Source organism: Oncorhynchus tshawytscha, linkage group LG14, assembly GCF_018296145.1.
Source record: "Oncorhynchus tshawytscha isolate Ot180627B linkage group LG14, Otsh_v2.0, whole genome shotgun sequence".
Classification (NCBI taxonomy): Eukaryota; Metazoa; Chordata; class Actinopteri; order Salmoniformes; family Salmonidae; genus Oncorhynchus; species Oncorhynchus tshawytscha.
The window spans coordinates 54,696,996-54,841,174 of record NC_056442.1 but is presented as its reverse complement, the minus strand read 5'-3'; the positions used below and the strand labels follow the sequence as shown (position 1 = coordinate 54,841,174).

At 42.8% G+C, this 144,179-nt stretch overlaps 2 protein-coding genes across 2 annotated transcripts; one reads left to right on the top strand and one right to left on the bottom strand.

Moving 5' to 3' along the window:
• Positions 1–25,273: 25,273 nt before the first annotated feature.
• On the bottom strand, positions 25,274–86,710 carry LOC112267501 (probable G-protein coupled receptor 149). The gene is made up of 4 exons (XM_024445737.2): positions 85,733–86,710; positions 84,255–84,444; positions 83,427–83,887; positions 25,274–25,891 (listed from the first exon to the last, which is right to left on the bottom strand). The coding sequence occupies exons 1-4, from the start codon at positions 86,708–86,710 to the stop codon at positions 25,274–25,276; spliced, it is 2,247 nt and encodes a 748-aa protein (XP_024301505.2).
• Positions 86,711–109,201: 22,491 nt separating this feature from the next.
• LOC112267638 (urokinase plasminogen activator surface receptor-like) lies at positions 109,202–116,875 on the top strand. Its single transcript, XM_024445835.2, has 6 exons — positions 109,202–109,292; positions 109,797–109,934; positions 110,102–110,197; positions 115,679–115,831; positions 115,931–116,041; positions 116,218–116,875. The coding sequence occupies exons 1-6, from the start codon at positions 109,244–109,246 to the stop codon at positions 116,436–116,438; spliced, it is 768 nt and encodes a 255-aa protein (XP_024301603.1). The 5' UTR covers positions 109,202–109,243; the 3' UTR covers positions 116,439–116,875.
• Positions 116,876–144,179: the final 27,304 nt, after the last annotated feature.

Genomic DNA, 144,179 nt, shown 5'->3' with positions numbered 1-144,179 from the left:
AAAGGGAGAGGGAGGAAGAAAGGGAGAGAGGGAGAGGTAGGGAGAAAGGGAGAGAGACATGGAGAAAGAGAGATAGGGAGAGAGACATGGAGGTAGGGAGAAAGGGAGAGAGACATGGAGGTAGGGAGAAAGGGAGAGAGACATGGAGGTAGAGAGATAGGGAGAGAGACATGGAGAAAGGGAGAGAGACATGGAGGTAGGGAGAAAGGGAGAGAGACATGGAGGTAGGGAGAAAGGGAGAGAGACATGGAGGTAGGGAGAAAGGGAGAGAGACATGGAGGTAGGGAGATGGGGAGAGAGACATGGAGGTAGGGAGAAAGGGAGAGAGACATGGAGGTAGGGAGAAAGGGAGAGAGACATGGAGGTAGGGAGAAAGGGAGAGAGACATGGAGGTAGGGAGAAAGGGAGAGAGACATGGAGAAAGAGAGAGAGCTAGAGAGGTATGGAGAAAGGGAGAGAGGGAAAGGGAGGAAGAAAGGGAGAGGGGGAGAGAGGGAGAGAGGGAGAGGGAGGAAGAAAGGGAGAGAGGGAGAGGTAGGGAGAAAGGGAGAGAGACATGGAGAAAGAGAGATAGGGAGAGAGACATGGAGGTAGGGAGAAAGGGAGAGAGACATGGAGGTAGGGAGATAGGGAGAGAGACATGGAGGTAGCGAGAAAGGGAGAGAGACATGGAGGTAGGGAGAAAGGGAGAGAGACATGGAGGTAGGGAGAAAGGGAGAGAGACATGGAGAAAGAGAGATAGGGAGAGAGACATGGAGGTAGGGAGAAAGGGAGAGAGACATGGAGGTAGGGAGAAAGGGAGAGAGACATGGAGGTAGGGAGAAAGGGAGAGAGACATGGAGTTAGGGAGAAAGGGAGAGAGACATGGAGGTAGGGAGAAAGGGAGAGAGACATGGAGGTAGGGAGATAGGGAGAGAGACATGGAGAAAGAGAGAGAGGGAACACGACACGGAGAAAGGGAGAGACATGGAGGTAGGGAGAAAGGGAGAGAGACATGGAGGTAGGGAGAAAGGGAGAGAGACATGGAGGTAGGGAGAAAGGGAGAGAGACATGGAGGAAGGGAGAGAGGGAGAGAGACATGGAGAAAGGGAGAGAGCTAGAGAGGTATGGAGAAAGGGAGAGAGGGAAAGGGAGGAAGAAAGCGAGAGAGGGAGAGAGGGAGAGAGGGAGAGGGAGGAAGAAAGGGAGAGAGGGAGAGGTAGGGAGAAAGGGAGAGAGACATGGAGAAAGAGAGATAGGGAGAGAGACATGGAGGTAGGGAGAAAGGGAGAGAGACATGGAGGTAGGGAGATAGGGAGAGAGACATGGAGAAAGAGAGAGAGGGAACACGACACGGAGAAAGGGAGAGACATGGAGGTAGGGAGAAAGGGAGAGAGACATGGAGGTAGGGAGAAAGGGAGAGAGACATGGAGGTAGGGAGAAAGGGAGAGAGACATGGAGGTAGGGAGATAGGGAGAGAGACATGGAGGTAGGGAGATAGGGAGAGAGACATGGAGGTAGGGAGAAAGGGAGAGACATGGAGAAAGAGAGAGAGGGAACATGACACGGAGAAAGGGAGAGAAAGAGTGGAGGAGGAATATACTGATTTTATTAAAATGTTAATTCACAATTTCCATTTTTGTTTTTCAAACTCCATTCCACGTTTTGCTATGACCAAACACACACTGAATCCGGTCAGACTCGGAGCAGGTCGTTAACGATGATGAGCAGAACGTCAGAGGGAAGGTTCCTCTCATGAACCAGGTGGCTGACGGTGGACAGTTGACTGACAGAGAGAGAGAGAGAAAGATTTAGAGGAGATAGGAGAGGAGGATGAGGATGATGAAGAGGAAAGAGAAGATAGGAAGACACTCACGTTGAGGAGCGAAGCCACTGTAGAATAATACCGCTGTGCAATACAACACCGAGCCCTGTTTCCGTGGTAACTGACTGAAAGGGGAGGGGGAAAAAATTCAATACTCAATTGAATATAAACACTTATTAATATGTGTTATTACTGCGTAGATACTTGCGTATTAATACAGGTTTTTACAGTTTATAAATGTACTTATTAATATATGTTATTACAGCCTAGATGCTCACTTATTAATACAGGTTATTACTGCGTAGATACTCACTTATTAATACAGGTTATTACAGCCTAGATACTCACTTATTAATACAGGTAATTACAGCGTATATACTCACTTATTAATTCAGGTTATTACTGCGTAGATACTCACATATTAATACAGGTTATTACTGCCTAGATACCCTCGTATTAATACAGGTTATCACTGTGTATATATACTCACTTATTAATACAGGTCATTACAGCCTACATACTCACTTATTAATACAGGTTATTACAGCCTAGATACCTACTTATTAATACAGGTTATTACTGCATAGATACTCACTTATTAATACAGGTTATTACTGTGTATATACTCACTTATTAATACAGGTTATTACTGTGTATACACTCACTTATTAATACAGGTTATTACAGCCTAGATACTCACTTATTAATACAGGTTATTACAGCCTAGATACTCACTTATTAATACAGGTCATTACAGCCTAGATACTCACTTATTAATACAGGTTATTACAGCCTAGATACTCACTTATTAATACAGGTTATTACTGCCTAGATACTCACTTATTAATACAGGTTATTACTGCCTAGATACTCACTTATTAATACAGGTTATTACAGCCTAGATACTCACTTATTAATACAGGTTATTACTACATAGATACTCACTTATTAATACAGGTTATTACTGCGTAGATACTCACTTATTAATACAGGTTATTACAGCCTAGATACTCACTTATTAATACAGGTTATTACAGCCTAGATACTCACTTATTAATACAGGTTATTACTGCGTAGATACTCACTTATTAATACAGGTTATTACTGCGTAGATACTCACTTATTAATACAGGTTATTAATCTTATAAACACACTTTCTCTAATACACTGTAAGCCATTTAATTAGGGCACAGAAAAAGGGGGTGATGTTGGGGAGAGAACTCAGAGAGGCCTAAGCAGGGTCTGACAATTAACCACGGCCCGCTGGCCCACGACCAGTGAAAACAACATGTAACTGAAGATAACTTTTCAGCTCAATTTTGCATTTCTGTTCAAAACATTTACATGCTGTGTCACAGTCTACCATTGAAAAGCACTGAAGACTACAATTGGAGAAAGTCATGCTATTTGTATTTGAGTAATATAATTGGTCATTATTTCAAGCAGTACATGAGTTGATAACTTCACACAGTACCCGAGAGCTGTCCAGAGCAAGAAGAAGCACTCATCAATCTAACTTATTTATTTTAGGGAAAGTGAATTACAAACGTAAACCTTCAATAGTGAACATACTAGCAATATTTTGGCTACTGTTTATAGTCTGCACAAAGAAAGCTACAAAAAGACACCTAGCATTCGTCTTAGACCTGGCTAAAGTAGGAAAGTTATCTATTTTGGAATACTTTGTCTTGGCTAGCCTATTTTAGCCAGGTCCATATCTCTTTTGGAATATTTTGTCTTGGCTAGCCTATTTTAGCCAGGTCCATATCTCTTCTGTAATACTTTGTCTTGGCTAGCCTACTTTAGCCAGGTCCATATCTCCTTTGGAACTTGTCTTAAAAAAAAGAAAAGGGGGCGGCGTCCTATTTTTAGATGTAAACAACAAAAAAATCTTATCGAAATGACATTGGTCTGCTTTAGAAGCAATAATTACTACAATGCAATTCTAAAGAACAGGGAAAATATAATTTGTGACTGTACTGCCCCTTTAATACATATCATATCAACGAATGTAGCCTATAAATATCTGAATATAAATTCTGTTCGGGCCTGTACATTTTTGGCCAAGTAGCTCGACAAAGTTATCTTTGGACGTTGGGCCTACAGGCTACACAAAAAAAAGCAGCAAGTGTATTTCACTATCAAATATTTGATATCTTCCATCACCAACACATTTGAGGATGTGGACTAAGCGTCTGGCTGACACACACGCACACACGACCTGTGTGCATGATGTATTGATCACATTAACCTGTCTCTGAGCCACTGGACACATGATTACCCCAGTCTGTCATCTCTCCTCCGTGATTACCCCAGTCTGTCATCTCTCCTCTGTGATTACCCCAGTCGGTCATCTCTCATCCACGATTACCCCAGTCTGTCATCTATCATCCATTACTAACCCAGTCTGTCATCTCTCCTCCGTGATTACCCCAGTCTGTCATCTCTCCTCCGTGATTACCCCAGTCTGTCATCTCTCCTCCGTGATTACCCGAGTCTGTCATCTCCCCTCCGTGATTACCCCAGTCTGTCATCTCCTCCTCCCCAGTGATTACCCCAGTCTGTCTGTCATCTCTCCTCCGTGATTACCCCAGTCTGTCATCTCTCCTCTGTGATTACCCCAGTCTGTCATCTCTCCTCCGTGATTACCCCAGTCTGTCATCTATCATCCATTACTAACCCAGTCAGTCATCTCTCCTCCGTGATTACCCCAGTCGGTCATCTCTCCTCCGTGATTACCCCAGTCGGTCATCTCTCCTCCGTGATTACCCCAGTCGGTCATCTCTCCTCCGTGATTACCCCAGTCGGTCATCTCTCCTCTGTGATTACCCCAGTCGGTCATCTCTCCTCCATGATTATTCTGTCCTATTTCCTCTGTCTGTCTATTCTGTCCTATTGCCTCTGTCTGTCTATTCTGGAGTCTCTCACTCTACACATGTTTAGTCATTTATCAGATATTTTTATCCAGAGAGCTTTCCAGTAATATATCCATTTTAAGATGGCTAGGTGAGACAAGCACATTACAGCCATAGAAGTATGTTTCACTATCTACTGCCATCCTCTTTTCTCTGTCACAGATCTCCTCTGTTTGTCTCTGATCTTCTCTCACTTCCCAGATTCCCCCTCCATCTGTCCTCTTCATCCCTCTCTCCTCTTGGCCTCTGATCCCTCTCCTTTTGGCCTCTCTCTCCAGCTTAGGAGGACTATACAGGACTCATATCTGTGGAAAAATCAGGACAGCAACTTAACCATCCATACCCCAGTCTGTACTCAATACCCCTGTCTGTCTGTACCCCATACCCCTGTCTGTCTATACTCAATACCCCTGTCTGTCTCTACCCCATACCCCTGTCTGTCTGTACCCCATACCCCTGTCTGTCTCTACCCCCATACCCCTGTCTGTCTGTACCCAAACCCCTATCTGTCTCTACCCCCATACCCCTGTCTGTCTGTACTCTAAACCCCTATCTGTCTCTACCTCATACCCCTGTCTGTCTGTACTCCAAACCCCTATCTGTCTCTACCTCATACCCCTGTCTGTCTGTACTCCAAACCCCTATCTGTCTCTACCTCATACCCCTGTCTGTCTGTACTCCAAACCCCTATCTGTCTCTACCTCATACCCCTGTCTGTCTGTACCCCATACCCCTGTCTGTCTCTACTCAATACCCCTGTCTGTCTGTAACAACACACACACACACACACGCAACCAACACACACACACACCGCACACACACACACCACCTCCAACACACACACACACACACACCGCAACCAACACACACACCGCCTCCAACACACACACCGCAACCAACACACACACACACACACCGCCTCCAACACACACACACACACCGCCTCCAACACACACACACACACACCGCCTCCAACACACACACACCGCCTCCAACACACACACACACATAAACTGCTTCCCACACACTCATGACCTTGATGGGATTAGTTGTATTGCTCCGTCCGCCCCCAGCATCAGAATGATGAACAGAGACAGAACAGAAGCTGCTAAAAGCCATCAGACTGCTGAACAGAAAGACAGAACAGACGCTGCTAAAAGCCATCAGACTGCTGAACAGAAAGACAGAACAGAAGCTGCTAAAAGCCATCAGAATGATGAACAGAGACAGAACAGAAGCTGCTAAAAGCCATCAGACTGCTGAACAGAGACAGAACAGACGCTGCTAAAAGCCATCAGACTGCTGAACAGAGACAGAACAGAAGCTGCTAAAAGCCATCAGACTGCTGAACAGAGACAGAACAGAAGCTGCTAAAAGCCATCAGACTGCTGAACAGAGACAGAACAGAAGCTGCTAAAAGCCATCAGACTGCTGGACAGAAAGACAGAACAGACGCTGCTAAAAGCCATCAGAATGATGAACAGAGACGCTGCTAAAAGCCATCAGAATGATGAACAGAGACAGAACAGAAGCTGCTAAAAGCCATCAGACTGCTGAACAGAGACAGAACAGAAGCTGCTAAAAGCCATCAGACTACTGAACAGAAAGACAGAACAGACGCTGCTAAAAGCCATCAGACTGCTGAACAGAGACAGAACAGACGCTGCTAAAAGCCATCAGACTGCTGAACAGAAAGACAGAACAGAAGCTGCTAAAAGCCATCAGACTACTGGACAGAAAGACAGAACAGACCCTGCTAAAAGCCATCAGACTGCTGAACAGAGACAGAACAGAAGCTGCTAAAAGCCATCAGACTACTGGACAGAAAGACAGAACAGACGCTGCTAAAAGCCATCAGACTGCTGGACAGAAAGACAGAACAGACGCTGCTAAAAGCCATCAGACTGCTGGACAGAGAAAGAACAGACGCTGCTAAAAGCCATCAGACTGCTGGACAGAGACAGAACAGAAGCTGCTAAAAGCCATCAGACTGCTGAACAGAAAGACAGAACAGAAGCTGCTAAAAGCCATCAGACTGCTGAACAGAAAGACAGAACAGAAGCTGCTAAAAGCCATCAGAATGATGAACTGAGACAGAACAGACGCTGCTAAAAGCCATCAGACTGCTGAACAGAAAGACAGAACAGAAGCTGCTAAAAGCCATCAGACTACTGGACATTAATCAAATGTCTACCCAGACTATTCACATTATATCACATTGACACCCCCCCCCCTTTTGATTTTACATTTATTTACTAAATATTTTTTGACTCTATTTTCTTAAAACTGCATTGTTGGTTAAGGGCTTGTAAGTAAGCATTTTATGGTAAGGTACCTGGTTGTATTCGGCGCATTGTGACAAATATAATTTGATTTGATTAGAATTTGATTTGATGTGAGCCGGAGCCGAGAGCGTAAGCTCAGTGTTTGTCTGTGTGGTGCAGAGCACCGAGACTCACTGAGAACATCTAAGCCGCCAGACAAGACGACTGTCTGCAGCCTCAGTGATCCGTCACTCACCCTGCTTGTACGACCTGCACACACCTTTTCTCACTAACATCGGAGGGTAAGATTATCAGAGCCCTGTACTCCATGTGCAGCTGTGCTTTCTCTATGCCCTTAACACTTAACCCTCTATGCCCTGAACACATTGTTCTCTATAGATCCTCTCTATCAGGTGTATCAGGCCCATTGTTCTCTATAGATCCTCTCTGTCAGGTGTATCAGGCCCATTGTTCTCTATAGATCCTCTCTGTCAGGTGTATCAGGCCCATTGTTCTCTATAGATCCTCTCTGTCAGGTGTATCAGGCCCATTGTTCTCTATAGATCCTCTCTGTTAGGTGTAACAGGTCCATTGTCTTTTCTACTTTTTATCTGGTTTAGTTTAACTCGGGTCTTTTTTCTCCTTCATTTTTTGGCCCAACGCTGCTAAGTTAAAGGCCACTTGCTGCACTCACCCATGTAAATGACAGAAGAAGACAATTACCAAGGGGACAAAGTGAACACTCCACAGTGTGCGACCTGGTGACTGAGCCGTTTACGAAGATGAGGATCTACTCGGACAACTGAAATACTACGAGACTGAACTAAAAAAACTATGAACGCAACATTGTGAAGTGTTGGTCCTGTGTTTCATGAGCTGAAATATAAAAAGATCCCAGAAATGTTCCATACGCACAAAAAGCTTATTTCTCTCTAAATGTCGTGTACAGACTTGTTTATTATATCCCAGTTAGTGAGCATTTCTGTGGCATATCAAGAAGCTGATTAAACAGCATGATTATTACACAGGTGCACCTCATCTACATGCGTGTCGTGTTCACCAGGGTCTTGACCTGACTGCAGTTCGGCGTCGTAAATGCTGGAGAAGTGTGCTGTTCACGGATGAATCCCGGTTTCAACTGTACCGGACGGATGGCAGACAGCATGTATGGCGTTGTGTGGGCGAGCGATTTGCTGATGTCAACGATGTCTACAGAGTGGCCCCATAGTGGCAGTGGGGTTATGGTATGGGCAGGCATAAGCTACGGACAACAAACACAATTGCATTTTATCGACGGCAATTTGAATGCAGAGATACCGTGACGAGATCCTGCGGCCCGTTGTCGTGCCATTCATCCACTGCTATCACCTCATGTTTCAGCATGATAACACACAGCACCATGTCACAAGGATCTGTACACAATTCCTGCAAGCTGGAAATGTCCCAGTTCTTCTATGGCCTGCATACTCACCAGACATGTCACCCATCGAGCATGTTTGGGATGCTCTGGATCCAGGAACTTTGTTAAAGCCATTGAAGAGGAGTGGGGACAACATTCCACAGGCCACAATCAACAATCTGATCAACTCAATGCGAAGGAGATGTGTGAGGCAAATGGTGGTCTCACCAGATACTGACTGGTTTTCTGACTGGTTCTCTGAACCACGCCCCTACTTTTTTTTTTTTTTTTTTTTTTTTTTTTTAAAGGTATCTCTGACCAGCAGAAACATATCCATATTCCCAGTCAGGTGAAATCCATAGATTAGGGACTAATGAATTTATTTCAATTCACTGATTTCTTTATATAAACTGTAACTCAGTGAAAATCTTTGAAATGGTTACATGTTGATTTATTTGTATATTCAATAAAAGTACCTCCTCTGTTCAAAACGTTCATGGACTCTTCGTCTCCCTGGACTCCAGGGGCTGTCTGTGATCGTACCTTCAAATCCTATGGAGGATATTTAAAGGACAACTCCACCTAAAAACTAGCTTTTGTTATTTGTTTCATTCATTGTCAACATAATCCCAGAATGCTTTCAAGATATGCACCTTTTAAAATACATAAATCATCTGATGCATTTTGCCAGATCAAAAACAATAAACCGAAAGACTAAAATAAATGTTTATTTAAACAAGTGCCTTGTTATTATGCCTAAGGTGTGCAGAACAACAGTACACGATCGTACAGCTTTTCAAATCATCACTTAGCTGCAGGTGCCTTAATGCCTCAAACTTTTATACATTGATCTGGTGCAGTTCGCAATTACTGGGGCTTCATTTCCGAAGAGACTGTGATGTTCTTCACTACATGTTCAGTCTCCCACTGCTCCCACTAACACAGAGTTTTTAATTGGACTGTGTTCAGATTTCCATTAGCCTTTTGTTGAAAATCTGTTGAATAATAGGAAGGTGAGAGGCTGTTTTATTTACAGAGCAGAGAGTGAGATAATTACTGCCCTAAAGCAGGGCAAAGAGAGAGAGTAAGAAGGAGAGAGTTATATAAATAGAGAGATGGGGGGGGCTCTTGAGAGGTATACAGAAAGAGAGGGTGAGCTTTTAAGAGGGGTCAAAATTAAGGGAGAGAGTCATGCATGTGAGACGTATGAGGTAACAAGGTAGATTGCCCTGTCATGAAATATGGATAAAATGTTAAGCAAGAGCCCTTTTGAAATGTGCATCCTCCTCCTCTCCTCCTCTCCTCCTGCTTCTGTGTCCTCCTGAAGGAGTCTCCTCCTGCTTCTGTGTCCTCCTGAAGGAGTCTCCTCCTGCTTCTGTCTCCTCCTGAAGGAGGCTCCTCCTGCTTCTGTGTCCTCCTGAAGGAGTCTCAGTAATAATACAGGAGTCTGTGACTCTCCTCCTGAAGGAGTCTCGGTAATAATACAGGAGTTTGTGACTCTCCTCCTCCTGAAGGAGTCTCAGTAATAATACAGGAGTTTGTGACTCTCCTCCTGAAGGAGTCTCAGTAATAATACAGGAGTCTGTGACTCTCCTCCTCCTGAAGGAGTCTCAGTAATAATACAGGAGTTTGTGACTCTCCTCCTGAAGGAGTCTCAGTAATAATACAGGAGTTTGTGACTCTCCTCCTGAAGGAGTCTCAGTAATAATACAGGAGTTTGTGACTCTCCTCCTCCTGAAGGAGTCTCGGTAATAATACAGGAGATTGTGACTCTCCTCCTGAAGGAGTCTCAGTAATAATACAGGAGTTTGTGACTCTCCTCCTCCTCAAGGAGTCTCAGTAATAATACAGGAGTTTGTGACTCTCCTCCTGAAGGAGTCTCAGTAATAATACAGGAGTTTGTGACTCTCCTCCTCCTGAAGGAGTCTCAGTAATAATACAGGAGTCTGTGACTCTCCTCCTGAAGAGGTCTCAGTAATAACACAGGAGTTTGTGACTCTCCTCCTGAAGGAGTCTCAGTAATAATACAGGAGTTTGTGACTCTCCTCCTCCTGAAGGAGTCTCAGTAATAATACAGGAGATTGTGACTCTCCTCCTGAAGGAGTCTCAGTAATAATACAGGAGTTTGTGACTCTCCTCCTCCTGAAGGAGTCTCAGTAATAATACAGGAGATTGTGACTCTCCTCCTGAAGGAGTCTCAGTAATAATACAGGAGTTTGTGACTCTCCTCCTGAAGGAGTCTCAGTAATAATACAGGAGTTTGTGACTCTCCTCCTCCTGAAGGAGTCTCAGTAATAATACAGGAGATTGTGACTCTCCTCCTCCTGAAGGAGTCTCAGTAATAATACAGGAGTTTGTGACTCTCCTCCTCCTGAAGGAGTCTCAGTAATAATACAGGAGTTTGTGACTCTCCTCCTGAAGGAGTCTCAGTAATAATACAGGAGTTTGTGACTCTCCTCCTCCTGAAGGAGTCTCAGTAATAATACAGGAGATTGTGACTCTACTCCTGAAGGAGTCTCAGTAATAATACAGGAGTTTGTGACTCTCCTCCTCCTGAAGGAGTCTCAGTAATAATACAGGAGATTGTGACTCTCCTCCTGAAGGAGTCTCAGTAATAATACAGGAGTTTGTGACTCTCCTCCTCCTGAAGGAGTCTCAGTAATAATACAGGAGATTGTGACAAGGAGTCTTAATACTCTCTCCTCCTGAAGGAGTCTCAGTAATAATACAGGAGTTTGTGACTCTCCTCCTCCTGAAGGAGTCTCAGTAATAATACAGGAGTTTGTGACTCTCCTCCTCCTGAAGGAGTCTCAGTAATAATACAGGAGTTTGTGACTCTCCTCCTCCTGAAGGAGTCTCAGTAATAATACAGGAGTTTGTGACTCTCCCTCCTGAAGGAGTCTCAGTAATAATACAGGAGTTTGTGACTCTCCTCCTCCTGAAGGAGTCTCAGTAATAATACAGGAGTTTGTGACTCTCCTCCTCCTGAAGTAATAATACAGGAGTCTCTCCTCCTGAAGTCTCAGTAATAACACAGGAGTTTGTGACTCTCCTCCTGAAGGAGTCTCAGTAATAATACAGGAGTTTGTGACTCTCCTCCTCCTGAAGGAGTCTCAGTAATAATACAGGAGTTTGTGACTCTCCTCCTCCTGAAGGAGTCTCAGTAATAATACAGGAGATTGTGACTCTCCTCCTGAAGGAGTCTCAGTAATAATACAGGAGATTGTGACTCTCCTCCTCCTGAAGGAGTCTCAGTAATAATACAGGAGATTGTGACTCTCCTCCTGAAGGAGTCTCAGTAATAATACAGGAGTTTGTGACTCTCCTCCTGAAGGAGTCTCAGTAATAATACAGGAGTTTGTGACTCTCCTCCTGAAGGAGTCTCAGTAACAATACAGGAGTTTGTGACTCTCCTCCTCCTGAAGGAGTCTCAGTAATAATACAGGAGTTTGTGACTCTCCTCCTCCTGAAGGAGTCTCAGTAATAATACAGGAGTTTGTGACTCTCCTCCTGAAGGAGTCTCAGTAATAATACAGGAGTTTGTGACTCTCCTCCTCCTGAAGGTGTCTCAGTAATAATACAGGAGTTTGTGACTCTCCTCCTGAAGGAGTCTCAGTAATAACACAGGAGTTTGTGACTCTCCTCCTGAAGGAGTCTCAGTAATAATACAGGAGTTTGTGACTCTCCTCCTCCTGAAGGAGTCTCAGTAATAATACAGGAGATTGTGACTCTCCTCCTCCTGAAGGAGTCTCAGTAATAATACAGGAGTTTGTGACTCTCCTCCTGAAGGAGTCTCAGTAATAATACAGGAGTTTGTGACTCTCCTCCTCCTGAAGGAGTCTCAGTAATAATACTGGAGTTTGTGACTCTCCTCCTCCTGAAGGAGTCTCAGTAATAATACAGGAGTTTGTGACTCTCCTCCTGAAGGAGTCTCAGTAATAATACAGGAGTTTGTGACTCTCCTCCTCCTGAAGGAGTCTCAGTAATAATACAGGAGATTGTGACTCTCCTCCTGAAGGAGTCTCAGTAATAATACAGGAGTTTGTGACTCTCCTCCTCCTGAAGGAGTCTCAGTAATAATACAGGAGATTGTGACTCTCCTCCTGAAGGAGTCTCAGTAATAATACAGGAGTTTGTGACTCTCCTCCTGAAGGAGTCTCAGTAATAATACAGGAGTTTGTGACTCTCCTCCTCCTGAAGGAGTCTCAGTAATAATACAGGAGATTTGTGACTCTCCTCCTCCTGAAGGAGTCTCAGTAATAATACAGGAGTTTGTGACTCTCCTCCTCCTGAAGGAGTCTCAGTAATAATACAGGAGTCTGTGACTCTCCTCCTGAAGAGGTCTCAGTAATAACACAGGAGTTTGTGACTCTCCTCCTGAAGGAGTCTCAGTAATAATACAGGAGTTTGTGACTCTCCTCCTCCTGAAGGAGTCTCAGTAATAATACAGGAGATTGTGACTCTCCTCCTGAAGGAGTCTCAGTAATAATACAGGAGTTTGTGACTCTCCTCCTCCTGAAGGAGTCTCAGTAATAATACAGGAGTTTGTGACTCTCCTCCTCCTGAAGGAGTCTCAGTAATAATACAGGAGATTGTGACTCTCCTCCTGAAGGAGTCTCAGTAATAATACAGGAGTTTGTGACTCTCCTCCTGAAGGAGTCTCAGTAATAATACAGGAGTTTGTGCCTCTCCTCCTCCTGAAGGAGTCTCAGTAATAATACAGGAGTTTGTGACTCTCCTCCTGAAGGAGTCTCAGTAATAATACAGGAGTTTGTGACTCTCCTCCTCCTGAAGGAGTCTCAGTAATAATACAGGAGTTTGTGACTCTCCTCCTGAAGGAGTCTCAGTAATAATACAGGAGTTTTTGACTCTCCTCCTCCTGAAGGAGTCTCAGTAATAATACAGGAGTTTGTGACTCTCCTCCTCCTGAAGGAGTCTCAGTAATAATACAGGAGTTTGTGACTCTCCTCCTCCTGAAGGAGTCTCAGTAATAATACAGGAGTTTGTGACTCTCCTCCTCCTGAAGGAGTCTCAGTAATAATACAGGAGTTTGTGACTCTCCTCCTCCTGAAGGAGTCTCAGTAATAATACAGGAGATTGTGACTCTCCTCCTGAAGGAGTCTCAGTAATAATACAGGAGTTTGTGACTCTCCTCCTCCTGAAGGAGTCTCAGTAATAATACAGGAGTTTGTGACTCTCCTCCTCCTGAAGGAGTCTCAGTAATAATACAGGAGTTTGTGACTCTCCTCCTCCTGAAGGAGTCTCAGTAATAATACAGGAGTTTGTGACTCTCCTCCTGAAGGAGTCTCAGTAACTACAGGAGTTTGTGACTCTCCTCCTCCTGAAGGAGTCTCAGTAATAATACAGGAGTTTGTGACTCTCCTCCTGAAGGAGTCTCAGTAATAATACAGGAGTTTGTGACTCTCCTCCTCCTGAAGGAGTCTCAGTAATAATACAGGAGTTTGTGACTCTCCTCCTGAAGGAGTCTCAGTAATAATACAGGAGTTTGTGACTCTCCTCCTCCTGAAGGAGTCTCAGTAATAATACAGGAGTTTGTGACTCTCCTCCTCCTGAAGGAGTCTCAGTAATAATACAGGAGATTGTGACTCTCCTCCTGAAGGAGTCTCAGTAATAATACAGGAGTTTGTGACTCTCCTCCTCCTGAAGGAGTCTCAGTAATAATACAGGAGTTTGTGACTCTCCTCCTCCTGAAGGAGTCTCAGTAATAATACAGGAGTTTGTGACTCTCCTCCTGAAGGAGTCTCAGTAATAATACAGGAGTTTGTGACTCTCCTCCTCCTGAAGGAGTCTCAGTAATAATACAGGAGTTTGTGACTCTCCTCCTGAAGGAGTCTCAGTAATAATACAGGAGTTTGTGACTCTCCTCCTGAAGGAGTCTCAGTAATAATACAGGAGTTTGTGACTCCGGAAGGAGTCTCCAGGAGTTTGTGACTCTCCTCCTGAAGGAGTCTCAGTAATAATACAGGAGTCTGTGACTCTCCTCCTGAAGGAGTCTCAGTAATAATACAGGAGTTTGTGACTCTCCTCCTGAAGGAGTCTCAGTAATAATACAGGAGTTTGTGACTCTCCTCCTGAAGGAGTCTCAGTAATAATACAGGAGTTTGTGACTCTCCTCCTGAAGGAGTCTCAGTAATAATACAGGAGTTTGTGACTCTCCTCCTGAAGGAGTCTCAGTAATAATACAGGAGTTTGTGACTCTCCTCCTGAAGGAGTCTCAGTAATAATACAGGAGTTTGTGACTCTCCTCCTCCTGAAGGAGTCTCAGTAATAATACAGGAGTTTGTGACTCTCCTCCTCCTGAAGGAGTCTCAGTAATAATACAGGAGTTTGTGACTCTCCTCCTCCTGAAGGAGTCTCAGTAATAATACAGGAGTTTGTGACTCTCCTCCTCCTGAAGGAGTCTCAGTAATAATACAGGAGATTGTGACTCTCCTCCTGAAGGAGTCTCAGTAATAATACAGGAGTTTGTGACTCTCCTCCTCCTGAAGGAGTCTCAGTAATAATACAGGAGTTTGTGACTCTCCTCCTCCTGAAGGAGTCTCAGTAATAATACAGGAGTTTGTGACTCTCCTCCTCCTGAAGGAGTCTCAGTAATAATACAGGAGATTGTGACTCTCCTCCTGAAGGAGTCTCAGTAATAATACAGGAGTTTGTGACTCTCCTCCTGAAGGAGTCTCAGTAACAATACAGGAGTTTGTGACTCTCCTCCTCCTGAAGGAGTCTCGGTAATAATACAGGAGATTGTGACTCTCCTCCTGAAGGAGTCTCAGTAATAATACAGGAGTTTGTGACTCTCCTCCTCCTCAAGGAGTCTCAGTAATAATACAGGAGTTTGTGACTCTCCTCCTGAAGGAGTCTCAGTAATAATACAGGAGTTTGTGACTCTCCTCCTCCTGAAGGAGTCTCAGTAATAATACAGGAGATTGTGACTCTCCTCCTCCTGAAGGAGTCTCAGTAATAATACAGGAGATTGTGACTCTCCTCCTGAAGGAGTCTCAGTAATAATACAGGAGTTTGTGACTCTCCTCCTGAAGGAGTCTCAGTAACAATACAGGAGTTTGTGACTCTCCTCCTCCTGAAGGAGTCTCGGTAATAATACAGGAGATTGTGACTCTACTCCTGAAGGAGTCTCAGTAATAATACAGGAGTTTGTGACTCTCCTCCTCCTGAGGAGTCTCAGTAATAATACAGGAGTTTGTGACTCTCCTCCTGAAGGAGTCTCAGTAATAATACAGGAGTTTGTGACTCTCCTCCTCCTGAAGGAGTCTCAGTCTCAGTAATAATACAGGAGTTTGTGACTCTCCTCCTGAAGGAGTCTCAGTAATAATACAGGAGTTTGTGACTCTCCTCCTGAAGGAGTCTCAGTAATAATACAGGAGTTTGTGACTCTCCTCCTGAAGGAGTCTCAGTAATAATACAGGAGTTTGTGACTCTCCTCCTGAAGGAGTCTCAGTAATAATACAGGAGTTTGTGACTCTCCTCCTGAAGGAGTCTCAGTAATAATACAGGAGTTTGTGACTCTCCTCCTGAAGGAGTCTCAGTAATAATACAGGAGTTTGTGACTCTCCTCCTGAAGGAGTCTCAGTAATAATACAGGAGTTTGTGACTCTCCTCCTGAAGGAGTCTCAGTAATAATACAGGAGTTTGTGACTCTCCTCCTGAAGGAGTCTCAGTAATAATACAGGAGTTTGTGACTCTCCTCCTGAAGGAGTCTCAGTAATAATACAGGAGTTTGTGACTCTCCTCCTGAAGGAGTCTCAGTGATAATACAGGAGTTTGTGACTCTCCTCCTGAAGGAGTCTCAGTAATAATACAGGAGTTTGTGACTCTCCTCCTGAAGGAGTCTCAGTAATAATACAGGAGTTTGTGACTCTCCTCCTCCTGAAGGAGTCTCAGTAATAATACAGGAGTTTGTGACTCTCCTCCTGAAGGAGTCTCAGTAATAATACAGGAGTTTGTGACTCTCCTCCTCAAGGAGTCTCAGTAATAATACAGGAGTTTGTGACTCTCCTCCTCCTGAAGGAGTCTCAGTAATAATACAGGAGTTTGTGACTCTCCTCCTGAAGGAGTCTCAGTAATAATACAGGAGTTTGTGACTCTCCTCCTCCTGAAGGAGTCTCAGTAATAATACAGGAGTTTGTGACTCTCCTCCTCCTGAAGGAGTCTCAGTAATAATACAGGACTTTGTGACTCTCCTCCTGAAGGAGTCTCAGTAATAATACAGGAGTTTGTGACTCTCCTCCTCCTGAAGGAGTCTCAGTAATAATACAGGAGATTGTGACTCTCCTCCTCCTGAAGGAGTCTCAGTAATAATACAGGAGATTGTGACTCTCCTCCTGAAGGAGTCTCAGTAATAATACAGGAGTTTGTGACTCTCCTCCTGAAGGAGTCTCGGTAATAATACAGGAGTTTGTGACTCTCCTCCTCCTGAAGGAGTCTCAGTAATAATACAGGAGTTTGTGACTCTCCTCCTGAAGGAGTCTCAGTAATAATACAGGAGTTTGTGACTCTCCTCCTCCTGAAGGAGTCTCAGTAATAATACAGGAGTTTGTGACTCTCCTCCTCCTGAAGGAGTCTCAGTAATAATACAGGAGATTGTGACTCTCCTCCTGAAGGAGTCTCAGTAATAATACAGGAGTTTGTGACTCTCCTCCTGAAGGAGTCTCAGTAACAATACAGGAGTTTGTGACTCTCCTCCTCCTGAAGGAGTCTCAGTAATAATACAGGAGATTGTGACTCTCCTCCTGAAGGAGTCTCAGTAATAATACAGGAGTTTGTGACTCTCCTCCTCCTCAAGGAGTCTCAGTAATAATACAGGAGTTTGTGACTCTCCTCCTGAAGGAGTCTCAGTAATAATACAGGAGTTTGTGACTCTCCTCCTCCTGAAGGAGTCTCAGTAATAATACAGGAGTTTGTGACTCTCCTCCGGAAGGAGTCTCGGTAATAATACAGGAGTTTGTGACTCTCCTCCTGAAGGAGTCTCAGTAATAATACAGGAGTCTGTGACTCTCCTCCTGAAGGAGTCTCAGTAATAATACAGGAGTTTGTGACTCTCCTCCTGAAGGAGTCTCAGTAATAATACAGGAGTTTGTGACTCTCCTCCTGAAGGAGTCTCAGTAATAATACAGGAGTTTGTGACTCTCCTCCTGAAGGAGTCTCAGTAATAATACAGGAGTTTGTGACTCTCCTCCTGAAGGAGTCTCAGTAATAATACAGGAGTTTGTGACTCTCCTCCTGAAGGAGTCTCAGTAATAATACAGGAGTTTGTGACTCTCCTCCTGAAGGAGTCTCAGTAATAATACAGGAGTTTGTGACTCTCCTCCTGAAGGAGTCTCAGTAATAATACAGGAGTTTGTGACTCTCCTCCTGAAGTAGTCTCAGTAATAATACAGGAGTTTGTGACTCTCCTCCTGAAGGAGTCTCAGTGATAATACAGGAGTTTGACTCTCCTCCTGAAGGAGTCTCAGTAATAATACAGGAGTTTGTGACTCTCCTCCTGAAGGAGTCTCAGTAATAATACAGGAGTTTGTGACTCTCCTCCTCCTGAAGGAGTCTCAGTAATAATACAGGAGTTTGTGACTCTCCTCCTGAAGGAGTCTCAGTAATAATACAGGAGTTTGTGACTCTCCTCCTCAAGGAGTCTCAGTAATAATACAGGAGTTTGTGACTCTCCTCCTCCTGAAGGAGTCTCAGTAATAATACAGGAGTTTGTGACTCTCCTCCTGAAGGAGTCTCAGTAATAATACAGGAGTTTGTGACTCTCCTCCTCCTGAAGGAGTCTCAGTAATAATACAGGAGTTTGTGACTCTCCTCCTCCTGAAGGAGTCTCAGTAATAATACAGGACTTTGTGACTCTCCTCCTGAAGGAGTCTCAGTAATAATACAGGAGTTTGTGACTCTCCTCCTCCTGAAGGAGTCTCAGTAATAATACAGGAGATTGTGACTCTCCTCCTCCTGAAGGAGTCTCAGTAATAATACAGGAGATTGTGACTCTCCTCCTGAAGGAGTCTCAGTAATAATACAGGAGTTTGTGACTCTCCTCCTGAAGGAGTCTCAGTAATAATACAGGAGTTTGTGACTCTCCTCCTCCTGAAGGAGTCTCAGTAATAATACAGGAGTTTGTGACTCTCCTCCTGAAGGAGTCTCAGTAATAATACAGGAGTTTGTGACTCTCCTCCTGAAGGAGTCTCAGTAATAATACAGGAGTTTGTGACTCTCCTCCTCCTGAAGGAGTCTCAGTAATAATACAGGAGATTGTGACTCTCCTCCTGAAGGAGTCTCAGTAATAATACAGGAGTTTGTGACTCTCCTCCTGAAGGAGTCTCAGTAACAATACAGGAGTTTGTGACTCTCCTCCTCCTGAAGGAGTCTCAGTAATAATACAGGAGTTTGTGACTCTCCTCCTGAAGGAGTCTCAGTAATAATACAGGAGTTTGTGACTCTCCTCCTCCTGAAGGAGTCTCAGTAATAATACAGGAGTTTGTGACTCTCCTCCTCCTGAAGGAGTCTCAGTACTGCTGTAATGTTTTACCATCCGTCAGTCCGTCTGCACCTCGTCCATCACTATGGAGGTCGTCCTCAACTCCTACTCTGTGTGGTCCAGCGTTTCATCCAGCCAATCAATTAACAGGAATGACCTCAGAATGCATTACGTCAAAGGGCGAAGCTGCTATTCAATCAAATAAATAACTGATATCAGTGTCAATTTAAATGAATGACAGGTGATTATTGTTGGGGTTATTCTGTTTTGACCATGATTCAGCCTTCTGTGTGTATTTAATGTAAGTCCCCAATCTCGTGAGGATGTTTCACTTCCTAGAAATCAAATCAAATCCATTTTTAGTTGTCACATACACATGGTTAGCAGATGTTAATGTGAGTGTAGCGAAATGCTTGTGCTTATAGTTCCGACCATGCAATAATATCTAACAAGGAATCTAACAATTTCACAACAACTCCCTTATACACACACAAGTGTAAAATAATGAATAGGAATATGTACATAAAATTATATGAATGAGTGATGGCCAAACGGTATCGGATAGATATTCTCCCTTTTAAGATCCGCCACTAATCAGTTGTGACTGAAATCTACTCCGTCTGTGAACATTTTTCTGGGAGACGATGTGAAAGATTCACAATGTGTCTGGGTTTTGAATCAGAGGTTCCCTCTGGCGTTGAGGTGACGGGGAAAACACAGACGTCTCTCCATCTGTTAGTGCCTTTAGTCTCAACTTTACCACTATTTGAAACGTGCGAGACAGGGAATGAGTCAGAAAGAGGGGAGAGAATGAGGAGACAGGAGGCCAGAGAAATCGAGTTAGAGAGATTGAGAGGGAGAGTTGCTTTAGGTTGAATTGATTTCCCCACCCTCTATCCTCCCCATCTGTGCTTCCTTACACTTTAACTCTCCTTAGGCCTCCCGGTGTTACCTGGCAACCAACAACCTTTGACCCCCCCCATGCTGAATGACTTAACCCAGAGGTGAGGAAAAGCATGCTGTTTTAACATTCATGCGGTAGTGGTAGTAGGTGTAACTCTTTATATTTGGTTGGCACTATTTCAGATTTTATTCTTCAAGTAACAAGAGTGTAATCACATTTTGTTAATAGGAAGATCTATCCCTCATACCATCATGGCCACCTAATCACCCCCCTTCCTCTCCGTAAATTTGAATGTGTTCTCAGTCAACTAAACCTGGTAAAATAAGGGTTAAATAAACATTTAAATAAATAAATGAAGTGGCTTCAGGACAGATTAGGGATGTGTCACCTACTGGTTAAAGAGGACATTAACACTCAGTTCCTACCCCAGGACTCTTCCTATGCTCCTCAGTTCCTACCCCAGGAAACCTTCTATAGTCTTCAGTTGCTACCCCAGGACACCACCTATAGTCTTCAGTTCCTACCCCAGGAAACCTCCTATAGTCTTCAGTTGCTACCCCAGGTCACTTCCTATGCTCCTCAGTTCCTACCCCAGGTCACTTTCTATGCTCTTCAGTTCCTACCCCAGGACACCACCTATAGTCTTCAGTTCCTACCCCAGGAAACCTCCTATAGTCTTCAGTTCCTACCCCAGGTCACTTCCTATGCTCCTCAGTTCCTACCCCAGGTCACTTCCTATGCTCCTCAGTTCCTACCCCAGGAAACCTTCTATTGTCTTCAGTTGCTACCCCAGGTCACTTCCTATGCTCTTCAGTTCCTACCCCAGGTCACTTCCTATGCTCTTCAGTTCCTACCCGAGGTCACTTCCTATGCTCCTCAGTTCCTACCCCAGGTCACTTCCTATGCTCCTCAGTTCCTACCCCAGGAAACCTTCTATTGTCTTCAGTTCCTACCCCAGGTCACTTCCTATGCTCCTCAGTTCCTACCCCAGGTCACTTCCTATGCTCCTCAGTTCCTACCCCAGGTCACTTCCTATGCTCCTCAGTTCCTACCAAAGGACACTTCCTATGCTCTTCAGTTCCTACCCCAGGACACTTCCTAGGCTCTTCAGTTCCTACCCCAGGACACCACCTATAGTATTCAGTTCCTACCCCAGGACACCACCTATAGTCTTCAGTTCCTTCCCCAGGACACAGAGGTCAAATTCAAAAAGCTAATAGTGGAGAGGTTAAAACTGCATTAAGAACCCAGAGGACGTGTCAGGTGACAGAGAGAGGACGGGGATGGGGGGTACATGGGCGAGAGGACGGGGATGGGGGTACATGGACGAGAGGACGGGGATGGGGGTACATGGGCGAGAGGACAGGGATTGGGGGATGGGGGATTGGGGGACATGGGCGAGAGGACAGGGATGGGGGACATGGGCGATGGGGGGGATGGGGGATGGGGGGTACATGGGCGAGAGGACAGGGATTGGGGGACATGGGCGAGAGGACGGGGATGGGGGATGGGGGTACATGGGCGAGAGGACAGGGGATTGGGGGACATGGGCGAGAGGACAGGGATTGAGGGGACATGGGCGAGAGGACGGGGATGGGGGATGGGGGTACATGGGCGAGAGGACAGGGATGGGGGTACATGGGTGAGAGGACAGGGATTGGGGGACATGGGCGAGAGGATGGGGATGGGGGGACATGGGTGAGAGGACGGGGATGGGGGGAGGACGGAATGGGGGTACATGGGCGAGAGGACGGGGATGGGTGGTACATGGTACATGGGAGAGAGGATGGGGATGGGAGGTACATGGTACATGGGCGAGAGGACGGGATGGGGGATGGGGGGGGTACATGGTACATGGGCGAGAGGACCACCATAATTTGCGAATAAATTCAGTTAAAAGTCCTACAATGTGATTTTCTGGATTTTTTTCCCCCTCATTTTGTCTGTCATAGTTGATGTGTACCTATGATGAAAATTACAGGCCTCTCTCATCTTTTTAAGTGGGAGAACTTGCACAATTGGTGGCTGTAGGTAAACAAACATCAATGCCAGCCTCCTCAGTGGTGAGCCATGCATCCTTCCTCAATGTTCTCCAATTAAAAAGAAGAAAAACATCTACAAATGTGTACTGAATGGAAAAGCAGATGGGCTTTCAAAACCTTGTATTCGCATGAATGAATAAATAAGACAATGTTGAGTTTATTTCCATTCTGCTTGGCTGAAGAGATGTGGTACTGCTGTGTTGAAAGGGTTGGTCAATTCTAAACACTCTGTCAAAACACTGAAATGCTCTCTATTCATTACAAGGTCGGAGGTCAACTCATCTCCTGGGACACACTGGTTATGATTCATATACCATATTATGAATAAGCCATATGATTCATAAGTCATATGATTCATAAGTCATATGATTCATATGTCATATGATTCATAAGCCATATGATTCAAAAGCCATATGATTCATAAGCCATATGATTCATAAGTCATATGATTCATAAGCCATATTATTCAAAAGCCATATGATTCAAACGTCATATGATTCAAACGTCATATGATTCAAAAGCCATATGATTCAAAAGCCATATGATTCTGTAAGCCTCTTTTCTCTAACTTGCTTTTGTTGTTGTTGCCTTGAAGCAGTCTGGATGTTAATGCATTTTACAGTGTTGTTTGAGGGAATTTTCTAGTATAAATATGTAATGAGCACACTCATATGAAGGACAGAACATTATGTCACACGTGACAAAGCTTTTCTCTGCTGAAAGACACACAGCACAGATAACACACAACAAAAACACATCCGTTATGAAACATCAAATAGAATACATCCATTACTGCGTGACCTGGAGGTAGGGTGTAATGTACCTTGTTGATGTGTGTTTGCGTACGAGCGGGTGTGTGCGGGTGTGTGCGTGTGTGTGCGCATGTGTGTGTGCGTGTGTGTGCATACAAAGCAGTGAAACAGAATATAACTATAACATAACTCTATCTTTTAGTTCATAGTCATCCTGGTGAATATTTAGAACCGTAGTGAATCACCAATAGATATTCTATTACCGTCTAGTTTTAAGCATATGTACGAAGCATAGCGGAAGAGCCTGGGTCACTCCGTGTGATTGGAGAGGCAGTGAACTGAGAGGCTAGAGGAGAACAGCTCTAAGTGACTCGGGAAAAAACGCACTTTCACTTGGTGCCTCCATCAGTGGTAAAATATTCACACTGTCGTTCAGGGAAATTATTAGTGGAATGTTCATGAGGCAGAAAAAAACACTGTTGTATATTCATCTCCCCCTCTACCTCTCTCTCTCTCTCTCTCTCTCTCTCTCTCTCTCTCTCTCCTCTCTCTCTCTCTACCTCTCTCTCTCCCTCTCTCTCCTCTCTCTCTCCTCCTCTCTCTCTCTCTCCTCTCTCTCTCTCTACCTCTCTCTCTCTCCTCCCTCTCTCTCTCTCTCTACCTCTCTCTCTCCCTCTCTCTCTCTCTCTCTCTCTCTCTCTCTCTCTACCTCTCTCTCTACCTCTCTACTCTCTCTCCTCTCTCTCTCTCTCCTCTCTCTCTCTCTCTCTCCTCTCTCTCTCTCTACCTCTCTCTCTCTTCTCTCTCTCTCTCCCTCTCTCTCTCTCTCTACCTCTCTCTCTCTCTACCTCTCTCTCTCTCTCTCTCTCTCTCTCTCTCTCTCCTCTCTCTCTCTCTACCTCTCTCTCTCCCTCTCTCTCTCTCTACCTCTCTCTCTCTCTACCTCTCTCTCTCTACCTCTCTCTACTTCTCTCTCCTCTCCTCTCTCTCTCTCTCTGTCTCTCTCTCTCCCTCCCTCTCTCTACCTCTCTCTACCTCTCTCTCTCTCTCTCTCTCTCGCATCTTCTATTTCTCTCTTCAGACTGATTTACATAAAATGATAGTTTTGTCTCACAGCAGCAGAATGAACAGTATGGTAAATGATCTATTCTGAGTCCAGGCTTTCAGCAGATTATATTACGAGTACAGACACACAGTGGGATGACTCAGACACAGGGGCTGGTAGTCTCCATGTTTACTTATTGGTGAGGGCCATACCCATTGGCAGCCATATGTTGGAGACCCTGGCATGAATACTAACATGGGTAATCTTCTCTCCATCCTTTCTCTCTGCACTCCCTTTCAGTCTTCACTCTTTTATTGTGCTGCTAACCTTTAGTCCTGTATCACCTTCTCTCCACCTCATCTCTTAGTCCTGCATCACCTTCTCTCCACCTCATCTCTTAGTCCTGTATCACCTTCTCTCCACCTCATCTCTTAGTCCTGCATCACCTTCTCTCCACCTCACCTCATCCCTTAGTCCTGCATCACCTTCTCTCCACCTCATCTCTTAGTCCTGCATCACCTTCTCTCCACCTCATCTCTTAGTCCTGCATCACCTTCTCTCCACCTCATCTCTTAGTCCTGCATCACCTTCTCTCCACCTCATCTCTTAGTCCTGCATCACCTTCTCTCCACCTCATCCCTTAGTCCTGCATCACCTTCTCTCCACCTCATCCCTTAGTCCTGCATCACCTTCTCTCCACCTCATCCTTTAGTCCTGTATCACCTTCTCTCCACCTCATCCCTTAGTCCTGCATCACCTTCTCTCCACCTCATCCCTTAGTCCTGCATCACCTTCTCTCCACCTCACCTCATCCCTTAGTCCTGCAGCATCACCTTCTCTCCACCTCATCTCATCCCTTATTCCTGCATCCACTTCTCTCCACCTCACCTCATCACATCTATACATAATGGACCTCTAAATCACAGAATGGACACAGGATAAGTGTCCCAGCAGTCTTAGGCAGTGGCAGCTAATGTTTAGTCAAAACACATACTTAAAATATATAGTTATGCATTCCCAGTCTGCATCCTTTGTGTGCTCATCAGTATTCTATGTCCACTCATTGTCTTCCTGTGTGTATCAGACTTCTCTGTCCACTTCCTGCTTCCTGTGTGTTTATCAGTCTTCTCTGTCTCTTCCTGCTTCCTGTGTATGTATCACACTCTCTGTCCACTTCCTGCTTCCTGTGTGTATCAGTCTTCTCTGTCCACTTCCTGCTTCCTGTGTGTTTATCAGTCTTCGCTGTCTCTTCCTGCTTCCTGTGTATGTATCAGACTTCTCTGTCCACTTCCTGCTTCCTGTGTGTATCAGTCTTCTCTGTCCTCTTCCTGCTTCCTGTGTGTATCAGTCTTCTCTGTCCACTTCCTGCTTCCTGTGTGTTTATCAGTCTTCGCTGTCTCTTCCTGCTTCCTGTGTATGTATCAGTCTTCTCTGTCCACTTCCTGCTTCCTGTGTGTATCAGTCTTCTCTGTCCTCTTCCTGCTTCCTGTGTGTTTATCAGTCTTCTCTGTCCACTTCCTGCTTCCTGTGTGTATCAGTCTTCTCTGTCCACTTCCTGCTTCCTGTGTGTATCAGTCTTCTCTGTCCTCTTCCTGCTTCCTGTGTATGTATCAGACTTCTCTGTCCACTTCCTGCTTCCTGTGTGTATCAGTCTTCTCTGTCCTCTTCCTGCTTCCTGTAGGCTTCGTTGAGCAGCTGTATCTCCTCGCGGTAGCCTCCCGTCTCCTGTTTCTGCCTGCGACTGTTCTGCCGGTGGGCCTCCACCGTGTCAGGGATGTTGATGTTGATGTTGTCCACCTCGGGGTTGCCACTGTTGGGGATGAGCAGTGAGTAGGAGGCTGTCTCCCCCAGGTCACAGGAGACAAAGCGGTTCTCCTTCCGAGAATAGCGCAGCGACGGGGAGCGGGCGTGGGTGGACGACTGGCTGATGTTAGAGATGATGGACACGCTGTCCGTGGCCTCCTCGTTGTCACAGATCTCCAACACCTCCAGGTGGATCTTCACATTGGTGTCCCGCATTGCCACCTCCACCTCGGTCCCTACTCCCCCGGCCGGGCCCCCGGTGGTGGGGTCGTCTGCACTGGGCTCGTGGCCTACAGACTTTGAGCGGTAGACCTCCACCTTCTTGGTGGCGTGGGGGGAGATGGTGAGGCCGTCGCTGCTGACCTCGTAGGTGGAGAGGGAGAGGGTCTTCCCTGTGGGGGCATGCAGGGAGACGGTGCCCTGGAAGGCACACAGAGGGAGGGCCAGACCTCCCCCAGATCTCTGTAAGGACACAAGACAAACACAGACTAAAGTCAAAATCTAGTAGAGCAACAACTATACATTTTATCTAGGGCATATACAGAAATATCTCAACGTACATTTCCAATTATATACAGATCAAAGAGACTAAATAAATACAGATAATTTGTGATGCTGAAAAAAAAGAAATTCAATTGACATGCACTCACTGTTATGAGCTGGAAATGGTAGTAGTTCTTAAAAGGCCTTTATCTTTGTTGAGAAACCTCTCAATGACATGAGCTCCAGTTACACAATATGTCTATGATATGTAACAGGGCAGCTTGATGAATGTGTGGGCCCACCAAGCTGTGAGTCCCTTCCCCTGAGTTCCCATTGAGATCGAGGGCCTTGGAAGTGTGTGTGTGTGTATATATATGCAGGTGGGATTAGAGCACAGGGTATAATACCTTTTCTCTAATTTCAAGCTCCCCTGCATCACTCAGCTAGGTGCTAGCATAGCTCGTGGTAATAGAATGGGTGATCTGCATCACTCAGCTAGGTGGTAGCATAGCTCGTGGTAATAGAATGGGTGATCTGCATCACTCAGCTAGGTGCTAGCATAGCTCGTGGTAATAGAATGGGTGATCTGCATCACTCAGCTAGGTGCTAGCATAGCTCGTGGTAATAGAATGGGTGATCTGCATCACTCAGCTAGGTGCTGCAGGTGCTAGCATAGCTCGTGGTAATAGAATGGGTGATCTGCATCACTCAGCTAGGTGCTAGCATAGCTCGTGGTAATAGAATGGGTGATCTGCATCACTCAGCTAGGTGCTAGCATAGCTCGTGGTAATAGAATGGGTGATCTGCATCACTCAGCTAGGTGCTAGCATAGCTCGTGGTAATAGAATGGGTGATCTGCATCACTCAGCTAGGTGCTAGCATAGCTCGTGGTAATAGAATGGGTGATCTGCATCACTCAGCTAGGTGCTAGCATAGCTCGTGGTAATAGAATGGGTGATCTGCATCACTCAGCTAGGTGCTAGCATAGCTCGTGGTGAGCTTCCACCATTAAGTGTAAATGGATGTTCTCAATCCATTATTACTTTCATTAACGAAGGGCCCCTCTTTTAAATTACAAGACTATTTTCAATAATTTAATATTTTGCATTTTGTCATGTCGTTTTAATGTTGATGTACTTGTATGTAAACACAGATTTCATTCGAAGAGAAAGAAAAGAGAAACTGACCCAAAATTAAGGAAAGCGTTGAAAATGTAGAGACTCAGTGAGCATAGCCTTGCTATTGAGAAAGGCCGACTTGGCACTCAAGAGAAGACAGGCTATGTGCACACTGCCCACAAAATGAGGTGGAAACTGAGCGGTACTTCCTAACCTCCTGCCAAATGTATGACCATATTAGAGACACATATTTCCCTCAGATTACACAGATCCACAAAGATTTCGAAAACAAACCCAATTTTGATAAACTCCCATAGCTAGTAAGTGAAATACCACAGTGTGCCATCACAGCAGCAAGATTTGTGACCTGTTGCCACAAGAAAGGGGCAACCAGTGAAGAACAAACAACATTGTAAATACAACCCATATTTATGTTTATTTATTTTCCCTTTTGTACTTTAACTATTTGCACATCATTACAACACTGTATATAGACATAACATGACATTTGTAATGTCTCTATTTCAGGAACTGTTGTGAGTGTAATGTTTACTGTTTAGTGTTTATTGTTTATTGCACTTTTGTTTATTATCTATTTCATTTGCTCTGGCAATGTAAAAATATGTTCTCCATGCCAATAAAGCCCTTTAATTGAGAGTGTGAGAGTGTGAGAAAGAGAGTGAGAGAGGCATAGCACGAGAGAGAGTGAGAGGGAGAGAGAGAAAGATGTATGTGTAATGTTTACTGTTCATTTTTATTGTTTATTTCACTTTATATATTCACTTTATATATTATCTACCTCACTCACTTGAATTGAATTGAATTTAATTGAAAGAGAGAGTGAGAGAGTAACGGTTAAGGGAGTGGCAGGTTGTCTAACTGGTTGTATTGAGCTTGAGTGAATTAGTTAAGACATGGTGATCTGGTGATCTGACTTCCTCTGACTGAGGCATAAGGATCTTACCCACCCTGTCATTCTCTCTATCTTCAACACCCTCTCTTTCCTTTCTCTCTCTTATCTGTCTTGCCCTCTGTCTCCCATTGTCTCTCTTTCTCTCTATCCCACATTCGAGAAAACGAAAGCAGTCAATATGCCTGCCGTGCCTCACAGTCACGCTGGGAGGAAAACACACTGTGCCAGTCGAATCAAATAATACACCAAGCCCATCAGCGGAGCAACGGGGAGGGAGAGCAGGGAGACATAGGGGTAGGGAGGGAGGGAGGGGAGGGAGAGAGGGGGGGGAGAGAGGAGAGAGAGGGAGAGAGAGAGATATATATATATATATATGAAGACAACAGCCCCAAGAAGACATCATGTTTCCAACTTCTGGTCTAAACTGGTCTGTGGTGTTTCTAGAATGTCCTTAACATTGCCCAGAGATAGAGAGTGATAGTGAAAGCTAGTGTCACCCTGTCTTTATTAACACAGTGGGTAGAGTCACTGAAAGGCCAAACAATGTCTTCCTCCTTAAAGTCTGGAAAACTAGAGGCTTGTAGCAGTGGCGTAGTGGATGAAAACAGGACACAACAACAACAACAACAACCCTGACCTCTGTTTTCCTCTGTGAAGCACGAGACCTTCTGTTCCTAATGTGTTTCCAGAAAGGTTACATGGGTATACTCGCGGATGGTCATTCAGTACGCATTACAGTATGTCAGAACATCTTAACACACACACACACACACACACACACACAAAAGACTATAAACAGGATGTAAACTAAGTGCCAAAACACACTCCTTGGTGTTTACACCCAAGGCACTTCCTAATCCACAGCACAGCAGGCTACATCTAGCCAACAGAAAGGGATGCTATGTTAGCCAGCTGGCTACGGCTAGCCAACAGAAAGGGATGCTATGTTAGCCAGCAGGCTACGGCTAGCCAACAGAAAGGGATGCTATGTTAGCCAGCAGGCTATGGCTAGCCAACAGAAAGGGATGCTATGTTAGCCAGCAGGCTACGGCTAGCCAACAGAAAGGGATGCTATGTTAGCCAGCAGGCTACGGCTAGCCAACAGAAAGGGATGCTATGTTAGCCAGCAGGCTACGGCTAGCCAACAGAAAGGGATGCTATGTTAGCCAGCTGGCTACGGCTAGCCGACACAGGAACTCTTCCAAGTCGAGGTAGATTTTGGTTTTAATAATTATGAATTATCAGTTGGGGCCCAGGGGTGTAACTGCTAAACTGCTTGGACACTGTACTGCATGATTGTAGTGGGTTTACCAACGAATTAGCTCTAGTAGCGATGTTGACTAGCTATGACATTAGCTAATATGGTGACAACGATGTAGGCTGTGTGTAGCAGTTAGAGGTTATGATATGAAGGCTTGAAAAGGTTTTTTATCCTGGTCACAGGCAGCTGATGTAGTGTTCACTGAAGTCCACAAACAAAGGGAAAAGGTGAAGAAGAGCACGCAGACATGAGAAGGAATTCTACAAGGAGCAAAATGATCATGCTGTTTGTAGGTGGCTGCTATGAAAGTGAACTGTGTCTGCGTGTGATTCATTCCGCCGATTGTCTTGAAAAAACATTTCTTAAAAGGAAGCAAAGGGAATGAAACAGAGATAAACATACCTGAATTTGTCCAATAGAAACTCTCGTTTGCAACTGTTGGACTAATGATTACACCCTAGATCAGATAGATGCAGGCAAGACTGTGCAAGGCGGTATTGAATGGGTCACTGTCTGTCAGTTTGACTGATCAAATTTATCGCGACTTGTGCACCTACGTTGTAAACTTTTATAGGCTAGATTGTAGCAACTTCATGATGGGTTTAGGGAAAATTAGAGTATCATGCAGTAGCCTAAACCTATCGATGTTACATTGAACTGGGTGAATGGAATATGAATGACAGTCATCCAATATCCTGTAATAGAAATAAGGCCATGTTCACGAAACAAAAATCTTCCTCTCTCATCTTAAACGTCTCCGAACGTCACTGAATTTAGGTAATATGTTCTTGTAGGTAGGGGTAAAAGTGATCAGGCAATCAGGATAGATAATCAAGAGAGTAGCAGCAGCAGCAGCAGCATATGTGAAGAGAATGAAAGAGTGTGGAAGATCCACAGATGATGCAATCTCTGTTGCACTCCACACTGCCCTTTCCCACCTGGACAAAAGGAACACTTATGTGAGAATGCAATTCATTGACTACAGCTCAGCGTTCAACACCATAGTACCCTCAAATCACTAAGCTAAGGATCCTGGGACTCAACACCTCCCTCTGCAACTTGATCCTGGATTTCCTGATGGGCCGCCCCCAGGTGGTGAGGGTAGGTAGCAACACATCTGCCATCCTGAACACTGGAGCTTCCCAGGGGTGCGTGCTCAGTCCACTCCTGTACTCCCTGTTCACCCACGACTGTATGGCCAGGCACGACTCCAACACCATCATTAAGTTTGCAAACGACACAACAGTGGTAGGCCTGATCACCGACAATGACGAGACAGCCAATAGGGAGGAGGTCAGAGACCTGGCCAGGTGGTGCCAGAATAACAACCTATCCCTCAATGTAACCAAGACTAAGGAGATGATTGTAGACTACAGGAAAAGGAGGACTGAGCACGCCCCCATTATCATCGACGGGGCTGTAGTGGAGCAGGTTCAGAGCTTCAAGTTCCTTGGTGTCCATATCAACAACAAACTAGAATGGTCAAAACACACCAAGACAGTCGTGAAGAGGGCACGACAAAGCCTATTCAACCCTCAGGAAACGAAAAAGATTTGGCATGGGTCCTGAGATCCTCAAAATGTTCTACAGCTGCAATATTGAGAGCATCTCGACTGGTTGCATCACTGCCTGGTACGGCAATTGCTCGGCCTCCGACCGCAAGGTACTACAGAGAGTAGTGCGTACAGCCCAGTACATCACTGGGGCTAAGCTGCCTGCCATCCAGGACCTCTACACCAGGCAGTGTCAGAGGAAGGCCCTAAAAATTGTCAAAGACCCCAGCCACCCCAGTCATAGACTGTTCTCTCTATTACCACATGGCAAGCAGTACCGAAGTGCCAAGTCTAGGACAAAAAGGCTTCTCAACAGTTTTTACCCCCAAGCCATAAGACTCCTAAACAGGTAATCAAATGGCTACCGGGACTTTTGGCATTGTGTGCCCCTCCCAACCCCTCTTTTACACTGCTGCTACTCTCTGTGTATCTTTATATGCATAGTCACTTTAACTACACATCCATGTACATACTACCTCAATTGGCCTGACCAACTAGTGGTCCCGCACATTGGCTAACCGGGCTATCTGCATTGTGTCCCACAACCCGCCAACCACTCTTTTACACTACTGCTACTCTCTGTTCATCATTTATGCATAGACACTTTAACCATATCTACATGTACATACTATCTCGATCAGCCTGACTAACCAGTGTCTGTATAGAGCCTCGCTACTGTTATTTTTCACTGTCTTTTTACTGTTGTTTTATTTCTTTACTTACCTATTGTAATACCTTTTTTGCACTGTTGGTTAGAGCCTGTAAGTAAGCATTTCACTTTCAAGCACCTTATGGTTCGATGCCAAGAAGTTGATGCCAGTCAAGATGCTCTCAATGGTGCAGCTGTAGAACTTTTTGAGGATCTGAGGGCCTGTCCCAAACATTTTCAGCCTCCTGAGTGGGAAGAGGAGTTGGCATGCACTATTCACGACTGTGTTGGTGTGTTTGGACCACAATAGTTCCTTAGTGATGGAGACACAGAGGAACTCAAATATATCAATCCATTTCACTACAGCCCCTTTTGGAGTCGTGCGGTCATGGGTGAACAGGGAGTACAGGAAGGGACTAAGCATGCCCCCCTGACAGTCCCCCATGTTGAGGGTCAGTGTGGCGCATGTGTTGTTGCCTACCTTCACCACCTGGAGGCTGCCAGTCAGGAAGTCCTTGATCTAGTTGCAGAGGGAGGTGTTCAGTCCCAGGGTCCTGAGCTTAGTGATGAGCTTGGAGGGCACTATGGTGTTGAAAACTGAGCTGTATTCAATTAACAGCATTCTCACGTAGGTGTTCCTTTTATCCAAGTGGGAAAGGGCAGTGTGGAGTACACTAGAGATTGCGTCATCTGTTGGGATTGTGGATCTGTTGGGGTGGTATGCGAATTGGAGTGGGTCCAGGATGTCTGGGATGATGGTGTTGATGTGAGCCATGGCCAGCCTTTAGAAGACATTTTGTCTCGTCTAGCAGGCTCGTGTCACTATGCAGCTCGCGGCTGGGTTCCCCTTTGTACTTCTTGATAGTTTACAAGCCCTGCCACATCCGATGAGTGTCAAAGCCGGGCATAGTAGGATTCAATCTTAGTCCTGTATTGATACTTTGCCTGTTTGATGGTTCGTCAGAGGGTGTGTGCATGTGTGTGGAAAACCTGGTCCCAACCTCCTGAGAGTTCCCTACTACCCGAAAGCGGAATCGCTCAGAACAGCTGACACCTGTGGCTGGATGGCTGCAATCTGGAGCAGTGTAAAGTGTAGAATAGAGTATGTTGTAAAGTAGAAAGTGAAGGGTACAGTATGTTATAAAATAGAAAGTAGAAAGTGTAGGGTACAGTATGTTGTAAAGTAGAAAGTAGAAATTGTAGGGTACAGTATGTTGTAAAGTAGAAAGTGTAGGGTACAGTATGTTGTAAAGTAGAAAGTAGAAATTGTAGGGTACAGTATGTTGTAAAGTAGAAAGTAGAAAGTGTAGGGTAAACTATGTTGTAAAGTAGAAAGTAGAAAGTCTAGGGTACAGTATGTTGTAATGTAGAAAGTCTAGGGTACAGTATGTTGTAATGTAGAAAGTCTAGGGTACATTGGCTACTGTTGGGCCCGATAGAAGTTGGACTGTGATCTTTGTTCCCTCGTCACTGAAGCTGCATATATGTATTGCCGAGGATAACAGGTCACCTGACCTTGCTGTCCATGACAACGTTACTTTACTGCAGCTGAACCTCAGTAGGGTTGTACATGGGGAGAATCTCAATGAATTTATTTGATTCCTCATATCTACTTTCCTCACCTCCTTCTCAAAACCCATTGGATGAGAAGATCAGAGGTCCTGGTCCCTAGTCATGTAACCTCTTCTCTGACTTCTCCTGGCTGTCAACTCAATATCAATCAGTCTGACTTCTGGCTGTCATCTCAATATCATTCACTCTGACTTCTCCTGGCTGTCATCTCAATATCATTCACTCTGACTTCTCCTGGCTGTCATCTCAATATCATTCACTCTGACTTCTCCTGGCTGTCATCTCAATATCATTCAGTCTGACTTCTCCTGGCTGTCAGCGCAACATCATTCAGTCTGACTTCTCCTGGCTGTCAACTCAATATCATTCAGTCTGACTTCTGGCTGTCAGCTCAATATCATTCAGTCTGACTTCTCCTGGCTGTCATCTCATTATCATTCAGTCTGACTTCTGGCTGTCAGCTCAATATCATTCAGTCAGGAACCCATTACCAGAACAATACTCAGAGTACAATACACTTTGAGATAGGGGACTGAGTGTGAATGTGTGTATTTGAGATAGGGGACTGAGTGTGAATGTGTGTATTTGAGATAGGGGACTGAGTGTGAATGTGTGTATTTGAGATAGGGGACTGAGTGTGAATGTGTGTATTTGAGATAGGGGACTGAGTGTGAATGTGTGTATTTGAGATAGGGGACTGAGTGTGAATGTGTGTATTTGAGATAGGGGACTGAGTGTGAATGTGTGTATTTGAGATAGGGGACTGAGTGTGAATGTGTGTATTTGACTGTATCATGTGTATGTGTGTATCATTTAACTGTAGGTCTATCTCCTGTTATCATTTAACTGTAGGTCTATCTCCTGTCATTATTTAACTGTAGGTCTATCTCCTGTTATCATTTAACTGTAGGTCTATCTCCTGTCATTTAACTGTAGGTCTATCTCCTGTTATCATTTAACTGTAGGTCTATCTCCTGTCATTTAACTGTAGGTCTATCTCCTGTTATCATTTAACTGTAGGTCTATCTCCTGTTATTTAACTGTAGGTCTATCTCCTGTTGTCATTTAGCTGTAGGTCTATCTCCTGTTGTCATTTAACTGTAGGTCTATCTCCTGTTATCATTTAACTGTAGGTCTATCTCCTGTTATCATTTAACTGTAGGTCTATCTCCTGTTATCATTTAACTGTAGGTCTATCTCCTGTCATTATTTAACTGTAGGTCTATCTCCTGTTATCATTTAACTGTAGGTCTATCTCCTGTCATTTAACTGTAGGTCTATCTCCTGTTATCATTTAACTGTAGGTCTATCTCCTGTTATTTAACTGTAGGTCTATCTCCTGTTATCATTTAGCTGTAGGTCTATCTCCTGTTATCATTTAACTGTAGGTCTATCTCCTGTTATCATTTAACTGTAGGTCTATCTCCTGTTGTCATTTAACTGTAGGTCTATCTCCTGTTATCATTTAGCTGTAGGTCTATCTCCTGTCATCATTTAACTGTAGGTCTATCTCCTGTTATCATTTAACTGTAGGTCTATCTCCTGTTGTCATTTAACTGTAGGTCTATCTCCTGTTATCATTTAACTGTAGGTCTATCTCCTGTTATCATTTAACTGTAGGTCTATCTCCTGTCATTTAACTGTAGGTCTATCTCCTGTTATCATTTAACTGTAGGTCTATCTCCTGTCATTTAACTGTAGGTCTATCTCCTGTTATCATTTAACTGTAGGTCTATCTCCTGTTATCTTTTAACTGTAGGTCTATCTCCTGTCATTTAACTGTAGGTCTATCTCCTGTTATCATTTAACTGTAGGTCTATCTCCTGTTGTCATTTAACTGTAGGTCTATCTCCTGTCATTTAACTGTAGGTCTATCTCCTGTTATCATTTAACTGTAGGTCTATCTCCTGTTGTCATTTAGCTGTAGGTCTATCTCTTGTTGTCATTTAGCTGTAGGTCTATCTCCTGTTGTCATTTAGCTGTAGGTCTATCTCCTGTTATCATTTAGCTGTAGGTCTATCTCCTGTTGTCATTTAACTGTAGGTCTATCTCCTGTTGTCATTTAGCTGTAGGTCTATCTCCTGTTGTCATTTAACTGTAGGTCTATCTCCTGTTATCATTTAACTGTAGGTCTATCTCCTGTTATCATTTATCTGTAGGTCTATCTCCTGTTGTCATTTAGCTGTAGGTCTATCTCCTGTTGTCATTTAACTGTAGGTCTATCTCCTGTTATCATTTAACTGTAGGTCTATCTCCTGTCATTTAACTGTAGGTCTATCTCCTGTTATCATTTAACTGTAGGTCTATCTCCTGTTATCATTTAACTGTAGGTCTATCTCCTGTTATCTTTTAACTGTAGGTCTATCTCCTGTCATTTAACTGTAGGTCTATCTCCTGTTATCATTTAACTGTAGGTCTATCTCCTGTTGTCATTTAACTGTAGGTCTATCTCCTGTCATTTAACTGTAGGTCTATCTCCTGTTATCATTTAACTGTAGGTCTATCTCCTGTTATCATTTAACTGTAGGTCTATCTCCTGTTATCATTTAACTGTAGGTCTATCTCCTGTTGTCATTTAACTGTAGGTCTATCTCCTGTTGTCATTTAACTGTAGGTCTATCTCCTGTTATCATTTAACTGTAGGTCTATCTCCTGTTGTCATTTTACTGTAGGTCTATCTCCTGTTATCATTTAACTGTAGGTCTATCTCCTGTTATCATTTAACTGTAGGTCTATCTCCTGTTATCATTTAGCTGTAGGTCTATCTCCTGTTATCATTTAACTGTAGGTCTATCTCCTGTTGTCATTTAACTGCAGGTCTATCTCCTGTTATTTAACTGTAGGTCTATCTCCTGTTGTCATTTAGCTGTAGGTCTATCTCCTGTTGTCATTTAACTGTAGGTCTATCTCCTGTTATCATTTAACTGTAGGTCTATCTCCTGTTATCATTTAACTGTAGGTCTATCTCCTGTTATCATTTAACTGTAGGTCTATCTCCTGTTATCATTTAACTGTAGGTCTACTGTAGGTCTATCTCCTGTTATCATTTAACTGTAGGTCTATCTCCTGTTGTCATTTAACTGTAGGTCTATCTCCTGTTATCATTTAACTGTAGGTCTATCTCCTGTCATTTAACTGTAGGTCTATCTCCTGTTATCATTTAACTGTAGGTCTATCTCCTGTTATCATTTAACTGTAGGTCTATCTCCTGTCATTTAACTGTAGGTCTATCTCCTGTTATCATTTAACTGTAGGTCTATCTCCTGTTATCATTTAACTGTAGGTCTATCTCCTGTTATCATTTAACTGTAGGTCTATCTCCTGTTATCATTTAACTGTAGGTCTATCTCCTGTTATCATTTAACTGTAGGTCTATCTCCTGTTGTCATTTAACTGTAGGTCTATCTCCTGTTATCATTTAACTGTAGGTCTATCTCCTGTCATTTAACTGTAGGTCTATCTCCTGTTATCATTTAACTGTAGGTCTATCTCCTGTTATCTTTTAACTGTAGGTCTATCTCCTGTCATTTAACTGTAGGTCTATCTCCTGTTATCATTTAACTGTAGGTCTATCTCCTGTTGTCATTTAACTGTAGGTCTATCTCCTGTCATTTAACTGTAGGTCTATCTCCTGTTATCATTTAACTGTAGGTCTATCTCCTGTTGTCATTTAACTGTAGGTCTATCTCCTGTTATCATTTAACTGTAGGTCTATCTCCTGTTATCATTTAACTGTAGGTCTATCTCCTGTTATCATTTAACTGTAGGTCTATCTCCTGTTGTCATTTAGCTGTAGGTCTATCTCCTGTTGTCATTTAACTGTAGGTCTATCTCCTGTTATCATTTAACTGTAGGTCTATCTCCTGTTATCATTTAACTGTAGGTCTATCTCCTGTTATCATTTAACTGTAGGTCTATCTCCTGTTATCATTTAACTGTAGGTGTATCTCCTGTTATCATTTAACTGTAGGTCTATCTCCTGTTGTCATTTAACTGTAGGTCTATCTCCTGTTATCATTTAACTGTTGGTCTATCTCCTGTCATTTAACTGTTCTATCTCCTGTTATCATTTAACTGTAGGTCTATCTCCTGTTATCTTTTAACTGTAGGTCTATCTCCTGTCATTTAACTGTAGGTCTATCTCCTGTTATCATTTAACTGTAGGTCTATCTCCTGTTGTCATTTAACTGTAGGTCTATCTCCTGTCATTTAACTGTAGGTCTATCTCCTGTTATCATTTAACTGTAGGTCTATCTCCTGTTGTCATTTAGCTGTAGGTCTATCTCCTGTTATCATTTAGCTGTAGGTCTATCTCCTGTTGTCATTTAACTGTAGGTCTATCTCCTGTTGTCATTTAGCTGTAGGTCTATCTCCTGTTGTCATTTAACTGTAGGTCTATCTCCTGTTATCATTTAACTGTAGGTCTATCTCCTGTTATCATTTATCTGTAGGTCTATCTCCTGTTGTCATTTAGCTGTAGGTCTATCTCCTGTTGTCATTTAACTGTAGGTCTATCTCCTGTTATCATTTAACTGTAGGTCTATCTCCTGTTATCATTTAACTGTAGGTCTATCTCCTGTTATCATTTAACTGTAGGTCTATCTCCTGTTATCATTTAACTGTAGGTCTATCTCCTGTTATCTTTTAACTGTAGGTCTATCTCCTGTCATTTAACTGTAGGTCTATCTCCTGTCATTTAACTGTAGGTCTATCTCCTGTTGTCATTTAGCTGTAGGTCTATCTCCTGTTATCATTTAGCTGTAGGTCTATCTCCTGTTGTCATTTAGCTGTAGGTCTATCTCCTGTTATCATTTAACTGTAGGTCTATCTCCTGTTATCATTTAGCTGTAGGTCTATCTCCTGTTGTCATTTAACTGTAGGTCTATCTCCTGTCATTTAACTGTAGGTCTATCTCCTGTTATCATTTAACTGTAGGTCTATCTCCTGTCATTTAGCTGTAGGTCTATCTCCTGTTGTCATTTAACTGTAGGTCTATCTCCTGTTATCATTTAACTGTAGGTCTATCTCCTGTTATCATTTAACTGTAGGTCTATCTCCTGTTATCATTTAACTGTAGGTCTATCTCCTGTTATCATTTAACTGTAGGTCTATCTCCTGTTATCATTTAACTGTAGGTCTATCTCCTGTTGTCATTTAACTGTAGGTCTATCTCCTGTTATCATTTAACTGTAGGTCTATCTCCTGTCATTTAACTGTAGGTCTATCTCCTGTTATTTTTAGCTGTAGGTCTATCTCCTGTCATCATTTAACTGTAGGTCTATCTCCTGTTATCATTTAACTGTAGGTCTATCTCCTGTTATCATTTAGCTGTAGGTCTATCTCCTGTTATCATTTAGCTGTAGGTCTATCTCTTGTCATCATTTAACTGTAGGTCTATCTCCTGTTATCATTTAGCTGTAGGTCTATCTCCTGTTATCATTTAGCTGTAGGTCTATCTCCTGTTATCATTTAACTGTAGGTCTATCTCCTGTTATCATTTAACTGTAGGTCTATCTCCTGTCATTTAACTGTAGGTCTATCTCCTGTCATTTAACTGTAGGTCTATCTCCTGTCATTTAACTGTAGGTCTATCTCCTGTTGTCATTTAACTGTAGGTCTATCTCCTGTTATCATTTAACTGTAGGTCTATCTCCTGTTATCATTTAACTGTAGGTCTATCTCCTGTTATCATTTAACTGTAGGTCTATATCCTGTCATTTAACTGTAGGTCTATCTCCTGTCATTTAACTGTAGGTCTATCTCCTGTTATCATTTAACTGTAGGTCTATCTCCTGTTGTCATTTAGCTGTAGGTCTATCTCTTGTTGTCATTTAGCTGTAGGTCTATCTCCTGTTGTCATTTAGCTGTAGGTCTATCTCCTGTTGTCATTTAGCTGTAGGTCTATCTCCTGTTATCATTTAGCTGTAGGTCTATCTCCTGTCATTTAACTGTAGGTATATCTCCTGTTGTCATTTAACTGTAGGTCTATCTCCTGTTGTCATTTAACTGTAGGTCTATCTCCTGTTATCATTTAGCTGTAGGTCTATCTCCTGTTGTCATTTAGCTGTAGGTCTATCTCCTGTTATCATTTAACTGTAGGTCTATCTCCTGTCATTTAACTGTAGGTCTATCTCCTGTTATCATTTAACTGTAGGTCTATCTCCTGTTATCATTTAACTGTAGGTCTATCTCCTGTTATCATTTAACTGTAGGTGTATCTCCTGTTATCATTTAACTGTAGGTCTATCTCCTGTTGTCATTTAACTGTAGGTCTATCTCCTGTTATCATTTAACTGTAGGTCTATCTCCTGTCATTTAACTGTAGGTCTATCTCCTGTTATTTTTAGCTGTAGGTCTATCTCCTGTTATCATTTAACTGTAGGTCTATCTCCTGTTATCATTTAACTGTAGGTCTATCTCCTGTTGTCATTTAACTGTAGGTCTATCTCCTGTCATTTAACTGTAGGTCTATCTCCTGTTATCATTTAGCTGTAGGTCTATCTCCTGTTATCATTTAGCTGTGGGTCTATCTCCTGTTATCATTTAACTGTAGGTCTATCTCCTGTTATCATTTAGCTGTAGGTCTATCTCCTGTTATCATTTAACTGTAGGTCTATCTCCTGTTATCATTTAACTGTAGGTCTATCTCCTGTTATCATTTAACTGTAGGTCTATCTCCTGTTGTCATTTAGCTGTAGGTCTATCTCCTGTTGTCATTTAACTGTAGGTCTATCTCCTGTTATCATTTAACTGTAGGTCTATCTCCTGTTATCATTTAACTGTAGGTCTATCTCCTGTTATCATTTAACTGTAGGTCTATCTCCTGTTATCATTTAACTGTAGGTCTATCTCCTGTTATCTTTTAACTGTAGGTCTATCTCTTTATATCTCCTGTTATCATTTAACTGTAGGTCTATCTCCTGTTATCATTTAGCTGTAGGTCTATCTCCTGTTATCATTTAGCTGTAGGTCTATCTCCTGTTATCATTTAGCTGTAGGTCTATCTCCTGTTATCATTTAACTGTAGGTCTATATCCTGTCATTTAACTGTCGGTCTATCTCCTGTCATTTAACTGTAGGTCTATCTCCTGTTATCATTTAACTGTAGGTCTATCTCCTGTTGTCATTTAGCTGTAGGTCTATCTCTTGTTGTCATTTAGCTGTAGGTCTATCTCCTGTTGTCATTTAGCTGTAGGTCTATCTCCTGTTATCATTTAGCTGTAGGTCTATCTCCTGTTGTCATTTAACTGTAGGTCTATCTCCTGTTGTCATTTAGCTGTAGGTCTATCTCCTGTTGTCATTTAACTGTAGGTCTATCTCCTGTTATCATTTAACTGTAGGTCTATCTCCTGTTATCATTTAACTGTAGGTCTATCTCCTGTTGTCATTTAGCTGTAGGTCTATCTCCTGTTGTCATTTAACTGTAGGTCTATCTCCTGTTATCATTTAACTGTAGGTCTATCTCCTGTTATCATTTAACTGTAGGTCTATCTCCTGTTATCATTTAACTGTAGGTCTATCTCCTGTTATCATTTAACTGTAGGTGTATCTCCTGTTATCATTTAACTGTAGGTCTATCTCCTGTTGTCATTTAACTGTAGGTCTATCTCCTGTTATCATTTAACTGTAGGTCTATCTCCTGTCATTTAACTGTAGGTCTATCTCCTGTTATTTTTTAGCTGTAGGTCTATCTCCTGTTATCATTTAACTGTAGGTCTATCTCCTGTTATCATTTAACTGTAGGTCTATCTCCTGTTGTCATTTAACTGTAGGTCTATCTCCTGTCATTTAACTGTAGGTCTATCTCCTGTTATCATTTAGCTGTAGGTCTATCTCCTGTTATCATTTAGCTGTGGGTCTATCTCCTGTTATCATTTAGCTGTAGGTCTATCTCCTGTTATCATTTAACTGTAGGTCTATCTCCTGTTATCATTTAACTGTAGGTCTATCTCCTGTTATCATTTAACTGTAGGTCTATCTCCTGTTATCATTTAACTGTAGGTCTATCTCCTGTTGTCATTTAGCTGTAGGTCTATCTCCTGTTGTCATTTAACTGTAGGTCTATCTCCTGTTATCATTTAACTGTAGGTCTATCTCCTGTTATCATTTAACTGTAGGTCTATCTCCTGTTATCATTTAACTGTAGGTCTATCTCCTGTTATCATTTAACTGTAGGTCTATCTCCTGTTATCTTTTAACTGTAGGTCTATCTCCTGTCATTTAACTGTAGGTCTATCTCCTGTTATCATTTAACTGTACGTCTATCTCCTGTTATCATTTAGCTGTAGGTCTATCTCCTGTTATCATTTAGCTGTAGGTCTATCTCCTGTTATCATTTAGCTGTAGGTCTATCTCCTGTTATCATTTAACTGTAGGTCTATCTCCTGTTATCATTTAACTGTAGGTCTATCTCCTGTCATTTAACTGTAGGTCTATCTCCTGTCATTTAACTGTAGGTCTATCTCCTGTCATTTAACTGTAGGTCTATCTCCTGTTGTCATTTAGCTGTAGGTCTATCTCCTGTTGTCATTTAACTGTAGGTCTATCTCCTGTTATCATTTAATTGTAGGTCTATCTCCTGTTATCATTTAACTGTAGGTCTATCTCCTGTTATCATTTAACTGTAGGTCTACTGTAGGTCTATCTCCTGTTATCATTTAACTGTAGGTCTATCTCCTGTTGTCATTTAACTGTAGGTCTATCTCCTGTTATCATTTAACTGTAGGTCTATCTCCTGTCATTTAACTGTAGGTCTATCTCCTGTTATCATTTAGCTGTAGGTCTATCTCCTGTCATCATTTAACTGTAGGTCTATCTCCTGTTATCATTTAACTGTAGGTCTATCTCCTGTTATCATTTAGCTGTAGGTCTATCTCCTGTTATCATTTAGCTGTAGGTCTATCTCCTGTCATCATTTAACTGTAGGTCTATCTCCTGTTATCATTTAACTGTAGGTCTATCTCCTGTTATCATTTAACTGTAGGTCTATCTCCTGTCATTTAACTGTAGGTCTATCTCCTGTTATCATTTAACTGTAGGTCTATCTCCTGTTATCTTTTAACTGTAGGTCTATCTCCTGTCATTTAACTGTAGGTCTATCTCCTGTTATCATTTAACTGTAGGTCTATCTCCTGTTGTCATTTAACTGTAGGTCTATCTCCTGTCATTTAACTGTAGGTCTATCTCCTGTTATCATTTAGCTGTAGGTCTATCTCCTGTTATCATTTAGCTGTAGGTCTATCTCCTGTTATCATTTAGCTGTAGGTCTATCTCCTGTTATCATTTAACTGTAGGTCTATCTCCTGTTATCATTTAACTGTAGGTCTATCTCCTGTTATCATTTAACTGTAGGTCTATCTCCTGTTATCATTTAACTGTAGGTCTATCTCCTGTTATCATTTAACTGTAGGTCTATCTCCTGTTATCATTTAACTGTATGTCTATCTCCTGTCATTTAGCTGTAGGTCTATCTCCTGTTATCATTTAGCTGTAGGTCTATCTCCTGTCATTTAACTGTAGGTCTATCTCCTGTCATTTAACTGTAGGTCTATCTCCTGTTGTCATTTAACTGTAGGTCTATCTCCTGTTATCATTTAACTGTAGGTCTATCTCCTGTCATTTAACTGTAGGTCTATCTCCTGTTATTTTTAGCTGTAGGTCTATCTCCTGTTGTCATTTAACTGTAGGTCTATCTCCTGTTGTCATTTAACTGTAGGTCTATCTCTTGTCATCATTTAGCTGTAGGTCTATCTCTTGTCATCATTTAACTGTAGGTCTATCTCCTGTTGTCATTTAACTGTAGGTCTATCTCCTGTTGTCATTTAACTGTAGGTCTATCTCCTGTTATCATTTAGCTGTAGGTCTATCTCTTGTCATCATTTAACTGTAGGTCTATCTCCTGTTATCATTTAGCTGTAGGTCTATCTCCTGTTATCATTTAACTGTAGGTCTATCTCCTGTTGTCATTTAACTGTAGGTCTATCTCCTGTTATCATTTAACTGTAGGTCTATCTCCTGTTATCATTTAACTGTAGGTCTATCTCCTGTCATTTAACTGTAGGTCTATCTCCTGTTATCATTTAACTGTAGGTCTATCTCCTGTCATTTAACTGTAGGTCTATCTCCTGTTATCATTTAACTGTAGGTCTATCTCCTGTTATCATTTAACTGTAGGTCTATCTCCTGTCATTTAACTGTAGGTCTATCTCCTGTTATCATTTAACTGTAGGTCTATCTCCTGTCATTTAACTGTAGGTCTATCTCCTGTTATCATTTAGCTGTAGGTCTATCTCCTGTTATCATTTAGCTGTAGGTCTATCTCCTGTTATCATTTAGCTGTAGGTCTATCTCCTGTTATCATTTAACTGTAGGTCTATCTCCTGTTATCATTTAACTGTAGGTCTATCTCCTGTTATCATTTAACTGTAGGTCTATCTCCTGTTATCATTTAACTGTTTGTCTATCTCCTGTTATCATTTAACTGTAGGTCTATCTCCTGTCATTTAACTGTAGGTCTATCTCCTGTTATTTTTAGCTGTAGGTCTATCTCCTGTCATCATTTAACTGTAGGTCTATCTCCTGTTATCATTTAACTGTAGGTCTATCTCCTGTTATCATTTAGCTGTAGGTCTATCTCCTGTTATCATTTAGCTGTAGGTCTATCTCTTGTCATCATTTAACTGTAGGTCTATCTCCTGTTATCATTTAGCTGTAGGTCTATCTCCTGTTATCATTTAACTGTAGGTCTATCTCCTGTTGTCATTTAACTGTAGGTCTATCTCCTGTTATCATTTAACTGTAGGTCTATCTCCTGTTATCATTTAACTGTAGGTCTATCTCCTGTCATTTAACTGTAGGTCTATCTCCTGTTATCATTTAACTGTAGGTCTATCTCCTGTCATTTAACTGTAGGTCTATCTCCTGTTATCATTTAACTGTAGGTCTATCTCCTGTTATCTTTTAACTGTAGGTCTATCTCCTGTCATTTAACTGTAGGTCTATCTCCTGTTATCATTTAACTGTAGGTCTATCTCCTGTTGTCATTTAACTGTAGGTCTATCTCCTGTCATTTAACTGTAGGTCTATCTCCTGTTATCATTTAGTGTAGGTCATCTCCTGTTATCATTTAGCTGTAGGTCTATCTCCTGTTATCATTTAGCTGTAGGTCTATCTCCTGTTATCATTTAACTGTAGGTCTATCTCATTTAACTGTAGGTCTATCTCCTGTTATCATTTAACTGTAGGTCTATCTCCTGTTATCATTTAACTGTAGGTCTATCTCCTGTTATCATTTAACTGTAGGTCTATCTCCTGTTATCATTTAACTGTAGGTCTATCTCCTGTTATCATTTAACTGTAGGTCTATCTCCTGTTATCATTTAACTGTATGTCTATCTCCTGTCATTTAGCTGTAGGTCTATCTCCTGTTATCATTTAGCTGTAGGTCTATCTCCTGTCATTTAACTGTAGGTCTATCTCCTGTCATTTAACTGTAGGTCTATCTCCTGTTATCATTTAACTGTAGGTCTATCTCCTGTCATTTAACTGTAGGTCTATCTCCTGTTATCATTTAACTGTAGGTCTATCTCCTGTCATTTAACTGTAGGTCTATCTCCTGTCATTTAACTGTTGGTCTATCTCCTGTTATCATTTAACTGTAGGTCTATCTCCTGTTGTCATTTAGCTGTAGGTCTATCTCCTGTTGTCATTTAGCTGTAGGTCTATCTCCTGTCATTTAACTGTAGGTCTATCTCCTGTTGTCATTTAACTGTAGGTCTATCTCCTGTTATCATTTAACTGTAGGTCTATCTCCTGTCATTTAGCTGTAGGTCTATCTCCTGTTATCATTTAGCTGTGGGTCTATCTCCTGTCATTTAACTGTAGGTCTATCTCCTGTCATTTAACTGTAGGTCTATCTCCTGTTGTCATTTAACTGTAGGTCTATCTCCTGTTATCATTTAACTGTAGGTCTATCTCCTGTCATTTAACTGTAGGTCTATCTCCTGTTATCATTTAACTGTAGGTCTATCTCCTGTTATCATTTAACTGTAGGTCTATCTCCTGTCATTTAACTGTAGGTCTATCTCCTGTTATCATTTAGCTGTAGGTCTATCTCCTGTTATCATTTAGCTGTAGGTCTATCTCCTGTTATCATTTAGCTGTAGGTCTATCTCCTGTCATTTAACTGTAGGTCTATCTCCTGTCATTTAACTGTAGGTCTATCTCCTGTTGTCATTTAACTGTAGGTCTATATCCTGTTATCATTTAACTGTAGGTCTATCTCCTGTCATTTAACTGTAGGTCTATCTCCTGTTATCATTTAACTGTAGGTCTATCTCCTGTCATTTAACTGTAGGTCTATCTCCTGTCATTTAACTGTTGGTCTATCTCCTGTTATCATTTAACTGTAGGTCTATCTCCTGTTGTCATTTAGCTGTAGGTCTATCTCCTGTTGTCATTTAGCTGTAGGTCTATCTCCTGTTGTCATTTAGCTGTAGGTCTATCTCCTGTTGTCATTTAGCTGTAGGTCTATCTCCTGTTGTCATTTAACTGTAGGTCTATCTCCTGTTGTCATTTAGCTGTAGGTCTATCTCCTGTCATTTAGCTCTATTTATTTAGCTGTAGGTCTATCTCCTGTCATTTAACTGTAGGTCTATCTCCTGTTATCATTTAGCTGTAGGTCTATCTCCTGTTATCATTTAGCTGTAGGTCTATCTCCTGTCATTTAACTGTAGGTCTATCTCCTGTCATTTAGCTGTAGGTCTATCTCCTGTTGTCATTTAACTGTAGGTCTATCTCCTGTTATCATTTAACTGTAGGTCTATCTCCTGTTGTCATTTAGCTGTAGGTTATCTCCTGTTGTCTTTAGTGTAGGTCTATCTCCTGTTATCATTTAGCTGTAGGTCTATCTCCTGTCATTTAACTGTAGGTCTATCTCCTGTTGTCATTTAACTGTAGGTCTATCTCCTGTTGTCATTTAACTGTAGGTCTATCTCCTGTTATCATTTAGCTGTAGGTCTATCTCCTGTTGTCATTTAGCTGTTATCATTTAACTGTCTATCTCCTGTCATTTAACTGTAGGTCTATCTCCTGTCATTTAACTGTAGGTCTATCTCCTGTTGTCATTTAACTAATCTCCTGTCATTTAACTGGGTCTATCTCCTGTTGTCATTTAACTGTAGGTCTATCTCCTGTTATCATTTAGCTGTAGGTCTATCTCCTGTTATCATTTAACTGTAGGTCTATCTCCTGTTGTCATTTAACTGTAGGTCTATCTCCTGTCATTTAACTGTAGGTCTATCTCCTGTCATTTAACTGTAGGTCTATCTCCTGTTGTCATTTAACTGTAGGTCTATCTCCTGTCATTTAACTGTAGGTCTATCTCCTGTTGTCATTTAACTGTAGGTCTATCTCCTGTCATTTAACTGTAGGTATATCTCCTGTTGTCATTTAACTGTAGGTCTATCTCCAGTTGTCATTTAACTGTAGGTCTATCTCCTGTTATCATTTAACTGTAGGTCTATCTCCTGTTGTCATTTAGCTGTAGGTCTATCTCCTGTTATCATTTAACTGTAGGTCTGTCTCCTGTTATCATTTAGCTGTAGGTCTATCTCCTGTTGTCATTTAACTGTAGGTCTATTTCCTGTTGTCATTTAACTGTAGGTCTATCTCCTGTCATTTAACTGTAGGTCTATCTCCTGTTATCATTTAGCTGTAGGTCTATCTCCTGTCATTTAGCTGTAGGTCTATCTCCTGTTGTCATTTAGCTGTTGGTCTATCTCCTGTTGTCATTTAACTGGGTCTATCTCCTGTTGTCATTTAGCTGTAGGTCTATCTCCTGTCATTTAACTGTAGGTCTATCTCCTGTTGTCATTTAGCTGTAGGTCTATCTCCTGTTGTCATTTAACTGTAGGTCTATCTCCTGTTGTCATTTAGCTGTAGGTCTATCTCCTGTTGTCATTTAACTGTAGGTCTATCTCCTGTTGTCATTTAGCTGTAGGTCTATCTCCTGTTGTCATTTAACTGTAGGTCTATCTCCTGTTGTCATTTAAGGTCTATCTCCTGTAGGTCTATCTCCTGTTGTCATTTAACTGTAGGTCTATCTCCTGTTGTCATTTAACTGTAGGTCTATCTCCTGTCATTTAACTGTAGGTCTATCTCCTGTTATCATTTAACTGTAGGTCTATCTCCTGTCATTTAGCTGTAGGTCTATCTCCTGTTGTCATTTAACTGTAGGTCTATCTCCTGTTGTCATTTAAATGTAGGTCTATCTCCTGTTGTCATTTAACTGTAGGTCTATCTCCTGTTGTCATTTAGCTGTAGGTCTATCTCCTGTTGTCATTTAGCTGTAGGTCTATCTCCTGTCATTTAACTGTAGGTCTATCTCCTGTTGTCATTTAGCTGTAGGTCTATCTCCTGTTGTCATTTAACTGTAGGTCTATCTCCTGTTGTCATTAAACTGTAGGTCTATCTCCTGTTATCATTTAACTGTAGGTCTATCTCCTGTCATTTAACTGTAGGTCTATCTCCTGTCATTTAGCTGTAGGTCTATCTCCTGTTGTCATTTAACTGTAGGTCTATCTCCTGTTATCATTTAACTGTTCTCCTGTTGTCATTTAGCTGTAGGTCTATCTCCTGTTGTCATTTAACTGTAGGTCTATCTCCTGTTGTCATTTAGCTGTAGGTCTGTCTCCTGTTGTCATTTAGCTGTAGGTCTATCTCCTGTTGTCATTTAACTGTAGGTCTATCTCCTGTTGTCATTTAACTGTAGGTCTATCTCCTGTCATTTAACTGTAGGTCTATCTCCTGTTGTCATTTAACTGTAGGTCTATCTCCTGTTATCATTTAGCTGTAGGTCTATCTCCTGTCATTTAGCTGTAGGTCTATCTCCTGTTGTCATTTAGCTGTAGGTCTATCTCCTGTTGTCATTTAACTGTAGGTCTATCTCCTGTTGTCATTTAGCTGTAGGTCTATCTCCTGTTGTCATTTAACTGTAGGTCTATCTCCTGTTGTCATTTAGCTGTAGGTCTATCTCCTGTCATTTAGCTCATTTATTTAGCTGTAGGTCTATCTCCTGTCATTTAACTGTCTATTCCTGTTATCATTTAGCTGTAGGTCTATCTCCTGTTATCATTTAGCTGTAGGTCTATCTCCTGTCATTTAACTGTAGGTCTATCTCCTGTCATTTAGCTGTAGGTCTATCTCCTGTTGTCATTTAACTGTAGGTCTATCTCCTGTTATCATTTAACTGTAGGTCTATCTCCTGTTGTCATTTAGCTGTCGGTCTATCTCCTGTTGTCATTTAGCTGTAGGTCTATCTCCTGTTATCATTTAGCTGTAGGTCTATCTCCTGTTGTCATTTAACTGTAGGTCTATCTCCTGTTGTCATTTAACTGTAGGTCTATCTCCTGTTATCATTTAGCTGTAGGTCTATCTCCTGTTGTCATTTAGCTGTAGGTCTATCTCCTGTTATCATTTAACTGTAGGTCTATCTCCTGTCATTTAACTGTAGGTCTATCTCCTGTCATTTAACTGTAGGTCTATCTCCTGTTGTCATTTAACTGTAGGTCCATCTCCTGTCATTTAACTGTAGGTCTATCTCCTGTTGTCATTTAACTGTAGGTCTATCTCCTGTTATCATTTAGCTGTAGGTCTATCTCCTGTTATCATTTAACTGTAGGTCTATTTCCTGTTGTCATTTAACTGTAGGTCTATCTCCTGTCATTTAACTGTAGGTCTATCTCCTGTCATTTAACTGTAGGTCTATCTCCTGTTGTCATTTAACTGTAGGTCTATCTCCTGTCATTTAACTGTAGGTCTATCTCCTGTTGTCATTTAACTGTAGGTCTATCTCCTGTCATTTAACTGTAGGTATATCTCCTGTTGTCATTTAGCTGTAGGTCTATCTCCTGTTGTCATTTAACTGTAGGTCTATCTCCTGTTATCATTTAACTGTAGGTCTATCTCCTGTTGTCATTTAGCTGTAGGTCTATCTCCTGTCATCATTTAGCTGTAGGTCTATCTCCTGTTATCATTTAGCTGTAGGTCTATCTCCTGTTGTCATTTAACTGTAGGTCTATTTCCTGTTGTCATTTAGCTGTAGGTCTATCTCCTGTTGTCATTTAACTGTAGGTCTATCTCCTGTTATCATTTAGCTGTAGGTCTATCTCCTGTCATTTAGCTGTAGGTCTATCTCCTGTTGTCATTTAGCTGTAGGTCTATCTCCTGTTGTCATTTAACTGTAGGTCTATCTCCTGTTGTCATTTAGCTGTAGGTCTATCTCCTGTCATTTAACTGTAGGTCTATCTCCTGTTGTCATTTAGCTGTAGGTCTATCTCCTGTTGTCATTTAACTGTAGGTCTATCTCCTGTTGTCATTTAGCTGTAGGTCTATCTCCTGTTGTCATTAACTGTAGGTCTATCTCCTGTTGTCATTTAACTGTAGGTCTATCTCCTGTTGTCATTTAACTGTAGGTCTATCTCCTGTTGTCATTTAGCTGTAGGTCTATCTCCTGTCATTTAACTGTAGGTCTATCTCCTGTTGTCATTTAACTGTAGGTCTATCTCCTGTTGTCATTTAACTGTAGGTCTATCTCCTGTCATTTAACTGTAGGTCTATCTCCTGTTATCATTTAACTGTAGGTCTATCTCCTGTCATTTAGCTGTAGGTCTATCTCCTGTTGTCATTTAACTGTAGGTCTATCTCCTGTTGTCATTTAACTGTAGGTCTATCTCCTGTTGTCATTTAACTGTAGGTCTATCTCCTGTTGTCATTTAGCTGTAGGTCTATCTCCTGTCATTTAGCTGTAGGTCTATCTCCTGTCATTTAGCTGTAGGTCTATCTCCTGTCATTTAACTGTAGGTCTATCTCCTGTTGTCATTTAACTGTAGGTCTATCTCCTGTTGTCATTTAACTGTAGGTCTATCTCCTGTTATCATTTAACTGTAGGTCTATCTCCTGTCATTTAACTGTAGGTCTATCTCCTGTCATTTAGCTGTAGGTCTATCTCCTGTTGTCATTTAACTGTAGGTCTATCTCCTGTTATCATTTAACTGTAGGTCTATCTCCTGTTGTCATTTAGCTGTAGGTCTATCTCCTGTTGTCATTTAACTGTAGGTCTATCTCCTGTTGTCATTTAGCTGTAGGTCTATCTCCTGTTGTCATTTAGCTGTAGGTCTATCTCCTGTTGTCATTTAACTGTAGGTCTATCTCCTGTTGTCATTTAACTGTTAGGCTATCTCCTGTTTGTCATTTTAACTGTAGGTCTATCTCCTGTTGTCATTTAACTGTAGGTCTATCTCCTGTCATTTAGCTGTAGGTCTATCTCCTGTCATTTAGCTGTAGGTCTATCTCCTGTTGTCATTTAGCTGTAGGTCTATCTCCTGTTGTCATTTAACTGTAGGTCTATCTCCTGTTGTCATTTAGCTGTAGGTCTATCTCCTGTCATTTAACTGTAGGTCTATCTCCTGTTGTCATTTAGCTGTAGGTCTATCTCCTGTTGTCATTTAGCTGTAGGTCTATCTCCTGTTGTCATTTAACTGTAGGTCTATCTCCTGTTGTCATTTAGCTGTAGGTCTATCTCCTGTCATTTAGCTGTAGGTCTATCTCCTGTCATTTAGCTGTAGGTCTATCTCCTGTCATTTAACTGTAGGTCTATCTCCTGTTGTCATTTAACTGTAGGTCTATCTCCTGTTGTCATTTAACTGTAGGTCTATCTCCTGTTATCATTTAACTGTAGGTCTATCTCCTGTCATTTAACTGTAGGTCATTTATTTACTGTAGGTCTATCTCCTGTTGTCATTTAACTGTAGGTCTATCTCCTGTTATCATTTAGCTGTAGGTCTATCTCCTGTTGTCATTTAACTGTAGGTCTATCTCCTGTTGTCATTTAACTGTAGGTCTATCTCCTGTTATCATTTAGCTGTAGGTCTATCTCCTGTCATTTAGCTGTAGGTCTATCTCCTGTTGTCATTTAGCTGTAGGTCTATCTCCTGTTGTCATTTAACTGTAGGTCTATCTCCTGTTGTCATTTAGCTGTAGGTCTATCTCCTGTCATTTAACTGTAGGTCTATCTCGTTGTCATTTAGCTGTAGGTCTATCTCCTGTTGTCATTTAGCTGTAGGTCTATCTCCTGTTGTCATTTAACTGTAGGTCTATCTCCTGTTGTCATTTAACTGTAGGTCTATCTCCTGTTATCATTTAACTGTAGGTCTATCTCCATTTAACTGTTCTGTCATTTAGCTGTAGGTCTATCTCCTGTTGTCATTTAACTGTAGGTCTATCTCCTGTTATCATTTAACTGTAGGTCTATCTCCTGTTGTCATTTAGCTGTAGGTCTATCTCCTGTTGTCATTTAACTGTAGGTCTATCTCCTGTTGTCATTTAGCTGTAGGTCTATCTCCTGTTGTCATTTAGCTGTAGGTCTATCTCCTGTTGTCATTTAACTGTAGGTATATCTCCTGTTGTCATTTAACTTTAGGCCTATCTGCTGTTGTCATTTTACTGTAGGTCTATCTCCTGTTGTCATTTAACTGTAGGTCTATCTCCTGTTATCATTTAGCTGTAGGTCTATCTCCTGTCATTTAGCTGTAGGTCTATCTCCTGTTGTCATTTAACTGTAGGTCTATCTCCTGTTGTCATTTAGCTGTAGGTCTATCTCCTGTCATTTAACTGTAGGTCTATCTCCTGTTGTCATTTAGCTGTAGGTCTATCTCCTGTTGTCATTTAGCTGTAGGTCTATCTCCTGTTGTCATTTAACTGTAGGTCTATCTCCTGTTGTCATTTAACTGTAGGTCTATCTCCTGTTATCATTTAACTGTAGGTCTATCTCTGGTCATTTAACTGTAGGTCTGTCTCCTGTTGTCATTTAACTGTAGGTCTATCTCCTGTTGTCTTTAACTGTAGGTCTATCTCCTGTTGTCATTTAACTGTAGGTCTATCTCCTGTCATTTAGCTGTAGGTCTATCTCCTTTTGTCATTTAACTGTAGGTCTATCTCCTGTTGTCATTTAACTGTAGGTCTATCTCCTGTTGTCATTTAGCTGTAGGTCTATCTCGTCATTTAACTGTAGGTCTATCTCCTGTTGTCATTTAGCTGTAGGTCTATCTCCTGTTGTCATTTAACTGTAGGTCTATCTCCTGTTGTCATTTAGCTGTAGGTCTATCTCCTGTTGTCATTTAACTGTAGGTCTATCTCCTGTTATCATTTAGCTGTAGGTCTATCTCCTGTTGTCATTTAACTGTAGGTCTATTTCCTGTTGTCATTTAACTGTAGGTCTATCTCCTGTCATTTAACTGTAGGTCTATCTCCTGTTGTCATTTAACTGTAGGTCTATCTCCTGTTGTCATTTAACTGTAGGTCTATCTCCTGTCATTTAGTGTAGGTCATTTATTTAGCTGTAGGTCTATCTCCTGTTGTCATTTAACTGTAGGTCTATCTCCTGTTGTCATTTAGCTGTAGGTCTATCTCCTGTCATTTAACTGTATTGTATTTAGCTGTAGGTCTATCTCCTGTTGTCATTTAGCTGTAGGTCTATCTCCTGTTGTCATTTAACTGTAGGTCTATCTCCTGTTGTCATTTAACTGTAGGTCTATCTCCTGTTATCATTTAACTGTAGGTCTATCTCTGGTCATTTAACTGTAGGTCTGTCTCCTGTCATTTAGCTGTAGGTCTATCTCCTGTTGTCATTTAACTGTAGGTCTATCTCCTGTTATCATTTAACTGTAGGTCTATCTCCTGTTGTCATTTAGCTGTAGGTCTATCTCCTGTTGTCATTTAACTGTAGGTCTATCTCCTGTTGTCATTTAGCTGTAGGTCTATCTCCTGTTGTCATTTAGCTGTAGGTCTATCTCCTGTTGTCATTTAACTGTAGGTCTATCTCCTGTTGTCATTTAACTGTAGGCCTATCTGCTGTCATTTTACTGTATCTATCTCCTGTTGTCATTTAACTGTAGGTCTATCTCCTGGTCTATCTCCTGTCATTTAGCTGTAGGTCTATCTCCTGTTGTCATTTAACTGTAGGTCTATCTCCTGTTGTCATTTAACTGTAGGTCTATCTCCTGTCATTTAACTGTAGGTCTATCTCCTGTTGTCATTTAGCTGTAGGTCTATCTCCTGTTGTCATTTAGCTGTAGGTCTATCTCCTGTTGTCATTTAGCTGTAGGTCTATCTCCTGTTGTCATTTAACTGTAGGTCTATCTCCTGTTGTCATTTAACTTTAGGCCTATCTCCTGTTGTCATTTAACTGTAGGTCTATCTCCTGTTGTCATTTAGCTGTAGGTCTATCTCCTGTTGTTATTTAACTGTAGGTCTATCTCCTGTTATCATTTAGCTGTAGGTCTATCTCCTGTCATTTAGCTGTAGGTCTATCTCCTTTTGTCATTTAGCTGGAGGTCTATCTCCTGTTGTCATTTAACTGTAGGTCTATCTCCTGTTGTCATTTAGCTGTAGGTCTATCTCCTGTCATTTAACTCTAGGTCTATCTCCTGTTGTCATTTAGCTGTAGGTCTATCTCCTGTTGTCATTTAACTGTAGGTCTATCTCCTGTTGTCATTTAGCTGTAGGTCTATCTCCTGTTGTCATTTAACTGTAGGTCTATCTCCTGTTATCATTTAGCTGTAGGTCTATCTCCTGTTGTCATTTAACTGTAGGTCTATTTCCTGTTGTCATTTAACTGTAGGTCTATATCCTGTCATTTAACTGTAGGTCTATCTCCTGTTGTCATTTAACTGTAGGTCTATCTCCTGTTGTCATTTAACTGTAGGTCTATCTCCTGTCATTTAACTGTAGGTCTATCTCCTGTTGTCATTTAACTGTAGGTCTATCTCCTGTTGTCATTTAACTGTAGGTCTATCTCCTGTTGTCATTTAGCTGTAGGTCTATCTCCTGTTGTCATTTAACTGTAGGTCTATCTCCTGTTATCATTTAGCTGTAGGTCTATCTCCTGTCATTTAGCTGTAGGTCTATCTCCTGTTGTCATTTAGCTGTAGGTCTATCTCCTGTTGTCATTTAACTGTAGGTCTATCTCCTGTTGTCATTTAGCTGTAGGTCTATCTCCTGTCATTTAACTGTAGGTCTATCTCCTGTTGTCATTTAGCTGTAGGTCTATCTCCTGTCATTTAACTGTAGGTCTATCTCCTGTTGTCATTTAGCTGTAGGTCTATCTCCTGTTGTCATTTAACTGTAGGTCTATCTCCTGTTGTCATTTAGCTGTAGGTTTCTCCTGTTGTCATTTAACTGTATTTAACTGGTCTATCTCCTGTTGTCATTTAACTGTAGGTCTATCTCCTGTTGTCATTTAACTGTAGGTCTATCTCCTGTTATCATTTAGCTGTAGGTCTATCTCCTGTCATTTAGCTGTAGGTCTATCTCCTGTTGTCATTTAGCTGTTGGTCTATCTCCTGTTGTCATTTAACTGTAGGTCTATCTCCTGTTGTCATTTAGCTGTAGGTCTATCTCCTGTCATTTAACTGTAGGTCTATCTCCTGTTGTCATTTAGCCGTAGGTCTATCTCCTGTTGTCATTTAACTGTAGGTCTATCTCCTGTTGTCATTTAACTGTAGGTCTATCTCCTGTTGTCATTTAGCTGTAGGTCTATCTCCTGTCATTTAACTGTAGGTCTATCTCCTGTCATTTAGCTGTAGGTCTATCTCCTGTCATTTAACTGTAGGTCTATCTCCTGTTGTCATTTAACTGTAGGTCTATCTCCTGTTGTCATTTAACTGTAGGTCTATCTCCTGTTATCATTTAACTGTAGGTCTATCTCCTGTTTTAACTCATTTATTTAGCTGTAGGTCTATCTCCTGTTGTCATTTAACTGTAGGTCTATCTCCTGTTGTCATTTAGCTGTAGGTCTATCTCCTGTTGTCATTTAGCTGTAGGTCTATCTCCTGTTGTCATTTAGCTGTAGGTCTATCTCCTGTTGTCATTTAACTGTAGGTCTATCTCCTGTTGTCATTTAGCTGTAGGTCTATCTCCTGTCATTTAACTGTAGGTCTATCTCCTGTTGTCATTTAGCTGTAGGTCTATCTCCTGTTGTCATTTAGCTGTAGGTCTATCTCCTGTTGTCATTTAACTGTAGGTCTATCTCCTGTTGTCATTTAACTGTAGGTCTATCTCCTGTTATCATTTAACTGTAGGTCTATCTCTTGTCATTTAACTGTAGGTCATTTATTTACTGTAGGTCTATCTCCTGTTGTCATTTAACTGTAGGTCTATCTCCTGTTATCATTTAACTGTAGGTCTATCTCCTGTTGTCATTTAGCTGTAGGTCTATCTCCTGTTGTCATTTAACTGTAGGTCTATCTCCTGTTGTCATTTAACTGTAGGTCTATCTCCTGTTGTCATTTAGCTGTAGGTCTATCTCCTGTTGTCATTTAACTGTAGGTCTATCTCCTGTTGTCATTTAACTGTAGGTAGTTGTCATTTAACTGTAGGTCTATCTCCTGTTTACTGTAGGTCTATCTCCTGTTGTCATTTAACTGTAGGTCTATCTCCTGTTGTCATTTAACTGTATTTAGGTCTATCTCCTGTTGTCATTTAACTGTAGGTCTATCTCCTGTTGTCATTTAACTGTAGGTCTATCTCCTGTTGTCATTTAGCTGTAGGTCTATCTCCTGTTGTCATTTAACTGTAGGTCTATCTCCTGTTGTCATTTAGCTGTAGGTCTATCTCCTGTTGTCATTTAGCTGTAGGTCTATCTCCTGTTGTCATTTAACTGTAGGTCTATCTCCTGTTGTCATTTAACTGTAGGTCTATCTCCTGTTGTCATTTAACTGTAGGTCTATCTCCTGTTGTCATTTAGCTGTAGGTCTATCTCCTGTTGTCATTTAACTGTAGGTCTATCTCCTGTTGTCATTTAACTGTAGGTCTATCTCCTGTCATTTAGCTGTAGGTCTATCTCCTTTTGTCATTTAGCTGTAGGTCTATCTCCTGTTGTCATTTAACTGTAGGTCTATCTCCTGTTGTCATTTAGCTGTAGGTCTATCTCCTGTCATTTAACTGTAGGTCTATCTCCTGTTGTCATTTAGCTGTAGGTCTATCTCCTGTTGTCATTTAACTGTAGGTCTATCTCCTGTTGTCATTTAGCTGTAGGTCTATCTCCTGTTATCATTTAACTGTAGGTCTGTCTCCTGTTATCATTTAGCTGTAGGTCTATCTCCTGTTGTCATTTAACTGTAGGTCTATTTCCTGTTGTCATTTAACTGTAGGTCTATCTCCTGTCATTTAACTGTAGGTCTATCTCCTGTTGTCATTTAACTGTAGGTCTATCTCCTGTTGTCATTTAACTGTAGGTCTATCTCCTGTCATTTAACTGTAGGTCTATCTCCTGTTGTCATTTAACTGTCGGTCTATCTCCTGTCATTTAACTGTAGGTCTATCTCCTGTTGTCATTTAGCTGTAGGTCTATCTCCTGTTGTTATTTAACTGTAGGTCTATCTCCTGTTATCATTTAGCTGTAGGTCTATCTCCTGTCATTTAGCTGTAGGTCTATCTCCTTTTGTCATTTAGCTGTAGGTCTATCTCCTGTTGTCATTTAACTGTAGGTCTATCTCCTGTTGTCATTTAGCTGTAGGTCTATCTCCTGTCATTTAACTGTAGGTCTATCTCCTGTTGTCATTTAGCTGTAGGTCTATCTCCTGTTGTCATTTAACTGTAGGTCTATCTCCTGTTGTCATTTAGCTGTAGGTCTATCTCCTGTTGTCATTTAACTGTAGGTCTATCTCCTGTTGTCATTTAACTGTAGGTCTATCTCCTGTTGTCATTTAGCTGTAGGTCTATCATTTAACTGTAGGTCTATCTCCTGTTGTCATTTAACTGTAGGTATATCTCCTGTTGTCATTTAACTGTAGGTCTATCTCCTGTCATTTAACTGTAGGTCTCTCTCCTGTTATCATTTAACTGTAGGTCTATCTCCTGTCATTTAGCTGTAGGTCTATCTCCTGTTGTCATTTAGTTGTAGGTCTATCTCCTGTTATCATTTAGCTGTAGGTCTATCTCCTGTTGTCATTTAGCTGTAGGTCTATCTCCTGTTATCATTTAACTGTAGGTCTATCTCCTGTTATCATTTAGCTGTAGGTCTATCTCCTGTTGTCATTTAACTGTAGGTCTATTTCTTGTTGTCATTTAACTGTAGGTCTATCTCCTGTCATTTAACTGTAGGTCTATCTCCTGTTGTCATTTAACTGTAGGTCTATCTCCTGTTGTCATTTAATTGTAGGTCTATCTCCTGTCATTTAACTGTAGGTCTATCTCCTGTCATTTAACTGTAGGTCTATCTCCTGTTGTCATTTAACTGTAGGTCTATCTCCTGTTGTCATTTACTGTAGGTCTATCTCCTGTTGTCATTTAACTGTAGGTCTATCTCCTGTTATCATTTAGCTGTAGGTCTATCTCCTGTCATTTAGCTGTCTATCTCCTGTTGTCATTTAGCTGTAGGTCTATCTCCTGTTGTCATTTAACTGTAGGTCTATCTCCTGTTGTCATTTAGCTGTAGGTCTATCTCCTGTCATTTAACTGTAGGTCTATCTCCTGTTGTCATTTAGCTGTAGGTCTATCTCCTGTCATTTAACTGTAGGTCTATCTCCTGTTGTCATTTAGTGTAGGTCTATCTCCTGTTATTTAACTGTAGGTCTATCTCCTGTTGTCATTTAGCTGTAGGTCTATCTCCTGTTGTCATTTAACTGTAGGTCTATCTCCTGTTGTCATTTAACTGTAGTCTATCTCCTGTTGTCATTTAAGGTCTGTATTTAACTGGTCTATCTCCTGTTGTCATTTAACTGTAGGTCTATCATTTAACTGTAGGTCTATCTCCTGTTGTCATTTAACTGTAGGTCTATCTCCTGTTGTCATTTAACTGTAGGTCTATCTCCTGTTGTCATTTAGCTGTAGGTCTATCTCCTGTCATTTAACTGTAGGTCTATCTCCTGTTGTCATTTAGCTGTAGGTCTATCTCCTGTTGTCATTTAGCTGTAGGTCTATCTCCTGTTGTCATTTAACTGTAGGTCTATCTCCTGTTGTCATTTAACTGTAGGTCTATCTCCTGTTGTCATTTAGCTGTATTTATTTAACTGTAGGTCTATCTCCTGTTGTCATTTAACTGTAGGTCTATCTCCTGTTGTCATTTAACTGTAGGTCTATCTCCTGTTGTCATTTAACTGTAGGTCTATCTCCTGTTGTCATTTAACTGTAGGTCTATCTCCTGTCATTTAACTGTAGGTCTATCTCCTGTTGTCATTTAACTGTAGGTCTATCTCCTGTTGTCATTTAACTGTAGGTCTATCTCCTGTTGTCATTTAGCTGTAGGTCTATCTCCTGTCATTTAAGGTCTATCTCCTGTCATTTAACTGGTCTATCTCCTGTTGTCATTTAGCTGTAGGTCTATCTCCTGTTGTCATTTAACTGTAGGTCTATCTCCTGTTGTCATTTAGCTGTAGGTCTATCTCCTGTTGTCATTTAACTGTAGGTCTATCTCCTGTTGTCATTTAACTGTTCCTGTCATTTAACTGTAGGTCTATCTCCTGTTGTCATTTAACTGTAGGTCTATCTCCTGTTGTCATTTAACTGTAGGTCTATCTCCTGTATTTAACTGTAGGTCTATCTCCTGTTGTCATTTAACTGTAGGTCTATCTCCTGTTGTCATTTAACTGTAGGTCTATCTCCTGTTGTCATTTAACTGTAGGTCTATCTCCTGTTATCATTTAGCTGTAGGTCTATCTCCTGTCATTTAACTGTAGGTCTATCTCCTGTTGTCATTTAGCTGTAGGTCTATCTCCTGTTGTCATTTAACTGTAGGTCTATCTCCTGTTGTCATTTAGCTGTAGGTCTATCTCCTGTCATTTAACTGTAGGTCTATCTCCTGTTGTCATTTAGCTGTAGGTCTATCTCCTGTTGTCATTTAACTGTAGGTCTATCTCCTGTTGTCATTTAGCTGTAGGTCTATCTCCTGTTGTCATTTAACTGTAGGTCTATCTCCTGTTGTCATTTAGCTGTAGGTCTATCTCCTGTTGTTTAGCATTTATTTAACTGTAGGTCTATCTCCTGTTGTCATTTAGCTGTAGGTCTATCTCCTGTTGTCATTTAACTGTAGGTCTATCTCCTGTTGTCATTTAACTGTAGGTCTATCTCCTGTCATTTAACTGTAGGTCTATCTCCTGTTGTCATTTAACTGTAGGTCTATCTCCTGTTGTCATTTAACTGTAGGTCTATCTCCTGTCATTTAACTGTTCCTGTTGTCATTTAACTGTAGGTCTATCTCCTGTTGTCATTTAACTGTAGGTCTATCTCCTGTCATTTAACTGTAGGTCTATCTCCTGTTGTCATTTAACTGTAGGTCTATCTCCTGTTGTCATTTAGCTGTAGGTCTATCTCCTGTTGTCATTTAACTGTAGGTCTATCTCCTGTTATCATTTAGCTGTAGGTCTATCTCCTGTCATTTAGCTGTAGGTCTATCTCCTGTTGTCATTTAGCTGTAGGTCTATCTCCTGTTGTCATTTAACTGTAGGTCTATCTCCTGTTGTCATTTAGCTGTAGGTCTATCTCCTGTCATTTAACTGTAGGTCTATCTCCTGTTGTCATTTAGCTGTAGGTCTATCTCCTGTTGTCATTTAACTGTAGGTCTATCTCCTGTTGTCATTTAACTGTAGGTCTATCTCCTGTTGTCATTTAACTGTAGGTCTATCTCCTGTTGTCATTTAACTGTAGGTCTATCTCCTGTTGTCATTTAACTGTAGGTCTATCTCCTGTTGTCATTTAACTGTAGGTCTATCTCCTGTTGTCATTTAACTGTAGGTCTATCTCCTGTCATTTAACTGTAGGTCTATCTCCTGTTGTCATTTAACTGTAGGTCTATCTCCTGTTGTCATTTAACTGTAGGTCTATCTCCTGTTGTCATTTAGCTGTAGGTCTATCTCCTGTTGTCATTTAGCTGTAGGTCTATCTCCTGTTGTCATTTAACTGTAGGTCTATCTCCTGTTGTCATTTAGCTGTAGGTCTATCTCCTGTTGTCATTTAACTGTAGGTCTATCTCCTGTTGTCATTTAACTGTAGGTCTATCTCCTGTTGTCATTTAACTGTAGGTCTATCTCCTGTCATTTAACTGTAGGTCTATCTCCTGTTGTCATTTAACTGTAGGTCTATCTCCTGTTGTCATTTAACTGTAGGTCTATCCTGTTGTCATTTAACTGTAGGTCTATCTCCTGTCATTTAACTGTAGGTCTATCTCCTGTTGTCATTTAACTGTAGGTCTATCTCCTGTTGTCATTTAACTGTAGGTCTATCTCCTGTCATTTAACTGTAGGTCTATCTCCTGTTGTCATTTAACTGTAGGTCTATCTCCTGTTGTCATTTAGCTGTAGGTCTATCTCCTGTTGTCATTTAGCTGTAGGTCTATCTCCTGTTGTCATTTAACTGTAGGTCTATCTCCTGTTGTCATTTAGCTGTAGGTCTATCTCCTGTTGTCATTTAGCTGTAGGTCTATCTCCTGTTGTCATTTAGCTGTAGGTCTATCTCCTGTTGTCATTTAACTGTAGGTCTATCTCCTGTTGTCATTTAACTGTAGGTCTATCTCCTGTTGTCATTTAACTGTAGGTCTATCTCCTGTTGTCATTTAGCTGTAGGTCTATCTCCTGTTGTCATTTAACTGTAGGTCTATCTCCTGTTGTCATTTAGCTGTAGGTCTATCTCCTGTTGTCATTTAGCTGTAGGTCTATCTCCTGTTGTCATTTAGCTGTAGGTCTATCTCCTGTTGTCATTTAACTGTAGGTCTATCTCCTGTTGTCATTTAGCTGTAGGTCTATCTCCTGTCATTTAACTGTAGGTCTATCTCCTGTTGTCATTTAACTGTAGGTCTATCTCCTGTTGTCATTTAACTGTAGGTCTATCTCCTGTTGTCATTTAACTGTAGGTCTATCTCCTGTTTTAACTGTAGGTCTATCTCCTGTTATCATTTAGCTGTAGGTCTATCTCCTGTTGTCATTTAACTGTAGGTCTATTTCCTGTTGTCATTTAACTGTAGGTCTATTTCCTGTTGTCATTTAACTGTAGGTCTATCTCCTGTTGTCATTTAACTGTAGGTCTATCTCCTGTTGTCATTTAACTGTAGGTCTATCTCCTGTCATTTAACTGTAGGTCTATCTCCTGTTGTCATTTAACTGTAGGTCTATCTCCTGTTGTCATTTAACTGTAGGTCTATCTCCTGTCATTTAACTGTAGGTCTATCTCCTGTTGTCATTTAACTGTAGGTCTATCTCCTGTTGTCATTTAACTGTAGGTCTATCTCCTGTTGTCATTTAGCTGTAGGTCTATCTCCTGTTGTCATTTAGCTGTAGGTCTATCTCCTGTCATTTAACTGTAGGTCTATCTCCTGTTGTCATTTAGCTGTAGGTCTATCTCCTGTTGTCATTTAACTGTAGGTCTATCTCCTGTTGTCATTTAGCTGTAGGTCTATCTCCTGTTGTCATTTAACTGTAGGTCTATCTCCTGTTGTCATTTAACTGTAGGTCTATCTCCTGTCATTTAACTGTAGGTCTATCTCCTGTTGTCATTTAACTGTAGGTCTATCTCCTGTTGTCATTTAACTGTAGGTCTATCTCCTGTCATTTAACTGTAGGTCATTTAACATTTAACTGTAGGTCTATCTCCTGTTGTCATTTAGCTGTAGGTCTATCTCCTGTCATTTAGCTGTAGGTCTATCTCCTGTTGTCATTTAACTGTAGGTCTATCTCCTGTTGTCATTTAGCTGTAGGTCTATCTCCTGTTTTAGCTGTAGGTCTATCTCCTGTTGTCATTTAGCTGTAGGTCTATCTCCTGTTGTCATTTAACTGTAGGTCTATCTCCTGTTGTCATTTAGCTGTAGGTCTATCTCCTGTTGTCATTTAACTGTAGGTCTATCTCCTGTTGTCATTTAGCTGTAGGTCTATCTCCTGTTGTCATTTAACTGTAGGTCTATCTCCTGTTGTCATTTAGCTGTAGGTCTATCTCCTGTTGTCATTTAACTGTAGGTCTATCTCCTGTTGTCATTTAGCTGTAGGTCTATCTCCTGTTGTCATTTAACTGTAGGTCTATCTCCTGTCATTTAACTGTAGGTCTATCTCCTGTTGTCATTTAGCTGTAGGTCTATCTCCTGTTGTCATTTAACTGTAGGTCTATCTCCTGTTGTCATTTAACTGTAGGTCTATCTCCTGTTGTCATTTAACTGTAGGTCTATCTCCTGTTGTCATTTAACTGTAGGTCTATTTCCTGTTGTCATTTAACTGTAGGTCTATCTCCTGTCATTTAACTGTCTATCCTGTTGTCATTTAACTGTAGGTCTATCTCCTGTTGTCATTTAACTGTAGGTCTATCTCCTGTTGTCATTTAACTGTAGGTCTATCTCCTGTTGTCATTTAACTGTAGGTCTATCTCCTGTTGTCATTTAGCTGTAGGTCTATCTCCTGTTGTCATTTAACTGTAGGTCTATCTCCTGTTATCATTTAGCTGTAGGTCTATCTCCTGTCATTTAGCTGTTCTATCTCCTGTTGTCATTTAGCTGTAGGTCTATCTCCTGTTGTCATTTAACTGTAGGTCTATCTCCTGTTGTCATTTAGTGTAGGTCTATCTCCTGTCATTTAACTGTAGGTCTATCTCCAGTTGTCATTTAACTGTAGGTCTATCTCCTGTTATCATTTAACTGTAGGTCTATCTCCTGTTGTCATTTAGCTGTAGGTCTATCTCCTGTTATCATTTAACTGTAGGTCTGTCTCCTGTTATCATTTAGCTGTAGATCTATCTCCTGTTGTCATTTAACTGTAGGTCTATTTCCTGTTGTCATTTAACTGTAGGTCTATCTCCTGTCATTTAACTGTAGGTCTATCTCCTGTTGTCATTTAACTGTAGGTCTATCTCCTGTTATCATTTAGCTGTAGGTCTATCTCCTGTTATCATTTAGCTGTAGGTCTATCTCCTGTTGTCATTTAACTGTAGGTCTATCTCCTGTTGTCATTTAGCTGTAGGTCTATCTCCTGTTGTCATTTATCTGTAGGTCTATCTCCTGTTGTCATTTAGCTGTAGGTCTATCTCCTGTTGTCATTTAACTGTAGGTCTATCTCCTGTTGTCATTTAGCTGTAGGTCTATCTCCTGTTGTCATTTAGCTGTAGGTCTATCTCCTGTCATTTAACTGTAGGTCTATCTCCTGTTGTCATTTAACTGTAGGTCTATCTCCTGTTGTCATTTAACTGTAGGTCTATCTCCTGTTGTCATTTAACTGTAGGTCTATCTCCTGTCATTTAACTGTAGGTCTATCTCCTGTTGTCATTTAACTGTAGGTCTATCTCCTGTTGTCATTTAACTGTAGGTCTATCTCCTGTTGTCATTTAACTGTAGGTCTATCTCCTGTTGTCATTTAACTGTAGGTCTATCTCCTGTTGTCATTTAGCTGTAGGTCTATCTCCTGTTGTCATTTAGCTGTAGGTCTATCTCCTGTTGTCATTTAACTGTAGGTCTATCTGTCATTTAGCTGTAGGTCTATCTCCTGTTGTCATTTAACTGTAGGTCTATCTCCTGTTGTCATTTAGCTGTAGGTCTATCTCCTGTTGTCATTTAACTGTAGGTCTATCTCCTGTTGTCATTTAGCTGTAGGTCTATCTCCTGTCATTTATGTAGGTCTATCTCCTGTTGTCATTTAACTGTAGGTCTATCTCCTGTTGTCATTTAGCTGTAGGTCTATCTCCTGTTGTCATTTAGCTGTAGGTCTGTCAGGTCTATCTCCTGTTGTCATTTAGCTGTAGGTCTATCTCCTGTTGTCATTTAACTGTAGGTCTATCTCCTGTTGTCATTTAACTGTAGGTCTATCTCCTGTCATTTAACTGTAGGTCTATCTCCTGTTGTCATTTAACTGTAGGTCTATTTCCTGTTGTCATTTAACTGTAGGTCTATCTCCTGTCATTTAACTGTAGGTCTATCTCCTGTTGTCATTTAACTGTAGGTCTATCTCCTGTTGTCATTTAACTGTAGGTCTATCTCCTGTTGTCATTTAACTGTAGGTCTATCTCCTGTTGTCATTTAACTGTCTATCTTGTTGTCATTTAACTGTAGGTCTATCTCCTGTTGTCATTTAACTGTAGGTCTATCTCCTGTTGTCATTTAACTGTAGGTCTATCTCCTGTCATTTAACTGTCATTTAGCTGTAGGTCTATCTCCTGTTGTCATTTAACTGTAGGTCTATCTCCTGTTGTCATTTAGCTGTAGGTCTATCTCCTGTTGTCATTTAGCTGTAGGTCTATCTCCTGTTTAACTGTCATTTATTTACTGTAGGTCTATCTCCTGTTGTCATTTAACTGTAGGTCTATCTCCTGTTGTCATTTAACTGTAGGTCTATCTCCTGTTGTCATTTAACTGTAGGTCTATCTCCTGTTGTCATTTAACTGTAGGTCTATCTCCTGTTGTCATTTAACTGTAGGTCTATCTCCTGTTGTCATTTAACTGTAGGTCTATCTCCTGTTATCATTTAGCTGTAGGTCTATCTCCTGTCATTTAGCTGTAGGTCTATCTCCTGTTGTCATTTAGCTGTAGGTCTATCTCCTGTTGTCATTTAACTGTAGGTCTATCTCCTGTTGTCATTTAGCTGTAGGTCTATCTCCTGTCATTTAACTGTAGGTCTATCTCCTGTTGTCATTTAGCTGTAGGTCTATCTCCTGTTATCATTTAACTGTAGGTCTATCTCCTGTTATCATTTAGCTGTAGGTCTATCTCCTGTTGTCATTTAACTGTAGGTCTATTTCCTGTTGTCATTTAACTGTAGGTCTATTTCCTGTTGTCATTTAACTGTAGGTCTATCTCCTGTTGTCATTTAACTGTAGGTCTATCTCCTGTTGTCATTTAACTGTAGGTCTATCTCCTGTCATTTAACTGTAGGTCTATCTCCTGTTGTCATTTAACTGTAGGTCTATCTCCTGTTGTCATTTAACTGTAGGTCTATCTCCTGTTGTCATTTAACTGTAGGTCTATCTCCTGTTGTCATTTAACTGTAGGTCTATCTCATTTAACTGTAGGTCTATCTCCTGTCATTTAACTGTAGGTCTATCTCATTTAACTGTAGGTCTATCTCCTGTTGTCATTTAACTGTAGGTCTATCTCCTGTTGTCATTTAACTGTAGGTCTGTAGGTCTATCTCCTGTTGTCATTTAGCTGTAGGTCTATCTCCTGTTGTCATTTAACTGTAGGTCTATCTCCTGTTGTCATTTAGCTAGGTCTATCTCCTGTATTTAGGTCTATCTCCTGTTGTCATTTAGCTGTAGGTCTATCTCCTGTTGTCATTTAACTGTAGGTCTATCTCCTGTTGTCATTTAGTCATTTATTTAACTGTAGGTCTATCTCCTGTTGTCATTTAGCTGTAGGTCTATCTCCTGTTAGGTCTATCTCCTGTTGTCATTTAACTGTAGGTCTATCTCCTGTTGTCATTTAACTGTAGGTCTATCTCCTGTCATTTAACTGTAGGTCTATCTCCTGTTGTCATTTAACTGTAGGTCTATCTCCTGTTGTCATTTAGCTGTAGGTCTATCTCTCCTGTTGTCATTTAACTGTAGGTCTATCTCCTGTCATTTAGTCATTTGCTGTAGGTCTATCTCCTGTTGTCATTTAACTGTAGGTCTATCTCCTGTTGTCATTTAGCTGTAGGTCTATCTCCTGTCATTTAACTGTAGTCTATCTCCTGTTGTCATTTAGCTGTAGGTCTATCTCCTGTTGTCATTTAACTGTAGGTCTATCTCCTGTTGTCATTTAGCTGTAGGTCTATCTCCTGTTGTCATTTAACTGTAGGTCTATCTCCTGTTGTCATTTAGCTGTAGGTCTATCTCCTGTCATTTAACTGTAGGTCTATCTCCTGTTGTCATTTAACTGTAGGTATATCTCCTGTTGTCATTTAACTGTAGGTCTATCTCCTGTCATTTAACTGTAGGTCTATCTCCTGTTGTCATTTAACTGTAGGTCTATCTCTATCTGTTGTCATTTAACTGTAGGTCTATCTTTAACTGTTGTCATTTAACTGTAGGTCTATCTCCTGTTGTCATTTAACTGTAGGTCTATCTCCTGTTGTCATTTAACTGTAGGTCTATCTCCTGTCATTTAACTGTAGGTCTATCTCCTGTTGTCATTTAACTGTAGGTCTATCTCCTGTTGTCATTTAACTGTAGGTCTATCTCCTGTTGTCATTTAGTTGTAGGTCTATCTCCTGTTGTCATTTAACTGTAGGTCTATCTCCTGTTGTCATTTAACTGTAGGTCTATCTCCTGTTGTCATTTAACTGTAGGTCTATCTCCTGTTGTCATTTAACTGTAGGTCTATCTCCTGTTGTCATTTAACTGTAGGTCTATCTCCTGTTGTCATTTAACTGTAGGTCTATCTCCTGTTGTCATTTAACTGTAGGTCTATCTCCTGTTGTCATTTAACTGTAGGTCTATCTCCTGTTGTCATTTAACTGTAGGTCTATCTCCTGTTGTCATTTAGCTGTAGGTCTATCTCCTGTCATTTAACTGTAGGTCTATCTCCTGTTGTCATTTAGCTGTAGGTCTATCTCCTGTTGTCATTTAACTGTAGGTCTATCTCCTGTTGTCATTTAGCTGTAGGTCTATCTCCTGTTGTCATTTAGCTGTAGGTCTATCTCCTGTCATTTAACTGTAGGTCTATCTCCTGTTGTCATTTAACTGTAGGTCTATCTCCTGTTGTCATTTAACTGTAGGTCTATCTCCTGTCATTTAACTGTAGGTCTATCTCCTGTTGTCATTTAACTGTAGGTCTATCTCCTGTTGTCATTTAACTGTAGGTCTATCTCCTGTTGTCATTTAACTGTAGGTCTATCTCCTGTTGTCATTTAGTCATTTATTTACTGTAGGTCTATCTCCTGTTTTAACTGTAGGTCTATCTCCTGTTGTCATTTAGTCATTTATTTACTGTAGGTCTATCTCCTGTTGTCATTTAGCTGTAGGTCTATCTCCTGTTGTCATTTAGCTGTAGGTCTATTCCTGTCAACTGTAGGTCTATCTCCTGTTGTCATTTAGCTGTAGGTCTATCTCCTGTTGTCATTTAACTGTAGGTCTATCTCCTGTTGTCATTTAACTGTAGGTCTATCTCCTGTCATTTAACTGTAGGTCTATCTCCTGTTGTCATTTAACTGTAGGTCTATCTCCTGTTGTCATTTAGCTGTAGGTCTATCTCCTGTTGTCATTTAGCTGTAGGTCTATCTCCTGTTGTCATTTAACTGTAGGTCTATCTCCTGTTGTCATTTAGCTGTAGGTCTATCTCCTGTCATTTAACTGTAGGTCTATCTCCTGTTGTCATTTAGCTGTAGGTCTATCTCCTGTTGTCATTTAACTGTAGGTCTATCTCCTGTTGTCATTTAGCTGTAGGTCTATCTCCTGTCATTTAACTGTAGGTCTATCTCCTGTTGTCATTTAACTGTAGGTCTATCTCCTGTTGTCATTTAGCTGTAGGTCTATCTCCTGTTGTCATTTAGCTGTAGGTCTATCTCCTGTCATTTAACTGTAGGTCTATCTCCTGTTGTCATTTAGCTGTAGGTCTATCTCCTGTTGTCATTTAACTGTAGGTCTATCTCCTGTTGTCATTTAACTGTAGGTCTATCTCCTGTTGTCATTTAACTGTAGGTCTATCTCCTGTCATTTAACTGTAGGTCTATCTCCTGTCATTTAACTGTAGGTCTATCTCCTGTTGTCATTTAACTGTAGGTCTATCTCCTGTTGTCATTTAACTGTAGGTCTATCTCCTGTTGTCATTTAACTGTAGGTCTATCTGTCATTTAACTGTAGGTCTATCTCCTGTTGTCATTTAACTGTAGGTCTATCTCCTGTTGTCATTTAACTGTAGGTCTATCTCCTGTCATTTAACTGTAGGTCTATCTCCTGTTGTCATTTAACTGTAGGTCTATCTCCTGTTGTCATTTAACTGTAGGTCTATCTCCTGTTGTCATTTAGCTGTAGGTCTATCTCCTGTTGTCATTTAACTGTAGGTCTATCTCCTGTTGTCATTTAGCTGTAGGTCTATCTCCTGTTTTAGTCATTTATTTAGCTGTAGGTCTATCTCCTGTTGTCATTTAACTGTAGGTCTATCTCCTGTTGTCATTTAGGGTCTATCTCCTGTTGTCATTTAACTGTAGGTCTATCTCCTGTTGTCATTTAGCTGTATTTAATTTAGCTGTAGGTCTATCTCCTGTTGTCATTTAACTGTAGGTCTATCTCCTGTTGTCATTTAGTCTATCTCCTGTTGTCATTTAACTGTAGGTCTATCTCCTGTTGTCATTTAGCTGTAGGTCTATCTCCTGTTGTCATTTAACTGTAGGTCTATCTCCTGTTGTCATTTAACTGTAGGTCTATCTCCTGTTGTCATTTAACTGTAGGTCTATCTCCTGTTGTCATTTAACTGTAGGTCTATGTTCCTGTCATTTAACTGTAGGTCTATCTCCTGTCATTTAACTGTAGGTCTATCTCCTGTTGTCATTTAACTGTAGGTCTATCTCCTGTTGTCATTTAACTGTAGGTCTATCTCCTGTTGTCATTTAACTGTAGGTCTATCTCCTGTCATTTAACTGTAGGTCTATCTCCTGTTGTCATTTAACTGTAGGTCTATCTCCTGTTGTCATTTAACTGTAGGTCTATCTCCTGTTGTCATTTAGCTGTAGGTCTATCTCCTGTTGTCATTTAGCTGTAGGTCTATCTCCTGTCATTTAACTGTAGGTCTATCTCCTGTTGTCATTTAGCTGTAGGTCTATCTCCTGTTGTCATTTAACTGTAGGTCTATCTCCTGTTGTCATTTAGCTGTAGGTCTATCTCCTGTTGTCATTTAGCTGTAGGTCTATCTCCTGTCATTTAACTGTAGGTCTATCTCCTGTTGTCATTTAGCTGTAGGTCTATCTCCTGTTGTCATTTAACTGTAGGTCTATTTCCTGTTGTCATTTAACTGTAGGTCTATCTCCTGTCATTTAACTGTAGGTCTATCTCCTGTTGTCATTTAACTGTAGGTCTATCTCCTGTTGTCATTTAACTGTAGGTCTATCTCCTGTCATTTAACTGTAGGTCTATCTCCTGTTGTCATTTAACTGTAGGTCTATCTCCTGTTGTCATTTAGCTGTAGGTCTATCTCCTGTTGTCATTTAACTGTAGGTCTATCTCCTGTTATCATTTAGCTGTAGGTCTATCTCCTGTCATTTAGTCATCTTATTTAGCTGTAGGTCTATCTCCATTTAACTGTCTATTTGTTGTCATTTAGCTGTAGGTCTATCTCCTGTCATTTAACTTTAGGTCTATCTCCTGTTGTCATTTAGCTGTAGGTCTATCTCCTGTTGTCATTTAACTGTAGGTCTGTCTCCTGTTGTCATTTAGCTGTAGGTCTATCTCCTGTTGTCATTTAACTGTAGGTCTATCTCCTGTTGTCATTTAGCTGTAGGTCTATCTCCTGTTGTCATTTAACTGTAGGTCTATCTCCTGTTGTCATTTAGCTGTAGGTCTATCTCCTGTTGTCATTTAACTGTAGGTCTATCTCCTGTTGTCATTTAACTGTAGGTCTATCTCCTGTTGTCATTTAGCTGTAGGTCTATCTCCTGTTGTCATTTAACTGTAGGTCTATCTCCTGTTGTCATTTAACTGTAGGTCTATCTCCTGTCATTTAACTGTAGGTCTATCTCCTGTTGTCATTTAACTGTAGGTCTATCTCCTGTTGTCATTTAACTGTAGGTCTATCTCCTGTTGTCATTTAACTGTCTATCTCCTGTTTTAACTGTAGGTCTATCTCCTGTTGTCATTTAACTGGTCTATCTCCTGTTGTCATTTAACTGTAGGTCTATCTCCTGTTGTCATTTAGCTGTAGGTCTATCTCCTGTTGTCATTTAGCTGTAGGTCTATCTCCTGTCATTTAACTGTAGGTCTATCTCCTGTTGTCATTTAGCTGTAGGTCTATCTCCTGTTGTCATTTAACTGTAGGTCTATCTCCTGTTGTCATTTAGCTGTAGGTCTATCTCCTGTTGTCATTTAGCTGTAGGTCTATCTCCTGTCATTTAACTGTAGGTCTATCTCCTGTTGTCATTTAGCTGTAGGTCTATCTCCTGTTGTCATTTAACTGTAGGTCTATCTCCTGTTGTCATTTAACTGTAGGTCTATCTCATTTAACTGTCTATCTCCTGTTGTCATTTAACTGTAGGTCTATCTCCTGTTGTCATTTAACTGTAGGTCTATCTCCTGTCATTTAACTGTAGGTCTATCTCCTGTTGTCATTTAACTGTAGGTCTATCTCCTGTTGTCATTTAGCTGTAGGTCTATCTCCTGTTGTCATTTAACTGTAGGTCTATCTCCTGTTATCATTTAGCTGTAGGTCTATCTCCTGTCATTTAGCTGTAGGTCTATCTCCTTTGTCATTTAGCTGTAGGTCTATCTCCTGTTGTCATTTAACTGTAGGTCTATCTCCTGTTGTCATTTAACTGTAGGTCTATCTCCTGTCATTTAACTGTAGGTCTATCTCCTGTTGTCATTTAGCTGTAGGTCTATCTCCTGTTGTCATTTAACTGTAGGTCTATCATTTAGCTGTAGGTCTATCTCCTGTTGTCATTTAACTGTCGGTCTATCTCCTGTCATTTAACTGTAGGTCTATCTCCTGTTGTCATTTAACTGTAGGTCTATCTCCTGTTGTCATTTAGCTGTAGGTCTATCTCCTGTTGTCATTTAACTGTAGGTCTATCTCCTGTTGTCATTTAGCTGTAGGTCTATCTCCTGTTGTCATTTAACTGTAGGTCTATCTCCTGTTGTCATTTAGCTGTAGGTCTATCTCCTGTCATTTAACTGTAGGTCTATCTCCTGTTGTCATTTAACTGTAGGTCTATCTCCTGTTGTCATTTAACTGTAGGTCTATCTCCTGTCATTTAACTGTAGGTCTATCTCCTGTTATCATTTAACTGTAGGTCTATCTCCTGTCATTTAGCTGTAGGTCTATCTCCTGTTGTCATTTAACTGTAGGTCTATTTCCTGTTGTCATTTAACTGTAGGTCTATCTCCTGTCATTTAACTGTAGGTCTATCTCCTGTTGTCATTTAACTGTAGGTCTATCTCCTGTTGTCATTTAACTGTAGGTCTATCTCCTGTCATTTAACTGTAGGTCTATCTCCTGTTGTCATTTAACTGTAGGTCTATCTCCTGTTGTCATTTAGCTGTAGGTCTATCTCCTGTTGTCATTTAGCTGTAGGTCTATCTCCTGTTGTCATTTAACTGTAGGTCTATCTCCTGTTATCATTTAGCTGTAGGTCTATCTCCTGTCATTTAGCTGTAGGTCTATCTCCTGTTGTCATTTAGCTGTAGGTCTATCTCCTGTTGTCATTTAACTGTAGGTCTATCTCCTGTTGTCATTTAGCTGTAGGTCTATCTCCTGTCATTTAACTGTAGGTCTATCTCCTGTTGTCATTTAGCTGTTCTATCTCCTGTTATCATTTAGCTGTAGGTCTATCTCCTGTTGTCATTTAGCTGTAGGTCTATCTCCTGTTGTCATTTAACTGTAGGTCTATCTCCTGTTATCATTTAGCTGTAGGTCTATCTCCTGTTGTCATTTAACTGTAGTCTATCTCCTGTTTTAACTCTATTTATCATTTAACTGTAGGTCTGTCATTTAGGTCTATCTCCTGTTGTCATTTAACTGTAGGTCTATTTCCTGTTGTCATTTAACTGTAGGTCTATCTCCTGTCATTTAACTGTAGGTCTATCTCCTGTTGTCATTTAACTGTAGGTCTATCTCCTGTTGTCATTTAACTGTAGGTCTATCTCCTGTCATTTAACTGGGTCTATCTCCTGTTGTCATTTAACTGTAGGTCTATCTCCTGTTGTCATTTAACTGTAGGTCTATCTCCTGTTGTCATTTAGCTGTAGGTCTATCTCCTGTTGTCATTTAACTGTAGGTCTATCTCCTGTTATCATTTAGCTGTAGGTCTATCTCCTGTCATTTAGCTGTAGGTCTATCTCCTGTTGTCATTTAGCTGTAGGTCTATCTCCTGTTGTCATTTAACTGTAGGTCTATCTCCTGTTGTCATTTAGCTGTAGGTCTATCTCCTGTCATTTAACTGTAGGTCTATCTCCTGTTGTCATTTAGCTGTAGGTCTATCTCCTGTTATCATTTAGCTGTAGGTCTATCTCCTGTTGTCATTTAGCTGTAGGTCTATCTCCTGTTGTCATTTAGCTGTAGGTCTATCTCCTGTCATTTAACTGTAGGTCTATCTCCTGTTGTCATTTAGCTGTAGGTCTATCTCCTGTTGTCATTTAACTGTAGGTCTATCTCCTGTTGTCATTTAGCTGTAGGTCTATCTCCTGTTGTCATTTAGCTGTAGGTCTATCTCCTGTCATTTAACTGTAGGTCTATCTCCTGTTGTCATTTAGCTGTAGGTCTATCTCCTGTTGTCATTTAACTGTAGGTCTATTTCCTGTTGTCATTTAACTGTAGGTCTATCTCCTGTCATTTAACTGTAGGTCTATCTCCTGTTGTCATTTAACTGTAGGTCTATCTCCTGTTGTCATTTAACTGTAGGTCTATCTCCTGTCATTTAACTGTAGGTCTATCTCCTGTTGTCATTTAACTGTAGGTCTATCTCCTGTTGTCATTTAGCTGTAGGTCTATCTCCTGTTGTTATTTAACTGTAGGTCTATCTCCTGTTATCATTTAGCTGTAGGTCTATCTCCTGTCATTTAGTTGTAGGTCTATCTCCTTTTGTCATTTAGCTGTAGGTCTATCTCCTGTTGTCATTTAACTGTAGGTCTATCTCCTGTTGTCATTTAGCTGTAGGTCTATCTCCTGTCATTTAACTGTAGGTCTATCTCCTGTTGTCATTTAGCTGTAGGTCTATCTCCTGTTGTCATTTAGCTGTAGGTCTATCTCCTGTTGTCATTTAGCTGTAGGTCTATCTCCTGTCATTTAACTGTAGGTCTATCTCCTGTTGTCATTTAGCTGTAGGTCTATCTCCTGTTGTCATTTAACTGTAGGTCTATCTCCTGTTGTCATTTAGCTGTAGGTCTATCTCCTGTCATTTAACTGTAGGTCTATCTCCTGTTGTCATTTAACTGTAGGTCTATCTCCTGTTGTCATTTAACTGTAGGTCTATCTCCTGTCATTTAACTGTAGGTCTATCTCCTGTTATCATTTAACTGTAGGTCTATCTCCTGTCATTTAGCTGTAGGTCTATCTCCTGTTGTCATTTAACTGTAGGTCTATTTCCTATTTAACTGTAGGTCTATCTCCTGTTGTCATTTAACTGTAGGTCTATCTCCTGTTGTCATTTAACTGTAGGTCTATTTCCTGTTGTCATTTAACTGTAGGTCTATCTCCTGTCATTTAACTGTAGGTCTATCTCCTGTTGTCATTTAACTGTAGGTCTATCTCCTGTTGTCATTTAACTGTAGGTCTATCTCCTGTTGTCATTTAGCTGTAGGTCTATCTCCTGTTGTCATTTAACTGTAGGTCTATCTCCTGTTATCATTTAGCTGTAGGTCTATCTCCTGTCATTTAGCTGTAGGTCTATCTCCTGTTGTCATTTAGCTGTAGGTCTATCTCCTGTTGTCATTTAACTGTAGGTCTATCTCCTGTTGTCATTTAGCTGTAGGTCTATCTCCTGTCATTTAACTGTAGGTCTATCTCCTGTTGTCATTTAGCTGTAGGTCTATCTCCTGTTATCATTTAGCTGTAGGTCTATCTCCTGTTGTCATTTAGCTGTAGGTCTATCTCCTGTTATCATTTAACTGTAGGTCTATCTCCTGTTATCATTTAGCTGTAGGTCTATCTCCTGTTGTCATTTAACTGTAGGTCTATTTCCTGTTGTCATTTAACTGTAGGTCTGAATCCTGTCATTTAACTGTAGGTCTATCTCCTGTTGTCATTTAACTGTAGGTCTATCTCCTGTTGTCATTTAACTGTAGGTCTATCTCCTGTCATTTAACTGTAGGTCTATCTCCTGTTGTCATTTAACTGTAGGTCTATCTCCTGTTGTCATTTAACTGTAGGTCTATCTCCTGTTGTCATTTAGCTGTAGGTCTATCTCCTGTTGTCATTTAACTGTAGGTCTATCTCCTGTCATTTAGCTGTAGGTCTATCTCCTGTTGTCATTTAACTGTAGGTCTATCTCCTGTTGTCATTTAGCTGTAGGTCTATCTCCTGTTGTCATTTAACCTATCTCCTGTTGTCATTTAGCTGTAGGTCTATCTCCTGTCATTTAACTGTAGGTCTATCTCCTGTTGTCATTTAGCTGTAGGTCTATCTCCTGTTATCATTTAGCTGTAGGTCTATCTCCTGTTGTCATTTAGCTGTAGGTCTATCTCCTGTTATCATTTAACTGTAGGTCTATCTCCTGTTATCATTTAGCTGTAGGTCTATCTCCTGTTGTCATTTAACTGTAGGTCTATTTCTGTTGTCATTTAACTGTAGGTCATTTATTTAACTGTAGGTCTATCTCCTGTTGTCATTTAACTGTAGGTCTATCTCCTGTTGTCATTTAACTGTAGGTCTATCTCCTGTCATTTAACTGTAGGTCTATCTCCTGTTGTCATTTAGCTGTAGGTCTATCTCCTGTTGTCATTTAACTGTAGGTCTATCTCCTGTTGTCATTTAACTGTAGGTCTATCTCCTGTCATTTAACTGTAGGTCTATCTCCTGTCATTTAGCTGTAGGTCTATCTCCTGTTGTCATTTAACTGTAGGTCTATCTCCTGTTATCATTTAACTGTAGGTCTATCTCCTGTTGTCATTTAGCTGTAGGTCTATCTCCTGTTGTCATTTAACTGTAGGTCTATCTCCTGTTGTCATTTAGCTGTAGGTCTATCTCCTGTTGTCATTTAGCTGTAGGTCTATCTCCTGTTGTCATTTAACTGTAGGTCTATCTCCTGTTGTCATTTAACTTTAGGCCTATCTCCTGTTATCATTTAGCTGTAGGTCTTTCTCCTGTTGTCATTTCGCTGTAGGTCTATCTCCTGTTGTCATTTTACTGTAGGTCTATCTCCTGTTGTCATTTAACTGTAGGTCTATCTCCTGTTATCATTTAGCTGTAGGTCTTTCTCCTGTCATTTAACTGTAGGTCTATCTCCTGTCATTTAGCTGTAGGTCTATCTCCTGTTGTCATTTAACTGTAGGTCTATCTCCTGTTATCATTTAACTGTAGGTCTATCTCCTGTTGTCATTTAGCTGTAGGTCTATCTCCTGTTGTCATTTAACTGTAGGTCTATCTCCTGTTGTCATTTAGCTGTAGGTCTATCTCCTGTTGTCATTTAGCTGTAGGTCTATCTCCTGTTGTCATTTAACTGTAGGTCTATCTCCTGTTGTCATTTAACTTTAGGCCTATCTGCTGTTGTCATTTTACTGTAGGTCTATCTCCTGTTGTCATTTAACTGTAGGTCTATCTCCTGTTATCATTTAGCTGTAGGTCTTTCTCCTGTTGTCATTTAGCTGTAGGTCTATCTCCTGTTGTCATTTAACTGTAGGTCTATCTCCTGTTGTCATTTAACTGTAGGTCTATCTCCTGTTGTCATTTAACTTTAGGCCTATCTGCTGTTGTCATTTTAATGGGTTGGTGGGGCATAATGTCAGGGATAATTCACTGAAATGATTCTGGCCATCGATCTACACTTTGATAACTGACATGAATCTGGGTTGCTGTGGTTAAAAGAACAGCCAATAACATCACTGCGACTGCAATGTGACTCTCTACAATGACTGGCACTTCAATGCAAACACAAGTCCACCTCTCTCTCTCTCTCACACACACACACACACACACACATACACCGACACACACACACACTGAGCTAAACGACTACCGCCCCGTAGCACTCACTTCCGTCATCATGAAGTGCTTTGAGAGACTAGTCAAGGACCACATCACCTCCACCCTACCTGACACCCTAGACCCACTCCAATTTGCTTACCGCCCAAATAGGTCCACAGACGATGCAATCTCAACCACACTGCACACTGCCCTAACCCATCTGGACAAGAGGAATACCTATGTGAGAATGCTGTTCATCGACTACAGCTCGGCATTCAACACCATACTACCCTCCAAGCTCGTCATCAAGCTCGAGACCCTGGGTCTCGACCCCGCCCTGTGCAACTGGGTACTGGACTTCCTGACGGGCCGCCCCCAGGTGGTGAGGGTAGGCAACAACATCTCCACCCCGCTGATCCTCAACACTGGGGCCCCACAAGGGTGCGTTCTGAGCCCTCTCCTGTACTCCCTGTTCACCCACGACTGCGTGGCCACGCACACCTCCAACTCAATCATCAAGTTTACAGATGACACTACAGTGGTAGGCTTGATTACCAACAACGACGAGACGGCCTACAGGGAGGAGGTGAGGGCCCTCGGAGTGTGGTGTCAGGAAAATAACATCACACTCAACGTCAACAAAACTAAGGAGATGATTGTGGACTTCAGGTAACAGCAGAGGGAACTCCCCCCTATCAACATCGATGGAACAGTAGTGGAGAGGGTAGGAAGTTTTAAGTTCCTCGGCATACACATCACAGACAAACTGAATTGGTCCACCCACACAGACAGCATCGTGAAGAAGGCGCAGCAGCGCCTCTTCAACCTCAGGAGGCTGAAGAAATTCGGCTTGTCACCAAAAGCACTCACAAACTTCTACAGATGCACAATCGAGAGCATCCTGTCGGGCTGTATCACCGCCTGGTACGGCAACTGCTCAAGGCTCTCCAGAGGGTAGTGAGGTCTGCACAACGCATCACCGGGGGCAAACTACCTGCCCTCCAGGACACCTACACCACCCGATGTTACAGGAAGGCCATAAAGATCATCAAGGACAACAACCACCCGAGCCACTGCCTGTTCACCCCGCTATCATCCAGAAGGCGAGGTCAGTACAGGTGCATCAAAGCTGGGACCGAGAGACTGAAAAACAGCTTCTATCTCAAGGCCATCAGACTGTTAAACAGCCACCACTAACATTGAGTGGCTGCTGCCAACACACTGACTCAACTCCAGCCACTTTAATAATGGGAATTGATGGGAAATGATGTAAAATATATCACTAGCCACTTTAAACAATGCTACCTAATATGTTTACATACCCTACATTATTCATCTCATATGTATACGTTGATACTGTACTCTATATCATCTACTGCATCCTTATGTAATACATGTATCACTAGCCACTTTAACTATGCCACTTTGTTTACATACTCATCTCATATGTATATACTGTACTCGATACCATCTACCGTATCTTGCCTATGCTGCTCTGTACCATCACTCATTCATATATCTTTATGTACATATTCTTTATCCCCTTACACTGTGTATAAGACAGTAGTTTTGGAATTGTTAGCTAGATTACTTGTTGGATTATTACTGCATTGTCGGAACTAGAAGCACAAGCATTTCGCTACACTCGCATTAACATCTGCTAACCATGTGTATGTGACAAATAAAATTTGATTTGATTTGATTTGACACACACCGACACACACACACACACACTCTCTCTCTCTCACTCACTCACTCACTCACTCACTCACTCACTCACACACACACTAGATGCACACATGGCTTGTTTTCAAGTGAAGCTGCTGGATGTTCCAACAACAAACCGCTACAACGGGACATTTAAGTGACTTTGTACCATCTGTGAGCTTTTTAAATGACCACTTAGAAAGCCATCAGGCTTGCCAGCGCCGACAGGTGAGCTCCGTACAGAGGCTATGGGTCATTGTGTGTAAACTCACAAGTAGCCTAGAGAGATGAAAAGTCCATCTGTTTTATGGGGCAGTTCCTTAGAATTGGCCCTGAATTACAAACGTTTTAGTTACTGTTGGCAATATCACTATAGCCGTTGTTAATTCATGATTGGTCATGATTGGTCACTTGTTTGCAAGTGAGAATAAAGCAGAAAAAAGGAGGATAATCAATATTATACAACGGGTCTAATCCTGAATTCTGATTGGTTAAACACGTATTCCAGCTGGTGTCTATTCCACAAATTATTATTTGAATAGGTTGGTAACCCGTTGTATAAAAGTGATAATTATACCAATATATCCCACAAACACCGGCTTCTCGGGCGTTATCACTTAATCATATGATGGCTAGATAGCAGGGGACACATTGGTCAGCCTCGTTCACACTGCAGGTCTTAATGCTCAAATCAGTTTTTTGGGGAATAGGGTACAGGTGACCAAGTCGAATGTGTGTGTTCAGACAGCAGTCATTTGCTGACCTGGCTACGCTGGTTGTCATAGTAACGACTGGTGTGTGAGCGGTGGTGTATTCTGATTGGTGTTGGTTCTCCCGCTTCACTCAGAAGTCATGTAGCAAGCTAAGCTGACATCAATGCGTCGACATGGACGTTTCCCAGTCACTTCGAAGGTAGAGTAAGAATACTTTTAAGTTTAAAAAATTATCCAACTTTCAAAGCAAATAATTTTTGGCTAGTCACAGCAGTCAACTGGCTAGTCACAGCAGTCAACTAGCTAGTCACAGCAGTCAACTAGCTAGTCACAGCAGTCAACTAGCTAGTCACAGCAGTCAACTAGCTAGTCACAACAGTCAACTAGCTAGTCACAGCAGTCAACTAGCTAGTCACAGCAGTCAACTAGCTAGTCACAGCAGTCAACTAGCTAGTCACAACAGTCAACTAGCTAGTCACAGCAGTCAACTAGCTAGTCACAACAGTCAACTAGCTAGTCACAGCAGTCAACTAGCTAGTCACAGCAGTCAACTAGCTAGTCACAACAGTCAACTAGCTAGTCACAGCAGTCAACTAGCTAGTCACAGCAGTCACAGCAGTCAACTCAACTAGCTAGTCACAGCAGTCAACTAGCTAGTCACAGCAGTCAACTAGCTAGTCACACCAGTCAATTAGCTAGCCACAGCAGTCAACTAGCTAGTCACAGCAGTCAACTAGCTAGTCACAGCAGTCAACTAGCTAGCCACAGCAGTCAGCTAGCTAGTCACAGCAGTCAACTAGCTAGTCACACCAGTCAACTAGCTAGCCACAGCAGTCAGCTAGCTAGTCACAGCAGTCAACTAGCTAGTCACACCAGTCAATTAGCTAGCCACAGCAGTCAGCTAGCTAGTCACAGCAGTCAACTAGCTAGCCACAGCAGTCAACTAGCTAGCCACAGCAGTCAACTAGCTAGCCACAGCAGTCACAGCTAGTCACAACAGTCAACTAGCTAGTCACAGCAGTCAACTAGCTAGTCACAACAGTCAACTAGCTAGTCACAGCAGTCAACTCAGCTAGTCACAGCAGTCAACTAGCTAGTCACATCAGTCAACTAGCTAGTCACAGCAGTCAGTCAACTAGCTAGTCACAACAGTCAACTAGCTAGTCACAGCAGTCAACTAGCTAGTCACAGCAGTCAACTAGCTAGTCACAACTGGTCAGCTAGCTAGTCACAGCAGTCAACTCAACTGGCTAGTCACAGCTAGTCAACAACTGGCTAGTCACAACAGTCAACTAGCTAGTCACAGCAGTCAACTGGCTAGTCACAACAGTCAACTAGCTAGTCACAACAGTCAACTAGTTAGTCACAGCAGTCAACTAGCTAGTCACAACAGTCAACTAGCTAGTCACAACAGTCAACTAGCTAGTCACAGCAGTCAACTAGCTAGTCACAGCATTCAACTGGCTAGTCAGTCACAACAGTCAACTAGCTAGTCACAGCAGTCAACTAGCTAGTCACAGCAGTCAACTAGCTAGTCACAACAGTCAACTAGCTAGTCACAGCAGTCAACTAGTTAGTCACAGCAGTCAACTAGCTAGTCACAACAGTCAACTAGCTAGTCAACAGCTAGTCACGTCAACTAGCTAGTCACAACAGTCAACTAGCTAGTCACAGCAGTCAACTAGCTAGTCACAACAGTCAACTAGCTAGTCACAGCAGTCAACTAGCTAGTCACAGCAGTCAACTAGCTAGTCACAGCAGTCAACTAGCTAGTCACAGCAGTCAACTAGCTAGTCACAACAGTCAACTATCTAGTCACAACAGTCAACTAGCTAGTCATAGCAGTCAACTAGCTAGTCACAACAGTCAACTAGCTAGTCACAGCAGTCAACTAGTTAGACACAGCAGTCAACTAGCTAGTCACAACAGTCAACTAGCTAGTCACAACAGTCAACTATCTAGTCACAGCAGTCAACTAGCTAGTCACAGCAGTCAACTAGCTAGTCACAGCAGTCAACTAGTTAGTCACAGAAGTCAACTAGTTAGTCACAGCAGTCAACTAGTTAGTCACAGCAGTCAACTAGCTAGTCACAACAGTCAAGTAGCTAGTCACAGCAGTCAACTAGTTAGTCACAGCAGTCAACTAGCTAGTCACAACAGTCAACTAGCTAGTCACAACAGTCAACTAGCTAGTCACAACAGTCAACTAGCTAGTCACAACAGTCAACTAGCTAGTCACAGCAGTCAACTAGCTGGTCACCACAGTCAACTAGCTAGTCACAGCAGTCAACTAGCTAGTCACCGCAGTCAACTGGCTAGTCACAACAGTCAACTAGCTAGTCACAACAGTCAACTAGCTAGTCACAGCAGTCAACTAGCTAGTCACAGCAGTCAGCTAGCTAGTCACAGCAGTCAACTAGCTAGTCACAGCAGTCAACTGGCTAGTCACAACAGTCAACTAGCTAGTCACAGCAGTCAACTAGCTAGTCACACAGCAGTCAACTAGCTAGTCACACAGCGGTCAGCTAGCTAGTCACAGCAGTCAACTAGCTACAGCAGTCAACTGCTAGTCACAGCAGTCAACTAGCTAGTCACAGTCAACTAGCTAGTCACAGCACAGCAGTCAACTAGCTAGTCACAGCAGTCAACTGGCTGGTCACAGCAGTCAGCTAGCTGGTCACAGCAGTCAACTAGCTAGTCACAGCAGTCAACTAGCTAGTCACAACAGTCAACTAGCTAGTCACAGCAGTCAACTAGCTAGTCACAGCAGTCAACTAGCTAGTCACAGCAGTGAACTAGCTAGTCATAGCAGTGAACTAGCTAGTCACAGCAGTCAACTAGCTAGCAAGGTAGCTGTTTAACTTTCTAACACATTCACTAATTAGTTTGTAAACAATTAACAAGCTAACTAGCTACCACATGTTATGGTCAAAACTGTTAACAGAGTAGCAAGCAAGCAACAAGATATGGCAAATCATAGTGTTAAAAACCACGAGGGAAAATAAATCAGATTTGACCTTTCAGACACAAGTTGCATGGCCAGGAATACGATTTGCATATGACTTCAAAACACCTACGAAAGTGGTTTGAAATGTGGCTTGAAATATCAGATTCCATGTGCTTTTTTGGCAGTTCGGAATCTGAACTGGAATCTGAACTGGAATCAGATATGCAAATCAATCAGATTTGAGTCCCTTCAAACTGCCAGTGTGAACAGGGCTTCGATCTATCTATATATATCTATATCTTCTATCTATCTTTATATATCTATATATTCTATCTATCTATATATATATATATATCTTCTATCTATCTATATATATCTATATCTTCTATCTACATATATCTTCTATCTATCTATTTATATCTATATCTATCTATCTATCTATATATATATATATATATATATATTTATCTTTTATCTATATATATATATATCTTCTCTATATATATATATATATCTATATCTATATATATATATATATATATATATCTTCTATCTATCTATATATATCTATATCTTCTATCTATATATATCTATCTATCTATCTATATTTTCTATATCTATATATATCTATATCTTCTATCTATATATATATATATATCTATCTATATATATATATATCTTCTATCTATCTATATATATCTATATCTTCTATCTATATATATCTATCTATCTATATCTTCTATCTATCTATATATATCTATATATTCTATCTATGTATATCTATATCTTCTATCTATCTGTATATATCTATATCTTCTATCTATCTATATATATCTATATCTTCTATCTATATATATCTATCTATCTATCTATCTATATCTTCTATCTATCTATATATATCTATATCTTCTATCTATATATATCTATCTATCTATATATTCTATCTATCTCTATATATCTATATCTTCTATCTATCTATATATATCTATATATTCTATCTATGTATATCTATATCTTCTATCTATCTGTATATATCTATATCTTCTATCTATATATATATATCTATCTATCTATATATATCTATCTATATCTTCTATCTATCTATATATATCTATATCTTCTATCTATCTATATATATATATATCTTCTATCTATCTATATATATCTATATATTCTATCTATCTATGTATATCTATATATTCTATCTATCTGTATATATCTATATCTTCTATCTATCTGTATATATCTATATCTTCTATCTATCTATATATATATATATATATCTTCTATCTATCTATATATATCTATATCTTCTATCTATCTATGTATATCTATATATTCTATCTATGTATATCTATATCTTCTATCTATCTGTATATATCTATATCTTCTATCTATATATATCTATCTATCTATATATATCTATCTATATCTTCTATCTATCTATATATATCTATATATTCTATCTATCTATGTATATCTATATATTCTATCTATCTGTATATATCTATATCTTCTATCTATCTATATATATCTATATCTTCTATCTATCTTTATATATCTATATCTTCTATCTATCTATATCTATCTATATCTTCTATCTATATATATGTTACTGGTGTTTCTTAATTCTGGTCCTGGAAACACAGAGGACCTGAATAATGTATTGCCTCAGCACTACACACACCTGATTTAACTCTAAAGCTTGATGATGAGTTGACCATTTGAATCAGCTGTGTAGTTGCTAGGGGCACAACCTAAAATGTGCACCCCTTTGCGTTCCTATGACCAGGATGAAGAACCACTGGTTTAGGCTATACAGGTCAAAGTGATGCAGCCCTAGTGTAAACATTTATTTACCTAGCTAGCCTATAGTCTGACCCAGAGCCATATTATTTTCTAAATATACAGCACTGGTTGGTATAGACAGCAGTCAACTAGTTAGTCACAACAGTGAACTAGCTAGTCAACTAGCTAGTCACAGCAGTCAACTAGTTAGTCACAGCAGTCAACTAGTTAGTCACAGCAGTCAACTAGTTAGCAAGGTAGCTGTTTAACTTTCTAACACATTCACTAATTAGTTTGTAAACAATTAACAAGCTAACTAGCTACCACATGTTATGGTCAAAACTGTTAACTGAGTAGCAAGCAAGCAACAAGATATGGCAAATCATAGTGTTAAAAACCACGAGGGAAAATAAATCAGATTTGACCTTTCAGACACAAGTTGCATGGCCAGGAATACGATTTGCATATGACTTCAAAACACCTACTAAAGGTTTGTTTATGTTAGCCACTTAGGTAAACGTTGCGAGGTTAGATACCTGTCTGGGGGTCCTCTCTGATTTACTCCTGCACCACTCCCAGTCCATCAGCTCCATTTTTCTGCACTCTACATGCGACAGTCTCCGTTCCGTTCCCTCGAACACTGATGACGTGTCGGTGAGGTCCTGGTCTCTGTGGTTATCGTGAGGAAATTGGAGGCAGTCTGCCAGCGCCAGGGTCTCTCCTCCACTTGGCACTACCTCGAGAAGCAGCTCGCCATGTTCACGCAGTGGGGAGCTGTCCACTGCACGTGGGGTCCTGAACTCCAGCTCGGCCTGCAGGCTCGCGACCCCGGAGCTGTCCAGCACGGCAAACTGGTTTTCTGTGAAGTCGCAGTTGAAGAAGTTGTAATAGGAAGGCTTCTCGATGGACGGGTTTCGGTGGGGTTTGGTCGCGTGCGATATCTTGTATATTCCGTACCCTTTTTGGAAGGAGAGGTTAAATTCAAACCTCTTCTTTGCTGCGGAAAGAAAATGAAAATGTATAGTAACTTTTGCCCCCCAAAAATAAATAAACATATTTCATTTAGATAAGTGATTGTTTATAAATGTACGACATTGATGTATGCTTATGTGTTTCAGACCCAAATTATGCTTCATTGTAACAACTGTTGTCATGTAAATGTGTTAGGTTTAATGTGTAGATCTATACTGTATGTTATGGGGCATTTACCATAATACTGTGAGTTTGATTCTCATAGGCATATACTGTAGGGTTATGTAGCTTATGTTATGTTTAAATGGTACGTCGCTTTAGATAAGCGTCTGGTTTTTCCACTCTGCACCTCAGCTCACTGGCCCTTTACAATCACAGAGGGCATAGCCTACCGGTGGGCTCATGCTCTGTGTCCCGCGGGCAGTTGATGAAGCAGCCGCACGGAAGGTGGATCCAGCGATCGGAGAGTATGAACACCGGCGTGACGGCAGGCGCCAGCAGGGTCAGGAAAAAGCTCACCGTTTCCACCGCCTCCAGGTATGAACTGCTGGCGTTTACAGCAAGACGCACGAGCACCAGAGTCTGTGAATAAAACGGTACTCATCATTAGATGACAACACAGGGTAATGTGGGGTAACCGCCACCCACACACACCGTAATTCCAACAGAAACCACTTTATGTCACCAAATGTTCCCCAACACTTTACCTGACTGTCACTACTCTTGGTCAATAATAATAAATGTTATCTGTCTCATATACCTTTTTTTTTAAGTTACTTTTTCAAGACAAAATTATTCTGAGGAGAGTTGAACTGGTATTTCCAAATTTAGACCAAGTTATATAGTGTACAAAACATTACAGCACCTTCCTAATATTCCTAATATTGTGATTTTAATGCTGTTCTTTAATTATTTTTTTACTTTTATTTATTATTCTTATTTTTTATTTTTATTTACTTTTTAAACTGCCTTGTTGGTTAAGGGCTTCTAAGTAAGCATTATTATCCTCCCACTAGGACTTGGGAAAGCAGTTTATTAGGCTATAGACTCAGTTAATTATGATGAACTACACAGGTTGGTAAAAGAGAACAGTTATGAGCTTGATGTAGGCTGGGTTTCTGTACAGCACTTTGAGACATCAGCTGACGTACGAAGGGCTATATAAATAAATTTGATTTGATTTGATGTACCTTTCCAATAAATATCGAGGGTCTTATTCTAGTGACATGATTATCGATGCTTGCCTGCCGTTTGACAAATACAAATAATCTGTCTCTTCAGTCCATAATAATCTCATCATGTATGCTATACCCACACGGTATCTGAGAACTGTTGGCTGGAGCGCCCTGCCAATATCAAACTGAGCACATTTATAACGCAATAGTTTTTTCTGTGAAAAGAAAATAACCCTCAGTAGTGTAAAATGAGATGTGAATTATACTGAAAAAGTATGTTTTATGTGCACTACATTATCACGCACAGCCTTTTATCCACAACAAATCAGTTTGATGGAAACACATAGAAGTAAAATTCAACATTTGGGAACATTTGCATATTGTTTTTATGCAGATTTTTGAATATTTGCATGCAAATCTGTTGCCAATTGAATGTAAACCATAGTGAGGATATTAACAGTGTGATGTGCAATGCCATTTTGTGGTGCTGACTACCCCACCTTACTCCACATGCTTTATAGAGTGGGCAGACGGCCTACGTGGCATTGCAGGACTAAGAAAATACACTGTATATAATGAAATAGCATTATTAAACCCCACATGAACACCTATTTGTTATAGGAGCATACATAGCCTGTCTATGATTTGATATTTTTTTTGTAATCTACACATTCTAGCATCTCTAGGCCACTCACCATCATAGGCATCCACAAGACAACTCTCACCACCGCTAGGATCATGGAGAAGCGCTTTTGTGCAAAGAACACCGGGGATTCCCAGTTACAGATGGTACCGCCATCCCTCAGTACACCGTCAGAGGCAGGGTTTGAACAGGTATATGTTTCCACTTTGTCCCGCACCCCTAACCCTTTCCCCAACCCACCCGGACTCAGCTCGTTGTAGGTACTGAAACTTCTGTCCAAGCTATCCCGAGAGAAGGACGGGAGTTCGCAGAGAGGCGCAGACCCGTCCCCTCTCAGATCCCTGGCTATATCCAAGTAGCTCGGGTATAACGTCCCCTGTGGCTCTCTGGAACACAGAAGCTGGTAGGTGAGAGGAACGAAGAAGATCACCAATCCGCAGAAACACACGGAGTACAATGAGAAAAGGATCAGAAGGTAAAAACCTCGTCTCTCCGGGAAGCAGCCGAGAGAGAGCCGAGTGAAAGTCCCCCAGCCGCACAGGGGTAGTACACTGACGGCCAGGCTGACTACCCACACCCCTGCTATCGCCAACATCACCCTTAACGGCCGAGGGCTTCCTTCTCGCTTGGTAACGTAAAAGGTATAGGCTGCGATAAGGCAAGCCTTCATATTGCTGGAGAGTCCTTGGAACACATAGAGAAGTCCCGATAACGTGCATATGGTCACCGACCCTCCCTCTCCATCTCTCTCCCACTGGAGGAGCATGAAGAGTGAGAGAGGTATCACGCTGAGCAGGTCGTCCACGGACATTGAAGCCACGATGAGCCACAGGATGGTTTTCCACCTCATCCGAATGAAAAAGAAGAGAGAATAAACACTTCCTAAGAAGGTAAGAGCGGCGATGGCGACGCACAAGCCGAACAGAAGCAGGCTCATCTGTCTTTGCGCCTCGGTGAGGTCCGTCCTCTCGTAGCTCGCCGTGAAAAGGTTGCTGTTGTTCGGCGATGGGGAGCTGAGAGTCGAGGACATTTTCATTTAGGTAACTTTGTCGACCTGGCTTGTGTTGCCCAATGTCCAGCCGCCCATATATATATATATATAATAAATAAATATATATATATATATATATATATATATATATATATATATATATATATATATAATATATATATATATATATATATATATATATATATATATATATATATATATATATATATATATATATATATATATATATATATATATATATATATATATATATATATATAAAAAACTTTGAGCCAATGCCAAAATGTTACTAGAGTTATAACGGCACACATAGGCTAGACTAAATCCCTGGTGAGTCACTCTGATAGGCTATATTTCAGCAGTCCAGTTGGATATATCTTGGATACATAACGGAAAGTAGCTTCCAGAATAGGACACCTGTGCACTTTAGACGCGCACTGGAGGAGATAGATGGCGAGACTCCTCGAGGATGATGCTCCGCGATTTATGTACAAACCTGAGAAGTGCGTGCTGCACTTTTACAAACCTCACGCTGTCGTCACTGTCTTTTCTTTCAATGGCAGAAGGGTAGGCTGTCGTGTAATAATAATAACTTTATACTTATACAAGTGTTCATTTGTTCCATGTGTTTAATGGACACATGTTTATTGCATATGCCCACACGGACATTTGGGGGTTAAGTGCCTTGCTCAAGAACACATCAACAGATTTGCTCACCTTGTCAGCTCAAGGATTCAAACCAGTGACCTTTCAGTTATTGGCAGAATGTTCTAACGTCGCTAACAGCCATGTGTGTGTGAGTGTGTGTGAGCTCCGGTTTTGAGGGTTGTGTGTTCAATCCCGATACTAGGCACTAGTTTTTAATAGTTTTGTTTGAACCCTTTACCATTCTGAATTCATGCCTGATCTGTTTCAGACCTACAGGGTGTATACAAACACACTCCATAATGCTGCTGGCTCCCAGTGGTTCCCTCTGTCTTGTTTCAGACTGTACAGGGTGTATGGAAACACACTCCATAATGCTGGCTGCCAGTGGTTCCCTCTGTCTTGTTTCAGACCGTACAGGGTGTATACAAACACACTCTATAATGGTGCTGGCTCCCAGTGGTTCCCTCTGTCTTGTTTCAGACCGTACAGGGTGTATACAAACACACTCTATAATGCTGCTGGGTCCCAGTGGTTCCCTCTGTCTTGTTTCAGACCGTACAGGGTGTATACAAACACACTCTATAATGCTGCTGGGTCCCAGTGGTTCCCTCTGTCTTGTTTCAGACCGTACAGGGTGTATGGAAACACACTCCATAATGCTGCTGGGTCCCAGTGGTTCCCTCTGTCTTGTTTCAGACCGTACAGGGTGTATGGAAACACACTCCATAATGCTGCTGGGTCCCAGTGGTTCCCTCTGTCTTGTTTCAGACCGTACAGGGTGTATACAAACACACTCTATAATGCTGCTGGGTCCCAGTGGTTCCCTCTGTCTTGTTTCAGACCGTACAGGGTGTATGGAAACACACTCCATAATGCTGCTGGGTCCCAGTGGTTCCCTCTGTCTTGTTTCAGACCGTACAGGGTGTATACAAACACACTCTATAATGCTGCTGGCTCCCAGTGGTTCCCTCTGTCTTGTTTCAGACCGTACAGGGTGTATGGAAACACACTCCATAATGCTGCTGGCTCCCAGTGGTTCCCTCTGTCTTGTTTCAGACCGTACAGGGTGTATACAAACACACTCTATAATGCTGCTGGGTCCCAGTGGTTCCCTCTGTCTTGTTTCAACATGTGGGTTATTTAAACACACTCCATTTAATGCTGCTGGGTCCCAGTGGTTCCCTCTGTCTTCTTATTTACAACTCCATACGGGTTCCCTCTGTATTTCAGTCACACTCTATAATGCTGCTGGCTCCCAGTGGTTCCCATCTGTCTTGTTTCAGACCGTACAGGGTGTATGGAAACACACTCCCTAATGCTGCTGGCTCCCAGTGGTTCCCTCAGACTGTCTGTGGAACAGTGGGTTAACTGCCTTGTTCCAGGGTGTATACAAACACACTAATAATGCTGCTGGGTCCCAGTGGTTTTGTCTTGTTTCAGACCTTTCAGGTTAAAACACACTCTATAATGCTGCTGCCACCCCAGGTGATGGTGGTCCAGTGGTTCCCTCTGTCTTGTTTCAGACCGTACAGGGTGTATACAAACACACTCTGATAATGCTGCTGGGTCCCAGTGGTTCCCTCTGTCTTGTTTCAGACTTCAGGGTTATACAAACACACCTATAATGCTGCTGGCTCCCATGGTTCCCTCTGTCTTGTTTCAGACCGATACAGGGTGTTAAACACACTCCATAATGCTGGGCTCCCAGTGGTTCCCTCTGTCTTGTTTCAGACTGTACAGGTGTATGGAAACACACTCTATAATGCTGTGGCTCCCAGTGGTTCCCTCTGTCTTGTTTCAGACCGTGGCTAGGGTGATGGAAACACACTCCATAATGCTGCTGGCTCCCAGTGGTTCCCTCTGTCTTGTTTCAGACCGTAATGTATACAAACACACTCTATAATGCTGCTGGGTCCCAGTGGTTCCCTCTGACTTGTTTCAGATGTACAGGGTGTAGGAAACACACTTATAATGCTGCTGGGTCCCAGTGGTTCCCTCTGTCTTGAACATGTGTTTTATTTAACCTTTATTTAACTAAGCATGTCAGTTAAGAACAAAGATTTAATGACATGTACCATGTACCGTCGGCTACCATCGGATAAAGAGCCTTAATGACATGTAATCGGCTAGGAGATAAAGACTTTAATGACATGCCTACCATGTGGCCTACCGGAGATAAAGACTTTAATAACCTACCGGGGGCAGTGGGATAAAGCCTTTTAATGAACAAAATAATTTGTCAGCTTAGGGATTTGATCCAGCAACCTTTCGGTTAATGGCCCAACGCTCTAACCACTAGGCTCCCTGCCACCCCAGGTGATGGTGTGGTGATGGTGTTGTGTGTGGACCGCCTTACGTCAGTGAATAATGTGATTGGGATCACCAAAGAGAGCACATGGACAGACAGGCTTCCTTCACTTAAGCCAATTTCACCCTGTAAGCATTTACAGCGCCCTACATGAGCCTAAATGCAGCAAGGAGATAAAGAGTTTAATGACATGTAATGTGGCTAGGAGATAAAGACTTTAATAACATGTAATGTGGCTAGGAGATAAAGACTTTAATAACATGTAATGTGGCTAGGAGATAAAGAGTTTAATGACATGTAATGTGGCTAGGAGATAAAGACTTTAATAACATGTAATGTGGCTAGGAGATAAAGAGTTTAATGACATGTAATGTGGCTAGGAGATAAAGACTTTAATGACATGTAATGTGGCTAGGAGATAAAGACTTTAATAACATGTAATGTGGCTAGGAGATAAAGAGTTTAATGACATGTAATGCAGCCAGGAATTGAAGAGTTTGATAAGATTTAATTGGAGACCGTCTCATTTCCAATTGGACAACACACCACCAATGGGTCACCTCGTCACCTCGTCTCCGGGCTCCATTGCTAGTGATCGGGCTGGGTGGACCAGATTAACCGGGCTGAGTGGACCAGATTAACCGGGCTGGGTGGACCAGATTAACCGGGCTGGGTGGACCAGATTAACCGGGCTGGATGGACCAGATTAACCGGGCTGGGTGGACCAGATTAACCGGGCCTTACAGGGTGGACCAGATTAACCAGGCTGGGTGGACCAGATTAACCAGGCTGGGTGGACCAGATTAACCTTGCTGGGTGGACCAGATTAACCGGGCTGGGTGGACCAGATTAACCGGTTATGGGTGGACCAGATTAACCTTGTCCTGGGTGTAGTTGGTCTGTGTGTTCAGAGGTTATAGAGGAGGGAATGGTATCCTGTATATATTCTTGTCCTTACAGGGTGTAGTTGTCTGGTTGAACCACCATGTTCAAATCAGGTTATAAGGAGGGAATGGTATTTATATATTCTTGTCCTTACAGTAGTTCAGCTGATATCTCAATGTTGCTGTTATAGAGGGAATGGTATCCTGTAAATTCTTGTCCTTACAGGGTGTAGTTGCTGGTTGTCTGAAGCATTGAGCCACCATGTTCATCAGGGTATAGAGGAGGGAATGGTGTCCTGTATATATTATTGTCCTTACAGGGTGTAGTTGTCTGGTTGAATCACCATGTTCATCAGGTTATAGAGGAGGGAATGGTATCCTGTATATATTCTTGTCCTTACAGGGTGTAGTTGTCTGGTTGAACCACCATGTTCATCAGGTTATAGAGGAGGGAATGGTATCCTGTATATATTCTTGTCCTTACAGGGTGTAGTTGACTGGTTGTCTGGTTGAACCACCATGTTCATCAGGTTATAGAGGAGGGAATGGTATCCTGTATATATTCTTGTCCTTACAGGGTGTAGTTGACTGGTTGAACCACCATGTTCATCAGGTTATAGAGGAGGGAATGGTATCCTGTATATATTCTTGTCCTTACAGGGTGTAGTTGTCTGGTTGAACCACCATGTTCATCAGGTTATAGAGGAGGGAATGGTATCCTGTATATATTCTTGTCCTTACAGGGTGTAGTTGACTGGTTGTCTGGTTGAACCACCATGTTCATCAGGTTATAGAGGAGGGAATGGTATCCTGTATATATTCTTGTCCTTACAGGGTGGAGTTGTCTGGTTGAACCACCATGTTCATCAGGTTATAGAGGAGGGAATGGTATCCTGTATATATTCTTGTCCTTACAGGGTGTAGTTGTCTGGTTGAACCACCATGTTCATCAGGTTATAGAGGAGGGAATGGTATCCTGTATATATTCTTGTCCTTATAGGGTGTAGTTGACTGGTTGTCTGATTGAACCACCATGTTCATCAGGTTATAGAGGAGGGAATGGTATCATGTATATAATCTGTCCTTACAGGGTGTAGTTGATCTGGTTGAACCACCATGTTCATCAGGTTATAGAGGAGGGAATGGTATCCTGTATATATTCTTGTCCTTAAACAGCAAGCAATGCAGGTGTAGAAGTCATTGAGTTGACCACCATGTTCATCAGGTTATAGAGGAGGGAATGGTATCCTGTATATATTCTTGTCCTTACAGGGTGTAGTTGACTGGTTGTCTGGTTGAACCACCATGTTCATCAGGTTATAGAGGAGAGGGAATGGTATCCTGTATATATTCTTGTCCTTACAGGGTGTAGTTGTCTGGTTGAACCACCATGTTCATCAGGTTATAGAGGAGGGAATGGTATCTTGTATATATTCTTGTCCGTACAGGGTGTAGTTGACTGGCTGTCTGATTGAGCCACCATGTTGATCAGGTTATAGAGGAGGGAATGGTATCCTGTATATATTCTTGTCCTTACAGGGTGTAGTTGACTGGTTGTCTGGTTGAACCAACCTGTTCATCAGGTTATAGAGGAGGGAATGGTATCATGTATATCATCTTGTCCTTACAGGGTGTAGTTGTCTGGTTGAACCACCATGTTCATCAGGTTATAGAGGAGGGAATGGTATCCTGTATATATTCTTGTCCTTACAGGGTGTAGTTGACTGGTTGTCTGGTTGAACCACCATGTTCATCAGGTTATAGAGGAGGGAATGGTATCCTGTATATATTCTTGTCCTTATACGGTGTAGTTGACTGGTTGTCTGGTTGAACCACCATGTTCATCAGGTTATAGAGGAGGGAATGGTATCCTGTATATATTCTTGTCCTTATAGGGTGTAGTTGACTGGTTGTCTGGTTGAACCACCATGTTCATCAGGTTATAGAGGTCAACAATCAAAATTTGAAGAAAAAAATACGTGAGAAATAAATGCCAAATACATTGAAATTAATTTATTCTAATCTAATTTAATTGAACCGCTAGGTTCAGTAAGATAACTAACCCATTGAAAATAACTTTACGTAAGGCAGCCTTGGCAGAGACAAAGAAGAAGGACTGTAACCGGTTGGTTTTTGAGGAGGGTGGATAAGAGTGACTGGTTGGTTTTTGACGAGGGAGGATACGACTTACCGGTTGGTTTTTGAAGAGGGAGGATAAGAGTGACTGGTTGGTTTTTGAGGAGGGAGGATAAGAGTGACTGGTTGGTTTTTGAGGAGGGAGGATAAGAGTGACCGGTTGGTTTTTGAGGAGGGAGGATAAGAGTGACCGGTTGGTTTTTGAGGAGGGGGTATAAGAGGGACCGGTTGGTTTTTGAGGAGGGAGGATAAGAGTGACCGGTTGGTTTTTGAGGAGGGAGGATAAGAGTGACCGGTTGGTTTTTGAGGAGGGAGGATAAGAGTGACCGGTTGGTTTTTGAGGAGGGAGAATAAGAGTGACTGGTTGGTTTTTGAGGAGGGAGGATAAGAGTGACTGGTTGGTTTTTGAGGAGGGAGGATAAGAGTGACTGGTTGGTTTTTGAGGAGGGAGGATAAGAGTGACTGGTTGGTTTTTGGTTTTTGGTTTTTGAGGAGGGAGGATAAGAGTGACCGGTTGGTTTTTGAGGAGGGAGGATAAGACTGACCGGTTGGTTTTTGAGGAGGGAGGATAAGAGTGACTGGTTGGTTTTTGAGGAGGGAGGATAAGAGTGACTGGTTGGTTTTTGAGGAGGGAGGATAAGAGTGACTGGTTGGTTTTTGAGGAGGGAGGATAAGAGTGACTGGTTGGTTTTTGAGGAGGGAGGATAAGAGTGACTGGTTGGTTTTTGAGGAGGGAGGATAAGAGTGACCGGTTGGTTTTTGACGAGGGAGGATAAGAATGGCTGGTTCAATATAGAGTATGTGTACCTCTGTTTCCAAGGCAGCAGTTAGAAGGCACAACACAACACGACACGACACAACACAACACAACACAACCTCTGGAATGTTTGTCTTGGTCCTGTGTCCAAGGACGACCAGCGAAATGAATAGCGGTCAATGTGTGTGTGTGTGTGCGTGTGTGTGTGAGAGAGAGAGAAGCCTCATCCTGTCATGTTTTGTGTGTTTCATGGTTGTGACAGCCTCACTGTAGGCTACACAGTAAACCCCTGCCTAACAGATATCCTTTACATTTTCTGCCTGTTAACACATAATATAGAAATGACTACGCGACACAAAGCTTTTGTTTCTTCTGTCCTGTACAGTAACTTCATGACAGAAATACAGCTCTCATTGTTTTCTATGTTGTGTGCACGCTTCATAGTTCACGCGGTAACAGTCATTGGTATAATTTAACTCATTCTTCTACTTTTATAATTGAACCTTTTTAATTCTCAAGGAAATAGTCACAGTTGAATGTAATGTCTTGTTTACCTCCCTGTCTCAGCAGTCTAACCGCCACCACGTCTGCAGCATCGATTCTGTGGTGTTCTGGTAAAGGAGGTCAGAGAGCGAGACAGACACAGAGAGAGAGAGAGAGAGAGAGAGAGAGAGAGAGAGAGACAGAGAGAGAGACAGACAGGGAGGGAGAGACAGACAGAGACAGACACAGAGGGAGAGACAGAAAGAGACAGACAGAGAGACACAGCCAGAGAGCGACAGACACAGAGGGAGAGACAGAGAGAGAGAGACATACAGAGAGAGAGAGACAGACAGAGAGAGACAGACACAAAGGGAGACACAGAGAGAGACAGAAGGAGAGAGTAATAGACAGACAGACAGACAGACAGACAGACAGACAGACAGACAGACAGACGGACGGACGGACGGACGGACAGACAGACACGACGGACGACGGAGACGGAGGACGGAGGGAGGGAGGGAGGGAGGGAGGGAGGGGAGGGAGGGAGGGAGGGAGGAGGGAGGGAGGGAGGAGAGAGACAGCCAGACAGACAGAGAGGGAGACAGACCAGACAGACAGAGAGGAGACAGGGGAGAGATAGACAGAGGGAGGACAGACAGACAGACAGAGGGAGAGACAGACAGATGGAGAGACAGACAGAGAAGGAGACAGACAGAGGGAGAGCCAGACAGAGGGAGACAGACAGAGAAGGAGACAGACAGAAAAGAAGACAGACAGAGGGAGAGACTGACAGAGGGAGAGACAGAGGGAGAAACCTTCCGTAACAAAGCCATCACCTACAGAGAGATGAACCTGGAGGAGAGTCCCCTAAGCAAGCTGGTCCTGGGGATCTGTTCACAAACACAAACAGACCCCACAGAGCCCCAGGACAGCAGCACAATTAGACCCAACCAAATCATGAGAAAACAAAAAGATAGTTACTTGACATATTGGAAAGAATTAACAAAAAAACAGAGCAAACTAGAATGCTATTTGGCCCTAAACAGAGAGTACACAGTGGCAGAATACCTGACCACTGTGGCTGACCCAAACTCATGGAAAGCTTTGACTATGTACAGACTTAGTGAGCATAGCCTTGCTATTGAGAAAGGCCACCGTAGGCAGACATGGCTCTCAAGAGAAGACAGGCTATGTGCTCACTGCCCACAAAATGAGGTGGAAACTGAGCTGCACTTCCAAACCTCCTGCCCATTGTATGACCATATTAGAGAGACATATTTCCCTCAGATTACACAAATCCACAAAGAATTCAAAAACAAATCCAATTTTGATAAACTCCCATATCTACTGGGTGAAATACCACAGTGTGACATCACAGCAGCAAGATTTGTGACCTGTTGCCACAAGAAAAGGGCAACCAGTGAAGAACAAACACCATTGTAAATACAACCCATATTTATGCTTATTTATTTCCCTTGTACTTTAACCATTTGTACATCGTTACAACACTGTATATATATATATATATATATAATATGACATTTGTAATGTCTTTATTGTTTTGGAACGTCTGTGTGTAATGTTTACTGTTAATTTTTACTGTTTATTTCACTTTTGTTTATTATCTACCTCACTTGCTTTGGCAACGTTAACATATGTTTAACATTCCAACAAAGCCCCTTGAATTGAATTGACAGAGAAGAGGACGAGACAGAGAGGTTGGTTTTTCTGTTGGTAACATTAGTAAGTGTGTTGTCCTGAAGGAGAACGAGAACTCCCTCTGTCTGTACAGCACTTTGAGATATCAGCTGATGTAAGAAGGGCTATATAAATACATTTGATTTGATTTGAACTAGAGAGAGAGCAGTGTTCGTCAGATCTTATCACATCACGAAACACACTGAAGGTCTGTATAGCTCCTGGGAGAAAGTTTGAGAAACAAAGATGGAGAAGAGGGAGAGAGGGGGGGGGGTTAAATAATAACCCTAAAGGAAAGATCCACCCAAAACCACTAATTCTTCTAATGTACAGAGTAAAATAACACTAATATGTAAGAATAATATTTTTTTTGTGAACAAATGTTTCATACTGATGTTATAATAAGGTTGGTAGCAACATGGACAATCATTGTGGAAATCTGTTGCAGCTCAATTTGACTACAAAACCCACAATGCAATGCTCTTTCTATGGGCTGGCTGGCTAGCTAAGTAGCTAGTTAGCTAGAAAACGTAGTCTATTTGGCGCTAGCTCATAAACCGAACATTAAGCACACATTTATTTCGTCAACAAGAAGTACAACATTACATGTTTTTTTCTGAGATGTGAGATAATTAACTTACTATATATAATATAGTATAGCTTTGGAATCGTGACATTACGTTCTTTCCAGGAAAATAGGGCACGTTTCTCGACAAATGCACAGACTTTTAGAAGGGATTGCGTGACAATTAACTTAGCAACCACGTGACGTAGCATGACAACGTGAACGCGATTGGTCGACAGTCTGGTGGGTGGGGCGTTTTACTAATTTCATTCATTGAATTCCTATCTCCTTTCTATAATATCTCTGACAATGGCACCATGCAATGCACCCTGGACTCTGTTAAATTCAACATTTCTCCAGGTAGGATTATGGCAACAATATGATCAATGGCTCATTAGAGAGAAGACATCATCTCGAGTTATGACATCAGCCAGTATTGACATCTGACATGTATGATAGACGTATTAGCGATATTAATATCATATTCCTATTATCTTCCAGTGTAGTGAGAGAGACTTTATCACGGTGCTACGTCATACCGGACGGATTTCTGCCTGCTTGACCGCCAACAACTCAGATACACATGAAAACATGTCCCAGGGAATAGATAGCACATCACTCAGAGATACACAAACGCAATATAACATTAAAAAAAATGGTTGAACATCTCCTTTAAGGGCTTCAGACACCCTCACACATTCTGTGGTGACAGCAGAGGATGGATGCCGAATGACTAATGCAGACATTACAAAGAGACAGACGGGGGGGAGGGGAGGGAGGGGGAGGAGGATGGGGAGGAGGGGAGAAGAGATGGGGGGAGGGAGGGGAGGAGAGGGGAGAGAAGAGATGGGGATGGGGAGGGAGGGGAGGAGAGGATGGGGAGGGAGGGGAGATGAGATGGGGAGGGAGGGGAGATGGATGGGGAGGGAGGGGAGGGAGGGGAGATGAGATGGGGAGGGAGGGGAGAGGGAGGGGGGAGGGAGGGGAGATGAGATGGGGAGGGAGGGGAGATGAGATGGGGAGGGAGGGGGGGAGGGAGGAGAGATGAGATGGGGAGGGAGGGGGGAGGGAGGGGAGAGAGGGGAGGGAGAGAGATGGGGAGGGAGGGGAGGGAGGAGAGAAGAGATGGGGAGGGAGGGGAGGGAGGGGAGGAGATGGATGGGGAGATGGGGAGATGGGGAGGGAGGGGAGGGAGGGAGGAGAGAAGAGATGGGGAGGGATGGGGAGGGAGGGGAGAGGGGGGGAGATGAGATGGGGAGGGAGGGGAGGGAAGAGATGGGGAGGGGGGGAGGGGAGATGAGATGGGGAGGGAGGGGAGGGAGGGAGAGAAGAGATGGGGAGGGGGAGGGGGGAGGGGGGAGGGAGAGAGGGAGGGGAGAGATGGGGAGGGAGGGAGGGAGGAGGGAGATGGGGAGAGGGGGGGGAGAGATGGGGGGAGGGAGGGAGGGGAGATGAGATGGGGAGGGAGGGGAGGGAGGGGAGATGAGATGGGGAGGGGGAGGGGAGGGAGATGGGGAGGGGAGGGAAGAGAGATGGGGAGGGAGGGGAGGGAGGAGAGAGATGGGGAGGGAGGGGAGGGAGGAGAGAAGAGAGGGGGGAGGGGAGGGAGGGGAGGGAGAGGGAGGAGAGAGATGGGGAGGGAGGGGGAGGGAGGGGAGGGAGGGAAAGATGAGATGGGGAGGGAGGGGGAGGAAGAGATGGGGAGGGGAGGGGAGGGAGGAGAGAAGAGATGGGGAGGGAGGGAGGGAGGGAGGAGATGGGGAGGGAGAGGGAGAGATGAGATGGGGAGGGAGGGATGGAAGGGAGGAGATAAGGGAGAAGAGAGGGGAGGGGTAGGGAGGGGGAAGGAAGGGGGAGGGAGGAGATGAGATGGGGGGAGGGAGGGGAGAGGGGAGATGAGGCAGGGAGGGGGGAGGGAAGGAAGGTAGGAGAGAAGAGACGGGTAGGGAGGGAAGGAAGGAGAGAAGAGGCAGGGAGGGAGGGAAGGAAGGTAGGAGAGAAGAGATGGGTAGGGAGGGAAGGAAGGAGAGAAGAGGCAGGGAGGGAGGGAAGGAAGGTAGGAGAGAAGAGGCGAGTAGGGAGGGAAGGAATGAGAGAAGGGGCATTTAACTGGGGTGGGCAGGGAAAGAGGGAGGAGAAATGAGAGGCAGGGAGGGAAGTAAGGAGAGGAGAGGCATTTAACGGGTGGGCAGGGAAAGAGGGATGAGAAATGAGAGGCAGGGAGGGAAGTAAGGAGAGGAGAGGCATTTAACGGGTGGGCAGGGAAAGAGGGAGGAGAAATGAGAGGCAGGGAGGGAAGTAAGTGGAAAGAGAGATACATTAAATCAATGGTCCATTGTCTCTTTAAGACAAACCTCGGATATAAAAATGGAACACTTCCATTTCAGGTGTCAGTTTAAGTGGTCCGGGAGAGATAAGATCTCTCGTCAAAGAGAGAGCTGTCATGATAGTTTACAAAAACACACACACACACACTTTCCTTTGTGGAAGCCACTAGGTTCCTATACCACTAGGTTCATATACCACTAGGTTCCTATACCACTAGGTCCCTATACCACTAGGTTCCTATACCACTAGGTTCCTATACCACTAGGTTCATATACCACTAGGTTCATATACCACTAGGTTCCTATACCACTAGCTTCCTATACCACTAGGTTCCTATACCACTAGCTTCCTATACCACTAGGTTCATATACCACTAGGTTCATATACCACTAGGTTCATATACCACTAGGTTCATATACCACTAGGTTCTTATACCACTAGGTTCATATACCACTAGGTTCCTATACCACTAGGTTCATATACCACTAGGTTCCTATACCACTAGGTTCATATACCACTAGGTTCATATACCACTAGGTTCCTATACCACTAGGTTCCTATACCACTAGGTTCATATACCACTAGGTTCATATACCACTAGGTTCATATACCACTAGGTTCCTATACCACTAGGTTCATATACCACTAGGTTATATACCACTAGGTTCTATACCACTAGGTTCCTATACCACTAGGTTCATATACCACTAGGTTCCCACTATACCACTAGGTTCATATACCACTAGGTTCCTATACCACTAGGTTCATATACCACTAGGTTCCTATACCACTAGGTTCATATACCACTAGGTTCCTATACCACTAGGTTCATATACCACTAGGTTCATATACCACTAGGTTCATATACCACTAGGTTCATATACCACTAGTTCCTATACCACTAGGTTCATATACCACTAGGTTCCTATTCACCACTAGGTTCCTATACCACTAGGTTCCTATACCACTAGGTTCATATACCACTAGGTTCCTATACCACTAGGTTCCTATACCACTAGGTTCCTATACCACTAGGTTCCTATACCACTAGGTTCATATACCACTAGGTTCCTATACCACTAGGTTCATATACCACTAGGTTCCTATACCACTAGGTTCCTATACCACTAGGTTCCTATACCACTAGGTTCATATACCACTAAGTTCATATACCACTGGGTTCATATACCACTGGGTTCATATATCACTGGGTTCATATACCACTGGGTTCATATACCACTGGGTTCATATACCACTGGGTTCCTATACCACAGGGTTCATATATCACTGGGTTCCTATACCACTGGGTTCATATATCACGGGGTTCATATACCACTGGGTTCATATACCACTAGGTTCATATACCACTAGGTTCATATACCACAGGGTTCCTATACCACTGGGTTCCTATACCACTGGGTTCATATACCACTGGGTTCCTATACCACTGGGTTCATATACCACTGGTTCATATACCACTGGGTTCATATACCACTGGGTTCATATACCACTGGGTTCATAAACCACTGGGTTAATATACCACTGGGTTCATATATCACTGGGTTTCTATACCACTAGGTTCATATACCACTAGGTTCCTATACCACAGGGTTCATATATCACTGGGTTCCTATACCACTGGGTTCATATACCACTGGGTTCCTATATCAATGGGTTCATATACCACTGGGTTAATATACCACTAGGTTCATATATCACTGGGTTTCTGTACCACTAGGTTCATATACCACTGGGTTCCTATACCACAGGGTTCATATATCACTGGGTTCCTATACCACTAGGTTCATATACCACTAGGTTCATATACCACTAGGTTCATATACCACAGGGTTCATATACCACTAGGTTCCTATACCACTGGGTTCATATATCACTGGGTTCTATACCACTAGGTTCATATACCACTAGGTTCATATACCACTAGGTTCCCATATCACTGGGTTAATATACCACTAGGTTCATATACCACTAGGTTCAAATACCACTAGGTTCATATACCACTAGGTTCATATACCACTAGCTTCATATACCACTAGGTTCAAATACCACTAGGTTCATATACCACTAGGTTCATATACCACTAGGTTCATATACCACTAGGTTCCTATATCACTGGGTTAATATACCACTAGGTTCATATACCACTAGGTTCAAATACCACTAGGTTCATATACCACTAGGGTCCTATACCACTAGGTTCATATACCACTAGGTTCATATACCACTAGGTTCCTATATCACTGGGTTCCTATAACACTGGGTTCCTATACCACTGGGTTCCTATACCACTGGGTTCATATAACAGTATTCGTTATAACATTATTAGTTATTAAAGTTTTAGTTATTACAGTTGTAGTTATTAAAGTATTAGTTATTACATTATTAGATATTACAGTATAAGGACAATGACGACGATAGAACCACACTCCCATTCATTTACAACGAACACCCAGTTAGTCAGTGGTATTACACAACAAGAGGATCACTCACTGTGGAGAAGAACCTTAAAGGACACTACAACGTCTAAGCGAAAAAAAAAATATTTGAATGTTCTCCTGTGATCACAGTATTGTAGGAGTCATTTGAATGTTCTCCTCTGATCACAGTGCAGTAGGAGTCATTTGAATGTTCTCCTGTGATCACAGGACAGTAGGAGTCATTTGAATGTTCTCCTGTGATCACAGGACAGTAGGAGTCATTTGAATGTTCTCCTGTGATCACAGCACAGTATGAGTCATTTGAATGTTCTCCTGTGTTCACAGGCCAGTAGGATTCATTTGAATGTTCTCCTGTGATCACAGGACAGTAGGAGTCATTTAAATGTTGAGGTAATGGAGTGAAACCTCACTATGTTAATATGTGTTCAGATACACACAATACCCCATAAGGACAAAGCAAAAAAAAAAAAATTTTTTTTAAAGGAAATAAGTTACTCCTGTTTTCGCTTTGTCATTATGGGGTATTGTGATGTCATTATGGGGTATTGTGACGTCATTATGGGGTATTGTGATGTCATTATGGGGTATTGTGATGTCATTATGGGGTATTGTGTGTAGACTGATAAGGAAAACATTTATTTAATACATTTTATAATAAGGCTGTAATGTAAGGCTGCGCGAACCACTGCTTTTAATCAGGGCAAGGTGTCTGGTAACATGACTGAATACAAACAGTGCAGCTATTCCCTCCGCAAGGCTATCAAACAAGCTAAGCGCCAGTACAGAGACAAAGTAGAATCTCAATTCAACGGCTCAGACACAAGAGGCATGTGGCAGGGTCTACAGTCAATCACGGACTACAGGAAGAAACCCAGCCCAGTCACGGACCAGGATGTCTTGCTCCCAGGCAGACTAAATAACTTTTTGCCCGCTTTGAGGACAATACAGTGCCACTGACACGGCCTGCAACGAAAACATGCGGTCTCTCCTTCACTGCAGCCGAAGTGAGTAAGACATTTAAACGTGTTAACCCTCGCAAGGCTGCAGGCCCAGACGGCATCCCCAGCCGCGCCCTCAGAGCATGCGCAGACCAGCTGGCCGGTGTGTTTACGGACATATTCAATCAATCCCTATACCAGTCTGCTGTTCCCACATGCTTCAAGAGGGCCACCATTGTTCCTGTTCCCAAGAAAGCTAAGGTAACTGAGGTAAACGACTACCGCCCCGTAGCACTCACATCCGTCATCATGAAGTGCTTTGAGAGACTAGTCAAGGACCATATCACCTCCACCCTACCTGACACCCTAGACCCACTCCAATTTGCTTACCGCCCAAATAGGTCCACAGACGATGCAATCTCAACCACACTGCACACTGCCCTAACCCATCTGGACAAGAGGAATACCTATGTGAGAATGCTGTTCATCGACTACAGCTCAGCATTCAACACCATAGTACCCTCCAAGCTCGTCATCAAGCTCGAGACGCTGGGTCTCGACCCCGCCCTGTGCAACTGGGTACTGGACTTCCTGACGGGCCGCCCCCAGGTGGGGAGGGTAGGCAACATCTCCTCCCCGCTGATCCTCAACACTGGGGCCCCACAAGGGTGCGTTCTGAGCCCTCTCCTGTACTCCCTGTTCACCCACGACTGCGTGGCCACGCACACCTCCAACTCAATCATCAAGTTTGCGGACGACACAACAGTGGTAGGCTTGATTACCAACAACGACGAGACGGCCTACAGGGAGGAGGTGAGGGCCCTCGGAGTGTGGTGTCAGGAAAATAACCTCACACTCAACGTCAACAAAACTAAGGAGATGATTGTGGACTTCAGGAAACAGCAGAGGGAACACCCCCATCCACATCGATGGAACAGTAGTGGAGAGGGTAGCAAGTTTTAAGTTCCTCGGCATACACATCACAGACAAACTGAATTGGTCCACTCACACAGACAGCATCGTGAGGAAGGCGCAGCAGCGCCTCTTCAACCTCAGGAGGCTGAAGAAATTCGGCTTGTCACCAAAAGCACTCACAAACTTCTACAGATGCACAATCGAGAGCATCCTGGCGGGCTGTATCACCGCCTGGTATGGCAACTGCACCGCCCTCAACCGTAAGGCTCTCCAGAGGGTAGTGAGGTCTGTACAACGCATCACCGGGGGCAAACTACCTGCCCTCCAGGACACCTACACCACCCGATGCTACAGGAAGGCCATAAAGATCATCAAGGACATCAACCACCCGAGCCACTGCCTGTTCACCCCGCTGTCATCCAGAAGGCGAGGTCAGTACAGGTGCATCAAAACTGGGACCGAGAGACTGAAAAACAGCTTCTATCTCAAGGCCATCAGACTGTTAAACAGCCACCACTAACATTGAGTGGCTACTGCCAACACACTGTCAATGACACTGACTCTACTCCAGCCACTTTAATAATGGGAATTGATGGGAAATGATGTAAATATATCACTAGCCACTTTAAACAATGCTACCTTATATAATGTTACTTACCCTACATTATTCATCTCATATGCATACGTAGATACTGTACTCTATATCATCGACTGCATCCTTATGTAATACATGTATCACTAGCCACTTTAACTATGCCACTTGGTTTACATACTCATCTCATATGTATATACTGTACTCGATATCATCTACTGTATCTTGCCTATGCTGCTCTGTACCATCACTCATTCATATATCCTTATGTACATATTCTTTATCCCCTTACACTGTGTATAAGACAGTAGTTTTTTGGAATTGTTAGTTAGATTACTTGTTCGTTATTACTACATTGTCGGAACTAGAAGCACAAGCATTTCGCTACACTCGCATTAACATCTGCTAACCATGTGTATGTGACAAATAAAATTTGATTTGATTTGATTTGATAACAAAATGTGGAAAAAGTGAAGGGGTCTGAATACTTTCCAAACGCCCTGTACGTACAGCACATACACACTCAGTGGAGATGACTCTCCCATTACATATTAACCTCTAGAGTTGACTCCCATTAAATATTAACCTCTAGAGATGACTCTCCCATTACATATTAACCTCTAGAGTTGACTCTCCCATTAAATATTAACCTCTAGAGTTGACTCCCATTAAATATTAACCTCTAGAGATGACTCTCCCATTACATATTAACCTCTAGAGTTGACTCTCCCATTAAATATTAACCTCTAGAGATGACTCTCCCATTACATATTAACCTCTAGATGACTCTCCCATTAAATATTAACCTCTAGAGATGACTCTCCCATTAAATATTAACCTCTAGAGTTGACTCTCCCATTAAATATTAACCTCTAGAGTTGACTCTCCCATTACATATTAACCTCTAGAGATGACTCTCCCATTAAATATTAACCTCTAGAGTTGACTCTCCCATTAAATATTAACCTCTAGAGATGACTCTCCCATTAAATATTAACCTCTAGAGATGACTCTCCCATTAAATATTAACCTCTAGAGATGACTCTCCCATTAAATATTAACCTCTAGAGTTGACTCTCCCATTAAATATTAACCTCTAGAGTTGACTCTCCCATTACATATTAACCTCTAGAGTTGACTCTCCCATTAAATATTAACCTCTAGAGATGACTCTCCCATTAAATATTAACCTCTAGAGATGACTCTCCCATTAAATATTAACCTCTAGAGATGACTCTCCCATTACATATTAACCTCTAGAGTTGACTCTCCCATTAAATATTAACCTCTAGAGTTGACTCTCCCATTACATATTAACCTCTAGAGTTGACTCTCCCATTAAATATTAACCTCTAGAGATGACTCTCCCATTAAATATTAACCTCTAGAGATGACTCTCCCATTAAATATTAACCTCTAGAGATGACTCTCCCATTAAATATTAACCTCTAGAGATGACTCTCCCATTAAATATTAACCTCTAGAGTTGACTCTCCCTGCTAGAGAGAGAGAGAGAGATGAAAGAGAGAGACAATACAGAGATGATAGAGAGATACGATAGAGAGAGATATGATAGAGATGATAGAGCGAAAGAGAGATAGATGATATAGATAAAATAGAGACGATAGAGAGAGAGCGAGATGATAAACAGAGAGAGATGACAGAGAGATGATACAGAGAGATGATGGATAGAGAGAATGTGATTGAGTTGAATTGAATTGAGAGATGATAGAGAGAGATGATATACACTACACAATGTAACTCCAAGTCAATCACACTTCTGTGAAATCAAACTGTCCACTTAGGAAGCAACACTGATTGACAATAAATGTCACATGCTGTTGTGCAAATGGAATAGACAACAGGTGAAAATTATAGGCAATTAGCAAAACACCCCCAATAAAGGAGTGGTTCTGCAGGTGGTGACCACAGACCACTTCTCAGTTCCTATGCTTCCTGGCTGATGTTTTGGTCACTTTTGAATAGTGGCGGTGCTTTCACTCTAGTGGTAGCATGAGACGGAGTCTACAACCGACACAAGTGGCTCAGGTAGTGCAGCTCATCCAGGATGGCACATCAATGCGAGCTGTGGCAAGAAGGTTTGCTGTGTCTGTCAGCGTAGTGTCCAGAGCATAAAGATGAATACTGGAACAAAAAACAACAAACCGACAAACGAACAGTTCTGCAAGGTGCAATAAAAACACTAAACTGAAAATAACTACCCACAAATCATAGTGGGAACACAGGCTGCCTAAGTATGGTTCTCAATCAGAGACAACGATCGACAGCTGCCTCTGATTGGGAACCACACCAGGCCAAACACAGAAATACAAAACCTAGAACAAAAACCTAGAATGCCCACCCCAACTCACGCCCTGACCAAACTAAAACAGAGACATAAAAAGGAACTAAGGTCAGGACGTGACAATCACCTACAGAGAGATGAACCTGGAGAATAGTCCCCTAAGCAAGCTGGTCCTGGGGCTCTGTTCACAAACACAAACACACCCTACAGAGCCATCACCTACAGAGAGATGAACCTGGAGAAGAGTCCCCTAAGCAAGCTGGTCCTGGGCCTCGGTTCACAACACAAACACACCCTACAGAGCCCCAGGACAGCAGCACAATTAGACCCAACCAAATCATGAGAAAACAAAAAGAGAATTACTTGAAACATTGGAGAGAATTAATAAAAAACTGAGCAAACTAGAATGCTATTTGGCCCTAAACAGAGAGTACACAGCGGCAGAATACCTGACCACTGTGACTGACCCAAACATAAGGAAATCTTTGATTATGTACAGACTCAGTGAGCAATGCCTTGCTATTGAGAAAGGCCACCGTAGGCAGACCTCGCTCTCAAAAGAAGACAGGCTATGTACACACTGCCCACAAAATGAGGTGGAAACTGAGCTGCACTTCCTAACCTCCTACCAAATCTACGACCATATTAGAGAAACATATTTCTCTCAGATTACACAGATCCACAAAGAATTCGAAAACAAACCCGATTTTGATAAACTTCCATATCTACTGGGTGAAATTCCACAGTGTGTCATCATAGCAGCAAGATTTGTGACCTGTTGCCACGAGAAAAGGGCAACCAGTAAAGAACAAACACCATTATTAATACAACCCATATTTATGCTGGTTTATTTTCCCTTTTGTACTTTAACCATTTGTACATCGTTACAACACTGTATATAGACATAATATGACATTTGACATGTCTTTATTCTTCTTTTGGAACTTATGTCAGTGGAGTGTTTACTGTTTTTATTGTTTATTTCACTTTTGTCTATTTTCTACCTCACTTGCTTTGGCATTGTTAACATATGTTATCCATGCCAGAAAAAGCCCCTTGAATTGATTTGAATTCAATTGAGAGAGATAGATGATAGAGAGCTACGATAGAGAGAATGATATATAGATGATAGAGAGAGATAGATAGATGATAGAGAGAGAAATATGATTGAGAGAGGTGATAGAGAAAAATATATATAGATGATAGAGAGGTCATAGAAAGAGAGATGATATAGAGAAATATATATAGATGATAGAGAGAGATGATAGAGAGAGAGAGAGATAGAGAGAATATAAATATATGATATATATATATATATAGAGAGAGAGATATAGATGAAAGAGAGAGATGAGAGAGAATAGAAATATATGATATACAGTATATAGATGATAGAGAGAGATGATAGAGAGAGAGAGAGAGAGAGAATATAAATATATGATATATATATATATATAGAGAGAGAGATATAGATGAAAGAGAGAGATGAGAGAGAATAGAAATATATGATATACAGTATATAGATGATAGAGAGAAAGAGAGAGAGAGATGAAAGAGAGAGATGAGAGAGAGAGAGAGATAATAGAAAGAGATGATATAGAGAAAGATATATAGATGATAGAGAGAGAGATGATCGAGAGAGATGAGAGAGAGAGAGAGATAAAAGAAAGAGATGATATAGAGAAAGATATATAGATGATAGAGAGAGAGATGATCGAGAGAGACAATACAGAGATATGATCGAGAGAGATAGGTGATAGAGAGACAGAGAGAGATGATGGGGAGATTATAGAGGATAGAGTGAGAGATTAACCACTTGCACATTTTTACAACACTGTACATGGCCAATAATACATTAAAATGTATATTTTAATCAGAGAGCTGACTGAAGGGTCATTTCGGTTTAGTCAGGAGAGCTGACTGAAGGGTCACGGAGTCAGGAGAGCTGATTGAAGGGTCACGGAGTCAGGAGAGCTGATTGAAGGGTCACGGAGTCAGGAGAGCTGACTGAAGGGTCACGGAGTCAGGAGAGAGAGAGAGAGAGAGAGAGAGAGAGAGAGAGAGAGAGAGAGAGAGAGAGAGCTGATTATAGGGAGAGGTTAACTGATTGAAGGGTCACGGAGTCAGGAGAGCTGACTGAAGGGTCACGGAGTCAGGAGAGCTGATTGAAGGGTCACAGATGAAACATGAGTCAGGAGAGCTGATTGAAGGGTCACGGAGTCAGGAGAGCTGACTGAAGGGTCACGTAGAGTCAGGAGTAGCTGACTGAAGGGTCACGTAGAGTCAGTAAGAGCTGATTGAAGGGTCAGTAGGAGTCAGGAGAGCTGACTGAAGGGTCACGGAGTCAGGAGTAGCTGATTGAAGGGTCACGTAGAGTCAGGAGAGCTGATTGAAGGGTCAAGGTAGTCAGGAGAGCTGACTGAAGGGTCAGTAGATAGAGTCAGGAGAGCTGATTGAAGGGTCACGGAGTCAGGAGAGCTGATTGAAGGGTCAGTAGATAGTAGTCAGGAGAGCTGACTGAAGGGTCAGTAGATAGTAGTCAGGAGAGCTGATTGAAGGGTCACGAATGAGTCAGGAGAGCTGATTGAAGGGTCACTTGGAGTCAGGAGAGCTGACTGAAGAGTCACGGAGTCAGGAGAGCTGACTGAAGGGTCACGGAGTCAGGAGAGCTGATTGAAGGGTCACGGAGTCAGGAGAGCTGACTGAAGGGTCACGGAGTCAGGAGAGCTGATTGAAGGGTCACGGAGTCAGGAGAGCTGACTGAAGGGTCACGGAGTCAGGAGAGCTGATTGAAGGGTCACGGAGTCAGGAGAGCTGACTGAAGGGTCACGGAGTCAGGAGAGCTGATTGAAGGGTCACGGAGTCAGGAGAGCTGACTGAAGGGTCACGGAGTCAGGAGAGCTGACTGAAGGGTCACGGAGTCAGGAGAGCTGACTGAAGGGTCACGGAGTCAGAAGAGCTGATTGAAGGGTCAAGGAGTCAGGAGAGCTGATTGTATGGTCCAGATGTCCAGTCTTTTAGACCGTTAGACGTCCAGTCTTTTAGTCAATAGATGTCCAGTCTTTTAGAATGTCCTTACCTAGTATGGAGAGGATTAAAAACACATTGTATGCCTGAACAATGACTCAAAACACATACTGATACTCATGCACAAACACAGAATATTTCAGCAACTGAATATACTGGGAACATGTTAAGGCATGCAATGGTAACATGACATGCAATATTCTGCTTTTGTTCTGTGCAGTATTATATTTCTCAATTGTCTTTGTTTGAGCCTGAAGGAAATGTGAATGTGATATACTGGTAGGAGTAAGGGTGGGAGCGAAGAGTTAGGTAGATTTTAACATGGTGACAATGTCTGTGTGGTAAATATTCCGGTAGATTGTGGTTGCAATGCCCCAGGAACAAACAAAGATTGAGTGACACATCATTCTTATTGTTTTCCATTGTGTCTTTCACTCTTTTGTGACTACACATTATATAAGGTCCTGGAAACAGGCATTTGTTGTACTGGTAATCATTGCTTCAGCTCAGAATGAAACACACCATCATTCTCTTACTGGCTTGTATGCTGCTCTGCATTGGTAATATATTCTACATCTTTCATTTGGTTAGTTAAATGTTGTAATAAGACAATTGTGTTACTTTCAGACGTAGGTTCAAATACCTGTGTAATTAACTATTTGTTATTTAAATTCTTATATTCTTGTATATTTGAGTATTTTCAAATAATATTGGTGCCGAATAAACTTCATAAATTAGAAGTATTTGAAAGTGTATTCAAAAAATGTCCTATAAATATCCTACTATTTAAAACAATTCTCAAATTCTTGTTTCCAAATATGTGATCTCAAATAACACTAGGACCAAACAGACCTGGGTTCAAGTATATTGAAATGTTTACAGTCTTTAAATGTTTGTATATTTGAGTATTTTGTAATACATGGCGATACGTTTCACTTGTATATTCTAAATAATCATATCCAAATATTTTAAATTGAAATGTATGTGAATTGTGAAAGCAATTAAAATAATTTAAATATGACTTGAACCCAGGTCTGGTGACTGTACATGAATGTTTCTTGTAGCCGTCTCTTGTTCAGCCGCTCTGCAGTGTTTCACCTGTAAAGATCCAGCAGACACCCACTGCTTAGAACAAACCCTGGAGACCTGCAGTGATGGACAAGTGTGTTCCACAAACTCCAGCAGCTCTCTGCAATCCTCCGGTAAGATTAAACATATCATTTTATCTAAGCCAGAGAAAACCTCTTGAGACTGCAGTTTGACTACTTACGTGAATCATTTACATTGTACATTTGAATGGACATAGTAAGTAGTATTAACTTGTCACATGTTTTGAAATATGCCCTTTGTTTGACTTTTGACATTGTAGCTGTTAATGACAGAGGACGCATCCATTTTAGCATTTGGGACGTTGACATTGATATCCGCTGGGGAAAAGACCGTACAGCAACCAACCCCAACGTTGGTAAGTTAAAACTAAAAAAACTATGTGACTGGAATTGTTTTCATTGATTATGTTTTCATTAATTATTGTAATAAGTGAGTTAGTACCTTCAGAAAGTATTCTCACCCCTTGACTTTTTCCACATTCTGATGTGTTACAGCCTGAATTTAAAATGGATTCAATGTTGAGTTTTTTTCAACAACAGTTATCAGGGAGGTTTTCTAATGCCTCACTAAGAAGAGCATCTATTAGTAGATGTGTAATGGTTTTCTTCATCTGAACGAGAGGCGGACCAAAGCGCAGCGTGGTTGTTTTGATTCATGATTTAATAAATCCCTTTACATGAACAAACTAACAAAAACAAGAAATGTGAAAACTCAAAACAGTCCCATCTGGTGCAAAACACAAAGACAGGAACAATCACCCAGAAACACACAGTGAAACCCAGGCTACCTAAGTATGATTCTCAATCAGAGACAACTAATGACACCTGCCTCTGATTGAGAACCATACTAGGCCGAAACATAGAAAACCCCAAATCATAGAAAATCAAACATAGACTGCCCACCCAACTCACGCCCTGACCATACTAACTAAATACAAAACACAGGAAATAAAGTTCAGAACGTGACAGTACCCCCCCAAAGGTGCGGACTCCGGCCGCAAAACCTTGACCTATAGGGGAGGGTCTGGTGGGCGTCTATCCGCGGTGGCGGCTCTGGTGCAGGACGCGGACCCCACTTCACCATTGTCTTAGTCCGCCTTATTGTCCGCCTTATTGTCCGCCTCCGTGGCTTTCTCACCATGGCCACCCCTCTCAATGACCCCACTGGACAGAGGGGCAGAAGCTCTGGACAGAGGGGCAGAAGCTCTGGACAGAGGGGCAGAAGCTCTGGACAGAGGGGCAGAAGCTCTGGACAGAGGGGCAGAAGCTCTGGACAGAGGGGCAGAAGCTCTGGACAGAGGGGCAGAAGCTCTGGCGCCTCTGGGCTGACGGGCTCTGGCGCCTCTGGGCTGACGGGCTCTGGCGCCGGACAGGCGGGAGGCTCCGGCAGCGGCGCCGGACAGGCGGGAGGCTCCGGCAGCGGCGCCGGACAGGCGGGAGCTCCGGCAGCAGCGCCGGACAGGCGGGAGGCGCCGGACAGGCGGGAGGCGCCGGACAGGCGGGCTCCGGCAGCGGCGCCGGACAGGCGGGAGGCTCCGGCAGCGGCGCCGGACAGGCGGGAGGCTCCGGCAGCGGCGCCGGACAGGCGGGAGGCTCCGGCAGCGGCGCCGGACAGGCGGGAGGCTCCGGCAGCAGCGCCGGACAGGCGGGAGGCTCCGGACAGGCGGGAGGCTCCGGCAGCGGCGCCGGACAGGCGGGAGGCTCCGGCAGCGGCGCCGGACAGGCGGGAGGCTCCGGACAGGCGGGAGGCTCCGGACAGGCGGGAGGCTCCGGCAGCGGCGCCGGACAGGCAGGAGACTCCGGCAGCGGCGCCGGACAGGCGGGACCACCTGCAGGGAGGAGACAGAGAGACAGCCTGGTGCGTGGGGCTGCCACAGGAACCACCAGGCTGGGGAGACCCTCAGGAGGCTTGGTGTTAGGAGGAGGCACCTGAAGGACCGGGCTGTGGGGGAGCACTGGAGCTCTGGTGCGCAACCTTGGCACCACTTCCCCAGGCTGGACAACTACTCTAGCCCGGACCCTCCAGAGTGCAGGCACAGGTTGAACCGGGCTGTGGATAAGCACGGGAGATCTAGTGCTCACTACACGCATCTCTCCCCTAGGCTCCACTCCCACATTTGCCCGGCACGAGCGGAGCGCAGGCAGAGGACGCACTGCACCCTCCCAGCGCCCCGGAGACACAGCACGCAGAGCCGGCGCAGGATAACCTGGACCAAAACTGCGTACCGGCGACCAGACCCGCTGAGCAGGCACCATACGCCCTGGCTCAATGCCCACACTCACATGGCACTTTCGGGGGCTGCCCTATAGCGCACCGGGCTATGGGCACGCACTGGCGACACCGTGCGCTTAACCGCATAACACGATGCCTGACCAGTAATGCGCTGCTTATAATAAGCACGAGGAGTGAGCTCAGGTCTGCTACCTGGCTTAGTACCACACCTCGTCTGACCCCCCCAAAAATTTTTTTGGGGGGCTGCCTCTCGTACCTGTCGCACTGCCGTGCTGCCTCCTCATATCGCCGGCTCCTCTCTCCGGCTGCCTCTGTTCTCCTAGCTGCCTCTGTTCTCCTAGCTGCCTCCACCTGTTCCCATGGAAGGTGATCCTTTCCCGCCAGGATCTCCTCCCAGGTGTAGCAACCCTTGCCATCCAATACATCCTCCCATGTCCAGGAGTCCTGTGATGCTGGCCGCTGTTGTTGCCGCTGCTGCTGCTGTCATCGCCGCTGTTTACCACGCCGCTTGGTCCGAGTTGGGTGGGTGATTCTGTAATGGTTTTCTTCATCTGAACGAGAGGCGGACCAAAGCGCAGCGTGGTTGTTTTGATTCATGTTTTAATAAATCCCTTTACATGAACAAACTAACAAAAACAAGAAATGTGAAAACTCAAAACAGTCCCATCTGGTGCAAAACACAAAGACAGGAACAATCACCCACAAACACACAGTGAAACCCAGGCTACCTAAGTATGATTCTCAATCAGAGACAACTAATGACACCTGCCTCTGATTGAGAACCATACTAGGCCGAAACATAGAAAACCCCAAATCATAGAAAATCAAACATAGACTGCCCACCCAACTCACGCCCTGACCATACTAACTAAATACAAAACACAGGAAATAAAGGTCAGAACGTGACAAGATGGGTAAAACAGCAGACAATGAATATTCCTTTTAGCATGGTGAAGTAATTAATTACACTTTGGATGGTGTATCAATACAACCAGGTACAGGTGTCCTTCCTAACTCAGTTGCCGTAGAGGAAGGAAACTGCTCAGGGATTTCACCATGAGGCCAATGGTGACTGGTAACAATGGTGACTTTCAAACAGTTACAGAGTTTGATGGCTGTGATAAGAGAAAACTGAGGATGGATTAACAACATTGTAGTTGCTAATTGACAGAGTAAAAAGAAGGAAGTCTGTACAGAATAAAAAAATAACCCAAAACCTATTTGCAACATGCCACTAAAGAAATACTGTAAAAAAACGTACAAAGCAATTCACTTTTTGTCCTGCATACAAAGTTAAATTTTTGGGGCAAATCCAATACAACATATTACTGAATTTCACTTTCCATATTTTCAAGCATAGTGGTGGCTGCATCATGTTATGCGTATGCTTGTGTCGTAACGTTGTATTGATTAATGTGACGACTGCTGCTCATCGAATGATTAACGGTTTATAATTACGTGATTAAATGAATCAGGCAATTATTAACTCATTAACCGGGGGCACCATGGGAAAGTTTGGCTTTATTGAGTTTCTATTTCCCAAATTAACTCAAAGAATATCAGAATATCGATTTCACAACAGTCACCAATTAATTAGTTTCCTCTATAGTCTCATTCTGAATGTCGCATAATCCTGGAATCTGCATAAACCCTAGTCCCACTAAATAAGTCCGTACCACACAAATTGAGTTGATTACTTATTTACTAACAAGCTGAAATGATAATATAAGATACACAAACACAGTCCCTAGCGGGCCAACACAATGTGACACGTTTTACACAAAATGGGGATTTCAAAAGAGAGAGAGAAGCATGAGAGAAAAGCACACTTGGGTGCATTTGTCAACTATGCTTAGTTTAACCCTAACCTTGCCCCGAACTGCTGCTCGTATGGGTCAGAATATAATGATGTCATTACGTGTTGAAGGTCTCCGATGGGGTGTCTTTTCGTGGACCGGGTTCTGACTTCTCTGATGACGGCACGTCTTCCGTTACCGGGTGTAACTCTCTGTTTGTCCTCACGGTGTCAGTGTCCTTTCTCTTAGTGGTCTGTTTCCTCACCCCTGGTTCTGAAAGGGGTCTTCTGTGGACAGCCAGCCAGCAGTGTAGCTCAGGGCTCCAACGTGGGAATGAATGTAGTGTAGACACACGATTCATTGGAGATAATAACCAGGTGGTCCTGCTTGAATTCACCCTCTTAGACTCATCCATAGCACAGGTTTTTAAAAGGTTCCTTTGTCTTCTTCAACCTCGTGTTAAGTTTTGGGGTTGCTGACGACTCACACCTTGGTTGTCACCTAGTTCTTAACTCACGTGTTTTATTCCCTTGGGTCAGAAATGGGTATTTCTGCCTTCGGGGCAAGTTCTCTGGGCGTAACGAGTTACAAGGCAAGGTCTGGACTTTACTCAGATCCAATTTAGACAACTAACTTCACATTTCATCTTCACAAAAACATTCTCTTTGATCTGGACATTTTCCACACAACGTACAATATGCAAACATCAGGTATATCTTGCGAAAACTCTTCAAATTACAATGTTTTTGTTTGTTTGTTTGTTTGTTATAATGTTGTCATTTAACTTTTTATAACATAACAAAAATGACATTCATTTTCATATTCCATCTATCATCATTACTATCGTTTTGGCTGACGAAAAATAAGTCCATTAATTGCATGTTACTGTTCAGAGGTAGATTCTCCGTGGGCCCATTAGTCAGTCCATCCCTCCATACTGAGAGGATAAAAGGGATTTTGTCTGCTGCCATAAGATTTACAATGGATGTAATAAAACCCTCCACTTCCATACCTCTCGATCCCCCGCTGGTGGGTGTGTCTCTGTAGGATTATGGTCCACGGTAACCTGACCCCAACAGACCAGTCATGACACTTGTAATTGTTAAGGACTGGGGAGTTTTTCAGGATAAGCACAGGCAAAATCCTAGAGCAAAACCTGGTTCAGTCTGCTTTCCACCAGACACTGGGAGATGAATTCACCTTTCAGCAGGACAATAACCTAGAACACAAGGCCACATCTACACTGGAGTTGCTTACCAAGAAGACAGTGAGTGTTCCTGAGTGGCCGAGTTACAGTTTTGACTTAAATCCACTTGAAAATCTATGGCAAGACCTGAAAATGGTTATCTAGCAGTGATCAACAATCAATTTGACAGAATGTGAATAATTTTGAAAAACATAATGGTCAAATGTTGCACAATCCAGGTGTGGAAAGCTCTTAGAGACTTACCCAGAAATACTCACAGCTCTAATCGCTGCCAAAGGTCCTTCTACACAGTATGGACTCAGGGGTGTGAATACTTACAGTACTAGTCAAATGTGTGGACACAGCTACTCATTCAAGGGTAGAATAATAGTGAAGACAACAAAACTATGAAATAACACATATGGAATCATGTAGTAACCAAACAAGTGTTAAACAAATCAAAATATGTTGTATATTTGAGATTCTTCAAAGTAGCCACCCTTTGCCTTGATGACAGCTTTGCACAGTCTTGGCATTGTCTCATCCAGCTCTGAGTATACCTTCTCTAGTACTATCTTACCATTGTTATGAATCATTTTATTTTGTATCTTTTACCTTTCAGTTTCAAACTCAAGTATCAATGAGAGGATCGTGAAGGGATGCATGGATGACCATTTTTGTCAGTCAAGCCCCAAAATGTCTTTGAATATCGGTTTCCATCAATTCACTTCTTCGTGCTGCAATTCATCTGGCTGCAACAGTGACACTTTCTCTGGTAAATATTCTTCCTAACTTTGAACTCCATTGTTCTTTGTTGAATTAGATTATCTTTTGTTGTCTGATCCTTACATGAGTTGTCCTGTTGTTTCTCCAGACAACCCCCACAATGGACTTGAGTGTTTTTCTTGCACTGATCCAGAAGATGAGGTTTGTAATCAGGCTGTGACCTGCCAGGGAGTTCAGGATCACTGTCTTAATGACACAGGTACAGTACATACAATTAATGTTTTTTTTTTGTGTTCATGCTATACTTTGTCCTTGTGTAATGAATACAGTTATAAGAAATGTTAGGTTTATTTGAATTATCTCTGTAATTTTCATTCATATTGTATTGTTTTTGACAATATATTTTTTAAATCTAATGTAATATTTTCTCTGTAGTGACAGCAAGTAATGGTCGGTCTGTGACTCTTCGAGGCTGTGTCTCCAGGAGTATGTGTGGTTCCGGTTCTGGTTCTGACTCTGGTTCTGTGTCCTGCTGTGAGGGAAGTCTCTGCAACAGAAACAGGGCTATGAATTCCGCTCAGCCTGTAGCACTTACAGTCCTCGCTCTGCTAGTTGGGATAACAACCACCACACTTCTACAATCAGTCGATCAATGAATATCTTGATTGGGGTTTCTTGAGGATTTGCATATTTTTCTCACGCGGATTAGTTATGTGGGCATCTACTTCTGGGGCTATCACACTCTGTGTTGTCCAAAGTGTAACAACCTTGTCACTCCCTGACCCACTAGAGTACTGTGGGATCTGTTGCTTGTTGCTCATCAGAAGGCTGCTGATTATAACAATTCTGACCAACAAAAGACTACTTGATGGTGTTGGACAGAAACTCTTCTGAAATGATGCATTTCATTTATTAAACTTGGAGGTTGTGTTGAGTGATGAAATTATGGGTATTCTAACTTTCTTTTCTTTTAATCTAGCCTGTTAGATTACTGTAAAGCTCTTGGTGGTCTAAGATGGGTTACTGTAAAGCTCTTGGTGGTCTATGATGGGTTACTGTAAAGCTCTTGGTGGTCTATGCCAGGTTACTGTAAAGCTCTTTGTGGTGTAGGCCAGGTTACTGTAAAGCTCTTGGTGGTGTAGGCCAGGTTACTGTAAAGCTCTTTGTGGTGTAGGCCAGGTTACTGTAAAGCTCTTGGTGGTGTAGGCCAGGTTACTGTAAAGCTCTTTGTGGTGTAGGCCAGGTTACCGTAAAGCTCTTTGTGGTGTAGGCCAGGTTACTGTAAAGCTCTTAGTGACAACTGTTGATGTAAAAGGGACTTTTACATTTTATTGATTGATTTATTGATTGATGAATTAACAAATGCAAATCAACACTGGCATTTAATCAAACATGTTAATAAATAATAATAAACATTCATACTACTTACTTTCTGTCTTTTTCCTCTGTTGTGTATCGTGTTAAGATTTGATAATTACTCCCATCAACATCACACAACATAGACTTGATAATACATCCCACAAAAACCTATTTCAATTTTAACAATAAGAGGACCACATTTCCGCCATCACTGACACAGCTATGATTTGATTATGATGTGACACACACACACACACACACACACACACACACACACACACACACACACACACACACACACACACACACACACACACACACACACACACACACACACACACACACACACAAACACTCATCACACACATACACACACACACACACACACACACACACACACACACACACACACACACACACACACACACACACACACACACACACACACACTCATCACACACATACACACACACACACACACACATACACTTCACTGTGGACGTGTTTAACTATACTTGTGGGGACCAGAAGTCCCCACAAGAATAGTAAACAAACCAGAATTTGACCAACTGGGGACATTTTATTGGTTCCCACAAGCTCAAATGCTAATTATAGGGGTTTAGGGTTAAGGTTAGAATTAGTGTTAGGGTAAGGTTTAGGGTAAGGGGTTAGGGAAAATAGGATTTTGAATGGGACTGAATTGTATATCCCCACAAGGTTGGCTGCACAAGACTGTGTGTGTGTGTGTCTTGCTCATTTGAGCTTTGAAGTGAGATTGCATAAACCCAACCTCTTCCACTCCACCTCTCCTCTATTCCAGAATAATATCAAGATGAAACCGAGAGCTCAGAGGTGCCATCCTTAATACCACCCTTAAGTAGGGGATGACAGCTCTACACTCCTGTCTCTCTCTCTATGAGGAGTGACGGGTTGCTAAAGCAGGCCAGCCAGGGTGTGCTCATTAAAGATAAAGCACTCTGAGAACCCCAGCTGTCTGTAAGGACGGCGACAGTATATCCGGAGAGAGCCAGGATTCTGTGAAACAGAGTATGTTATTGTCCCTGATGTCTCTCTGGAAGGAGATCCTCGCCCTGAGCTTGTCCAGAGACTGAACATTAGCGAGTAATATACTCTGAAGCAGTGGATGGTGTGCACGCCTCCTGAGTCCGACTAAAAGTCCACTCCGAATACCTCTTGGAGCAGCCTCTGGGATATGTTAAATCGCCTTAAGGGGGACAAACACAGGATCAAATTCAGGAAAGTCGCATTTCTAATCGAAATGCTTGTGAGTTACTGCTGCTCTGATATCCAACAGTTATTTTCCAGCTGTTTGTAATAATGCAAAAAAACAACATTCTGGGCTAATAATGTAAGAAATAACGACAAAAACATTGTTCACATCACTGACAATCTGAAATGGTCCATCCATATAGACAGTGTGGTGAATAAGGCTCAACAGCATCTCTTCAACCTCAGGAGGCTGAAGAAAGTCAGCTTGGCCCCTAAGACCCTTACACTCTTTTACAGATGCACCATTGAGAGCATCCTGTCGGGCTGGATCACCCGCCTGGTACGGCAACTGCACCGTCCGTAACCCTCTCCAGAGGGTGGTGCAGTTTGCCCCAATGCATCACCGGGGGCACACTGCCTGCCCTCCAGGACATCTATAGCACACAACAATAATGGAACACTGGTCACTTTAATAATGGAACACTGGTCCCTTTAATAATGGAACACTGGTCCCTTTAATAACGGAACACTGGTCACTTTAATGATGGAACACTGGTCCCTTTAATAACGGAACACTGGTCACTTTAATAATGGAACACTGGTCACTTTAATAATGGAACACTGGTCCCTTTAATAATAGAACACTAGTTACATTAATAATGGAACACTGGTCACTATAATAATGGAACACTGGTCCCTTTAATAATGGAACACTGGTCCCTTTAATAATGGAACACTAGTTACATTAATAATGGAACACTGGTCACTATAATAATGGAACACTGGTCACTTTAATAATGGAACACTGGTCCCTTTAATAATGGAACACTGGTCCCTTTAATAATGGAACACTGGTCACTTTAATAATGGAACACTGGTCACTTTAATAATGGAACACTGGTCCCTTTAATAATGGAACACTGGACCCTTTAATAATGGAACACTGGTCACTTTAATAATGGAACACTGGTCCCTTTAATAATGGAACACTGGTCCCTTTAATAATGGAACACTGGTCCCTTTAATAATGGAACACTGGTCACTTTAATAATGGAACACTGGTCCCTTTAATAATGGAACACTGGTCCCTTTAATAATGGAACACTGGTCCCTTTAATAATGGAACACTGGTTACTTTAATAATGGAACACTGGTCCCTTTAATAATGGAACACTGGTTACTTTAATAATGGAACACTGGTCCCTTTAATAATGGAACACTGGTCCCTTTAATAATGGAACACTGGTCCCTTTAATAATGGAACACTGGTCACTTTAATAATGGAACACTGGTCCCTTTAATAATGGAACACTGGTCCCTTTAATAATGGAACACTGGTCCCTTTAATAATGGAACACTGGTTACTTTAATAATGGAACACTGGTCCCTTTAATAATGGAACACTGGTTACTTTAATAATGGAACACTGGTCCCTTTAATAATGGAACACTGGTCCCTTTAATAATGGAACACTGGTCACTTTAATAATGGAACACTGGTCACTTTAATAATGTTTAAACACTGTTTTACCCATTTCATACAGTACAAGTTAAAAGTTTGGACAAATACTCATTCAAGGGTTGTAGAATACATTGCACATTGTAGAAAGATATTGAAGACATCAAAACTTTGAAATAACACACATGGAATTATGTAGTAACCCCCAAAAATGTTAAACAAATCAAAATAGATTTTAGATTTTAGATTCATCAAAGTAGCCACCCTTTGCCTTGATGACAGCTTTGCACACTCTTGGCATTCTCTCAACCAGCTTCAACTGGAATGCTTTTCCAATAGTCTTGAATGATTTCCCACATATGCTGAGCACTTGTTGGCTACTTTTCATTTACTCTGCAGTCCAAGTAATCTCAAACCATCTCAATTGTGTTGAGATTGGTGATTGTGGAGGCCAGGTCATCTGATGCGGCACTCCATTTCTCCTTGGTCAAATAGTCCTTATATAGCCTGGAGGTGTGTTTTGGGTCATTGTCCTGTTGAAAAACAAATGATCCGTATAGAACATGTGTGTCTGTGTGCTCTGTAGCTGTAAGTGTGTGTGTCTGTGTGCTCAGTGTCTGTGTGTTCAGTGTCCGTGAGTGTGTGTCTGTGTGCTCAGTGTCCGTGAGTGTGTGTCTGTGTGATCAGTGTCCTTGAGTGTGTGTCTGTGTGCTCAGTGTCCGTGAGTGTGTTTCTGTGTGCTCAGTGTCCGTGAGTGTGTGTCTGTGTGCTCATTGTCTGTGAGTGTGTGTCTGTGTGCTCTGTACCTGTAATTGTGTGTGTCTGTGTGCTCAGTGTCTGTGAGTGTGTGTCTGTGTATTCAGTGTCCGTGAGTGTGTGTGTCTGTGTGCTCTGTAGCTGTAATTGCGTGTGTCTGTGTGCTCAGTGTCTGTGAGTGTGTGTCTGTGTGCTCTGTAGCTGTAAGTGTGTGTGTCTGTGTGCTCAGTGTCCGTGAGTGTGTGTGTCTGTGTGCTCAGTGTCCGTGAGTGTGTGTCTGTGTGCTCATTGTCTGTGAGTGTGTGTCTGTGTGCTCTGTAGCTGTAATTGTGTGTGTCTGTGTGCTCAGTGTCCGTGAGTGTGTGTCTGTGTGCTCAGTGTCCATGAGTGTGTGTCTGTGTGATCAGTGTCCTTGAGTGTGTGTCTGTGTGCTCAGTGTCCGTGAGTGTGTGTCTATGTGCTCAGTGTCCGTGAGTGTGTGTCTGTGTGCTCTGTAGCTGTAATTGTGTGTGTCTGTGTGCTCATTGTCTGTGAGTGCATGTCTGTGTGCTCTGTAGCTGTAATTGTGTGTGTCTGTGTGCTCAGTGTCTGTGAGTGTGTCTGTGTGCTCTGTAGCTGTAATTGTGTGTGTTTGTGTGCTCAGTGTCTGTGAGTGTGTGTCTGTGTGCTCAGTGTCCGTGAGTGTGTGTCTGTGTGCTCAGTGTCCGTGAGTGTGTGTCTGTGTGCTCAGTGTCCGTGAGTGTGTGTATGTGTGCTCAGTGTCCGTGAGTGTGTGTCTGTGTGCTCTGTAGCTGTAAGTGTGTGTGTCTGTGTGCTCAGTGTCTGTGAGTGTGTGTCTGTGTGCTCAGTGTCTGTGAGTGTGTGTCTGTGTGCTTTGTAGCTGTAAGTGTGTGTGTCTGTGTGCTCAGTGTCTGTGAGTGTGTGTCTGTGTGCTCATTGTCTGTGAGTGTGTGTCTGGGTGCTCATTGTCTGTGAGTGTGTGTCTGTGTGCTCTGTGGCTGTAATTGTGTGTGTCTGTGTGCTCAGTGTCCGTGAGTGTGTGTCTGTGTGCTCAGTGTCCGTGAGTGTGTGTCTGTGTGCTCAGTGTCCGTGAGTGTGTGTCTGTGTGCTCAGTGTCTGTGAGTGTGTGTCTGTGTGCTTTGTAGCTGTAAGTGTGTGTGTCTGTGTGCTCAGTGTCTGTGAGTGTGTGTCTGTGTGCTCATTGCCTGTGAGTGTGTGTCTGGGTGCTCATTGTCTGTGAGTGTGTGTCTGTGTGCTCTGTGGCTGTAATTGTGTGTGTCTGTGTGCTCAGTGTCCGTGAGTGTGTGTCTGTGTGCTCAGTGTCCGTGAGTGTGTGTCTGTGTGCTCAGTGTCCGTGAGTGTGTGTCTGTGTGCTCAGTGTCTGTGAGTGTGTGTCTGTGTGCTCAGTGTCTGTGAGTGTGTGTCTGTATGCTCAGTGTCCGTGAGTGTGTGTCTGTGTGCTCAGTGTCCGTGAGTGTGTGTCTGTCTGCTCAGTGTCCTTGAGTGTGTGTCTGTGTGCTCATTGTCTGTGAGTGTGTGTCTGTGTGCTCTGTAGCTGTAATTGTGTGTGTCTGTGTGCTCAGTGTCTGTGAGTGTGTGTCTGTGTGCTCTGTAGCTGTAATTGTGTGTGTCTGTGTGCTCAGTGTCTGTGAGTGTGTGTCTGTGTCCTTTGTAGCTGTAAGTGTGTGTGTCTGTGTGCTCAGTGTCCGTGAGTGTGTGTGTCTGTGTGCTCAGTGTCCGTGAGTGTGTGTGTCTGTGTGCTCATTGTCTGTGAGTGTGTGTCTGTGTGCTCTGTAGCTGTAATTGGGTGTGTCTGTGTGCTCAGTGTCTGTGAGTGTGTGTCTGTGTGCTCAGTGTCCGTGAGTGTGTGTCTGTGTTCTCAGTGTCTGTGAGTGAGTGTGTATCTGTGTGCTCAGTGTCTGTGAGTGTGTGTCTGTGTGCTCAGTGTCTGTGAGTGTTCGTCTGTGTGCTCAGTGTCTGTGAGTGTGTGTCTGTGTGCTCAGTGTCTATGAGTGTGTGTCTGTGCACTCTGTAGCTGTAAGTGTGTGTGTCTTTGTGCTCAGTGTCCGTGAGTGTGTGTGTCTGTGTGCTCAGTGTCCGTGAGTGTGTGTCTGTGTGCTCATATTCTGTGAGTGTGTGTCTGTGTGCTCTGTAGCTGTAATTGTGTGTGTCTGTGTGCTCAGTGTCTGTGAGTGTGTGTCTGTGTGCTCAGTGTCCGTGAGTGTGTGTCTGTGTTCTCAGTGTCTATGAGTGAGTGTGTGTCTGTGTGCTCAGTGTCTGTGAGTGTGTGTCTGTGTGCTCAGTGTCTGTGAGTGTGTGTCTGTGTGCTCATATTCTGTGAGTGTGTGTCTGTGTGCTCTGTAGCTGTAATTGTGTGTGTCTGTGTGCTCAGTGTCTGTGAGTGTGTGTCTGTGTGCTCAGTGTCCGTGAGTGTGTGTCTGTGTTCTCAGTGTCTATGAGTGAGTGTGTGTCTGTGTGCTCAGTGTCTGTGAGTGTGTGTCTGTGTGCTCAGTGTCTGTGAGTGTGTGTCTGTGTGCTCAGTGTCTATGAGTGTGTGTCTTTGCACTCTGTAGCTGTAAGTGTGTGTGTCTGTGTTCTCAGTGTCTGTGAGTGTGTGTGTGTTCTCAGTGTCCGTGAGTGTGTGTCTGTGTGCTCTGTAGCTGTAATTGTGTGTGTCTGTGTGCTCAGTGTCTGTGAGTGTGTGTCTGTGTGCTCAGTGTCTGTGAGTGTGTGTCTGTGTGCTCAGTGTCTGTGAGTGTGTGTCTGTGTGTCTGTGTGTCTGTGTGCTCAGTGTCTGTGTGTTCAGTGTCTGTGAGTGTGTGTCTGTGTGTCTGTGTGCTCAGTGTCTGTGAGTGTGTGTCTGTGTGCTCAGTGTCTGTGAGTGTGTGTCTGTGTGCTCAGTGTCTGTGAGTGTGTGTCTGTGTGGTCAGTGTCTGTGAGTGTGTGTCTGTGTGCTCAGTGTCTGTGAGTGTGTGTCTGTGTGCTCAGTGTCTGTGAGTGTGTGTGTCTGTGTTCTCAGTGTCTGTGAGTGTGTGTCTGTGTTCTCAGTGTCCGTGAGTGTGTGTCTGTGTGCTCTGTAGCTGTAATTGTGTGTGTCTGTGTGCTCAGTGTCTGTGAGTGTGTGTCTGTGTGCTCAGTGTCCGTGAGTGTGTGTCTGTGTGCTCAGTGTCTGTGTGCTCAGTGTCTGTGAGTGTGTGTCTGTGTGTCTATGTGCTCAGTGTCTGTGAGTGTGTGTCTGTGTGTTCAGTGTCTGTGAGTGTGTGTCTGTGTGCTCAGTGTCCGTGAGTGTGTGTCTGTGTGCTCAGTGTCTGTGAGTGTGTGTCTGTGTGCTCAGTGTCTGTGAGTGTGTGTCTGTGTCTGTGTGCTCAGTGTCTGTGTGCTCAGTGTCTGTGAGTGTGTGTCTGTGTGCTCAGTGTCTGTGAGTGTGTGTCTGTGTGCTCAGTGTCTGTGAGTGTGTGTCTGTGTGCTCAGTGTCTGTGAGTGTGTGTCTGTGTGCTCAGTGTCTGTGAGTGTGTGTCTGTGTGCTCAGTGTCTGTGAGTGTGTGTCTGTGTGCTCAGTGTCTGTGAGTGTGTGTCTGTGTGCTCAGTGTCTGTGAGTGTGTGTCTGTGTGCTCAGTGTCTGTGAGTGTGTGTCTGTGTGCTCAGTGTCTGTGTGCTCAGTGTCTGTGAGTGTGTGTCTGTGTGCTCTGTAGCTGTAATTGTGTGTGTCTGTGTGCTCAGTGTCTGTGAGTGTGTGTCTGTGTGCTCAGTGTCTGTGAGTGTATGTCTGTGTGTTCAGTGTCTGTGAGTGTGTGTCTTTGCACTCTGTAGCTGTAAGTGTGTGTGTCTGTGTTCTCAGTGTCTGTGAGTGTGTGTGTGTTCTCAGTGTCCGTGAGTGTGTGTCTGTGTGCTCTGTAGCTGTAATTGTGTGTGTCTGTGTGCTCAGTGTCTGTGAGTGTGTGTCTGTGTGCTCAGTGTCTGTGAGTGTGTGTCTGTGTGCTCAGTGTCTGTGAGTGTGTGTCTGTGTGTCTGTGTGTCTGTGTGCTCAGTGTCTGTGAGTGTATGTCTGTGTGTTCAGTGTCTGTGAGTGTGTGTCTGTGTGTCTGTGTGCTCAGTGTCTGTGAGTGTGTGTCTGTGTGCTCAGTGTCTGTGAGTGTGTGTCTGTGTGCTCAGTGTCTGTGAGTGTGTGTCTGTGTGGTCAGTGTCTGTGAGTGTGTGTCTGTGTGCTCAGTGTCTGTGAGTGTGTGTCTGTGTGCTCAGTGTCTGTGAGTGTGTGTGTCTGTGTTCTCAGTGTCTGTGAGTGTGTGTCTGTGTTCTCAGTGTCCGTGAGTGTGTGTCTGTGTGCTCTGTAGCTGTAATTGTGTGTGTCTGTGTGCTCAGTGTCTGTGAGTGTGTGTCTGTGTGCTCAGTGTCCGTGAGTGTGTGTCTGTGTGCTCAGTGTCTGTGTGCTCAGTGTCTGTGAGTGTGTGTCTGTGTGTCTATGTGCTCAGTGTCTGTGAGTGTGTGTCTGTGTGTTCAGTGTCTGTGAGTGTGTGTCTGTGTGCTCAGTGTCCGTGAGTGTGTGTCTGTGTGCTCAGTGTCTGTGAGTGTGTGTCTGTGTGCTCAGTGTCTGTGAGTGTGTGTCTGTGTCTGTGTGCTCAGTGTCTGTGAGTGTGTGTCTGTGTGCTCAGTGTCTGTGAGTGTGTGTCTGTGTGCTCAGTGTCTGTGAGTGTGTGTCTGTGTGCTCAGTGTCTGTGAGTGTGTGTCTGTGTGCTCAGTGTCTGTGAGTGTGTGTCTGTGTGCTCAGTGTCTGTGAGTGTGTGTCTGTGTGCTCAGTGTCTGTGAGTGTGTGTCTGTGTGCTCAGTGTCTGTGAGTGTGTGTCTGTGTGCTCAGTGTCTGTGAGTGTGTGTCTGTGTGCTCAGTGTCTGTGAGTGTGTGTCTGTGTGCTCAGTGTCTGTGAGTGTGTGTCTGTGTGCTCAGTGTCTGTGAGTGTGTGTCTGTGTGCTCAGTGTCTGTGAGTGTGTGTCTGTGTGCTCAGTGTCTGTGAGTGTGTGTCTGTGTGCTCATATTACAATATGTTTTGAGCTTATTGTTCATTTTGGTGTTTGACAGGTTTTGTTCTACTGTTCGCGGACACACATTTTAAATGTATTTTTTAAAGACAAGTCGAAGTTCAGTACCCGAAGTCTCTTCGTCAGCGATTGGTCAACAATACTATTCCTAGAGGCAGTTGGAACTATGGACACAATTCTACAATTAAGTGTTTGTTGTCATTCAAAGGGAGACGACTAGTTTTCATGCACATTTTTACACTTCAGAAATACTGCACCAAACATCTTAGTTTGACGTGAAATTGTGTAACTAATACCTCCTCGGCATAAACATCAAAATTAATGACTGTTTTCTTAATTTATCTTTATCTTAATTAATTCTGCCTATTTTGAGGAAGTGTTTCTGGGTAGGTTGTTGCTACGGTATCTCAAGAAGGAAAAACAACAGTAATTTGTTCAAATTTTTCAAGCGAATGTCTTTGGGAATATGCAATCACAGACGTTTGTTTGACCTAGCCGAGTTCTGCTGGAAGCAACCTGAACATACGTATGTGGACACCTGAAGTGTGGTGCAAAGGTAAAACTCAGGTCGCAGTTAAAATGACGCATCAGCACTTGTCTGCTTCCTGGTTAACTGCGGGAGAAGGACACACACACACACACACATACACACACACACACACACACACACACAAAAACATTTCTAATTAACACATGTGAATGCATACACACTTGTACATGTGTGAAAACGAATAAACACAAAAGAAATGATTATATATTATATATATTATATAACACACAGACTTTCCTAGATGAGAGCTGACACTAGAGGGGGCTGTTGGTCTGGTGGTTCAACCCTGTGAGCTGGTTTTACACTGAGGTTCAATCAAATCAATACAATTAAAAATAGTAACACAAGAGGAATCAGTGACACAACAATTGAGCGGTGTGCTGCTATATACAGGGAGAACCAGTACCAGATCAATGTGGAGCTATATACAGGGAGAACCAGATCAATGTGGAGCTATATACAGGGAGAACCAGATCAATGTGGAGCTATATACAGGGAGTACCAGTACCGGATCAATGTGGAACTATATACAGGGAGTACCAGTACCAGATCAATGTGGAGCTATATACAGGGAGATCAACTATATACAGGGAGAACCAGATCAATGTGGAGCTATATACAGGGAGAACCAGATCAATGTGGAGCTATATACAGGGAGAACCAGATCAATGTGGAGCTATATACAGGGAGAGTACCAGATCAATGTGGAGCTATATACAGGGAGTACCAGTACCAGATCAATGTGGAGCTATATACAGGGAGAACCAGATCAATGTGGAGCTATATACAGGGAGTACCAGTACCAGATAAATGTGGAGCTATATACAGGAGTACCAGTACCAGATCAATGTGGAGCTATATACAGGGAGTACCAGTACCGGATCAATGTGGAACTATATACAGGGAGAACCAGATCAATGTGGAGCTATATACAGGGAGTACCAGTACCAGATCAATGTGGAACTATATACAGGGAGTACCAGTACCAGATCAATGTGGAGCTATATACAGGGAGTACCAGTAACAGATCAATGTGGAGCTATATACAGGGAGTACCAGATCAGTGTGCTGCTATATACAGGGAGTACCAGTACCAGATCAATGTGGAGCTATATACAGGGAGTACCAGTACCAGATCAATGTGGAGCTATATACAGGGAGTACCAGTACCAGATCAATCTGCAGCTATATAGAGGGAGTACCAGTACCAGATCAATGTGCTGATATATACAGGGAATACTAGTACCAGATCAATGTGGAGCTATATACAGGGAGAACCAGTACCAGATCAATATGGAGCTATATACAGGAAGTACCAGATCAATATGCAGCTATATACAGGGAGTACCAGTACCAGATCAATGTGGAGCTATACACAGGGAGTACCAGTACCAGATCAATGTGCTGATATATACAGGGAGTACCAGTACCAGATCAATGTGGAGCTATATACAGGGAGAACCAGTACCAGATCAATGTGGAGCTATATACAGGAAGTACCAGATCAATGTGCAGCTATATACAGGGAGTACCAGTACCAGATCAATATGCACCTATATACAGGGAGTACCAGTACCAGATCAATGTGGAGCTATATGCAGGGAGTACCAGTACCAGATCAATGTGGAGCTATATGCAAGGAGTACCAGTACCAGATTAATGTGCAGCTATATACAGGGAGTACCAGATAAATGTGGAGCTATATACAGGGAGTACCAGTATCAGATCAATGTGGAGCTATATACAGGAAGTACCAGTACCAGATCAATGTGGAGCTATATACAGGGAGTACCAGATCAATGTGGAGCTATATACAGGGAGTACCAGATCAATGTGGAGCTATATACAGGAAGTACCAGTACCAGATTAATGTGCTGCTATATACGGGGAGTACCAGATCAATGTGGAGCTATATACAGGAAGTACCAGTACCAGATCAATGTGGAGCTATATACAGGAAGTACCAGTACCAGATCAATGTGCTGCCATATACATGGAGTACCAGTACCAGAACAATGTGTAGCTATATACAGGGAGTACCAGTACCAGATCAATGTGCTGCTATATACAGGAAGTACCAGTACCAGATCAATGTGGAGCTACATACAGGAAGTACCAGTACCAGATCAATGTGCAGCTATATACAGGAAGAACCAGCACCAGATCAATGTGGAGCTATATACAGGAGTCCAGGTCAATGTGCTGCTATATACAGGAGTACCAGATCAATGTGGAGGTATATACAGGAAGTACCAGTACCAGATCAATGTGGAGCTATATACAGGAAGTACCAGTACCAGATCAATGTGCTGCCATATACATGGAGTACCAGTACCAGAACAATGTGTAGCTATATACAGGGAGTACCAGATCAACGTGGAGCTATATACAGGAAGTACCAGATCAATGTGCAGCTACATACAGGGAGTACCAGATCAATGTGCAGCTATATACAGGAAGTACCAGTACCAGATCAATGTGCTGCTACATACATGGAGTACCAGTACCAGATCAATATGGAGCTATATACAGGGAGTACCAGATCAATGTGGAGGCTATATACAGGGAGTACCAGTACCAGATCAATGTGGAGCTATATACAGGAAGTACCAGTATCAGATCAATGTGGAGCTATATACAGGAAGTACCAGATCAATGTGGAGCTATATACAGGAAGAACCAGATCAATGTGGAGCTATATACAGGAAGTACCAGTACCAGATTAATGTGCTGCTATATACAGGGAGTAGCAGATCAATGTGGAGCTATATACAGGAAGTACCAGTACCAGATCAATGTGGAGCTATATACAGGGAGTACCAGATCAATGTGGAGCTATATACAGGGAGTACCAGTACCAGATCAATGTGGAGCTATATACAGGAAGTACCAGATCAATGTGCACTTACATACAGGGAGTACCAGATTATGTGCAGCTATATACAGGAAGTAACAGTACCAGATCAATGTGCTGCTATATACAGGAAGTACCAGATCAATGTGCAGCTATATACAGGGAGTACCAGTACCAGATCAATGTGGAGCTATATGCAGGGAGTACCAGTACCAGATTTATGTGCAGCTATATACAGGAGAACCAGTACCAGATCAATGTGGAGCCATATACAGGGAGTAACAGTACCAGATCAATGTGGAGCTATACACAGGAAGTACCAGATCAATGTGCACTTACATACAGGAGTACCAGATCAATGTGCAGCTATATAGAGGAAGTAACAGTACCAGATCAATGTGCTGCAATATACAGGAAGTACCAGATCTATGTGCAGCTATATACAGGGAGTACCAGATAAATGTGGAGCTATATACAGGAGTACCAGTATCAGATCAATGTGGAGCTATATACAGGAAGTACCAGTACCAGATCAATGTGGAGCTATATACAGGAGTACCAGATCAATGTGGAGCTATATACAGGGAGTACCAGATCAATGTGGAGCTATATACAGGAAGTACCAGTACCAGATTAATGTGCTGCTATATACGGGAGTACCAGATCAATGTGGAGCTATATACAGGAAGTACCAGTACCAGATCAATGTGGAGCTATATACAGGAGTACCAGTACCAGATCAATGTGCTGCTATATACAGGAAGTACCAGTACCAGATCAATGTGGAGCTACATACAGGGAGTACCAGTACCAGATCAATGTGCTGCTATATACAGGAAGTACCAGTACCAGATCAATGTGGAGCTACATACAGGAAGTACCAGTACCAGATCAATGTGCAGCTATATACAGGAAGAACCAGCACCAGATCAATGTGGAGCTATATACAGGAGTCCAGGTCAATGTGCTGCTATATACAGGGAGTACCAGATCAATGTGGAGGTATATACAGGAAGTACCAGATCAATGTGGAGCTATATACAGGAAGTACCAGTACCAGATCAATGTGCTGCTATATACATGGAGTACCAGTACCAGAACAATGTGTAGCTATATACAGGGAGTACCAGATCAACGTGGAGCTATATACAGGAAGTACCAGATCAATGTGCAGCTACATACAGGGAGTACCAGATCAATGTGCAGCTATATACAGGAAGTACCAGTACCAGATCAATGTGCTGCTACATACATGGAGTACCAGTACCAGATCAATATGGAGCTATATACAGGAGTACCAGATCAATGTGGAGGCTATATACAGGGAGTACCAGTACCAGATCAATGTGGAGCTATATACAGGAAGTACCAGTATCAGATCAATGTGGAGCTATATACAGGAAGTACCAGATCAATGTGGAGCTATATACAGGAGTACCAGATCAATGTGGAGCTATATACAGGAAGTACCAGTACCAGATCAATGTGGAGCTATATACAGGGAGTACCAGATCAATGTGGAGCTATATACAGGAGTACCAGTACCAGATCAATGTGGAGCTATATACAGGAAGTACCAGATCAATGTGCACTTACATACAGGGAGTACCAGATTATGTGCAGCTATATACAGGAAGTAACAGTACCAGATCAATGTGCTGCTATATACAGGAAGTACCAGATCAATGTGCAGCTATATACAGGGAGTACCAGTACCAGATCAATGTGGAGCTATATGCAGGGAGTACCAGTACCAGATTTATGTGCAGCTATATACAGGGAGAACCAGTACCAGATCAATGTGGAGCCATATACAGGGAGTAACAGTACCAGATCAATGTGGAGCTATACACAGGAAGTACCAGATCAATGTGCACTTACATACAGGGAGTACCAGATCAATGTGCAGCTATATAGAGGAAGTAACAGTACCAGATCAATGTGCTGCAATATACAGGAAGTACCAGATCTATGTGCAGCTATATACAGGGAGAACCAGTACCATATCAATGTGGAGCTATATACAGGGAGTACCAGATCAATGTGCAGCTATATACAGGAAGTACCAGTACCAGATCTATGTGCAGCTATATACAGGGAGAACCAGTACCATATCAATGTGGAGCTATATACAGGGAGTACCAGATCAATGTGCAGCTATATACAGGAAGTACCAGTACCAGATCAATGTGCTGCTACATACATGGAGTACCAGTACCAGATCAATATGGAGCTATATACAGGGAGTACCAGATCAATGTGGAGGCTATATACAGGGAGTACCAGTACCAGATCAATGTGCAGCTATATACAGGGAGTACCAGTATCAGATCAATGTGGAGCTATATGCAGGGAGTACCAGTACCAGATTAATGTGCAGCTATATACAGGGAGAACCAGTACCAGATCAATGTGGAGCCATATACAGGGAGTACCAGTACCAGATCAATGTGGAGCTATATACAGGAAGTACCAGATCTATGTGCAGCTATATACAGCGAGTACCAGTACCAGATCAATGTGGAGCTATATACAGGGCGTACCAGTACCAGATCAATGTGCTGCTATATACAGGAAGTACCAGTATCAGATCAATGTGGAGCTATATACAGGGAGTACCAGATCAATGTGGAGCTATATACAGGAAGTACCAGTACCAGATCAATGTGGAGCTATATACAGGAAGTACCAGATCAATGTGGAGCTATATACAGGAAGTACCAGATCAATGTGGAGCTATATACAGGAAGTACCAGTACCAGATCAATGTGGAGCTATATACAGGGAGTACCAGATCAATGTGGAGCTATATACAGGAAGTACTAGTACCAGATTAATGTGGAGCTATATACAGGGAGTACCAGATTAATGTGGAGATATATACAGGGAGTACCAGTACCAGATCAATGTGGAGCTATATACAGGAAGTACCAGATCAATGTGCAGCTATATACAGGGAGTACCAGTACCAGATCAATGTGGAGCTATATACAGGGCGTACCAGTACCAGATCAATGTGCTGCTATATACAGGAAGTACCAGTACCAGATCAATGTGGAGCTATATACAGGAAGTACCAGATCTATGTGCAGCTATATACAGGAGAACCAGTACCATATCAATGTGGAGCTATATACAGGGAGTACCAGTACCAGATCAATGTGGAGCTATATACAGGGCGTACCAGTACCAGATCAATGTGCTGCTATATACAGGAAGTACCAGTATCAGATCAATGTGGAGCTATATACAGGGAGTACCAGATCAATGTGGAGCTATATACAGGAAGTACCAGTACCAGATCAATGTGGAGCTATATACAGGAAGTACCAGATCAATGTGGAGCTATATACAGGAAGTACCAGTACCAGATCAATGTGCTGCTATATACAGGAAGTACCCGTACCAGATCAATGTGGAGCTACATACAGGGAGTACCAGTACCAGTTCAATGTGCTGCTATATACAGGAAGTACCAGTACCAGATCAATGTGGAGCTACATACAGGAAGTACCAGTACCAGATCAATGTGCTGCTATATACAGGAAGAACCAGCACCAGATCAATGTGGAGCTATATACAGGGAGTCCAGGTCAATGTGCTGCTATATACAGGGAGTACCAGATCAATGTGGAGCTATATACAGGAAGTACCAGTACCAGATCAATGTGGAGCTATATACAGGAAGTACCAGTACCAGATCAATGTGCTGCCATATACATGGAGTACCAGTACCAGATCAATGTGGAGCTATATACAGGATGTACCAGTACCAGAACAATGTGTAGCTATATACAGGGAGTACCAGATCAACGTGGAGCTATATACAGGAAGTACCAGATCAATGTGCAGCTATATACAGGAAGTACCAGTACCAGATCAATGTGCTGCTACATACATGGAGTACCAGTACCAGATCAATATGGAGCTATATACAGGGAGTACCAGATCAATGTGGAGGCTATATACAGGGAGTACCAGTACCAGATCAATGTGGAGCTATATACAGGAAGTACCAGATCAATGTGCAGCTATATATAGGGAGTACCAGTACCAGATCAATGTGGAGCTATATGCAGGGAGTACCAGTACCAGATTTATGTGCAGCTATATACAGGGAGAACCAGTACCAGATCAACGTGGAGCCATATACAGGGAGTACCAGTACCAGATCAATGTGGAGCTATATACAGGAAGTACCAGATCTATGTGCAGCTATATACAGGGAGAACCAGTACCATATCAATGTGGAGCTATATACAGGGAGTACCAGTACCAGATCAATATGGAGCTATATACAGGGCGTACCAGTACCAGATCAATGTGCTGCTATATACAGGAAGTACCAGTATCAGATCAATGTGGAGCTATATACAGGGAGTACCAGATCAATGTGGAGCTATATACAGGAAGTACCAGTACCAGATCAATGTGGAGCTATATACAGGAAGTACCAGATCAATGTGGAGCTATATACAGGAAGTACCAGATCAATGTGGAGCTATATACAGGAAGTACCAGTACCAGATTAATGTGCTGCTATATACAGGGAGTACCAGATCAATGTGGAGCTATATACAGGAAGTACCAGTACCAGATCAATGTGGAGCTATATACAGGGAGTACCAGATCAATGTGGAGCTATATACAGGGAGTACCAGTACCAGATCAATGTGGAGCTATATACAGGAAGTACCAGATCAATGTGGAGCTATATACAGGCAGTACCAGTACCAGATCAATGTGGAGCTATATGCAGGGAGAACCAGTACCAGATCAATGTGGAGCTATATACAGGAAGTACCAGATCAATGTGGAGCTATATACAGGCAGTACCAGTACCAGATCAATGTGGAGCTATATACAGGAAGTACCAGATGTATATATAGTCTAGTGAGTGTGTATATAGTGTGTATATACAGTCTAGTGAGTGTGTATATATAGTCTAGTGAGTGTGTAAAGTGGGGCAAAAAAGTATTTAGTCAGCCACCAATTGTGCAAGTTCTCCCACTTAAAAAGATGAGAGAGGCCTGTAATTTTCATCATAGGTACACGTCAACTATGACAGAAAAAAATGAGGAAAAAAAATCTAGAAAATCACTTTGTAGGATTTTCAGCCCCGTCAATGTGAACTAGGAGCTCTCGACCTGCTCCTCTACAGCCCCGTCAATGTGAACTAGAAGCTCTCGACTCGCTCCACTACAGCTCCGTCAATGTGAACTAGAAGCTCTCGACCTGCTCCTCTACAGCCCCGTCAATGTGAATTAAAAGATCTCGACCTGCTCCTCTACAGCCCCGTCAATGTGAACTAGAAGCTCTCGACCTGCTCCTCTACAGCCCCGTCAATGTGAATTAGAAGATCTCGACCTGCTCCTCTACAGCCCCGTCAATGTGAACTAGAAGCTCTCGACCTGCTCCTCTACAGCCCCGTCAATGTGAATTAGAAGATCTCGACCTGCTCCTCTACAGCCCCGTCAATGTGAATTAGAAGATCTCGACCTGCTCCTCTACAGCCCCGTCAATGTGAACTAGAAGCTCTCGACCTGCTCCTCTACAGCCCCGTCAATGTGAACTAGAAGCTCTCGACCTGCTCCTCTACAGCCCCGTCAATGTGAACTAGAAGCTCTCGACCTGCTCCTCTACAGCCCCGTCAATGTGAACTAGAAGCTCTCGACCTGCTCCTCTACAGCCCCGTCAATGTGAATTAGAAGCTCTCGACCTGCTCCTCTACAGCCCCGTCAATGTGAACTAGGAGCTCTCGACCTGCTCCTCTACAGCCCCGTCAATGTGAATGGAGGCATTACCTCTTTCCCCTGTAGTCTCAACCCGCTCCACTACAGCCCCCCGATCACCATAATGAATTCCTGTTGCGCTCCCTGCTTAATGGAATCAATTACCATGACAAGAGAAAGCAAACATCAGATGGAAACAACAAACGCTGACACTCGCTGAATGCTAGACAGGGAAGAAGACACAGCAGAATTAAAGATCATTGTAATTCTAGCAGAGAGCCCCCCAGAAATACACTAACATGTCAATTCTGTCCTAGCTGCCCAATAATAGGATCCTATTCTATGTTGAGAAACTGGACACGGATCACTTTCTCATGCAGGATCAATGAGGGGTAGAGGACAGAAGAGAAGAGAGGAAATGAGAAAAGGATTTTATGGACCATCTGTTGAGCTCACAATGTGGTGTGTGTAAGTGAGTGTGAGCGTGTTGTGTCCTGTGCGTGTGTGTGTGTGTTTGTTTGTGTGTGTGTGTGTTTGTGTGTGTGTGTGTGTGTGTGTGTATCTTTGTGTTTACATATCGCTGTATGTCGTCTCTCCTTTTTAATTAGCAAAAATGAATCATTAGCACACATGTGCACCTGGCGCTATCCCTCTCCTCGGGGTGCATTAGCCCCGTGACAACTGTACACAAAACACAAACAGTAGCTAGCGTAGACACTGGGTGAGTCCCTGTCACAACACAGCTGACTTCTAGTCCTGCCTACGGTAACACAGCAGCCATTTACCACTCTCGGGCAATAGGTTCCAATCAAAGGAGAAATATGAGAATCGTGAACTGAAAACCTCACTCCCTCTGAAAATAGAGAATGAGTAATGAAAACAGTTTAAAAAAGCAGAATCTAATACCCATGAGAACATATCACAAGGCTTGGATTTTAATAAGTCCAACCCAACCCAAAGTAAACAGTGAGTGTAGTTACCTCCTAATGCTCCAGAATCATGATTATCCTGACATGATGTCATCCACACGTCGCCTGTTTCAACGACGTCATCCACACGTCGCCTGTTTCAGCGACGTCATACACACGTCGCCTATTTCAGCGACGTCATCCACACGTCGCCTGTTTCAGCGACGTCATCCACACGTCGCCTGTTTCAGCGACGTCATCCACACGTCGCCTGTTTCAGCGACGTCATCCACACGTCGCCTGTTTCAGCCACGTCATCCACACGTCGCCTGTTTCAGCGACGTCATCCACACGTCGCCTGTTTCAGCGACGTCATCCACACGTCGCCTGTTTCAGCCACGTCATCCACACGTCGCCTGTTTCAGCGACGTCATCCACACGTCGCCTGTTTCAGCCACGTCATCCACACGTCGCCTGTTTCAGCGACGTCATCCACACGTCGCCTGTTTCAGCGACGTCATCCACACGTCGCCTGTTTCAGCGACGTCATCCACACGTCGCCTGTTTCAGCCACGTCATCCACACGTCACCTGTTTCAGCGATGTCATCCACACGTCGCCTGTTTCAGCGACGTCATCCACACGTCGCCTGTTTCAGCCACGTCATCCACACGTCGCCTGTTTCAGCGACGTCATCCACACGTCGCCTGTTTCAGCGACGTCATCCACACGTCGCCTGTTTCAGCGACGTCATCCACACGTCGCCTGTTTCAGCGACGTCATCCACACGTCGCCTGTTTCAGCGACGTCATCCACACGTCGCCTGTTTCAGCCACGTCATCCACACGTCACCTGTTTCAGCGATGTCATCCACACGTCGCCTGTTTCAGCGAAGTCATCCACACGTCGCCTGTTTCAACGACGTCATCCACACGTCGCCTGTTTCAACGACGTCCTCCACACGTCGCCTGTTTCAGCGACGTCATCCACACGTCGCCTGTTTCAGCGACGTCATCCACACGTCGCCTGTTTCAACGACGTCATCCACACGTCGCCTGTTTCAGCGACGTCATCCACACGTCGCCTGTTTCAGCGACGTCATCCACACGTCGCCTGTTTCAGCGACGTCATCCACACGTCGCCTGTTTCAGCGACGTCATCCACACGTCGTCTGTTTCAGCGATGTCATCCACACGTCGCCTGTTTCAACGACGTCATCCACACGTCGCCTGTTTCAACGACGTCATCCACACATCGCCTGTTTCAGCGACGTCATCCACACGTCGCCTGTTTCAGCGATGTCATCCACACGTCGCCTGTTTCAACGACGTCATCCACACGTCGCCTGTTTCAACGACGTCATCCACACGTCGCCTGTTTCAGCGACGTCATCCACACGTCGCCTGTTTCAGCGATGTCATCCACACGTCGCCTATTTCAACGACGTCATCCACACGTCGCCTATTTCAACGACGTCATCCACACGTCGCCTGTTTCAGCGAACGTCATCCACACGTCGCCTGTTTCAGCGACGTCATCCACACGTCGCCTGTTTCAGCGACGTCATCCACACGTCGTCTGTTTCAGCGATGTCATCCACACGTCGCCTGTTTCAACGACGTCATCCACACGTCGCCTGTTTCAACGACGTCATCCACACGTCGCCTGTTTCAGCGACGTCATCCACACGTCGCCTGTTTCAGCGATGTCATCCACACGTCGCCTGTTTCAGCGACGTCATCCACACGTCGCCTGTTTCAGCGATGTCATCCACACGTCGCCTGTTTCAGCGATGTCATCCACACGTCGCCTGTTTCAGCGATGTCATCCACACGTCGCCTGTTTCAACGACGTCATCCACACGTCGCCTGTTTCAACGACGTCATCCACACGTCGCCTGTTTCAGCGACGTCATCCACACGTCGCCTGTTTCAGCGATGTCATCCACACGTCGCCTATTTCAACGACGTCATCCACACGTCGCCTGTTTCAGCGATGTCATCCACACGTCGCCTGTTTCAACGACGTCATCCACACGTCGCCTGTTTCAACGACGTCATCCACACGTCGCGTGTTTCAGCGATGTCATCCACACGTCGCCTGTTTCAGCGATGTCATCCACACGTCGCCTGTTTCAGCGATGTCATCCACACGTCGCCTGTTTCAGCGACGTCATCCACACGTCGCCTGTTTCAGCGACGTCATCCACACGTCGCCTGTTTCAACGACGTCATCCACACGTCGCCTGTTTCAACGACGTCATCCACACGTCGCGTGTTTCAGCGATGTCATCCACACGTCGCCTGTTTCAGCGACGTCATCCACATGGTCGCCTGTTTCAACGGCGTCATCCACACGTCGCCTGTTTCAGCGGCGTCATCCACACGTCGCCTGTTTCAGCGACGTCATCCTACGCCGCCTGTTTCAGCGACGTCATCCACACGTCGCCTGTTTCAGCGACGTCATCCACACGTCGCCTGTTTCAGCGACGTCATCCACACGTCGCCTGTTTCAGCCACGTCATCCACACGTCACCTGTTTCAGCGATGTCATCCACACGTCGCCTGTTTCAGCGATGTCATCCACACGTCGCCTGTTTCAACGACGTCATCCACACGTCGCCTGTTTCAACGACGTCCTCCACACGTCGCCTGTTTCAGCGACGTCATCCACACGTCGCCTGTTTCAGCGACGTCATCCACACGTCGCCTGTTTCAACGACGTCATCCACACGTCGCCTGTTTCAGCGACAACGTCATCCACACGTCGCCTGTTTCAGCGACGTCATCCACACGTCGCCTGTTTCAGCGACGTCATCCACACGTCGCCTGTTTCAGCGACGTCATCCACACGTCGTCTGTTTCAGCGACGTCATCCACACGTCGCCTGTTTCAACGACGTCATCCACACGTCGCCTGTTTCAACGACGTCATCCACACATCGCCTGTTTCAGCGACGTCATCCACACGTCGCCTGTTTCAGCGATGTCATCCACACGTCGCCTGTTTCAACGACGTCATCCACACGTCGCCTGTTTCAACGACGTCATCCACACGTCGCCTGTTTCAGCGACGTCATCCACACGTCGCCTGTTTCAGCGATGTCATCCACACGTCGCCTATTTCAACGACGTCATCCACACGTCGCCTATTTCAACGACGTCATCCACACGTCGCCTGTTTCAGCGACGTCATCCACACGTCGCCTGTTTCAGCGACGTCATCCACACGTCGCCTGTTTCAGCGACGTCATCCACACGTCGTCTGTTTCAGCGATGTCATCCACACGTCGCCTGTTTCAACGACGTCATCCACACGTCGCCTGTTTCAACGACGTCATCCACACGTCGCCTGTTTCAGCGACGTCATCCACACGTCGCCTGTTTCAGCGATGTCATCCACACGTCGCCTGTTTCAGCGACGTCATCCACACGTCGCCTGTTTCAGCGATGTCATCCACACGTCGCCTGTTTCAGCGATGTCATCCACACGTCGCCTGTTTCAGCGATGTCATCCACACGTCGCCTGTTTCAACGACGTCATCCACACGTCGCCTGTTTCAACGACGTCATCCACACGTCGCCTGTTTCAGCGACGTCATCCACACGTCGCCTGTTTCAGCGATGTCATCCACACGTCGCCTATTTCAACGACGTCATCCACACGTCGCCTGTTTCAGCGATGTCATCCACACGTCGCCTGTTTCAACGACGTCATCCACACGTCGCCTGTTTCAACGACGTCATCCACACGTCGCGTGTTTCAGCGATGTCATCCACACGTCGCCTGTTTCAGCGATGTCATCCACACGTCGCCTGTTTCAGCGATGTCATCCACACGTCGCCTGTTTCAGCGACGTCATCCACACGCGCCTGTTTCAGCGACGTCATCCACACGTCGCCTGTTTCAACGACGTCATCCACACGTCGCCTGTTTCAACGACGTCATCCACACGTCGCGTGTTTCAGCGATGTCATCCACACGTCGCCTGTTTCAACGACGTCATCCACACGTCGCCTGTTTCAATGACGTCATCCACACGTCGCCTGTTTCAATGACGTCATCCACACGTCGCCTGTTTCAATGACGTCATCCACACGTCGCCTGTTTCAGCGACGTCATCCACACGTCGCCTGTTTCAGTTAAAGTGCCTCTTTCTTTGTTCTGTATGAATTTCCTCAGTCAAGAAGAGCAACACAATCATCCCTTAAAGGATTCTACTTTAATGAATCTCATTTCTTTTAATGTTATTTACATATACACCCTGTTTTTTTTTTATATTTTTTTTATAAATACCAATAAATACCAGGAAGCTATTTAAAAGCCTTTTTTGACCCAACGGACTACTATTACTGGGAGTTCTGTCCAAAAACACACGCAGTTGGAGAAGAATTGTGTTACTCTGTTTAAGAAGAGTTTAACTGTGTTTTCAAAAGCATGAAACCAAACAGAAAGGTGTAAACATGGAATCCAGCGCGTATGTCAATTCAGAGAGCTTGAATATTTCATGTTTGACCCCCTTTTCAAATTTGGAAAATGTTTCCACAGGAAGAATCTCAAATAATTGGTTCTCTGCAGGAGGTGCTATTGGAAAGAAAAATAAATGGCTGTAGTTTTCGCTTGGGTGGTTTTACATGGGACAAGGGGGCATAGTATTCTGGTGCTGTGATTTATTTCTGGCAATGGTTCAGTCTTATCAATCACTCTCTATCTGTTTACCACATTCTGTCCTCTACCTTTAAGTCTCTCTCTCTCTCGCTCTCTCTCTCTCTCTCTCTCTCAGGGAGATACTGATTGACAGCAACATCTCTATTACAGAGAGACAAAGAGGGAGAGAAAGAGAACAAGAAGGAAGATGAGAGAGAGAGCAAGAACGAGAGAAGAGAAGAGAGAGAGAGCGTGAATGAATGAACGAATGAGGGAATGATTCAGAGAGAAGGAGATGGAGACAGAACACCAGAGAGAGGACTGCAGATATAGTCCTCTCTCAGTCAACTGTGAAACCACACAAACAACCACTTACGATTTGGACAGAGATGTTTCCTAAGACTTGTTCCACAAAGTGCTCTGCAGGAACCTAGAACTAGAGCCCCCAGAGAAGTCAATGGGAGGGAACGACTCCTTTTTTAGGCAGAAACTCAAAGAGGAATCAGATCAAACAAACTAGTATGTCAACCTATGAATCACAGTGATGACTGTCAACAACAGTTATCACTGTTCAACCACATGTATATTTTGACAGTCAACATTTTGCAGAACTTATATATGTCAGCAGCACACTAATGCAAGCAAACAAGCACCCCAACAATCTCTCATAGTCTCAATTCAGAATCTAACATTGATACATTATGGTCAAATGTCAAAAGTTAAGTTTAGGCATTCATTCCTAAATGGTTAAGGTAAGGGTTAAGGTTTTGGGAAAGGATTAAAGCATTTAGTTTAGGTATTAATTCCTGAATGGTTAAGGTAATGGTTAAAGCATTTAGTTTAGGGCGGCAGCGTAGCCTAGTGGTTAGAGCGTTGGACTAGTAACTGCAAGTTCAAACCCCCGAGCTGACAACGTACAAATCTGTCGTTCTGCCCCTGAACAGGCAGTTAACCCACTGTTCCTAGGCCGTCATTGAAAATAAGAATTTGTTCTTAACTGACTTGCCTAGGTAAATAAAGGTAAAATAAAATAGGTATTAATTCCTGAATAGTTAAGGTAAGGGTTACAGTTTGGGGCCTGGGTAAAAAAAAAACAAGTTAAAAAACGATTGCCTATCACTGGGACTGCGATCCTCTTAGTCGGCTGACACCCATCAGCCACCCATCAGCAACCCACATCCATAATAACAAACCTACTTGATGGTAATAGCGCTCACTGTTGCATCTAGTGGATGGTTTTTCAGTCATCTCCTAGGGCTAAAGAACCCACTGTCTGAGAGGCATGTCTCCCACTCTCTGAGAGGCATGTCTGGTCTGTTCCAGAATTAAAGAACCCACTCTCTGAGAGGCATGTCTGTTCCAGAATTAAAGAACCCACTCTCTGAGAGGCATGTCTGTTCCAGAATTAAAGAACCCACTCTCTGAGAGGCATGTCTGTTCCAGAATTAAAGAACCCACTCTCTGAGAGGCATGTCTGTTCCAGAATTAAAGAACCCACTCTCTGAGAGGCATGTCTCCCACTCTCTGAGAGGCATGTCTGGTCTGTTCCAGAATTAAAGAACCCACTCTCTGAGAGGCATGTCTGTTCCAGAATTAAAGAACCCACTCTCTGAGAGGCATGTCTGTTCCAGAATTAAAGAACCCACTCTCTGAGAGGCATGTCTGTTCCAGAATTAAAGAACCCACTCTCTGAGAGGCATGTCTGTTCCAGAATTAAAGAACCCACTCTCTGAGAGGCATGTCTGTTCCAGAATGAAAGAACCCACTCTCTGAGAGGCATGTCTGTTCCAGAATTAAAGAACCCACTCTCTGAGAGGCATGTCTCCCACTCTCTGAGAGGCATGTCTGGTCTGTTCCAGAATTAAAGAACCCACTCTCTGAGAGGCATGTCTCCCACTCTCTGAGAGGCATGTCTGGTCTGTTCCAGAATTAAAGAGCCCACTCTCTGAGGCATGTCTGGTCTGTTCCAGAATTAAAGAGCCCACTCTCTGAGAGGCATGTCTGGTCTGTTCCAGAATTAAAGAGCCCACTCTCTCAGAGGTATATCTGGTCTGTTCCAGAATTAAAGAACCCACTCTCTGAGAGGCATGTCTCCCACTCTCTGAGAGGCATGTCTGGTCTGTTCCAGAATTAAAGAGCCCACTCTCTGAGGCATGTCTGGTCTGTTCCAGAATTAAAGAGCCCACTCTCTGAGAGGTATATCTGGTCTGTTCCAGAATTAAAGAACCCACTCTCTCAGAGCTATATCTGGTCTGTTCCAGAATTAAAGAACCCACTCTCTGAGAGGCATGTCTGGTCTGTTCCAGGATTAAAGATCCAGACAGACTAATCAGACTAATCATCTAGACAATTATATTCTGTTTTTGACCGTGTGTGTATGTGTGTGCGTGTTTGCTTGTACAGAATTTACCTACTGCTTTATCACATATACTATTGCATCATTGTCTTCCGCCGCAATTATGACAAGAATGAACAAGAAACAGCAAGGTGAGGTACAGCTGCATCAAAGCTGGGACCGAGAGATAACTTCTATCTCAAGGCCATCAGACTGTTAAATAGTCTTCACTAGCCAGCCTCCACCCAGTACCATCCCCTGTACATAGGGCAGCAGCCTCTAAGGTGCAGGGTTGAGTAGCCGGGTGGTGGCCTGCTAGTGAAAGTGACTATGCACAGTTGAAGTCGGAAGTTTACATACACTCGGAGTCATTAAAACTCGTTTTTCAACCACTCCCAAATTTCTTGTTAACAAACAATAGTTTTGGCAAGTCGGTTAGGACTACTTTGTGCATGACACAAGTAATTAATTCAACAATTGTTTCCAGACAGATTATTTCACTTATAATTCACTGTGTCCCAATTCCAGTGTGTCAGAAGTTTACATACACTAAGTTGACTGTGCCTTTAAACAGCTTGGAAAATTAGAGAAAATTATGTCATGGCTTTCGAAGCTTTTAATAGGCTAATTGACATAATTTGAGTCAATTGGAGGTGTACCTGTGGATGTATTTCAAGGCCTACCTTCAAACTCAGTGCCTCTTTGCTTGACATCATGGGAAAATCAAAAGAAATCAGCCAAGACCTCAGAAAATAAATTCAGACCTCCACAAGTCTGGTTCATCCTTTGGAGCAATTTCCAAACGCCTGAAGATACAATTTCCATCTGTACAAACAATATTATGCAAGTATAAACACCTTGGGACCATGCAGTCGTTATACCGCTCAGGATGGAGACGTGTTCGGTCTCCTAGACAAGAACATACATTCTAGAGATGAACATACTTTGGTGTGAAAAGTGCAAATCAATCCCAGAACAACAGCATAGGATATTATGAAGATGCTGGAGGAAACAGGTACAAAAGTATCTACATCCACAGTAAAACGAGTCTTATATCGACATAACCTAAAAGGTCACTCAGCCACTGCTCCAAAACGCCTATAAAAAAAGCCAGACTACAGTTTGCAACTGCACATGGGGACAAAGATCGCACTTTTTGGAGAAATGTCCTCTGGTCTGATGAAACAAAAATATAACTGTTTGGCCATAATGATCATCGTTATGTTTGGAGGAAAAAGGGGGAGTCTTGAAAGCCGAAGAACACCATCCCAACCGTGAAGCACATTGCTGCAGGAGGGACTGGTGCACTTCACAAAATAGATGGCATCATGAGGTAGGGACATTTTGTGGATATATTGAAGCAACATCTCAAGACATCAGTCAGGAAGATAAAGCTGGTCGGAAATGGGTCTTCCAAATGGACAGTGACCCCAAACATACTTCCAAAGTTGTGGCAAAATGGCTTAAGGGCAACAAAGTCAAGGTATTGGAGTGGCCATCACAAAGCCCTGACCTCAATCATATAGAAAATGTGTGGGC

Bases quoted from the DNA above. Each gene is read 5' to 3' on its own strand.
- LOC112267501 (XM_024445737.2), bottom strand. From the start codon at position 86,710: ATGTCCTCGACTCTCAGCTCCCCATCGCCGAACAACAGCAACCTTTTC. The intron at 84,445-85,732 runs GTGAGTGGCCTA...TTTTATTCACAG, and splicing joins TCTTGTGGATGCCTATGATG to ACTCTGGTGCTCGTGCGTCT. The intron at 83,888-84,254 runs GTAGGCTATGCC...TTCTTTCCGCAG, and splicing joins CACAGAGCATGAGCCCACCG to CAAAGAAGAGGTTTGAATTT.
- LOC112267638 (XM_024445835.2), top strand. From the start codon at position 109,244: ATGAAACACACCATCATTCTCTTACTGGCTTGTATGCTGCTCTGCATT. The intron at 109,935-110,101 runs GTAAGATTAAAC...TTGACATTGTAG, and splicing joins CAGCTCTCTGCAATCCTCCG to CTGTTAATGACAGAGGACGC. The intron at 115,832-115,930 runs GTAAATATTCTT...TTGTTTCTCCAG, and splicing joins CAACAGTGACACTTTCTCTG to ACAACCCCCACAATGGACTT.